Source organism: Passer domesticus, chromosome 3 (assembly GCF_036417665.1).
Source record: "Passer domesticus isolate bPasDom1 chromosome 3, bPasDom1.hap1, whole genome shotgun sequence".
Taxonomy (NCBI): Eukaryota; Metazoa; Chordata; class Aves; order Passeriformes; family Passeridae; genus Passer; species Passer domesticus.
The window spans coordinates 77,114,191-77,258,369 of record NC_087476.1 but is presented as its reverse complement, the minus strand read 5'-3'; positions in this window follow the sequence as shown (position 1 = coordinate 77,258,369).

The following is a 144,179-nucleotide window of genomic DNA, read 5'->3' as shown; positions in this document are numbered from 1 at the left end:
TTCTAAAACCCAACCAAAACATTCCGAAAACCCGCCAAAACATCATAAAAACAAATCAAAACCAACCAAAATATTCCGAAAACCCAACAAAATATTTTAGAACCTGCCAAAACTGATCAAAACATTCTGAAAAGATGCCAAAATACTACAAAACCAGCCAGAACTGATCAAAACATTCAAAAAAACTAGGCAAAACATCATAAAAACAAATCAAAACCAACCAAAACATTCCAAAAACCAGCCAAAATATTCCGAAATCCAGCCAAAACATCATAAAAACAAATCAAAACCCACCAAAACATTCCAAAAACCCGACAAAATAGTTTAGAACCTGCCAAAACTGATCAAAACATTCTGAAAAGATGCCAAAATACTAGAAAACCAGTCAGAAGCGATCAAAACATTCAATAACTTGCCAAAACATAATCAAAACAAATGAAAGCAAACCAAAATATTCCAAATACCCGCCAAAATATTTGAAAACCCGCCAAAACGAATCCAAACATTCCAAAACCTGCCAACACAATAAAAACAACACAAGAGAAAACAAAACACTCTAAAACATCACCAAAACATTCCGAAAACCCGCCAAAACATCCTAAAAACAAATCAAAAGAAACCAAACAATAAGAGGAACACGGCAACATATTGGCAAGCAAGAGACGGAGAGCACGGCACCATCTAGGAGGCCAAGAAGGAAGCCGCACAACACCTGCACTGTGTCTGCACCTTTCAAACTGCTAGAAGCTAGTGGCTTGCCACTGGCCTGCCTCTTCAATTGCCATTAGCATTCCTATGGAAGGTATTCTTGGACAACTGTGCTCTGCTTGCTGCTAGTTCTGCCCCAGCCTACCATCCATAACCTTGCTCTTCCCTTTAGGCTCTGAGATGCCAAGAACTTGTCAACTTCAAAGGGCGGGCCGGGCTACATCTACTCAGCTGGCACAGTTTCTCCTTGCTAGACCTAGTGGCAAAGCATTTTGCTGAGATGCAGAAGGCGAGAAATGCAGAATACGCAGACGCGGAGCTGTCCCAAGTGCCGCTGCCAGGCGTCTTTCCGCAGAAGGAGCGCCCCAGAGCGCACCGCAACTGCCACTGTCATCTCTGCCCAAAGAGACAAAATATTTTAAAACATGCCAAAACTAATCCAAAAATATTTTCAAACCTGCCAAAATAGAAAACCAGACAGAAGTGATCAAAACATTGGAAAAAACCTGCCAAAACATGATAAAGTCCACCAAAGCTAATCCAAACACACCAAAAACTGGGCTAAACAGAATCAAAACAAATCAAAACAAATCAAAACCTTCTAAAAACCCGCCAAAATATTCCAAAACCCGTCAAAACTAATCAAAACATTCCGAATACCCACCAAAACATTCCAAATACACGCCAAAATATTTGAAAACCCGCCAAAAGGAATCCAAACATTCCAAAACCTGCCAACACAAGAAAAACCACACAAGAGAACACTAAACATTCTAAAACCCAACCAAAACATTCCGAAAACCCGCCAAAACATCATAAAAACAAATCAAAACCAACCAAAATATTCCGAAAACCCAACAAAATATTTTAGAACCTGCCAAAACTGATCAAAACATTCTGAAAAGATGCCAAAATACTACAAAACCAGCCAGAACTGATCAAAACATTCAAAAAAACTAGGCAAAACATCATAAAAACAAATCAAAACCAACCAAAACATTCCAGAAACCCGACAAAATAGTTTAGAACCTGCCAAAACTGATCAAAACATTCTGAAAAGATGCCAAAATACTAGAAAACCAGTCAGAAGCGATCAAAACATTCAATAACTTGCCAAAACATAATCAAAACAAATGAAAGCAAACCAAAACATTCCAAATCCCCGCCAAAATATTTGAAAACCCGCCAAAAGGAATCCAAACCTTCCAAAACCTGCCAACACAATAAAAACCACACAAGAGAATACCAAACATTCTAAAACCCAACCAAAACATTCCGAAAACCCGCCAAAACATCATAAAAACAAATCAAAACCAACCAAAATATTCCGAAAACCCAACAAAATATTTTAGAACCTGTCAAAACTGATCAAAACATTCTGAAAAGATGCCAAAACATTAGAAAACCAGCCAGAACTGATCAAAACATTCAAAAAAACTAGGCAAAACATCATAAAAACAAATCAAAACCAACCAAAACATTCCAAAAACCAGCCAAAATATTCCGAAATCCAGCCAAAACATCATAAAAACAAATCAAAACCCACCAAAACATTCCAAAAACCCGACAAAATAGTTTAGAACCTGCCAAAACTGATCAAAACATTCTGAAAAGATGCCAAAATACTAGAAAACCAGTCAGAAGCGATCAAAACATTCAATAACTTGCCAAAACATAATCAAAACAAATGAAAGCAAACCAAAACATTCCAAATACCCGCCAAAATATTTGAAAACCCGCCAAAACGAATCCAAACATTCCAAAACCTGCCAACACAATAAAAACAACACAAGAGAAAACAAAACACTCTAAAACATCACCAAAACATTCCGAAAACCCACCAAAACATCCTAAAAACAAATCAAAAGAAACCAAACAATAAGAGGAACACGGCAACATATTGGCAAGCAAGAGACGGAGAGCACGGCACCTTCTAGGAGGCCAAGAAGGAAGCCGCACAACACCTGCACTGTGTCTGCACCTTTCAAACTGCTAGAAGATAGTGGCTTGCCACTGGCCTGCCTCTTCAATTGCCATTAGCATTCCAATGGAAGGTATTCTTGGACAACTGTGCTCTGCTTGCTGCTAGTTCTGCCCCAGCCTACCATCCATAACCTTGCTCTTCCCTTGAGGCTCTGAGATGCCAAGAACTTGTCAACTTCAAAGGGCGGGCCGGGCTACATCTACTCAGCTGCCACAGTTTCTCCTTGCTAGACCTAGTGGCAAAGCATTTTGCTGAGATGCAGAAGGCGAGAAATGCAGAATACGCAGACGCGGAGCTGTCCCAAGTGCCGCTGCCAGGCGTCTTTCCGCAGAAGGAGCGCCCCGGAGCACACCGCAACCGCCACCGTCATCTCTGCCCAAAGAGACAAAATATTTTAAAACACGCCAAAACTAATCCAAAAATATTTTCAAACCCTCCAAAATAGAAAACCAGACAGAAGTGATCAAAACATGCAAAAAAACCTGCCAAAACATGATAAAGTCCACCAAAGCTTATCCAAACACACGAAAAAACTGGGCTAAACAGAATCAAAACAAATCAAAACAAATCAAAACCTTCTAAAAACCCGCCAAAATATTCCAAAACCCGTCAAAACTAATCAAAACATTCCGAATACCCACCAAAAACATTCCAAATACCCGCCAAAATATTTGAAAACCCGCCAAAAGGAATCCAAACATTCCAAAACCTGCCAACACAATAAAAACCACACAAGAGAACACTAAACATTCTAAAACCCAACCAAAACATTCCGAAAACCCGCCAAAACATCATAAAAACAAATCTAAACCAACCAAAATATTCCGAAAACCCAACAAAATATTTTAGAACCTGCCAAAACTGATCAAAACATTCTGAAAAGATGCCAAAATACTACAAAACCAGCCAGAACTGATCAAAACATTCAAAAAAACTAGGCAAAACATCATAAAAACAAATCAAAACCAACCAAAACATTCCAGAAACCCGACAAAATAGTTTAGAACCTGCCAAAACTGATCAAAACATTCTGAAAAGATGCCAAAATACTAGAAAACCAGTCAGAAGCGATCAAAACATTCAATAACTTGCCAAAACATAATCAAAACAAATGAAAGCAAACCAAAACATTCCAAATCCCCGCCAAAATATTTGAAAACCCGCCAAAACGAATCCAAACCTTCCAAAACCTGCCAACACAATAAAAACCACACAAGAGAATACCAAACATTCTAAAACCCAACCAAAACATTCCGAAAACCCGCCAAAACATCATAAAAACAAATCAAAACCAACCAAAATATTCCGAAAACCCAACAAAATATTTTAGAACCTGTCAAAACTGATCAAAACATTCTGAAAAGATGCCAAAACATTAGAAAACCAGCCAGAACTGATCAAAACATTCAAAAAAACTAGGCAAAACATCATAAAAACAAATCAAAACCAACCAAAACATTCCAAAAACCAGCCAAAATATTCCGAAATCCAGCCAAAACATCATAAAAACAAATCAAAACCCACCAAAACATTCCAAAAACCCGACAAAATAGTTTAGAACCTGCCAAAACTGATCAAAACATTCTGAAAAGATGCCAAAATACTAGAAAACCAGTCAGAAGCGATCAAAACATTCAATAACTTGCCAAAACATAATCAAAACAAATGAAAGCAAACCAAAACATTCCAAATACCCGCCAAAATATTTGAAAACCCGCCAAAACGAATCCAAACATTCCAAAACCTGCCAACACAATAAAAACAACACAAGAGAAAACAAAACACTCTAAAACATCACCAAAACATTCCGAAAACCCACCAAAACATCCTAAAAACAAATCAAAAGAAACCAAACAATAAGAGGAACACGGCAACATATTGGCAAGCAAGAGACGGAGAGCACGGCACCTTCTAGGAGGCCAAGAAGGAAGCCGCACAACACCTGCACTGTGTCTGCACCTTTCAAACTGCTAGAAGATAGTGGCTTGCCACTGGCCTGCCTCTTCAATTGCCATTAGCATTCCAATGGAAGGTATTCTTGGACAACTGTGCTCTGCTTGCTGCTAGTTCTGCCCCAGCCTACCATCCATAACCTTGCTCTTCCCTTGAGGCTCTGAGATGCCAAGAACTTGTCAACTTCAAAGGGCGGGCCGGGCTACATCTACTCAGCTGCCACAGTTTCTCCTTGCTAGACCTAGTGGCAAAGCATTTTGCTGAGATGCAGAAGGCGAGAAATGCAGAATACGCAGACGCGGAGCTGTCCCAAGTGCCGCTGCCAGGCGTCTTTCCGCAGAAGGAGCGCCCCGGAGCACACCGCAACCGCCACCGTCATCTCTGCCCAAAGAGACAAAATATTTTAAAACACGCCAAAACTAATCCAAAAATATTTTCAAACCCTCCAAAATAGAAAACCAGACAGAAGTGATCAAAACATGCAAAAAAACCTGCCAAAACATGATAAAGTCCACCAAAGCTTATCCAAACACACGAAAAAACTGGGCTAAACAGAATCAAAACAAATCAAAACAAATCAAAACCTTCTAAAAACCCGCCAAAATATTCCAAAACCCGTCAAAACTAATCAAAACATTCCGAATACCCACCAAAAACATTCCAAATACCCGCCAAAATATTTGAAAACCCGCCAAAAGGAATCCAAACATTCCAAAACCTGCCAACACAATAAAAACCACACAAGAGAACACTAAACATTCTAAAACCCAACCAAAACATTCCGAAAACCCGCCAAAACATCATAAAAACAAATCTAAACCAACCAAAATATTCCGAAAACCCAACAAAATATTTTAGAACCTGCCAAAACTGATCAAAACATTCTGAAAAGATGCCAAAATACTACAAAACCAGCCAGAACTGATCAAAACATTCAAAAAAACTAGGCAAAACATCATAAAAACAAATCAAAACCAACCAAAACATTCCAGAAACCCGACAAAATAGTTTAGAACCTGCCAAAACTGATCAAAACATTCTGAAAAGATGCCAAAATACTAGAAAACCAGTCAGAAGCGATCAAAACATTCAATAACTTGCCAAAACATAATCAAAACAAATGAAAGCAAACCAAAACATTCCAAATCCCCGCCAAAATATTTGAAAACCCGCCAAAACGAATCCAAACCTTCCAAAACCTGCCAACACAATAAAAACCACACAAGAGAATACCAAACATTCTAAAACCCAACCAAAACATTCCGAAAACCCGCCAAAACATCATAAAAACAAATCAAAACCAACCAAAATATTCCGAAAACCCAACAAAATATTTTAGAACCTGTCAAAACTGATCAAAACATTCTGAAAAGATGCCAAAACATTAGAAAACCAGCCAGAACTGATCAAAACATTCAAAAAAACTAGGCAAAACATCATAAAAACAAATCAAAACCAACCAAAACATTCCAAAAACCAGCCAAAATATTCCGAAATCCAGCCAAAACATCATAAAAACAAATCAAAACCCACCAAAACATTCCAAAAACCCGACAAAATAGTTTAGAACCTGCCAAAACTGATCAAAACATTCTGAAAAGATGCCAAAATACTAGAAAACCAGTCAGAAGCGATCAAAACATTCAATAACTTGCCAAAACATAATCAAAACAAATGAAAGCAAACCAAAACATTCCAAATACCCGCCAAAATATTTGAAAACCCGCCAAAACGAATCCAAACATTCCAAAACCTGCCAACACAATAAAAACAACACAAGAGAAAACAAAACACTCTAAAACATCACCAAAACATTCCGAAAACCCACCAAAACATCCTAAAAACAAATCAAAAGAAACCAAACAATAAGAGGAACACGGCAACATATTGGCAAGCAAGAGACGGAGAGCACGGCACCTTCTAGGAGGCCAAGAAGGAAGCCGCACAACACCTGCACTGTGTCTGCACCTTTCAAACTGCTAGAAGATAGTGGCTTGCCACTGGCCTGCCTCTTCAATTGCCATTAGCATTCCAATGGAAGGTATTCTTGGACAACTGTGCTCTGCTTGCTGCTAGTTCTGCCCCAGCCTACCATCCATAACCTTGCTCTTCCCTTGAGGCTCTGAGATGCCAAGAACTTGTCAACTTCAAAGGGCGGGCCGGGCTACATCTACTCAGCTGCCACAGTTTCTCCTTGCTAGACCTAGTGGCAAAGCATTTTGCTGAGATGCAGAAGGCGAGAAATGCAGAATACGCAGACGCGGAGCTGTCCCAAGTGCCGCTGCCAGGCGTCTTTCCGCAGAAGGAGCGCCCCGGAGCACACCGCAACCGCCACCGTCATCTCTGCCCAAAGAGACAAAATATTTTAAAACACGCCAAAACTAATCCAAAAATATTTTCAAACCCTCCAAAATAGAAAACCAGACAGAAGTGATCAAAACATGCAAAAAAACCTGCCAAAACATGATAAAGTCCACCAAAGCTTATCCAAACACACGAAAAAACTGGGCTAAACAGAATCAAAACAAATCAAAACAAATCAAAACCTTCTAAAAACCCGCCAAAATATTCCAAAACCCGTCAAAACTAATCAAAACATTCCGAATACCCACCAAAAACATTCCAAATACCCGCCAAAATATTTGAAAACCCGCCAAAAGGAATCCAAACATTCCAAAACCTGCCAACACAATAAAAACCACACAAGAGAACACTAAACATTCTAAAACCCAACCAAAACATTCCGAAAACCCGCCAAAACATCATAAAAACAAATCTAAACCAACCAAAATATTCCGAAAACCCAACAAAATATTTTAGAACCTGCCAAAACTGATCAAAACATTCTGAAAAGATGCCAAAATACTACAAAACCAGCCAGAACTGATCAAAACATTCAAAAAAACTAGGCAAAACATCATAAAAACAAATCAAAACCAACCAAAACATTCCAGAAACCCGACAAAATAGTTTAGAACCTGCCAAAACTGATCAAAACATTCTGAAAAGATGCCAAAATACTAGAAAACCAGTCAGAAGCGATCAAAACATTCAATAACTTGCCAAAACATAATCAAAACAAATGAAAGCAAACCAAAACATTCCAAATCCCCGCCAAAATATTTGAAAACCCGCCAAAAGGAATCCAAACCTTCCAAAACCTGCCAACACAATAAAAACCACACAAGAGAATACCAAACATTCTAAAACCCAACCAAAACATTCCGAAAACCCGCCAAAACATCATAAAAACAAATCAAAACCAACCAAAATATTCCGAAAACCCAACAAAATATTTTAGAACCTGTCAAAACTGATCAAAACATTCTGAAAAGATGCCAAAACATTAGAAAACCAGCCAGAACTGATCAAAACATTCAAAAAAACTAGGCAAAACATCATAAAAACAAATCAAAACCAACCAAAACATTCCAAAAACCAGCCAAAATATTCCGAAATCCAGCCAAAACATCATAAAAACAAATCAAAACCCACCAAAACATTCCAAAAACCCGACAAAATAGTTTAGAACCTGCCAAAACTGATCAAAACATTCTGAAAAGATGCCAAAATACTAGAAAACCAGTCAGAAGCGATCAAAACATTCAATAACTTGCCAAAACATAATCAAAACAAATGAAAGCAAACCAAAACATTCCAAATACCCGCCAAAATATTTGAAAACCCGCCAAAACGAATCCAAACATTCCAAAACCTGCCAACACAATAAAAACAACACAAGAGAAAACAAAACACTCTAAAACATCACCAAAACATTCCGAAAACCCACCAAAACATCCTAAAAACAAATCAAAAGAAACCAAACAATAAGAGGAACACGGCAACATATTGGCAAGCAAGAGACGGAGAGCACGGCACCTTCTAGGAGGCCAAGAAGGAAGCCGCACAACACCTGCACTGTGTCTGCACCTTTCAAACTGCTAGAAGATAGTGGCTTGCCACTGGCCTGCCTCTTCAATTGCCATTAGCATTCCAATGGAAGGTATTCTTGGACAACTTTGCTCTGCTTGCTGCTAGTTCTGCCCCAGCCTACCATCCATAACCTTGCTCTTCCCTTGAGGCTCTGAGATGCCAAGAACTTGTCAACTTCAAAGGGCGGGCCGGGCTACATCTACTCAGCTGGCACAGTTTCTCCTTGCTAGACCTAGTGGCAAAGCATTTTGCTGAGATGCAGAAGGCGAGAAATGCAGAATACGCAGACGCGGAGCTGTCCCAAGTGCCGCTGCCAGGCGTCTTTCCGCAGAAGGAGCGCCCCGGAGCACACCGCAACCGCCACCGTCATCTCTGCCCAAAGAGACAAAATATTTTAAAACACGCCAAAACTAATCCAAAAATATTTTCAAACCCTCCAAAATAGAAAACCAGACAGAAGTGATCAAAACATGCAAAAAAACCTGCCAAAACATGATAAAGTCCACCAAAGCTTATCCAAACACACGAAAAAACTGGGCTAAACAGAATCAAAACAAATCAAAACAAATCAAAACCTTCTAAAAACCCGCCAAAATATTCCAAAACCCGTCAAAACTAATCAAAACATTCCAAATACCCGCCAAAATATTTGAAAACCCGCCAAAAGGAATCCAAACATTCCAAAACCTGCCAACACAATAAAAATCACACAAGAGAATACTAAACACTCTAAAACATCACCAAAACATTCCGAAAACCTGCCAAAACATCATAAAAACAAATCAAAACCAACCAAAATATTCCGAAAACCCAACAAAATATTTTAGAACCTGCCAAAACTGATCAAAACATTCTGAAAAGATGCCAAAACATTAGAAAACCAGCCAGAACTGATCAAAACATTCAAAAAAACTAGGCAAAACATCACAAAAACAAATCAAAACCAACCAAAACCTTCCAAAAACCCGACAAAATAGTTTAGAACCTGCCAAAACTGATCAAAACATTCTGAAAAGATGCCAAAATACTAGAAAACCAGTCAGAAGTGATCGAAACATTCAATAACTTGCCAAAACATAATCAAAACAAATGAAAGCAAACCAAAACATTCCAAATACCCGCCAAAATATTTGAAAACCCGCCAAAAGGAATCCAAACATTCCAAAACCAGCCAACACAATATAAACAACACAAGAGAAAACAAAACATTCTAAAACCCAACCAAAACATTCCGAAAACCCGCCAAAACATCCGAAAAACAAATCAAAAGAAACCAAACAATAAGAGGAACACGGGAACATATTGGCAAGCAAGAGACGGAGAGCGCGGCACCTTCTAGGAGGCCAAGAAGGAAGCCGCACAACACCTGCACTGTGTCTGCACCTTTCAAACTGCTAGAAGCTAGTGGCTTGCCACTGGCCTGCCTCTTCAATTGCCATTAGCATTGGAATGGATGGTATTCTTGGACAACTTTGCTCTGCTTGCTGCTAGTTCTGCCCCAGCCTACCATCCATAACCTTGCTCTTCCCTTGAGGCTCTGAGATGCCAAGAACTTGTCAACTTCAAAGGGCGGGCCGGGCTACATCTACTCAGCTGGCACAGTTTCTCCTTGCTAGACCTAGTGGCAAAGCATTTTGCTGAGATGCAGAAGGCGAGAAATGCAGAATACGCAGACGCGGAGCTGTCCCAAGTGCCGCTGCCAGGCGTCTTTCCGCAGAAGGAGCGCCCCAGAGCGCACCGCAACTGCCACTGTCATCTCTGCCCAAAGAGACAAAATATTTTAAAACACGCCAAAACTAATCCAAAAATATTTTCAAACCTGCCAAAATAGAAAACCAGACAGAAGTGATCAAAACATTGGAAAAAACCTGCCAAAACATGATAAAGCCCAAAAAAGCTAATCCAAACACACCAAAAACTGGGCTAAACAGAATCAAAACAAATCGAAACAAATCAAAACCTTCTAAAAACCCGCCAAAATATTTCAAAACCCGTCAAAACTAATCAAAACATTCCGAATACCCACCAAAACATTCCAAATACACGCCAAAATATTTGAAAACCCGCCAAAAGGAATCCAAACATTCCAAAACCTGCCAACACAATAAAAACCACACAAGAGAACACTAAACATTCTAAAACCCAACCAAAACATTCCGAAAACCCGCCAAAACATCATAAAAACAAATCAAAACCAACCAAAATATTCCGAAAACCCAAAAAAATATTTTAGAACCTGCCAAAACTGATCAAAACATTCTGAAAAGATGCCAAAATACTACAAAACCAGCCAGAACTGATCAAAACATTCAAAAAAACTAGGCAAAACATCATAAAAACAAATCAAAACCAACCAAAACATTCCAAAAACCAGCCAAAATATTCCGAAATCCGACAAAACATAATAAAAACAAATCAAAACCCACCAAAACATTCCAAAAACCCGACAAAATAGTTTAGAACCTGCCAAAACTGATCAAAACATTCTGAAAAGATGCCAAAATACTAGAAAACCAGTCAGAAGTGATCAAAACATTCAATAACTTGCCAAAACATAATCAAAACAAATGAAAGCAAACCAAAACATTCCAAATACCCGCCAAAATATTTGAAAACCCGCCAAAACGAATCCAAACATTCCAAAACCAGCCAACACAATAAAAACAACACAAGAGAAAACAAAACACTCTAAAACATCACCAAAACATTCCGAAAACCCGCCAAAACATCCTAAAAACAAATCAAAAGAAACCAAACAATAAGAGGAACACGGGAACATATTGGCAAGCAAGAGACGGAGAGCACGGCACCTTCTAGGAGGCCAAGAAGGAAGCCGCACAACACCTGCACTGTGTCTGCACCTTTCAAACTGCTAGAAGATAGTGGCTTGCCACTGGCCTGCCTCTTCAATTGCCATTAGCATTCCAATGGAAGGTATTCTTGGACAACTTTGCTGTGCTTGCTGCTAATTCTGCCCCAGCCTACCATCCATAACCTTGCTCTTCCCTTGAGGCTCTGAGATGCCAAGAACTTGTCAACTTCAAAGGGCGGGCCGGGCTACATCTACTCAGCTGGCACAGTTTCTCCTTGCTAGACCTAGTGGCAAAGCATTTTGCTGAGATGCAGAAGGCGAGAAATGCAGAATACGCAGACGCGGAGCTGTCCCAAGTGCCGCTGCCAGGCGTCTTTCCGCAGAAGGAGCGCCCCAGAGCGCACCGCAACTGCCACTGTCATCTCTGCCCAAAGAGACAAAATATTTTAAAACACGCCAAAACTAATCCAAAAATATTTTCAAACCTGCCAAAATAGAAAACCAGACAGAAGTGATCAAAACATTGGAAAAAACCTGCCAAAACATGATAAAGTCCACCAAAGCTAATCCAAACACACCAAAAACTGGGCTAAACAGAATCAAAACAAATCAAAACTAATCAAAACCTTCTAAAAACCCGCCAAAATATTCCAAAACCCGTCAAAACTAATCAAAACATTCCGAATACCCACCAAAACATTCCAAATACACGCCAAAATATTTGAAAACCCGCCAAAAGGAATCCAAACATTCCAAAACCTGCCAACACAATAAAAACCACACAAGAGAACACTAAACATTCTAAAACCCAACCAAAACATTCCGAAAACCCGCCAAAACATCATAAAAACAAATCAAAACCAACCAAAATATTCCGAAAACCCAACAAAATACTTTAGAACCTGCCAAAACTGATCAAAACATTCTGAAAAGATGCCAAAATACTACAAAACCAGCCAGAACTGATCAAAACATTCAAAAAAACTAGGCAAAACATCATAAAAACAAATCAAAACCAACCAAAACATTCCAAAAACCAGCCAAAATATTCCGAAATCCGACCAAAACATCATAAAAACAAATCAAAACCCACCAAAACATTCCAAAAACCCGACAAAATAGTTTAGAACCTGCCAAAACTGATCAAAACATTCTGAAAAGATGCCAAAATACTAGAAAACCAGTCAGAAGTGATCGAAACATTCAATAACTTGCCAAAACATAATCAAAACAAATGAAAGCAAACCAAAACATTCCAAATACCCGCCAAAATATTTGAAAACCCGCCAAAAGGAATCCAAACATTCCAAAACCAGCCAACACAATAAAAACAACACAAGAGAAAACAAAACACTCTAAAACATCACCAAAACATTCTGAAAACCCGCCAAAACATCCTAAAAACAAATCAAAAGAAACCAAACAATAAGAGGAACATGGCAACATATTGGCAAGCAAGAGACGGAGAGCACGGCACCTTCTAGGAGGCCAAGAAGGAAGCCGCACAACACCTGCACTGTGTCTGCACCTTTCAAACTGCTAGAAGATAGTGGCTTGCCACTGGCCTGCCTCTTCAATTGCCATTAGCATTCCAATGGAAGGTATTCTTGGACAACTTTGCTCTGCTTGCTGCTAATTCTGCCCCAGCCTACCATCCATAACCTTGCTCTTCCCTTGAGGCTCTGAGATGCCAAGAACTTGTCAACTTCAAAGGGCGGGCCGGGCTACATCTACTCAGCTGGCACAGTTTCTCCTTGCTAGACCTAGTGGCAAAGCATTTTGCTGAGATGCAGAAGGCGAGAAATGCAGAATACGCAGACGCGGAGCTGTCCCAAGTGCCGCTGCCAGGCGTCTTTCCGCAGAAGGATCGCCCCGGAGCGCACCGGAACCGCCACCGTTATCTCTGCCCAAAGAGACAAAATATTTTAAAACCCGCCAAAACTAATCCAAAAATATTTTCAAACCCGCCAAAATAGAAAACCAGACAGAAGTGATCAAAACATTGGAAAAAACCTGCCAAAACATGATAAAGTCCACCAAAGCTTATCCAAACACACCGAAAAACTGGGCTAAACATAATCAAAACAAATCAAAACAAATCAAAACCTTCTAAAAACCCGCCAAAATATTCCAAAACCCATCAAAACTAATCAAAACATTCCGAATACCCACCAAAACATTCCAAATACCCGCCAAAATATTTGAAAACCCGCCAAAAGGAATCCAAACATTCCAAAACCTGCCAACACAATAAAAACCACACAAGAGAACACTAAACATTCTAAAACCCAACCAAAACATTCCGAAAACCCGCCAAATCATCATAAAAACAAATCAAAACCAACCAAAATATTCCGAAAACCCAACAAAATACTTTAGAACCTGCCAAAACTGATCAAAACATTCTGAAAAGATGCCAAAATACTACAAAACCAGCAAGAACTGATCAAAACATTCAAAAAAACTAGGCAAAACATCATAAAAACAAATCAAAACCAACCAAAACATTCCAGAAACCCGACAAAATAGTTTAGAACCTGCCAAAACTGATCAAAACATTCTGAAAAGATGCCAAAATACTAGAAAACCAGTCAGAAGCGATCAAAACATTCAATAACTTGCCAAAACATAATCAAAACAAATGAAAGCAAACCAAAACATTCCAAATCCCCGCCAAAATATTTGAAAACCCGCCAAAAGGAATCCAAACCTTCCAAAACCTGCCAACACAATAAAAACCACACAAGAGAATACCAAACATTCTAAAACCCAACCAAAACATTCCGAAAACCCGCCAAAACATCATAAAAACAAATCAAAACCAACCAAAATATTCCGAAAACCCAACAAAATATTTTAGAACCTGTCAAAACTGATCAAAACATTCTGAAAAGATGCCAAAACATTAGAAAACCAGCCAGAACTGATCAAAACATTCAAAAAAACTAGGCAAAACATCACAAAAACAAATCAAAACCAACCAAAACCTTCCAAAAACCCGACAAAATAGTTTAGAACCTGCCAAAACTGATCAAAACATTCTGAAAAGATGCCAAAATACTAGAAAACCAGTCAGAAGTGATCGAAACATTCAATAACTTGCCAAAACATAATCAAAACAAATGAAAGCAAACCAAAACATTCCAAATACCCGCCAAAATATTTGAAAACCCACCAAAAGGAATCCAAACATTCCAAAACCAGCCAACACAATATAAACAACACAAGAGAAAACAAAACACTCTAAAACATCACCAAAACATTCCGAAAACCCGCCAAAACATCCTAAAAACAAATCAAAAGAAACCAAACAATAAGAGGAACACGGGAACATATTGGCAAGCAAGAGACGGAGAGCACGGCACCTTCTAGGAGGCCAAGAAGGAAGCCGCACAACACCTGCACTGTGTCTGCACCTTTCAAACTGCTAGAAGATAGTGGCTTGCCACTGGCCTGCCTCTTCAATTGCCATTAGCATTCCAATGGAAGGTATTCTTGGACAACTTTGCTGTGCTTGCTGCTAATTCTGCCCCAGCCTACCATCCATAACCTTGCTCTTCCCTTGAGGCTCTGAGATGCCAAGAACTTGTCAACTTCAAAGGGCGGGCCGGGCTACATCTACTCAGCTGGCACAGTTTCTCCTTGCTAGACCTAGTGGCAAAGCATTTTGCTGAGATGCAGAAGGCGAGAAATGCAGAATACGCAGACGCGGAGCTGTCCCAAGTGCCGCTGCCAGGCGTCTTTCCGCAGAAGGAGCGCCCCAGAGCGCACCGCAACTGCCACTGTCATCTCTGCCCAAAGAGACAAAATATTTTAAAACACGCCAAAACTAATCCAAAAATATTTTCAAACCTGCCAAAATAGAAAACCAGACAGAAGTGATCAAAACATTGGAAAAAACCTGCCAAAACATGATAAAGTCCACCAAAGCTAATCCAAACACACCAAAAACTGGGCTAAACAGAATCAAAACAAATCAAAACAAATCAAAACCTTCTAAAAACCCGCCAAAATATTCCAAAACCCGTCAAAACTAATCAAAACATTCCGAATACCCACCAAAACATTCCAAATACACGCCAAAATATTTGAAAACCCGCCAAAAGGAATCCAAACATTCCAAAACCTGCCAACACAATAAAAACCACACAAGAGAACACTAAACATTCTAAAACCCAACCAAAACATTCCGAAAACCCACCAAAACATCATAAAAACAAATCAAAACCAACCAAAATATTCCGAAAACCCAACAAAATACTTTAGAACCTGCCAAAACTGATCAAAACATTCTGAAAAGATGCCAAAATACTACAAAACCAGCCAGAACTGATCAAAACATTCAAAAAAACTAGGCAAAACATCATAAAAACAAATCAAAACCAACCAAAACATTCCAAAAACCAGCCAAAATATTCCGAAATCCGACCAAAACATCATAAAAACAAATCAAAACCCACCAAAACATTCCAAAAACCCGACAAAATAGTTTAGAACCTGCCAAAACTGATCAAAACATTCTGAAAAGATGCCAAAATACTAGAAAACCAGTCAGAAGCGATCGAAACATTCAATAACTTGCCAAAACATAATCAAAACAAATGAAAGCAAACCAAAACATTCCAAATACCCGCCAAAATATTTGAAAACCCGCCAAAAGGAATCCAAACATTCCAAAACCAGCCAACACAATATAAACAACACAAGAGAAAACAAAACATTCTAAAACCCAACCAAAACATTCCGAAAACCCGCCAAAACATCCGAAAAACAAATCAAAAGAAACCAAACAATAAGAGGAACACGGGAACATATTGGCAAGCAAGAGACGGAGAGCGCGGCACCTTCTAGGAGGCCAAGAAGGAAGCCGCACAACACCTGCACTGTGTCTGCAACTTTCAAACTGCTAGAAGATAGTGGCTTGCCACTGGCCTGCCTCTTCAATTGCCATTAGCATTCCAATGGAAGGTATTCTTGGACAACTTTGCTCTGCTTGCTGCTAGTTCTGCCCCAGCCTACCATCCATAACCTTGCTCTTCCCTTGAGGCTCTGAGATGCCAAGAACTTCTCAACTTCAAAGGGCGGGCCGGGCTACATCTACTCAGCTGGCACAGTTTCTCCTTGCTAGACCTAGTGGCAAAGCATTTTGCTGAGATGCAGAAGGCGAGAAATGCAGAATACGGAGACGCGGAGCTGTCCCAAGTGCCGCTGCCAGGCGTCTTTCCGCAGAAGGAGCGCCCCGGAGCGCACCGCAACCGCCACCGTCATCTCTGCCCAAAGAGACAAAATATTTTAAAACACGCCAAAACTAATCCAAAAATATTTTCAAACCTGCCAAAATAGAAAACCAGACAGAAGTGATGAAAACATTGGAAAAAACCTGCCAACACATGATAAAGTCCACCAAAGCTTATCCAAACACACGAAAAAACTGGGCTAAACAGAATCAAAACAAATCAAAACAAATCAAAACCTTCTAAAAACCCGCCAAAATATTCCAAAACCCGTCAAAACTAATCAAAACATTCCGAATACCCACCAAAACATTCCAAATACCCGCCAAAATATTTGAAAACCCGCCAAAAGGAATCCAAACATTCCAAAACCTGCCAACACAATAAAAACCACACAAGAGAACACTAAACATTCTAAAACCCAACCAAAACATTCCGAAAACCCGCCAAAACATCATAAAAACAAATCAAAACCAACCAAAATATTCCGAAAACCCAACAAAATATTTTAGAACCTGCCAAAACTGATCAAAACATTCTGAAAAGATGCCAAAATACTACAAAACCAGCCAGAACTGATCAAAACATTCAAAAAAACTAGGCAAAACATCATAAAAACAAATCAAAACCAACCAAAACATTCCAAAAACCCGACAAAATAGTTTAGAACCTGCCAAAACTGATCAAAACATTCTGAAAAGATGCCAAAATACTAGAAAACCAGTCAGAAGGGATCAAAACATTCAATAACTTGCCAAAACATAATCAAAACAAATGAAAGCAAACCAAAACATTCCAAATCCCCGCCAAAATATTTGAAAACACACCAAAAGGAATCCAAACATTCCAAAACCAGCCAACACAATATAAACAACACAAGAGAAAACAAAACATTCTAAAACCCAACCAAAACATTCCGAAAACCCGCCAAAACATCCGAAAAACAAATCAAAAGAAACCAAACAATAAGAGGAACACGGCAACATATTGGCAAGCAAGAGACGGAGAGCGTGGCACCTTCTAGGAGGCCAAGAAGGAAGCCGCACAACACCTGCACTGTGTCTGCACCTTTCAAACTGCTAGAAGATAGTGGCTTGCCACTGGCCTTGCCATTAGCATTGGAATGGATGGTATTCTTGGACAACTTTGCTCTGCTTGCTGCTAGTTCTGCCCCAGCCTACCATCCATAACCTTGCTCTTCCCTTGAGGCTCTGAGATGCCAAGAACTTGTCAACTTCAAAGGGCGGGCCGGGCTACATCTACTCAGCTGGCACAGTTTCTCCTTGCTAGACCTAGTGGCAAAGCATTTTGCTGAGATGCAGAAGGCGAGAAATGCAGAATACGCAGACGCGGAGCTGTCCCAAGTGCCGCTGCCAGGCGTCTTTCCGCAGAAGGAGCGCCCCAGAGCGCACCGCAACTGCCACTGTCATCTCTGCCCAAAGAGACAAAATATTTTAAAACACGCCAAAACTAATCCAAAAATATTTTCAAACCTGCCAAAATAGAAAACCAGACAGAAGTGATCAAAACATGCAAAAAAACCTGCCAAAACATGATAAAGCCCACCAAAGCTAATCCAAACACACCAAAAACTGGGCTAAACAGAATCAAAACAAATCAAAACAAATCAAAACCTTCTAAAAACCCGCCAAAATATTTCAAAACCCGTCAAAACTAATCAAAACATTCCGAATACCCACCAAAACATTCCAAATACCCGCCAAAATATTTGAAAACCCGCCAAAAGGAATCCAAACATTCCAAAACCTGCCAACACAATAAAAACCACACAAGAGAACACTAAACATTCTAAAACCCAACCAAAACATTCCGAAAACCCGCCAAAACATCATAAAAACAAATCAAAACCAACCAAAATATTCCGAAAACCCAACAAAATATTTTAGAACCTGCCAAAACTGATCAAAACATTCTGAAAAGATGCCAAAATACTACAAAACCAGCCAGAACTGATCAAAACATTCAAAAAAACTAGGCAAAACATCATAAAAACAAATCAAAACCAACCAAAACATTCCAAAAACCAGCCAAAATATTCCGAAATCCGACAAAACCTCATAAAAACAAATCAAAACCCACCAAAACATTCCAAAAACCCGACAAAATAGTTTAGAACCTGCCAAAACTGATCAAAACATTCTGAAAAGATGCCAAAATACTAGAAAACCAGTCAGAAGTGATCAAAACATTCAATAACTTGCCAAAACATAATCAAAACAAATGAAAGCAAACCAAAACATTCCAAATACCCGCCAAAATATTTGAAAACCCGCCAAAACGAATCCAAACATTCCAAAACCTGCCAACACAATAAAAACAACACAAGAGAAAACAAAACACTCTAAAACATCACCAAAACATTCCGAAAACCCGCCAAAACATCCTAAAAACAAATCAAAAGAAACCAAACAATAAGAGGAACACGGGAACATATTGGCAAGCAAGAGACGGAGAGCACGGCACCTTCTAGGAGGCCAAGAAGGAAGCCGCACAACACCTGCACTGTGTCTGCACCTTTCAAACTGCTAGAAGATAGTGGCTTGCCACTGGCCTGCCTCTTCAATTGCCATTAGCATTCCAATGGAAGGTATTCTTGGACAACTTTGCTGTGCTTGCTGCTAATTCTGCCCCAGCCTACCATCCATAACCTTGCTCTTCCCTTGAGGCTCTGAGATGCCAAGAACTTGTCAACTTCAAAGGGCGGGCCGGGCTACATCTACTCAGCTGGCACAGTTTCTCCTTGCTAGACCTAGTGGCAAAGCATTTTGCTGAGATGCAGAAGGCGAGAAATGCAGAATACGCAGACGCGGAGCTGTCCCAAGTGCCGCTGCCAGGCGTCTTTCCGCAGAAGGAGCGCCCCAGAGCGCACCGCAACTGCCACTGTCATCTCTGCCCAAAGAGACAAAATATTTTAAAACACGCCAAAACTAATCCAAAAATATTTTCAAACCTGCCAAAATAGAAAACCAGACAGAAGTGATCAAAACATTGGAAAAAACCTGCCAAAACATGATAAAGCCCAAAAAAGCTAATCCAAACACACCAAAAACTGGGCTAAACAGAATCAAAACAAATCGAAACAAATCAAAACCTTCTAAAAACCCGCCAAAATATTTCAAAACCCGTCAAAACTAATCAAAACATTCCGAATACCCACCAAAACATTCCAAATACACGCCAAAATATTTGAAAACCCGCCAAAAGGAATCCAAACATTCCAAAACCTGCCAACACAATAAAAACCACACAAGAGAACACTAAACATTCTAAAACCCAACCAAAACATTCCGAAAACCCGCCAAAACATCATAAAAACAAATCAAAACCAACCAAAATATTCCGAAAACCCAAAAAAATATTTTAGAACCTGCCAAAACTGATCAAAACATTCTGAAAAGATGCCAAAATACTACAAAACCAGCCAGAACTGATCAAAACATTCAAAAAAACTAGGCAAAACATCATAAAAACAAATCAAAACCAACCAAAACATTCCAAAAACCAGCCAAAATATTCTGAAATCCGACAAAACATAATAAAAACAAATCAAAACCCACCAAAACATTCCAAAAACCCGACAAAATAGTTTAGAACCTGCCAAAACTGATCAAAACATTCTGAAAAGATGCCAAAATACTAGAAAACCAGTCAGAAGTGATCAAAACATTCAATAACTTGCCAAAACATAATCAAAACAAATGAAAGCAAACCAAAACATTCCAAATACCCGCCAAAATATTTGAAAACCCGCCAAAACGAATCCAAACATTCCAAAACCTGCCAACACAATAAAAACAACACAAGAGAAAACAAAACACTCTAAAACATCACCAAAACATTCCGAAAACCCGCCAAAACATCCTAAAAACAAATCAAAAGAAACCAAACAATAAGAGGAACACGGCAACATATTGGCAAGCAAGAGACGGAGAGCACGGCACCTTCTAGGAGGCCAAGAAGGAAGCCGCACAACACCTGCACTGTGTCTGCACCTTTCAAACTGCTAGAAGATAGTGGCTTGCCACTGGCCTGCCTCTTCAATTGCCATTAGCATTCCAATGGAAGGTATTCTTGGACAACTTTGCTGTGCTTGCTGCTAATTCTGCCCCAGCCTACCATCCATAACCTTGCTCTTCCCTTGAGGCTCTGAGATGCCAAGAACTTGTCAACTTCAAAGGGCGGGCCGGGCTACATCTACTCAGCTGGCACAGTTTCTCCTTGCTAGACCTAGTGGCAAAGCATTTTGCTGAGATGCAGAAGGCGAGAAATGCAGAATACGCAGACGCGGAGCTGTCCCAAGTGCCGCTGCCAGGCGTCTTTCCGCAGAAGGAGCGCCCCGGAGCGCACCGCAACTGCCACTGTCATCTCTGCCCAAAGAGACAAAATATTTTAAAACACGCCAAAACTAATCCAAAAATATTTTCAAACCTGCCAAAATAGAAAACCAGACAGAAGTGATCAAAACATTGGAAAAAACCTGCCAAAACATGATAAAGTCCACCAAAGCTAATCCAAACACACCAAAAACTGGGCTAAACAGAATCAAAACAAATCAAAACTAATCAAAACCTTCTAAAAACCCGCCAAAATATTCCAAAACCCGTCAAAACTAATCAAAACATTCCGAATACCCACCAAAACATTCCAAATACACGCCAAAATATTTGAAAACCCGCCAAAAGGAATCCAAACATTCCAAAACCTGCCAACACAATAAAAACCACACAAGAGAACACTAAACATTCTAAAACCCAACCAAAACATTCCGAAAACCCGCCAAAACATCATAAAAACAAATCAAAACCAACCAAAATATTCCGAAAACCCAACAAAATACTTTAGAACCTGCCAAAACTGATCAAAACATTCTGAAAAGATGCCAAAATACTACAAAACCAGCCAGAACTGATCAAAACATTCAAAAAAACTAGGCAAAACATCATAAAAACAAATCAAAACCAACCAAAACATTCCAAAAACCAGCCAAAATATTCCGAAATCCAGCCAAAACATCATAAAAACAAATCAAAACCCACCAAAACATTCCAAAAACCCGACAAAATAGTTTAGAACCTGCCAAAACTGATCAAAACATTCTGAAAAGATGCCAAAATACTAGAAAACCAGTCAGAAGCGATCGAAACATTCAATAACTTGCCAAAACATAATCAAAACAAATGAAAGCAAACCAAAACATTCCAAATACCCGCCAAAATATTTGAAAACCCGCCAAAAGGAATCCAAACATTCCAAAACCAGCCAACACAATAAAAACAACACAAGAGAAAACAAAACACTCTAAAACATCACCAAAACATTCTGAAAACCCGCCAAAACATCCTAAAAACAAATCAAAAGAAACCAAACAATAAGAGGAACATGGCAACATATTGGCAAGCAAGAGACGGAGAGCACGGCACCTTCTAGGAGGCCAAGAAGGAAGCCGCACAACACCTGCACTGTGTCTGCACCTTTCAAACTGCTAGAAGATAGTGGCTTGCCACTGGCCTGCCTCTTCAATTGCCATTAGCATTCCAATGGAAGGTATTCTTGGACAACTTTGCTCTGCTTGCTGCTAATTCTGCCCCAGCCTACCATCCATAACCTTGCTCTTCCCTTGAGGCTCTGAGATGCCAAGAACTTGTCAACTTCAAAGGGCGGGCCGGGCTACATCTACTCAGCTGGCACAGTTTCTCCTTGCTAGACCTAGTGGCAAAGCATTTTGCTGAGATGCAGAAGGCGAGAAATGCAGAATACGCAGACGCGGAGCTGTCCCAAGTGCCGCTGCCAGGCGTCTTTCCGCAGAAGGAGCGCCCCGGAGCGCACCGGAACCGCCACCGTTATCTCTGCCCAAAGAGACAAAATATTTTAAAACCCGCCAAAACTAATCCAAAAATATTTTCAAACCCGCCAAAATAGAAAACCAGACAGAAGTGATCAAAACATTGGAAAAAACCTGCCAAAACATGATAAAGTCCACCAAAGCTTATCCAAACACACCGAAAAACTGGGCTAAACATAATCAAAACAAATCAAAACAAATCAAAACCTTCTAAAAACCCGCCAAAATATTCCAAAACCCATCAAAACTAATCAAAACATTCCGAATACCCACCAAAACATTCCAAATACCCGCCAAAATATTTGAAAACCCGCCAAAAGGAATCCAAACATTCCAAAACCTGCCAACACAATAAAAACCACACAAGAGAACACTAAACATTCTAAAACCCAACCAAAACATTCCGAAAACCCGCCAAATCATCATAAAAACAAATCAAAACCAACCAAAATATTCCGAAAACCCAACAAAATACTTTAGAACCTGCCAAAACTGATCAAAACATTCAAAAAAACTAGGCAAAACATCATAAAAACAAATCAAAACCAACCAAAACATTCCAGAAACCCGACAAAATAGTTTAGAACCTGCCAAAACTGATCAAAACATTCTGAAAAGATGCCAAAATACTAGAAAACCAGTCAGAAGCGATCAAAACATTCAATAACTTGCCAAAACATAATCAAAACAAATGAAAGCAAACCAAAACATTCCAAATCCCCGCCAAAATATTTGAAAACCCGCCAAAAGGAATCCAAACCTTCCAAAACCTGCCAACACAATAAAAACCACACAAGAGAATACCAAACATTCTAAAACCCAACCAAAACATTCCGAAAACCCGCCAAAACATCATAAAAACAAATCAAAACCAACCAAAATATTCCGAAAACCCAACAAAATATTTTAGAACCTGTCAAAACTGATCAAAACATTCTGAAAAGATGCCAAAACATTAGAAAACCAGCCAGAACTGATCAAAACATTCAAAAAAACTAGGCAAAACATCACAAAAACAAATCAAAACCAACCAAAACCTTCCAAAAACCCGACAAAATAGTTTAGAACCTGCCAAAACTGATCAAAACATTCTGAAAAGATGCCAAAATACTAGAAAACCAGTCAGAAGTGATCGAAACATTCAATAACTTGCCAAAACATAATCAAAACAAATGAAAGCAAACCAAAACATTCCAAATACCCGCCAAAATATTTGAAAACCCACCAAAAGGAATCCAAACATTCCAAAACCAGCCAACACAATATAAACAACACAAGAGAAAACAAAACACTCTAAAACATCACCAAAACATTCCGAAAACCCGCCAAAACATCCTAAAAACAAATCAAAAGAAACCAAACAATAAGAGGAACACGGCAACATATTGGCAAGCAAGAGACGGAGAGCACGGCACCTTCTAGGAGGCCAAGAAGGAAGCCGCACAACACCTGCACTGTGTCTGCACCTTTCAAACTGCTAGAAGATAGTGGCTTGCCACTGGCCTGCCTCTTCAATTGCCATTAGCATTCCAATGGAAGGTATTCTTGGACAACTTTGCTGTGCTTGCTGCTAATTCTGCCCCAGCCTACCATCCATAACCTTGCTCTTCCCTTGAGGCTCTGAGATGCCAAGAACTTGTCAACTTCAAAGGGCGGGCCGGGCTACATCTACTCAGCTGGCACAGTTTCTCCTTGCTAGACCTAGTGGCAAAGCATTTTGCTGAGATGCAGAAGGCGAGAAATGCAGAATACGCAGACGCGGAGCTGTCCCAAGTGCCGCTGCCAGGCGTCTTTCCGCAGAAGGAGCGCCCCGGAGCGCACCGCAACTGCCACTGTCATCTCTGCCCAAAGAGACAAAATATTTTAAAACACGCCAAAACTAATCCAAAAATATTTTCAAACCTGCCAAAATAGAAAACCAGACAGAAGTGATCAAAACATTGGAAAAAACCTGCCAAAACATGATAAAGTCCACCAAAGCTAATCCAAACACACCAAAAACTGGGCTAAACAGAATCAAAACAAATCAAAACAAATCAAAACCTTCTAAAAACCCGCCAAAATATTCCAAAACCCGTCAAAACTAATCAAAACATTCCGAATACCCACCAAAACATTCCAAATACACGCCAAAATATTTGAAAACCCGCCAAAAGGAATCCAAACATTCCAAAACCTGCCAACACAATAAAAACCACACAAGAGAACACGAAACATTCTAAAACCCAACCAAAACATTCCGAAAACCCGCCAAAACATCATAAAAACAAATCAAAACCAACCAAAATATTCCGAAAACCCAACAAAATACTTTAGAACCTGCCAAAACTGATCAAAACATTCTGAAAAGATGCCAAAATACTACAAAACCAGCCAGAACTGATCAAAACATTCAAAAAAACTAGGCAAAACATCATAAAAACAAATCAAAACCAACCAAAACATTCCAAAAACCAGCCAAAATATTCCGAAATCCGACCAAAACATCATAAAAACAAATCAAAACCCACCAAAACATTCCAAAAACCCGACAAAATAGTTTAGAACCTGCCAAAACTGATCAAAACATTCTGAAAAGATGCCAAAATACTAGAAAACCAGTCAGAAGCGATCGAAACATTCAATAACTTGCCAAAACATAATCAAAACAAATGAAAGCAAACCAAAACATTCCAAATACCCGCCAAAATATTTGAAAACCCGCCAAAAGGAATCCAAACATTCCAAAACCAGCCAACACAATATAAACAACACAAGAGAAAACAAAACATTCTAAAACCCAACCAAAACATTCCGAAAACCCGCCAAAACATCCGAAAAACAAATCAAAAGAAACCAAACAATAAGAGGAACACGGGAACATATTGGCAAGCAAGAGACGGAGAGCGCGGCACCTTCTAGGAGGCCAAGAAGGAAGCCGCACAACACCTGCACTGTGTCTGCAACTTTCAAACTGCTAGAAGATAGTGGCTTGCCACTGGCCTGCCTCTTCAATTGCCATTAGCATTCCAATGGAAGGTATTCTTGGACAACTTTGCTCTGCTTGCTGCTAGTTCTGCCCCAGCCTACCATCCATAACCTTGCTCTTCCCTTGAGGCTCTGAGATGCCAAGAACTTCTCAACTTCAAAGGGCGGGCCGGGCTACATCTACTCAGCTGGCACAGTTTCTCCTTGCTAGACCTAGTGGCAAAGCATTTTGCTGAGATGCAGAAGGCGAGAAATGCAGAATACGGAGACGCGGAGCTGTCCCAAGTGCCGCTGCCAGGCGTCTTTCCGCAGAAGGAGCGCCCCGGAGCGCACCGCAACCGCCACCGTCATCTCTGCCCAAAGAGACAAAATATTTTAAAACACGCCAAAACTAATCCAAAAATATTTTCAAACCTGCCAAAATAGAAAACCAGACAGAAGTGATGAAAACATTGGAAAAAACCTGCCAACACATGATAAAGTCCACCAAAGCTTATCCAAACACACGAAAAAACTGGGCTAAACAGAATCAAAACAAATCAAAACAAATCAAAACCTTCTAAAAACCCGCCAAAATATTCCAAAACCCGTCAAAACTAATCAAAACATTCCGAATACCCACCAAAACATTCCAAATACCCGCCAAAATATTTGAAAACCCGCCAAAAGGAATCCAAACATTCCAAAACCTGCCAACACAATAAAAACCACACAAGAGAACACTAAACATTCTAAAACCCAACCAAAACATTCCGAAAACCCGCCAAAACATCATAAAAACAAATCAAAACCAACCAAAATATTCCGAAAACCCAACAAAATATTTTAGAACCTGCCAAAACTGATCAAAACATTCTGAAAAGATGCCAAAATACTACAAAACCAGCCAGAACTGATCAAAACATTCAAAAAAACTAGGCAAAACATCATAAAAACAAATCAAAACCAACCAAAACATTCCAAAAACCCGACAAAATAGTTTAGAACCTGCCAAAACTGATCAAAACATTCTGAAAAGATGCCAAAATACTAGAAAACCAGTCAGAAGGGATCAAAACATTCAATAACTTGCCAAAACATAATCAAAACAAATGAAAGCAAACCAAAACATTCCAAATCCCCGCCAAAATATTTGAAAACACACCAAAAGGAATCCAAACATTCCAAAACCAGCCAACACAATATAAACAACACAAGAGAAAACAAAACATTCTAAAACCCAACCAAAACATTCCGAAAACCCGCCAAAACATCCGAAAAACAAATCAAAAGAAACCAAACAATAAGAGGAACACGGCAACATATTGGCAAGCAAGAGACGGAGAGCGTGGCACCTTCTAGGAGGCCAAGAAGGAAGCCGCACAACACCTGCACTGTGTCTGCACCTTTCAAACTGCTAGAAGATAGTGGCTTGCCACTGGCCTTGCCATTAGCATTGGAATGGATGGTATTCTTGGACAACTTTGCTCTGCTTGCTGCTAGTTCTGCCCCAGCCTACCATCCATAACCTTGCTCTTCCCTTGAGGCTCTGAGATGCCAAGAACTTGTCAACTTCAAAGGGCGGGCCGGGCTACATCTACTCAGCTGGCACAGTTTCTCCTTGCTAGACCTAGTGGCAAAGCATTTTGCTGAGATGCAGAAGGCGAGAAATGCAGAATACGCAGACGCGGAGCTGTCCCAAGTGCCGCTGCCAGGCGTCTTTCCGCAGAAGGAGCGCCCCAGAGCGCACCGCAACTGCCACTGTCATCTCTGCCCAAAGAGACAAAATATTTTAAAACACGCCAAAACTAATCCAAAAATATTTTCAAACCTGCCAAAATAGAAAACCAGACAGAAGTGATCAAAACATGCAAAAAAACCTGCCAAAACATGATAAAGCCCACCAAAGCTAATCCAAACACACCAAAAACTGGGCTAAACAGAATCAAAACAAATCAAAACAAATCAAAACCTTCTAAAAACCCGCCAAAATATTTCAAAACCCGTCAAAACTAATCAAAACATTCCGAATACCCACCAAAACATTCCAAATACCCGCCAAAATATTTGAAAACCCGCCAAAAGGAATCCAAACATTCCAAAACCTGCCAACACAATAAAAACCACACAAGAGAACACTAAACATTCTAAAACCCAACCAAAACATTCCGAAAACCCGCCAAAACATCATAAAAACAAATCAAAACCAACCAAAATATTCCGAAAACCCAACAAAATATTTTAGAACCTGCCAAAACTGATCAAAACATTCTGAAAAGATGCCAAAATACTACAAAACCAGCCAGAACTGATCAAAACATTCAAAAAAACTAGGCAAAACATCATAAAAACAAATCAAAACCAACCAAAACATTCCAAAAACCCGACAAAATAGTTTAGAACCTGCCAAAACTGATCAAAACATTCTGAAAAGATGCCAAAATACTAGAAAACCAGTCAGAAGGGATCAAAACATTCAATAACTTGCCAAAACATAATCAAAACAAATGAAAGCAAACCAAAACATTCCAAATCCCCGCCAAAATATTTGAAAACACACCAAAAGGAATCCAAACATTCCAAAACCAGCCAACACAATATAAACAACACAAGAGAAAACAAAACATTCTAAAACCCAACCAAAACATTCCGAAAACCCGCCAAAACATCCGAAAAACAAATCAAAAGAAACCAAACAATAAGAGGAACACGGCAACATATTGGCAAGCAAGAGACGGAGAGCGTGGCACCTTCTAGGAGGCCAAGAAGGAAGCCGCACAACACCTGCACTGTGTCTGCACCTTTCAAACTGCTAGAAGATAGTGGCTTGCCACTGGCCTTGCCATTAGCATTGGAATGGATGGTATTCTTGGACAACTTTGCTCTGCTTGCTGCTAGTTCTGCCCCAGCCTACCATCCATAACCTTGCTCTTCCCTTGAGGCTCTGAGATGCCAAGAACTTGTCAACTTCAAAGGGCGGGCCGGGCTACATCTACTCAGCTGGCACAGTTTCTCCTTGCTAGACCTAGTGGCAAAGCATTTTGCTGAGATGCAGAAGGCGAGAAATGCAGAATACGCAGACGCGGAGCTGTCCCAAGTGCCGCTGCCAGGCGTCTTTCCGCAGAAGGAGCGCCCCAGAGCGCACCGCAACTGCCACTGTCATCTCTGCCCAAAGAGACAAAATATTTTAAAACACGCCAAAACTAATCCAAAAATATTTTCAAACCTGCCAAAATAGAAAACCAGACAGAAGTGATCAAAACATGCAAAAAAACCTGCCAAAACATGATAAAGCCCACCAAAGCTAATCCAAACACACCAAAAACTGGGCTAAACAGAATCAAAACAAATCAAAACAAATCAAAACCTTCTAAAAACCCGCCAAAATATTTCAAAACCCGTCAAAACTAATCAAAACATTCCGAATACCCACCAAAACATTCCAAATACCCGCCAAAATATTTGAAAACCCGCCAAAAGGAATCCAAACATTCCAAAACCTGCCAACACAATAAAAACCACACAAGAGAACACTAAACATTCTAAAACCCAACCAAAACATTCCGAAAACCCGCCAAAACATCATAAAAACAAATCAAAACCAACCAAAATATTCCGAAAACCCAACAAAATATTTTAGAACCTGCCAAAACTGATCAAAACATTCTGAAAAGATGCCAAAATACTACAAAACCAGCCAGAACTGATCAAAACATTCAAAAAAACTAGGCAAAACATCATAAAAACAAATCAAAACCAACCAAAACATTCCAAAAACCAGCCAAAATATTCCGAAATCCGACAAAACCTCATAAAAACAAATCAAAACCCACCAAAACATTCCAAAAACCCGACAAAATAGTTTAGAACCTGCCAAAACTGATCAAAACATTCTGAAAAGATGCCAAAATACTAGAAAACCAGTCAGAAGTGATCAAAACATTCAATAACTTGCCAAAACATAATCAAAACAAATGAAAGCAAACCAAAACATTCCAAATACCCGCCAAAATATTTGAAAACCCGCCAAAACGAATCCAAACATTCCAAAACCTGCCAACACAATAAAAACAACACAAGAGAAAACAAAACACTCTAAAACATCACCAAAACATTCCGAAAACCCGCCAAAACATCCTAAAAACAAATCAAAAGAAACCAAACAATAAGAGGAACACGGGAACATATTGGCAAGCAAGAGACGGAGAGCACGGCACCTTCTAGGAGGCCAAGAAGGAAGCCGCACAACACCTGCACTGTGTCTGCACCTTTCAAACTGCTAGAAGATAGTGGCTTGCCACTGGCCTGCCTCTTCAATTGCCATTAGCATTCCAATGGAAGGTATTCTTGGACAACTTTGCTGTGCTTGCTGCTAATTCTGCCCCAGCCTACCATCCATAACCTTGCTCTTCCCTTGAGGCTCTGAGATGCCAAGAACTTGTCAACTTCAAAGGGCGGGCCGGGCTACATCTACTCAGCTGGCACAGTTTCTCCTTGCTAGACCTAGTGGCAAAGCATTTTGCTGAGATGCAGAAGGCGAGAAATGCAGAATACGCAGACGCGGAGCTGTCCCAAGTGCCGCTGCCAGGCGTCTTTCCGCAGAAGGAGCGCCCCAGAGCGCACCGCAACTGCCACTGTCATCTCTGCCCAAAGAGACAAAATATTTTAAAACACGCCAAAACTAATCCAAAAATATTTTCAAACCTGCCAAAATAGAAAACCAGACAGAAGTGATCAAAACATGCAAAAAAACCTGCCAAAACATGATAAAGCCCACCAAAGCTAATCCAAACACACCAAAAACTGGGCTAAACAGAATCAAAACAAATCAAAACAAATCAAAACCTTCTAAAAACCCGCCAAAATATTTCAAAACCCGTCAAAACTAATCAAAACATTCCGAATACCCACCAAAACATTCCAAATACACGCCAAAATATTTGAAAACCCGCCAAAAGGAATCCAAACATTCCAAAACCTGCCAACACAATAAAAACCACACAAGAGAACACTAAACATTCTAAAACCCAACCAAAACATTCCGAAAACCCGCCAAAACATCCTAAAAACAAATCAAAACCAACCAAAATATTCCGAAAACCCAACAAAATATTTTAGAACCTGCCAAAACTGATCAAAACATTCTGAAAAGATGCCAAAATACTACAAAACCAGCCAGAACTGATCAAAACATTCAAAAAAACTAGGCAAAACATCATAAAAACAAATCAAAACCAACCAAAACATTCCAAAAACCAGCCAAAATATTCCGAAATCCGACCAAAACATCATAAAAACAAATCAAAACCCACCAAAACATTCCAAAAACCCGACAAAATAGTTTAGAACCTGCCAAAACTGATCAAAACATTCTGAAAAGATGCCAAAATACTAGAAAACCAGTCAGAAGTGATCGAAACATTCAATAACTTGCCAAAACATAATCAAAACAAATGAAAGCAAACCAAAACATTCCAAATACCCGCCAAAATATTTGAAAACCCGCCAAAAGGAATCCAAACATTCCAAAACCAGCCAACACAATATAAACAACACAAGAGAAAACAAAACACTCTAAAACATCACCAAAACATTCTGAAAACCCGCCAAAACATCCTAAAAACAAATGAAAGCAAACCAAACAATAAGAGGAACATGGCAACATATTGGCAAGCAAGAGACGGAGAGCACGGCACCTTCTAGGAGGCCAAGAAGGAAGCCGCACAACACCTGCACTGTGTCTGCACCTTTCAAACTGCTAGAAGATAGTGGCTTGCCACTGGCCTGCCTCTTCAATTGCCATTAGCATTCCAATGGAAGGTATTCTTGGACAACTTTGCTCTGCTTGCTGCTAATTCTGCCCCAGCCTACCATCCATAACCTTGCTCTTCCCTTGAGGCTCTGAGATGCCAAGAACTTGTCAACTTCAAAGGGCGGGCCGGGCTACATCTACTCAGCTGGCACAGTTTCTCCTTGCTAGACCTAGTGGCAAAGCATTTTGCTGAGATGCAGAAGGCGAGAAATGCAGAATACGCAGACGCGGAGCTGTCCCAAGTGCCGCTGCCAGGCGTCTTTCCGCAGAAGGAGCGCCCCGGAGCGCACCGCAACCGCCACCGTCATCTCTGCCCAAAGAGACAAAATATTTTAAAACACGCCAAAACTAATCAAAAAATATTTTCAAACCTGCCAAAATAGAAAACCAGACAGAAGTGATGAAAACATTGGAAAAAACCTGCCAAAACATGATAAAGTCCACCAAAGCTTATCCAAACACACGAAAAAACTGGGCTAAACAGAATCAAAACAAATCAAAACAAATCAAAACCTTCTAAAAACCCGCCAAAATATTCCAAAACCCGTCAAAACTAATCAAAACATTCCGAATACCCACCAAAACATTCCAAATACCCGCCAAAATATTTGAAAACCCGCCAAAAGGAATCCAAACATTCCAAAACCTGCCAACACAATAAAAACCACACAAGAGAACACTAAACATTCTAAAACCCAACCAAAACATTCCGAAAACCCGCCAAAACATCATAAAAACAAATCAAAACCAACCAAAATATTCCGAAAACCCAACAAAATATTTTAGAACCTGCCAAAACTGATCAAAACATTCTGAAAAGATGCCAAAATACTACAAAACCAGCCAGAACTGATCAAAACATTCAAAAAAACTAGGCAAAACATAATAAAAACAAATCAAAACCAACCAAAACATTCCAGAAACCCGACAAAATAGTTTAGAACCTGCCAAAACTGATCAAAACATTCTGAAAAGATGCCAAAATACTAGAAAACCAGTCAGAAGCGATCAAAACATTCAATAACTTGCCAAAATATAATCAAAACAAATGAAAGCAAACCAAAACATTCCAAATCCCCGCCAAAATATTTGAAAACCCGCCAAAAGGAATCCAAACCTTCCAAAACCTGCCAACACAATAAAAACCACACAAGAGAATACTAAACATTCTAAAACCCAACCAAAACATTCCGAAAACCCACCAAAACATCATAAAAACAAATCAAAACCAACCAAAATATTCCGAAAACCCAACAACATATTTTCGAACCTGTCAAAACTGATCAAAACATTCTGAAAAGATGCCAAAACATTAGAAAACCAGCCAGAACTGATCAAAACATTCAAAAAAACTAGGCAAAACATCACAAAAACAAATCAAAACCCACCAAAACATTCCAAAAACCCGACAAAATAGTTTAGAACCTGCCAAAACTGATCAAAACATTCTGAAAAGATGCCAAAATACTAGAAAACCAGTCAGAAGTGATCGAAACATTCAATAACTTGCCAAAACATAATCAAAACAAATGAAAGCAAACCAAAACATTCCAAATACCCGCCAAAATATTTGAAAACCCGCCAAAAGGAATCCAAACATTCCAAAACCAGCCAACACAATATAAACAACACAAGAGAAAACAAAACACTCTAAAACATCACCAAAACATTCTGAAAACCCGCCAAAACATCCTAAAAACAAATGAAAGCAAACCAAACAATAAGAGGAACATGGCAACATATTGGCAAGCAAGAGACGGAGAGCACGGCACCTTCTAGGCGGCCAAGAAGGAAGCCGCACAACACCTGCACTGTGTCTGCACCTTTCAAACTGCTAGAAGATAGTGGCTTGCCACTGGCCTGCCTCTTCAATTGCCATTAGCATTCCAATGGAAGGTATTCTTGGACAACTTTGCTCTGCTTGCTGCTAATTCTGCCCCAGCCTACCATCCATAACCTTGCTCTTCCCTTGAGGCTCTGAGATGCCAAGAACTTGTCAACTTCAAAGGGCGGGCCGGGCTACATCTACTCAGCTGGCACAGTTTCTCCTTGCTAGACCTAGTGGCAAAGCATTTTGCTGAGATGCAGAAGGCGAGAAATGCAGAATACGCAGACGCGGAGCTGTCCCAAGTGCCGCTGCCAGGCGTCTTTCCGCAGAAGGATCGCCCCGGAGCGCACCGGAACCGCCACCGTTATCTCTGCCCAAAGAGACAAAATATTTTAAAACCCGCCAAAACTAATCCAAAAATATTTTCAAACCCGCCAAAATAGAAAACCAGACAGAAGTGATCAAAACATTGGAAAAAACCTGCCAAAACATGATAAAGTCCACCAAAGCTTATCCAAACACACCGAAAAACTGGGCTAAACATAATCAAAACAAATCAAAACAAATCAAAACCTTCTAAAAACCCACCAAAATATTCCAAAACCCATCAAAACTAATCAAAACATTCCGAATACCCACCAAAACATTCCAAATACCCGCCAAAATATTTGAAAACCCGCCAAAAGGAATCCAAACATTCCAAAACCTGCCAACACAATAAAAACCACACAAGAGAACACTAAACATTCTAAAACCCAACCAAAACATTCCGAAAACCCGCCAAAACATCATAAAAACAAATCAAAACCAACCAAAATATTCCGAAAACCCAACAAAATACTTTAGAACCTGCCAAAACTGATCAAAACATTCTGAAAAGATGCCAAAATACTACAAAACCAGCAAGAACTGATCAAAACATTCAATAACTTAGCAAAACATAATCAAAACAAATGAAAGCAAACCAAAACATTCCAAATCCCCGCCAAAATATTTGAAAACCCGCCAAAAGGAATCCAAACCTTCCAAAACCTGCCAACACAATAAAAACCACACAAGAGAATACCAAACATTCTAAAACCCAACCAAAACATTCCGAAAACCCACCAAAACATCATAAAAACAAATCAAAACCACCCAAAACATTCCAAAAACCCGACAAAATATTTTAGAACCTGTCAAAACTAATCAAAACATTTAGAAAAGATGCCAAAATACTAGAAAACCAGTCAGAAGCGATCGAAACATTCAATAACTTGCCAAAACATAATCAAAACAAATGAAAGCAAACCAAAACATTCCAAATCCCCGCCAAAATATTTGAAAACACACCAAAAGGAATCCAAACATTCCAAAACCTGCCAACACAATAAAAACAACACAAGAGAAAACAAAACATTCGAAAACACCACCAAAACATTCCCAAAACCCGCCAAAACATCCGAAAAACAAATCAAAAGAAACCAAACAATAAGAGGAACACGGGAACATATTGGCAAGCAAGAGACGGAGAGCGCGGCACCTTCTAGGAGGCCAAGAAGGAAGCCGCACAACACCTGCACTGTGTCTGCACCTTTCAAACTGCTAGAAGATAGTGGCTTGCCACTGGCCTGCCTCTTCAATTGCCATTAGCATTGGAATGGATGGTATTCTTGGACAACTTTGCTCTGCTTGCTGCTAGTTCTGCCCCAGCCTACCATCCATAACCTTGCTCTTCCCTTGAGGCTCTGAGATGCCAAGAACTTGTCAACTTCAAAGGGCGGGCCGGGCTACATCTACTCAGCTGGCACAGCTTCCCCTTGCTAGACCTAGTGGCAAAGCATTTTGCTGAGATGCAGAAGGCGAGAAATGCAGAATACGCAGACGCGGAGCTGTCCCAAGTGCCGCTGCCAGGCGTCTTTCCGCAGAAGGAGCGCCCCGGAGCGCACCGCAACCGCCACCGTCATCTCTGCCCAAAGAGACAAAATATTTTAAAACACGCCAAAACTAATCAAAAAATATTTTCAAACCTGCCAAAATAGAAAACCAGACAGAAGTGATGAAAACATTGGAAAAAACCTGCCAAAACATGATAAAGTCCACCAAAGCTTATCCAAACACACGAAAAAACTGGGCTAAACAGAATCAAAATAAATCAAAACAAATCAAAACCTTCTAAAAACCCGCCAAAATATTCCAAAACCCGTCAAAACTAATCAAAACATTCCGAATACCCACCAAAACATTCCAAATACCCGCCAAAATATTTGAAAACCCGCCAAAAGGAATCCAAACATTCCATAACCTGCCAACACAATAAAAACCACACAAGAGAACACTAAACATTCTAAAACCCAACCAAAACATTCCGAAAACCCGCCAAAACATCATAAAAACAAATCAAAACCAACCAAAATATTCCGAAAACCCAACAAAATATTTTAGAACCTGCCAAAACTGATCAAAACATTCTGAAAAGATGCCAAAATACTACAAAACCAGCCAGAACTGATCAAAACATTCAAAAAAACTAGGCAAAACATCATAAAAACAAATCAAAACCAACCAAAACATTCCAGAAACCCGACAAAATAGTTTAGAACCTGCCAAAACTGATCAAAACATTCTGAAAAGATGCCAAAATACTAGAAAACCAGTCAGAAGCGATCGAAACATTCAATAACTTGCCAAAACATAATCAAAACAAATGAAAGCAAACCAAAACATTCCAAATCCCCGCCAAAATATTTGAAAACCCGCCAAAAGGAATCCAAACCTTCCAAAACCAGCCAACACAATAAAAACCACACAAGAGAATACCAAACATTCTAAAACCCAACCAAAACATTCCGAAAACCCGCCAAAACATCCGAAAAACAAATCAAAAGAAACCAAACAATAAGAGGAACACGGCAACATATTGGCAAGCAAGAGACGGAGAGCGCGGCACCTTCTAGGAGGCCAAGAAGGAAGCCGCACAACACCTGCACTGTGTCTGCACCTTTCAAACTGCTAGAAGATAGTGGCTTGCCACTGGCCTGCCTCTTCTATTGCCATTAGCATTGGAATGGATGGTATTCTTGGACAACTTTGCTCTGCTTGCTGCTAGTTCTGCCCCAGCCTACCATCCATAACCTTGCTCTTCCCTTTAGGCTCTGAGATGCCAAGAACTTGTCAACTTCAAAGGGCGGGCCGGGCTACATCTACTCAGCTGGCACAGTTTCTCCTTGCTAGACCTAGTGGCAAAGCATTTTGCTGAGATGCAGAAGGCGAGAAATGCAGAATACGCAGACGCGGAGCTGTCCCAAGTGCCGCTGCCAGGCGTCTTTCCGCAGAAGGAGCGCCCCGGAGCGCACCGCAACCGCCACCGTCATCTCTGCCCAAAGAGACAAAATATTTTAAAACACGCCAAAACTAATCCAAAAATATTTTCAAACCCGCCAAAATAGAAAACCAGACAGAAGTGATGAAAACATTGGAAAAAACCTGCCAAAACATGATAAAGTCCACCAAAGCTTATCCAAACACACGAAAAAACTGGGCTAAACAGAATCAAAATAAATCAAAACAAATCAAAACCTTCTAAAAACCCGCCAAAATATTCCAAAACCCGTCAAAACTAATCAAAACATTCCGAATACCCACCAAAACATTCCAAATACCCGCCAAAATATTTGAAAACCCGCCAAAAGGAATCCAAACATTCCAAAACCTGCCAACACAATAAAAACCACACAAGAGAACACTAAACATTCTAAAACCCAACCAAAACATTCCGAAAACCCGCCAAAACATCATAAAAACAAATCTAAACCAACCAAAATATTCCGAAAACCCAACAAAATATTTTAGAACCTGCCAAAACTGATCAAAACATTCTGAAAAGATGCCAAAATACTACAAAACCAGCCAGAACTGATCAAAACATTCAAAAAAACTAGGCAAAACATCATAAAAACAAATCAAAACCAACCAAAACATTCCAGAAACCCGACAAAATAGTTTAGAACCTGCCAAAACTGATCAAAACATTCTGAAAAGATGCCAAAATACTAGAAAACCAGTCAGAAGCGATCGAAACATTCAATAACTTGCCAAAACATAATCAAAACAAATGAAAGCAAACCAAAACATTCCAAATCCCCGCCAAAATATTTGAAAACCCGCCAAAAGGAATCCAAACCTTCCAAAACCAGCCAACACAATAAAAACCACACAAGAGAATACCAAACATTCTAAAACCCAACCAAAACATTCCGAAAACCCGCCAAAACATCCGAAAAACAAATCAAAAGAAACCAAACAATAAGAGGAACACGGGAACATATTGGCAAGCAAGAGACGGAGAGCGCGGCACCTTCTAGGAGGCCAAGAAGGAAGCCGCACAACACCTGCACTGTGTCTGCAACTTTCAAACTGCTAGAAGCTAGTGGCTTGCCACTGGCCTGCCTCTTCTATTGCCATTAGCATTGGAATGGATGGTATTCTTGGACAACTTTGCTCTGCTTGCTGCTAGTTCTGCCCCAGCCTACCATCCATAACCTTGCTCTTCCCTTTAGGCTCTGAGATGCCAAGAACTTGTCAACTTCAAAGGGCGGGCCGGGCTACATCTACTCAGCTGGCACAGTTTCTCCTTGCTAGACCTAGTGGCAAAGCATTTTGCTGAGATGCAGAAGGCGAGAAATGCAGAATACGCAGACGCGGAGCTGTCCCAAGTGCCGCTGCCAGGCGTCTTTCCGCAGAAGGAGCGCCCCGGAGCGCACCGCAACCACCACCGTCATCTCTGCCCAAAGAGACAAAATATTTTAAAACACGCCAAAACTAATCCAAAAATATTTTCAAACCCGCCAAAATAGAAAACCAGACAGAAGTGATCAAAACATTGGAAAAAACCTGCCAAAACATGATAAAGTCCACCAAAGCTTATCCAAAGACACCGAAAAACTCGGCTAAACAGAATCAAAACAAATCAAAACAAATCAAAACCTTCTAAAAACCCGCCAAAATATTTCAAAACCCGTCAAAACTAATCAAAACATTCCGAATACCCACCAAAACATTCCAAATACCCGCCAAAATATTTGAAAACCCGCCAAAAGGAATCCAAACATTCCAAAACCTGCCAACACAATAAAAACCACACAAGAGAATACTAAACATTCTAAAACCCAACCAAAACATTCCGAAAACCCGCCAAAACATCATAAAAACAAATCAAAACCAACCAAAATATTCCGAAAACCCAACAAAATATTTTAGAACCTGCCAAAACTGATCAAAACATTCTGAAAAGATGCCAAAATACTACAAAACCAGCCAGAACTGATCGAAACATTCAAAAAAACTAGGCAAAACATCATAAAAACAAATCAAAACCAACCAAAACATTCCAAAAACCAGCCAAAATATTCCGAAATCCGGCCAAAACATAATAAAAACAAATGAAAGCAAAAAAAAAATTCCAAAAACCCGACAAAATAGTTTAGAACCTGCCAAAACTGATCAAAACATTCTGAAAAGATGCCAAAATACTAGAAAACCAGTCAGAAGCGATCAAAACATTCAATAACTTGCCAAAACATAATCAAAACAAATGAAAGCAAACCAAAACATTCCAAATACCCGCCAAAATATTTGAAAACCCGCCAAAACGAATCCAAACATTCCAAAACCAGCCAACACAATATAAACAACACAAGAGAAAACAAAACACTCTAAAACATCACCAAAACATTCCGAAAACCCGCCAAAACATCCTAAACCCAAATCAAAAGAAACCAAACAATAGGAGGAACACGGCAACATATTGGCAAGCAAGAGACGGAGAGCGCGGCACCTTCTAGGAGGCCAAGAAGGAAGCCGCACAACACCTGCACTGTGTCTGCACCTTTCAAACTGCTTGCCACTGGCCTGCCTCTTCAATTGCCATTAGCATTCCAATGGAAGGTATTCTTCTAAAACTGTGCTCTGCTTGCTGCTAGTTCTGCCCCCGCCTACCATAAATAACCTTGCTCTTCCCTTGAGGCTCTGAGATGCCAAGAACTTCTCAACTTCAAAGGGCGGGCCGGGCTACATCTACTCAGCTGGCACAGTTTCTCCTTGCTAGACCTAGTGGCAAAGCATTTTGCTGAGATGCAGAAGGCAAGAAATGCAGAATACGGAGATGCGGAGCTGTCCCAAGTGCCGCTGCCAGGCGTCTTTCCGCAGAAGGAGCGCCCCGGAGCGCACCGCAACCACCACCGTCATCTCTGCGCAGCAAAGAGCCAAAATATTTTAAAACCCGCCAAAGCTAATCCAAAAATATTTTCAAACCTGCCAAAATAGAGAACCAGACAGAAGTGATCAAAACATTCGAAAAAAACAGCCAAAACACGAGAAAGCCCACCAAAGCTAATCCAAACACACCAAAAACTGGGCTATACAGAATCAAAACAAATCAAAACTAATCAAAATGTTCTAAAAACCACCAAAATATTCCAAAACCCGTCAAAACTAATCAAAACATTCCAAATACCCGCCAAAACACGCCAAATACCTGCCAAAATATTCCGAAAACCCGCCAAAATGAATTCAAACATTCCAAAACCTGCCAACACAAGAAAAACAACACAAGAGAATACTAAACATTCTAAAACCCAACCAAAACATTCCGAAAACCTGCCAAAACTTCATCAAAAAAAATCAAAACCAACCAAAATATTCCGAAAACCCGCCAAAATAATTTAGACCTCCAAAACTGATCAAAACATTCTGAAAAGATGCCAAAACATTAGAAAACCAGCCAGAACTGATCAAAACATTCCAAAACCTTGGCAAAACATCATAAAAACAAGTCAAAACCAACCAAAACATTCCAAAACGCAGCCAAAATATTATGAAATCCAGCCAAAACATAATAAAAACAAATCAAAACCAACCAAAACATTCCAGAAACCCAACAAAATAGTTTAGAACCTGCCAAAACTGATCAAAACATTCTGAAAAGATGCCAAAATACTAGAAAACAGGTCAGAATTGATCAAAACTTTAAAATAACTTGCCAAAACATAATCAAAACAAATGAAAGCAAACCAAAACATTCCAAATACCCGCCAAAATATTTGAAAACCCGCCAAAAGGAATCCAAACCTTCCAAAAACTGCCAACAAAATAAAAACCACACAAGAGAACACTAAACATTCTAAAACCCAACCAAAACATTCCGAAAACCCGCCAAATCATCATAAAAACAAATCAAAACCAAACAAAATATTCCGTAAACCCAACAAAATATTTTAGAACCTGCCAAAACTGATCAAAACATTCTGAAAAGATGCCAAAATACTACAAAACCAGCCAGAACTGATCAAAACATTCAAAAAAACTAGGCAAAACATCATAAAAACAAATCAAAACCAACCAAAACATTCCAAAAACCAGCCAAAATATTCCGAAATCCAGCCAAAACCTCATAAAAACAAATCAAAACCAACCAAAACATTCCAAAAACCCAACAAAATAGTTTAGAACCTGCCAAAACTGATCAAAACATTCTGAAAAGATGCCAAAATACTAGAAAACCAGTCAGAAGCGATCAAAACATTCAATAACTTGCCAAAACATAATCAAAACAAATGAAAGCAAACCAAAACATTCCAAATACCCGCCAGAATATTTGAAAACCCGCCAAAACGAATCCAAACATTCCAAAACCTGCCAACACAATAAAAACAACACAAGAGAAAACAAAACACTCTAAAACATCACTAAAACATTCCAAAAACCCGCCAAAACAAATCAAAAGAAACCAAACAATAAGAGGAACACGGCAACATATTGGCAAGCAAGAGACGGAGAGCGCGGCACCTTCTAGGAGGCCAAGAAGGAAGCCGCACAACACCTGCACTGTGTCTGCACCTTTCAAACTGCTAGAAGATAGTGGCTTGCCACTGGCCTGCCTCTTCAATTGCCATTAGCATTCCTATGGAAGGTATTCTTGGACAACTGTGCTCTGCTTGCTGCTAGTTCTGCCCCAGCCTACCATCCATAACCTTGCTCTTCCCTTTAGGCTCTGAGATGCCAAGAACTTGTCAACTTCAAAGGGCGGGCCGGGCTACATCTACTCAGCTGGCACAGTTTCTCCTTGCTAGACCTAGTGGCAAAGCATTTTGCTGAGATGCAGAAGGCGAGAAATGCAGAATACGCAGACGCGGAGCTGTCCCATGTGCCGCTGCCAGGCGTCTTTCCGCAGAAGGAGCGCCCCGGAGCGCACCGCAACTGCCACTGTCATCTCTGCCCAAAGAGACAAAATATTTTAAAACACGCCAAAACTAATCCAAAAATATTTTCAAACCTGCCAAAATAGAAAACCAGACAGAAGTGATCAAAACATTGGAAAAAACCTGCCAAAACATGATAAAGTCCACCAAAGCTAATCCAAACACACCAAAAACTGGGCTAAACAGAATCAAAACAAATCAAAACAAATCAAAACGTTCCGAAAACCCGCCAAAATATTTCAAAACCCGTCAAAACTAATCAAAACATTCCGAATACCCACCAAAACTTTCCAAATACCCACCAAAACACTCCAAATACCCGCCAAAAAAATCCAAACATTCCAAAACCTGCCAACACAATAAAAATAACACAAGAGAATACTAAACATTCTAAAACCCAAACAAAACATTCCGAAAACCCGCCAAAACTTCATAAAAACAAATCAAACCCAACCAAAACATTCCGAAAACCCGCCAAAACTTCATCAAAAAAAATCAAAACCAACCAAAATATTCCGAAAACCCGCCAAAATAATTTAGACCTCCAAAACTGATCAAAACATTCTGAAAAGATGCCAAAACATTAGAAAACCAGCCAGAACTGATCAAAACATTCCAAAACCTTGGCAAAACATCATAAAAACAAGTCAAAACCAACCAAAACATTCCAAAAACCCGACAAAATATTCCAAAATCCAGCCAAAACATCATAAAAACAAATCAAAACCAACCAAAACATTCCAGAAACCCGACAAAATAGTTTAGAACCTGCCAAAACTGATCAAAACATTCTGAAAAGATGCCAAAATACTAGAAAACCAGTCAGAAGTGATCGAAACATTCAATAACTTGACAAAACATAATCAAAACAAATGAAAGCAAACCAAAACATTCCAAATACCCGCCAAAATATTTGAAAACACACCAAAAGGAATCCAAACATTCCAAAACCAGCCAACACAATAAAAACAACACAAGAGAAAACAAAACATTCTAAAACCCAACCAAAACATTCCGAAAACCCGCCAAAACATCCTAAAAACAAATCAAAAGAAACCAAACAATAGGAGAAACACGGCAACATATTGGCAAGCAAGAGACGGAGAGCGCGGCACCTTCTAGGAGGCCAAGAAGGAAGCCGCACAACACCTGCACTGTGTCTGCACCTTTCAAACTGCTTGCCACTGGCCTGCCTCTTCAATTGCCATTAGCATTCCAACGGAAGGTATTCTTCTAAAACTGTGCTCTGCTTGCTGCTTGTTCTGCCCCCGCCTACCATAAATAACCTTGCTCTTCCCTTGAGGCTCTGAGATGCCAAGAACTTGTCAACTTCAAAGGGCGGGCCGGGCTACATCTACTCAGCTGGCACAGTTTCTCCTTGCTAGACCTAGTGGCAAAGCATTTTGCTGAGATGCAGAAGGCAAGAAATGCAGAATACGGAGATGCGGAGCTGTCCCAAGTGCCGCTGCCAGGCGTCTTTCCGCAGAAGGAGCGCCCCGGAGCGCACCGCAACCACCACCGTCATCTCTGCGCAGCAAAGAGCCAAAATATTTTAAAACCCGCCAAAGCTAATCCAAAAATATTTTCAAACCTGCCAAAATAGAGAACCAGACGAAGTGATCAAAACATTCGAAAAAAACAGCCAAAACACGAGAAAGCCCACCAAAGCTAATCCAAACACACCAAAAACTGGGCTATACAGAATCAAAACAAATCAAAACTAATCAAAATGTTCTAAAAACCACCAAAATATTCCAAAACCCGTCAAAACTAATCAAAACATTCCGAATACCCGCCAAAACACGCCAAATACCTGCCAAAATATTCCGAAAACCCGCCAAAATGAATTCAAACATTCCAAAACCTGCCAACACAAGAAAAACAACACAAGAGAATACTAAACATTCTAAAACCAACCAAAACATTCCGAAAACCTGCCAAAACTTCATAAAAACAAATCAAAACCAACCAAAATATTCCGAAAACCCGCCAAAATAATTTAGACCCGCAAAACTTGATGAAAACATTCTGAAAAGATGCCAAAACATTAGAAAACCAGTCAAAACTGATCAAAACATTCAAGAAACTTGGCAAAACATCATAAAAACAAATCAAAACCAACCAAAACATTCCAAAAACCAGCCAAAATATTCCGAAATCCGGCCAAAACATAATAAAAACAAATGAAAGCAAAAAAAAAATTCCAAAAACCCGACAAAATAGTTTAGAACCTGCCAAAACTGATCAAAACATTCTGAAAAGATGCCAAAATACTAGAAAACCAGTCAGAAGCGATCAAAACATTCAATAACTTGCCAAAACATAATCAAAACAAATGAAAGCAAACCAAAACATTCCAAATACCCGCCAAAATATTTGAAAACCCGCCAAAACGAATCCAAACATTCCAAAACCAGCCAACACAATATAAACAACACAAGAGAAAACAAAACACTCTAAAACATCACCAAAACATTCCGAAAACCCGCCAAAACATCCTAAACCCAAATCAAAAGAAACCAAACAATAGGAGGAACACGGCAACATATTGGCAAGCAAGAGACGGAGAGCGCGGCACCTTCTAGGAGGCCAAGAAGGAAGCCGCACAACACCTGCACTGTGTCTGCACCTTTCAAACTGCTTGCCACTGGCCTGCCTCTTCAATTGCCATTAGCATTCCAATGGAAGGTATTCTTCTAAAACTGTGCTCTGCTTGCTGCTAGTTCTGCCCCCGCCTACCATAAATAACCTTGCTCTTCCCTTGAGGCTCTGAGATGCCAAGAACTTCTCAACTTCAAAGGGCGGGCCGGGCTACATCTACTCAGCTGGCACAGTTTCTCCTTGCTAGACCTAGTGGCAAAGCATTTTGCTGAGATGCAGAAGGCAAGAAATGCAGAATACGGAGATGCGGAGCTGTCCCAAGTGCCGCTGCCAGGCGTCTTTCCGCAGAAGGAGCGCCCCGGAGCGCACCGCAACCACCACCGTCATCTCTGCGCAGCAAAGAGCCAAAATATTTTAAAACCCGCCAAAGCTAATCCAAAAATATTTTCAAACCTGCCAAAATAGAGAACCAGACAGAAGTGATCAAAACATTCGAAAAAAACAGCCAAAACACGAGAAAGCCCACCAAAGCTAATCCAAACACACCAAAAACTGGGCTATACAGAATCAAAACAAATCAAAACTAATCAAAATGTTCTAAAAACCACCAAAATATTCCAAAACCCGTCAAAACTAATCAAAACATTCCAAATACCCGCCAAAACACGCCAAATACCTGCCAAAATATTCCGAAAACCCGCCAAAATGAATTCAAACATTCCAAAACCTGCCAACACAAGAAAAACAACACAAGAGAATACTAAACATTCTAAAACCCAACCAAAACATTCCGAAAACCTGCCAAAACTTCATCAAAAAAAATCAAAACCAACCAAAATATTCCGAAAACCCGCCAAAATAATTTAGACCTCCAAAACTGATCAAAACATTCTGAAAAGATGCCAAAACATTAGAAAACCAGCCAGAACTGATCAAAACATTCCAAAACCTTGGCAAAACATCATAAAAACAAGTCAAAACCAACCAAAACATTCCAAAACGCAGCCAAAATATTATGAAATCCAGCCAAAACATAATAAAAACAAATCAAAACCAACCAAAACATTCCAGAAACCCAACAAAATAGTTTAGAACCTGCCAAAACTGATCAAAACATTCTGAAAAGATGCCAAAATACTAGAAAACAGGTCAGAATTGATCAAAACTTTAAAATAACTTGCCAAAACATAATCAAAACAAATGAAAGCAAACCAAAACATTCCAAATACCCGCCAAAATATTTGAAAACCCGCCAAAAGGAATCCAAACCTTCCAAAAACTGCCAACAAAATAAAAACCACACAAGAGAACACTAAACATTCTAAAACCCAACCAAAACATTCCGAAAACCCGCCAAATCATCATAAAAACAAATCAAAACCAAACAAAATATTCCGTAAACCCAACAAAATATTTTAGAACCTGCCAAAACTGATCAAAACATTCTGAAAAGATGCCAAAATACTACAAAACCAGCCAGAACTGATCAAAACATTCAAAAAAACTAGGCAAAACATCATAAAAACAAATCAAAACCAACCAAAACATTCCAAAAACCAGCCAAAATATTCCGAAATCCAGCCAAAACCTCATAAAAACAAATCAAAACCAACCAAAACATTCCAAAAACCCAACAAAATAGTTTAGAACCTGCCAAAACTGATCAAAACATTCTGAAAAGATGCCAAAATACTAGAAAACCAGTCAGAAGCGATCAAAACATTCAATAACTTGCCAAAACATAATCAAAACAAATGAAAGCAAACCAAAACATTCCAAATACCCGCCAGAATATTTGAAAACCCGCCAAAACGAATCCAAACATTCCAAAACCTGCCAACACAATAAAAACAACACAAGAGAAAACAAAACACTCTAAAACATCACTAAAACATTCCAAAAACCCGCCAAAACAAATCAAAAGAAACCAAACAATAAGAGGAACACGGCAACATATTGGCAAGCAAGAGACGGAGAGCGCGGCACCTTCTAGGAGGCCAAGAAGGAAGCCGCACAACACCTGCACTGTGTCTGCACCTTTCAAACTGCTAGAAGATAGTGGCTTGCCACTGGCCTGCCTCTTCAATTGCCATTAGCATTCCTATGGAAGGTATTCTTGGACAACTGTGCTCTGCTTGCTGCTAGTTCTGCCCCAGCCTACCATCCATAACCTTGCTCTTCCCTTTAGGCTCTGAGATGCCAAGAACTTGTCAACTTCAAAGGGCGGGCCGGGCTACATCTACTCAGCTGGCACAGTTTCTCCTTGCTAGACCTAGTGGCAAAGCATTTTGCTGAGATGCAGAAGGCGAGAAATGCAGAATACGCAGACGCGGAGCTGTCCCATGTGCCGCTGCCAGGCGTCTTTCCGCAGAAGGAGCGCCCCGGAGCGCACCGCAACTGCCACTGTCATCTCTGCCCAAAGAGACAAAATATTTTAAAACACGCCAAAACTAATCCAAAAATATTTTCAAACCTGCCAAAATAGAAAACCAGACAGAAGTGATCAAAACATTGGAAAAAACCTGCCAAAACATGATAAAGTCCACCAAAGCTAATCCAAACACACCAAAAACTGGGCTAAACAGAATCAAAACAAATCAAAACAAATCAAAACGTTCCGAAAACCCGCCAAAATATTTCAAAACCCGTCAAAACTAATCAAAACATTCCGAATACCCACCAAAACTTTCCAAATACCCACCAAAACACTCCAAATACCCGCCAAAAAAATCCAAACATTCCAAAACCTGCCAACACAATAAAAATAACACAAGAGAATACTAAACATTCTAAAACCCAAACAAAACATTCCGAAAACCCGCCAAAACTTCATAAAAACAAATCAAACCCAACCAAAACATTCCGAAAACCCGCCAAAACTTCATCAAAAAAAATCAAAACCAACCAAAATATTCCGAAAACCCGCCAAAATAATTTAGACCTCCAAAACTGATCAAAACATTCTGAAAAGATGCCAAAACATTAGAAAACCAGCCAGAACTGATCAAAACATTCCAAAACCTTGGCAAAACATCATAAAAACAAGTCAAAACCAACCAAAACATTCCAAAAACCCGACAAAATATTCCAAAATCCAGCCAAAACATCATAAAAACAAATCAAAACCAACCAAAACATTCCAGAAACCCGACAAAATAGTTTAGAACCTGCCAAAACTGATCAAAACATTCTGAAAAGATGCCAAAATACTAGAAAACCAGTCAGAAGTGATCGAAACATTCAATAACTTGACAAAACATAATCAAAACAAATGAAAGCAAACCAAAACATTCCAAATACCCGCCAAAATATTTGAAAACACACCAAAAGGAATCCAAACATTCCAAAACCAGCCAACACAATAAAAACAACACAAGAGAAAACAAAACATTCTAAAACCCAACCAAAACATTCCGAAAACCCGCCAAAACATCCTAAAAACAAATCAAAAGAAACCAAACAATAGGAGAAACACGGCAACATATTGGCAAGCAAGAGACGGAGAGCGCGGCACCTTCTAGGAGGCCAAGAAGGAAGCCGCACAACACCTGCACTGTGTCTGCACCTTTCAAACTGCTTGCCACTGGCCTGCCTCTTCAATTGCCATTAGCATTCCAACGGAAGGTATTCTTCTAAAACTGTGCTCTGCTTGCTGCTTGTTCTGCCCCCGCCTACCATAAATAACCTTGCTCTTCCCTTGAGGCTCTGAGATGCCAAGAACTTGTCAACTTCAAAGGGCGGGCCGGGCTACATCTACTCAGCTGGCACAGTTTCTCCTTGCTAGACCTAGTGGCAAAGCATTTTGCTGAGATGCAGAAGGCAAGAAATGCAGAATACGGAGATGCGGAGCTGTCCCAAGTGCCGCTGCCAGGCGTCTTTCCGCAGAAGGAGCGCCCCGGAGCGCACCGCAACCACCACCGTCATCTCTGCGCAGCAAAGAGCCAAAATATTTTAAAACCCGCCAAAGCTAATCCAAAAATATTTTCAAACCTGCCAAAATAGAGAACCAGACGAAGTGATCAAAACATTCGAAAAAAACAGCCAAAACACGAGAAAGCCCACCAAAGCTAATCCAAACACACCAAAAACTGGGCTATACAGAATCAAAACAAATCAAAACTAATCAAAATGTTCTAAAAACCACCAAAATATTCCAAAACCCGTCAAAACTAATCAAAACATTCCGAATACCCGCCAAAACACGCCAAATACCTGCCAAAATATTCCGAAAACCCGCCAAAATGAATTCAAACATTCCAAAACCTGCCAACACAAGAAAAACAACACAAGAGAATACTAAACATTCTAAAACCAACCAAAACATTCCGAAAACCTGCCAAAACTTCATAAAAACAAATCAAAACCAACCAAAATATTCCGAAAACCCGCCAAAATAATTTAGACCCGCAAAACTTGATGAAAACATTCTGAAAAGATGCCAAAACATTAGAAAACCAGTCAAAACTGATCAAAACATTCAAGAAACTTGGCAAAACATCATAAAAACAAATCAAAACCAACCAAAACATTCCAAAAACCAGCCAAAATATTCCGAAATCCGGCCAAAACATAATAAAAACAAATGAAAGCAAAAAAAAAATTCCAAAAACCCGACAAAATAGTTTAGAACCTGCCAAAACTGATCAAAACATTCTGAAAAGATGCCAAAATACTAGAAAACCAGTCAGAAGCGATCAAAACATTCAATAACTTGCCAAAACATAATCAAAACAAATGAAAGCAAACCAAAACATTCCAAATACCCGCCAAAATATTTGAAAACCCGCCAAAACGAATCCAAACATTCCAAAACCAGCCAACACAATATAAACAACACAAGAGAAAACAAAACACTCTAAAACATCACCAAAACATTCCGAAAACCCGCCAAAACATCCTAAACCCAAATCAAAAGAAACCAAACAATAGGAGGAACACGGCAACATATTGGCAAGCAAGAGACGGAGAGCGCGGCACCTTCTAGGAGGCCAAGAAGGAAGCCGCACAACACCTGCACTGTGTCTGCACCTTTCAAACTGCTTGCCACTGGCCTGCCTCTTCAATTGCCATTAGCATTCCAATGGAAGGTATTCTTCTAAAACTGTGCTCTGCTTGCTGCTAGTTCTGCCCCCGCCTACCATAAATAACCTTGCTCTTCCCTTGAGGCTCTGAGATGCCAAGAACTTCTCAACTTCAAAGGGCGGGCCGGGCTACATCTACTCAGCTGGCACAGTTTCTCCTTGCTAGACCTAGTGGCAAAGCATTTTGCTGAGATGCAGAAGGCAAGAAATGCAGAATACGGAGACGCGGAGCTGTCCCAAGTGCCGCTGCCAGGCGTCTTTCCGCAGAAGGAGCGCCCCGGAGCGCACCGCAACCACCACCGTCATCTCTGCGCAGCAAAGAGCCAAAATATTTTAAAACCCGCCAAAGCTAATCCAAAAATATTTTCAAACCTGCCAAAATAGAGAACCAGACAGAAGTGATCAAAACATTCGAAAAAAACAGCCAAAACACGAGAAAGCCCACCAAAGCTAATCCAAACACACCAAAAACTGGGCTATACAGAATCAAAACAAATCAAAACTAATCAAAATGTTCTAAAAACCACCAAAATATTCCAAAACCCGTCAAAACTAATCAAAACATTCCAAATACCCGCCAAAACACGCCAAATACCTGCCAAAATATTCCGAAAACCCGCCAAAATGAATTCAAACATTCCAAAACCTGCCAACACAAGAAAAACAACACAAGAGAATACTAAACATTCTAAAACCCAACCAAAACATTCCGAAAACCTGCCAAAACTTCATCAAAAAAAATCAAAACCAACCAAAATATTCCGAAAACCCGCCAAAATAATTTAGACCTCCAAAACTGATCAAAACATTCTGAAAAGATGCCAAAACATTAGAAAACCAGCCAGAACTGATCAAAACATTCCAAAACCTTGGCAAAACATCATAAAAACAAGTCAAAACCAACCAAAACATTCCAAAACGCAGCCAAAATATTATGAAATCCAGCCAAAACATAATAAAAACAAATCAAAACCAACCAAAACATTCCAGAAACCCAACAAAATAGTTTAGAACCTGCCAAAACTGATCAAAACATTCTGAAAAGATGCCAAAATACTAGAAAACAGGTCAGAATTGATCAAAACTTTAAAATAATTTGCCAAAACATAATCAAAACAAATGAAAGCAAACCAAAACATTCCAAATACCCGCCAAAATATTTGAAAACCCGCCAAAAGGAATCCAAACCTTCCAAAAACTGCCAACAAAATAAAAACCACACAAGAGAACACTAAACATTCTAAAACCCAACCAAAACATTCCGAAAACCCGCCAAATCATCATAAAAACAAATCAAAACCAAACAAAATATTCCGTAAACCCAACAAAATATTTTAGAACCTGCCAAAACTGATCAAAACATTCTGAAAAGATGCCAAAATACTACAAAACCAGCCAGAACTGATCAAAACATTCAAAAAAACTAGGCAAAACATCATAAAAACAAATCAAAACCAACCAAAACATTCCAAAAACCAGCCAAAATATTCCGAAATCCAGCCAAAACCTCATAAAAACAAATCAAAACCAACCAAAACATTCCAAAAACCCAACAAAATAGTTTAGAACCTGCCAAAACTGATCAAAACATTCTGAAAAGATGCCAAAATACTAGAAAACCAGTCAGAAGCGATCAAAACATTCAATAACTTGCCAAAACATAATCAAAACAAATGAAAGCAAACCAAAACATTCCAAATACCCGCCAGAATATTTGAAAACCCGCCAAAACGAATCCAAACATTCCAAAACCTGCCAACACAATAAAAACAACACAAGAGAAAACAAAACACTCTAAAACATCACTAAAACATTCCAAAAACCCGCCAAAACAAATCAAAAGAAACCAAACAATAAGAGGAACACGGCAACATATTGGCAAGCAAGAGACGGAGAGCGCGGCACCTTCTAGGAGGCCAAGAAGGAAGCCGCACAACACCTGCACTGTGTCTGCACCTTTCAAACTGCTAGAAGATAGTGGCTTGCCACTGGCCTGCCTCTTCAATTGCCATTAGCATTCCTATGGAAGGTATTCTTGGACAACTGTGCTCTGCTTGCTGCTAGTTCTGCCCCAGCCTACCATCCATAACCTTGCTCTTCCCTTTAGGCTCTGAGATGCCAAGAACTTGTCAACTTCAAAGGGCGGGCCGGGCTACATCTACTCAGCTGGCACAGTTTCTCCTTGCTAGACCTAGTGGCAAAGCATTTTGCTGAGATGCAGAAGGCGAGAAATGCAGAATACGCAGACGCGGAGCTGTCCCATGTGCCGCTGCCAGGCGTCTTTCCGCAGAAGGAGCGCCCCGGAGCGCACCGCAACTGCCACTGTCATCTCTGCCCAAAGAGACAAAATATTTTAAAACACGCCAAAACTAATCCAAAAATATTTTCAAACCTGCCAAAATAGAAAACCAGACAGAAGTGATCAAAACATTGGAAAAAACCTGCCAAAACATGATAAAGTCCACCAAAGCTAATCCAAACACACCAAAAACTGGGCTAAACAGAATCAAAACAAATCAAAACAAATCAAAACGTTCCGAAAACCCGCCAAAATATTTCAAAACCCGTCAAAACTAATCAAAACATTCCGAATACCCACCAAAACTTTCCAAATACCCACCAAAACACTCCAAATACCCGCCAAAAAAATCCAAACATTCCAAAACCTGCCAACACAATAAAAATAACACAAGAGAATACTAAACATTCTAAAACCCAAACAAAACATTCCGAAAACCCGCCAAAACTTCATAAAAACAAATCAAACCCAACCAAAACATTCCGAAAACCCGCCAAAACTTCATCAAAAAAAATCAAAACCAACCAAAATATTCCGAAAACCCGCCAAAATAATTTAGACCTCCAAAACTGATCAAAACATTCTGAAAAGATGCCAAAACATTAGAAAACCAGCCAGAACTGATCAAAACATTCCAAAACCTTGGCAAAACATCATAAAAACAAGTCAAAACCAACCAAAACATTCCAAAAACCCGACAAAATATTCCAAAATCCAGCCAAAACATCATAAAAACAAATCAAAACCAACCAAAACATTCCAGAAACCCGACAAAATAGTTTAGAACCTGCCAAAACTGATCAAAACATTCTGAAAAGATGCCAAAATACTAGAAAACCAGTCAGAAGTGATCGAAACATTCAATAACTTGACAAAACATAATCAAAACAAATGAAAGCAAACCAAAACATTCCAAATACCCGCCAAAATATTTGAAAACACACCAAAAGGAATCCAAACATTCCAAAACCAGCCAACACAATAAAAACAACACAAGAGAAAACAAAACATTCTAAAACCCAACCAAAACATTCCGAAAACCCGCCAAAACATCCTAAAAACAAATCAAAAGAAACCAAACAATAGGAGAAACACGGCAACATATTGGCAAGCAAGAGACGGAGAGCGCGGCACCTTCTAGGAGGCCAAGAAGGAAGCCGCACAACACCTGCACTGTGTCTGCACCTTTCAAACTGCTTGCCACTGGCCTGCCTCTTCAATTGCCATTAGCATTCCAACGGAAGGTATTCTTCTAAAACTGTGCTCTGCTTGCTGCTTGTTCTGCCCCCGCCTACCATAAATAACCTTGCTCTTCCCTTGAGGCTCTGAGATGCCAAGAACTTGTCAACTTCAAAGGGCGGGCCGGGCTACATCTACTCAGCTGGCACAGTTTCTCCTTGCTAGACCTAGTGGCAAAGCATTTTGCTGAGATGCAGAAGGCAAGAAATGCAGAATACGGAGATGCGGAGCTGTCCCAAGTGCCGCTGCCAGGCGTCTTTCCGCAGAAGGAGCGCCCCGGAGCGCACCGCAACCACCACCGTCATCTCTGCGCAGCAAAGAGCCAAAATATTTTAAAACCCGCCAAAGCTAATCCAAAAATATTTTCAAACCTGCCAAAATAGAGAACCAGACGAAGTGATCAAAACATTCGAAAAAAACAGCCAAAACACGAGAAAGCCCACCAAAGCTAATCCAAACACACCAAAAACTGGGCTATACAGAATCAAAACAAATCAAAACTAATCAAAATGTTCTAAAAACCACCAAAATATTCCAAAACCCGTCAAAACTAATCAAAACATTCCGAATACCCGCCAAAACACGCCAAATACCTGCCAAAATATTCCGAAAACCCGCCAAAATGAATTCAAACATTCCAAAACCTGCCAACACAAGAAAAACAACACAAGAGAATACTAAACATTCTAAAACCAACCAAAACATTCCGAAAACCTGCCAAAACTTCATAAAAACAAATCAAAACCAACCAAAATATTCCGAAAACCCGCCAAAATAATTTAGACCCGCAAAACTTGATGAAAACATTCTGAAAAGATGCCAAAACATTAGAAAACCAGTCAAAACTGATCAAAACATTCAAGAAACTTGGCAAAACATCATAAAAACAAATCAAAACCAACCAAAACATTCCAAAAACCAGCCAAAATATTCCGAAATCCGGCCAAAACATAATAAAAACAAATGAAAGCAAAAAAAAAATTCCAAAAACCCGACAAAATAGTTTAGAACCTGCCAAAACTGATCAAAACATTCTGAAAAGATGCCAAAATACTAGAAAACCAGTCAGAAGCGATCAAAACATTCAATAACTTGCCAAAACATAATCAAAACAAATGAAAGCAAACCAAAACATTCCAAATACCCGCCAAAATATTTGAAAACCCGCCAAAACGAATCCAAACATTCCAAAACCAGCCAACACAATATAAACAACACAAGAGAAAACAAAACACTCTAAAACATCACCAAAACATTCCGAAAACCCGCCAAAACATCCTAAACCCAAATCAAAAGAAACCAAACAATAGGAGGAACACGGCAACATATTGGCAAGCAAGAGACGGAGAGCGCGGCACCTTCTAGGAGGCCAAGAAGGAAGCCGCACAACACCTGCACTGTGTCTGCACCTTTCAAACTGCTTGCCACTGGCCTGCCTCTTCAATTGCCATTAGCATTCCAATGGAAGGTATTCTTCTAAAACTGTGCTCTGCTTGCTGCTAGTTCTGCCCCCGCCTACCATAAATAACCTTGCTCTTCCCTTGAGGCTCTGAGATGCCAAGAACTTGTCAACTTCAAAGGGCGGGCCGGGCTACATCTACTCAGCTGGCACAGTTTCTCCTTGCTAGACCTAGTGGCAAAGCATTTTGCTGAGATGCAGAAGGCGAGAAATGCAGAATACGGAGATGCGGAGCTGTCCCAAGTGCCGCTGCCAGGCGTCTTTCCGCAGAAGGAGCGCCCCGGAGCGCACCGCAACCACCACCGTCATCTCTGCGCAGCAAAGAGCCAAAATATTTTAAAACCCGCCAAAGCTAATCCAAAAATATTTTCAAACCTGCCAAAATAGAGAACCAGACAGAAGTGATCAAAACATTCGAAAAAAACAGCCAAAACACGAGAAAGCCCACCAAAGCTAATCCAAACACACCAAAAACTGGGCTATACAGAATCAAAACAAATCAAAACTAATCAAAATGTTCTAAAAACCACCAAAATATTCCAAAACCCGTCAAAACTAATCAAAACATTCCAAATACCCGCCAAAACACGCCAAATACCTGCCAAAATATTCCGAAAACCCGCCAAAATGAATTCAAACATTCCAAAACCTGCCAACACAAGAAAAACAACACAAGAGAATACTAAACATTCTAAAACCCAACCAAAACATTCCGAAAACCTGCCAAAACTTCATCAAAAAAAATCAAAACCAACCAAAATATTCCGAAAACCCGCCAAAATAATTTAGACCTCCAAAACTGATCAAAACATTCTGAAAAGATGCCAAAACATTAGAAAACCAGCCAGAACTGATCAAAACATTCCAAAACCTTGGCAAAACATCATAAAAACAAGTCAAAACCAACCAAAACATTCCAAAACGCAGCCAAAATATTATGAAATCCAGCCAAAACATAATAAAAACAAATCAAAACCAACCAAAACATTCCAGAAACCCAACAAAATAGTTTAGAACCTGCCAAAACTGATCAAAACATTCTGAAAAGATGCCAAAATACTAGAAAACAGGTCAGAATTGATCAAAACTTTAAAATAACTTGCCAAAACATAATCAAAACAAATGAAAGCAAACCAAAACATTCCAAATACCCGCCAAAATATTTGAAAACCCGCCAAAAGGAATCCAAACCTTCCAAAAACTGCCAACAAAATAAAAACCACACAAGAGAACACTAAACATTCTAAAACCCAACCAAAACATTCCGAAAACCCGCCAAATCATCATAAAAACAAATCAAAACCAAACAAAATATTCCGTAAACCCAACAAAATATTTTAGAACCTGCCAAAACTGATCAAAACATTCTGAAAAGATGCCAAAATACTACAAAACCAGCCAGAACTGATCAAAACATTCAAAAAAACTAGGCAAAACATCATAAAAACAAATCAAAACCAACCAAAACATTCCAAAAACCAGCCAAAATATTCCGAAATCCAGCCAAAACCTCATAAAAACAAATCAAAACCAACCAAAACATTCCAAAAACCCAACAAAATAGTTTAGAACCTGCCAAAACTGATCAAAACATTCTGAAAAGATGCCAAAATACTAGAAAACCAGTCAGAAGCGATCAAAACATTCAATAACTTGCCAAAACATAATCAAAACAAATGAAAGCAAACCAAAACATTCCAAATACCCGCCAGAATATTTGAAAACCCGCCAAAACGAATCCAAACATTCCAAAACCTGCCAACACAATAAAAACAACACAAGAGAAAACAAAACACTCTAAAACATCACTAAAACATTCCAAAAACCCGCCAAAACAAATCAAAAGAAACCAAACAATAAGAGGAACACGGCAACATATTGGCAAGCAAGAGACGGAGAGCGCGGCACCTTCTAGGAGGCCAAGAAGGAAGCCGCACAACACCTGCACTGTGTCTGCACCTTTCAAACTGCTAGAAGATAGTGGCTTGCCACTGGCCTGCCTCTTCAATTGCCATTAGCATTCCTATGGAAGGTATTCTTGGACAACTGTGCTCTGCTTGCTGCTAGTTCTGCCCCAGCCTACCATCCATAACCTTGCTCTTCCCTTTAGGCTCTGAGATGCCAAGAACTCGTCAACTTCAAAGGGCGGGCCGGGCTACATCTACTCAGCTGCCACAGTTTCTCCTTGCTAGACCTCGTGGCAAAGCATTTTGCTGAGATGCAGAAGGCGAGAAATGCAGAATACGCAGACGCGGAGCTGTCCCAAGTGCCGCTGCCAGGCGTCTTTCCGCAGAAGGAGCGCCCCAGAGCGCACCGCAACCGCAACTGTCATCTCTGCCCAAAGAGACAAAATATTTTAAAACACGCCAAAACTAATCCAAAAATATTTTCAAACCCGCCAAAATAGAAAACCAGACAGAAGTGATCAAAACATGCAAAAAAACCTGCCAAAACATGATAAAGCCCACCAAAGCTAATCCAAACACACCAAAAACTGGGCTAAACAGAATCAAAACAAATCAAAACAAATCAAAACGTTCCGAAAACCCGCCAAAATATTTCAAAACCCGTCAAAACTAATCAAAACATTCCGAATACCCACCAAAACTTTCCAAATACCCACCAAAACACTCCAAATACCCGCCAAAAAAATCCAAACATTCCAAAACCTGCCAACACAAGAAAAACAACACAAGAGAATACTAAACATTCTAAAAGCCAACCAAAACATTCCGAAAACCCGCCAAAACTTCATAAAAACAAATCAAAACCAACCAAAATATTCCGAAAACCCGCCAAAATAATTTAGACCCGCAAAACTTGATGAAAACATTCTGAAAAGATGCCAAAACATTAGAAAACCAGTCAAAACTGATCAAAACATTCAAGAAACTTGGCAAAACATCATAAAAACAAATCAAAACCAACCAAAATATTCCAAAACGCAGCCAAAATATTATGAAATCCAGCCAAAACATAATAAAAGCAAATCAAAACCAACCAAAACATTCCAGAAACCCAACAAAATAGTTTAGAACCTGCCAAAACTGATCAAAACATTCTGAAAAGATGCCAAAATACTAGAAAACCAGTCAGAATTGATCAAAACTATAAAATAACTTGCCAAAACATAATCAAAACAAATGAAAGCAAACCAAAACATTCCAAATACCCGCCAAAATATTTGAAAACCCGCCAAAAGGAATCCAAACCTTCCAAAAACTGCCAACAAAATAAAAACCACACAAGAGAACACTAAACATTCTAAAACCCAACCAAAACATTCCGAAAACCCGCCAAATCATCATAAAAACAAATCAAAACCAACCAAAATATTCCGAAAACCCAACAAAATATTTTAGAACCTGCCAAAACTGATCAAAACATTCTGAAAAGATGCCAAAATACTAGAAAACCAGCCAGAACTGATCAAAACATTCAAAAAAACTAGGCAAAACATCATAAAAACAAATCAAAACCAACCAAAACATTCCAAAAACCAGCCAAAATATTCCGAAATCCGGCCAAAACCTCATAAAAACAAATCAAAACCAACCAAAACATTCCAAAAACCCAACAAAATAGTTTAGAACCTGCCAAAACTGATCAAAACATTCTGAAAAGATGCCAAAATACTAGAAAACCAGTCAGAAGCGATCAAAACATTCAATAACTTGCCAAAACATAATCAAAACAAATGAAAGCAAACCAAAACATTCCAAATACCCGCCAGAATATTTGAAAACCCGCCAAAACGAATCCAAACATTCCAAAACCTGCCAACACAATAAAAACAACACAAGAGAAAACAAAACACTCTAAAACATCACTAAAACATTCCAAAAACCCGCCAAAACAAATCAAAAGAAACCAAACAATAAGAGGAACACGGCAACATATTGGCAAGCAAGAGACGGAGAGCACGGCACCTTCTAGGAGGCCAAGAAGGAAGCCGCACAACACCTGCACTGTGTCTGCACCTTTCAAACTGCTAGAAGATAGTGGCTTGCCACTGGCCTTGCCATTAGCATTGGAATGGATGGTATTCTTGGACAACTTTGCTCTGCTTGCTGCTAGTTCTGCCCCAGCCTACCATCCATAACCTTGCTCTTCCCTTGAGGCTCTGAGATGCCAAGAACTTGTCAACTTCAAAGGGCGGGCCGGGCTACATCTACTCAGCTGGCACAGTTTCTCCTTGCTAGACCTAGTGGCAAAGCATTTTGCTGAGATGCAGAAGGCGAGAAATGCAGAATACGCAGACGCGGAGCTGTCCCAAGTGCCGCTGCCAGGCGTCTTTCCGCAGAAGGAGCGCCCCAGAGCGCACCGCAACTGCCACTGTCATCTCTGCCCAAAGAGACAAAATATTTTAAAACACGCCAAAACTAATCCAAAAATATTTTCAAACCTGCCAAAATAGAAAACCAGACAGAAGTGATCAAAACATTGGAAAAAACCTGCCAAAACATGATAAAGTCCACCAAAGCTAATCCAAACACACCAAAAACTGGGCTAAACAGAATCAAAACAAATCGAAACAAATCAAAACCTTCTAAAAACCCGCCAAAATATTCCAAAACCCGTCAAAACTAATCAAAACATTCCGAATACCCACCAAAACATTCCAAATACACGCCAAAATATTTGAAAACCCGCCAAAAGGAATCCAAACATTCCAAAACCTGCCAACACAATAAAAACCACACAAGAGAACACTAAACATTCTAAAACCCAACCAAAACATTCCGAAAACCCGCCAAAACATCATAAAAACAAATCAAAACCAACCAAAATATTCCGAAAACCCAACAAAATATTTTAGAACCTGCCAAAACTGATCAAAACATTCTGAAAAGATGCCAAAATACTACAAAACCAGCCAGAACTGATCAAAACATTCAAAAAAACTAGGCAAAACATCATAAAAACAAATCAAAACCAACCAAAACATTCCAAAAACCAGCCAAAATATTCCGAAATCCAGCCAAAACATCATAAAAACAAATCAAAACCCACCAAAACATTCCAAAAACCCGACAAAATAGTTTAGAACCTGCCAAAACTGATCAAAACATTCTGAAAAGATGCCAAAATACTAGAAAACCAGTCAGAAGCGATCAAAACATTCAATAACTTGCCAAAACATAATCAAAACAAATGAAAGCAAACCAAAATATTCCAAATACCCGCCAAAATATTTGAAAAGACGCCAAAACGAATCCAAACATTCCAAAACCTGCCAACACAATAAAAACAACACAAGAGAAAACAAAACACTCTAAAACATCACCAAAACATTCCGAAAACCCGCCAAAACATCCTAAAAACAAATCAAAAGAAACCAAACAATAAGAGGAACACGGCAACATATTGGCAAGCAAGAGACGGAGAGCACGGCACCTTCTAGGAGGCCAAGAAGGAAGCCGCACAACACCTGCACTGTGTCTGCACCTTTCAAACTGCTAGAAGATAGTGGCTTGCCACTGGCCTTGCCATTAGCATTGGAATGGATGGTATTCTTGGACAACTTTGCTCTGCTTGCTGCTAGTTCTGCCCCAGCCTACCATCCATAACCTTGCTCTTCCCTTGAGGCTCTGAGATGCCAAGAACTTGTCAACTTCAAAGGGCGGGCCGGGCTACATCTACTCAGCTGGCACAGTTTCTCCTTGCTAGACCTAGTGGCAAAGCATTTTGCTGAGATGCAGAAGGCGAGAAATGCAGAATACGCAGACGCGGAGCTGTCCCAAGTGCCGCTGCCAGGCGTCTTTCCGCAGAAGGAGCGCCCCAGAGCGCACCGCAACTGCCACTGTCATCTCTGCCCAAAGAGACAAAATATTTTAAAACACGCCAAAACTAATCCAAAAATATTTTCAAACCTGCCAAAATAGAAAACCAGACAGAAGTGATCAAAACATGCAAAAAAACCTGCCAAAACATGATAAAGCCCACCAAAGCTAATCCAAACACACCAAAAACTGGGCTAAACAGAATCAAAACAAATCAAAACAAATCAAAACCTTCTAAAAACCCGCCAAAATATTTCAAAACCCGTCAAAACTAATCAAAACATTCCGAATACCCACCAAAACATTCCAAATACCCGCCAAAATATTTGAAAACCCGCCAAAAGGAATCCAAACATTCCAAAACCTGCCAACACAATAAAAACCACACAAGAGAACACTAAACATTCTAAAACCCAACCAAAACATTCCGAAAACCCGCCAAAACATCATAAAAACAAATCAAAACCAACCAAAATATTCCGAAAACCCAACAAAATATTTTAGAACCTGCCAAAACTGATCAAAACATTCTGAAAAGATGCCAAAATACTACAAAACCAGCCAGAACTGATCAAAACATTCAAAAAAACTAGGCAAAACATCATAAAAACAAATCAAAACCAACCAAAACATTCCAAAAACCAGCCAAAATATTCCGAAATCCGACAAAACCTCATAGAAACAAATCAAAACCCACCAAAACATTCCAAAAACCCGACAAAATAGTTTAGAACCTGCCAAAACTGATCAAAACATTCTGAAAAGATGCCAAAATACTAGAAAACCAGTCAGAAGTGATCAAAACATTCAATAACTTGCCAAAACATAATCAAAACAAATGAAAGCAAACCAAAACATTCCAAATACCCGCCAAAATATTTGAAAACCCGCCAAAACGAATCCAAACATTCCAAAACCTGCCAACACAATAAAAACAACACAAGAGAAAACAAAACACTCTAAAACATCACCAAAACATTCCGAAAACCCGCCAAAACATCCTAAAAACAAATCAAAAGAAACCAAACAATAAGAGGAACACGGCAACATATTGGCAAGCAAGAGACGGAGAGCACGGCACCTTCTAGGAGGCCAAGAAGGAAGCCGCACAACACCTGCACTGTGTCTGCACCTTTCAAACTGCTAGAAGATAGTGGCTTGCCACTGGCCTGCCTCTTCAATTGCCATTAGCATTCCAATGGAAGGTATTCTTGGACAACTTTGCTGTGCTTGCTGCTAATTCTGCCCCAGCCTACCATCCATAACCTTGCTCTTCCCTTGAGGCTCTGAGATGCCAAGAACTTGTCAACTTCAAAGGGCGGGCCGGGCTACATCTACTCAGCTGGCACAGTTTCTCCTTGCTAGACCTAGTGGCAAAGCATTTTGCTGAGATGCAGAAGGCGAGAAATGCAGAATACGCAGACGCGGAGCTGTCCCAAGTGCCGCTGCCAGGCGTCTTTCCGCAGAAGGAGCGCCCCAGAGCGCACCGCAACTGCCACTGTCATCTCTGCCCAAAGAGACAAAATATTTTAAAACACGCCAAAACTAATCCAAAAATATTTTCAAACCTGCCAAAATAGAAAACCAGACAGAAGTGATCAAAACATGCAAAAAAACCTGCCAAAACATGATAAAGCCCACCAAAGCTAATCCAAACACACCAAAAACTGGGCTAAACAGAATCAAAACAAATCGAAACAAATCAAAACCTTCTAAAAACCCGCCAAAATATTCCAAAACCCGTCAAAACTAATCAAAACATTCCGAATACCCACCAAAACATTCCAAATACACGCCAAAATATTTGAAAACCCGCCAAAAGGAATCCAAACATTCCAAAACCTGCCAACACAATAAAAACCACACAAGAGAACACTAAACATTCTAAAACCCAACCAAAACATTCCGAAAACCCGCCAAAACATCATAAAAACAAATCAAAACCAACCAAAATATTCCGAAAACCCAACAAAATATTTTAGAACCTGCCAAAACTGATCAAAACATTCTGAAAAGATGCCAAAATACTACAAAACCAGCCAGAACTGATCAAAACATTCAAAAAAACTAGGCAAAACATCATAAAAACAAATCAAAACCAACCAAAACATTCCAAAAACCAGCCAAAATATTCCGAAATCCAGCCAAAACATCATAAAAACAAATCAAAACCCACCAAAACATTCCAAAAACCCGACAAAATAGTTTAGAACCTGCCAAAACTGATCAAAACATTCTGAAAAGATGCCAAAATACTAGAAAACCAGTCAGAAGCGATCAAAACATTCAATAACTTGCCAAAACATAATCAAAACAAATGAAAGCAAACCAAAATATTCCAAATACCCGCCAAAATATTTGAAAAGACGCCAAAACGAATCCAAACATTCCAAAACCTGCCAACACAATAAAAACAACACAAGAGAAAACAAAACACTCTAAAACATCACCAAAACATTCCGAAAACCCGCCAAAACATCCTAAAAACAAATCAAAAGAAACCAAACAATAAGAGGAACACGGCAACATATTGGCAAGCAAGAGACGGAGAGCACGGCACCTTCTAGGAGGCCAAGAAGGAAGCCGCACAACACCTGCACTGTGTCTGCACCTTTCAAACTGCTAGAAGATAGTGGCTTGCCACTGGCCTTGCCATTAGCATTGGAATGGATGGTATTCTTGGACAACTTTGCTCTGCTTGCTGCTAGTTCTGCCCCAGCCTACCATCCATAACCTTGCTCTTCCCTTGAGGCTCTGAGATGCCAAGAACTTGTCAACTTCAAAGGGCGGGCCGGGCTACATCTACTCAGCTGGCACAGTTTCTCCTTGCTAGACCTAGTGGCAAAGCATTTTGCTGAGATGCAGAAGGCGAGAAATGCAGAATACGCAGACGCGGAGCTGTCCCAAGTGCCGCTGCCAGGCGTCTTTCCGCAGAAGGAGCGCCCCAGAGCGCACCGCAACTGCCACTGTCATCTCTGCCCAAAGAGACAAAATATTTTAAAACACGCCAAAACTAATCCAAAAATATTTTCAAACCTGCCAAAATAGAAAACCAGACAGAAGTGATCAAAACATGCAAAAAAACCTGCCAAAACATGATAAAGCCCACCAAAGCTAATCCAAACACACCAAAAACTGGGCTAAACAGAATCAAAACAAATCAAAACAAATCAAAACCTTCTAAAAACCCGCCAAAATATTTCAAAACCCGTCAAAACTAATCAAAACATTCCGAATACCCACCAAAACATTCCAAATACCCGCCAAAATATTTGAAAACCCGCCAAAAGGAATCCAAACATTCCAAAACCTGCCAACACAATAAAAACCACACAAGAGAACACTAAACATTCTAAAACCCAACCAAAACATTCCGAAAACCCGCCAAAACATCATAAAAACAAATCAAAACCAACCAAAATATTCCGAAAACCCAACAAAATATTTTAGAACCTGCCAAAACTGATCAAAACATTCTGAAAAGATGCCAAAATACTACAAAACCAGCCAGAACTGATCAAAACATTCAAAAAAACTAGGCAAAACATCATAAAAACAAATCAAAACCAACCAAAACATTCCAAAAACCAGCCAAAATATTCCGAAATCCGACAAAACCTCATAAAAACAAATCAAAACCCACCAAAACATTCCAAAAACCCGACAAAATAGTTTAGAACCTGCCAAAACTGATCAAAACATTCTGAAAAGATGCCAAAATACTAGAAAACCAGTCAGAAGTGATCAAAACATTCAATAACTTGCCAAAACATAATCAAAACAAATGAAAGCAAACCAAAACATTCCAAATACCCGCCAAAATATTTGAAAACCCGCCAAAACGAATCCAAACATTCCAAAACCTGCCAACACAATAAAAACAACACAAGAGAAAACAAAACACTCTAAAACATCACCAAAACATTCCGAAAACCCGCCAAAACATCCTAAAAACAAATCAAAAGAAACCAAACAATAAGAGGAACACGGCAACATATTGGCAAGCAAGAGACGGAGAGCACGGCACCTTCTAGGAGGCCAAGAAGGAAGCCGCACAACACCTGCACTGTGTCTGCACCTTTCAAACTGCTAGAAGATAGTGGCTTGCCACTGGCCTGCCTCTTCAATTGCCATTAGCATTCCAATGGAAGGTATTCTTGGACAACTTTGCTGTGCTTGCTGCTAATTCTGCCCCAGCCTACCATCCATAACCTTGCTCTTCCCTTGAGGCTCTGAGATGCCAAGAACTTGTCAACTTCAAAGGGCGGGCCGGGCTACATCTACTCAGCTGGCACAGTTTCTCCTTGCTAGACCTAGTGGCAAAGCATTTTGCTGAGATGCAGAAGGCGAGAAATGCAGAATACGCAGACGCGGAGCTGTCCCAAGTGCCGCTGCCAGGCGTCTTTCCGCAGAAGGAGCGCCCCAGAGCGCACCGCAACTGCCACTGTCATCTCTGCCCAAAGAGACAAAATATTTTAAAACACGCCAAAACTAATCCAAAAATATTTTCAAACCTGCCAAAATAGAAAACCAGACAGAAGTGATCAAAACATGCAAAAAAACCTGCCAAAACATGATAAAGCCCACCAAAGCTAATCCAAACACACCAAAAACTGGGCTAAACAGAATCAAAACAAATCGAAACAAATCAAAACCTTCTAAAAACCCGCCAAAATATTTCAAAACCCGTCAAAACTAATCAAAACATTCCGAATACCCACCAAAACATTCCAAATACACGCCAAAATATTTGAAAACCCGCCAAAAGGAATCCAAACATTCCAAAACCTGCCAACACAATAAAAACCACACAAGAGAACACTAAACATTCTAAAACCCAACCAAAACATTCCGAAAACCCGCCAAAACATCCTAAAAACAAATCAAAACCAACCAAAATATTCCGAAAACCCAACAAAATATTTTAGAACCTGCCAAAACTGATCAAAACATTCTGAAAAGATGCCAAAATACTACAAAACCAGCCAGAACTGATCAAAACATTCAAAAAAACTAGGCAAAACATCATAAAAACAAATCAAAACCAACCAAAACATTCCAAAAACCAGCCAAAATATTCCGAAATCCGACCAAAACATCATAAAAACAAATCAAAACCCACCAAAACATTCCAAAAACCCGACAAAATAGTTTAGAACCTGCCAAAACTGATCAAAACATTCTGAAAAGATGCCAAAATACTAGAAAACCAGTCAGAAGTGATCGAAACATTCAATAACTTGCCAAAACATAATCAAAACAAATGAAAGCAAACCAAAACATTCCAAATACCCGCCAAAATATTTGAAAACCCGCCAAAACGAATCCAAACATTCCAAAACCAGCCAACACAATAAAAACAACACAAGAGAAAACAAAACACTCTAAAACATCACCAAAACATTCTGAAAACCCGCCAAAACATCCTAAAAACAAATCAAAAGAAACCAAACAATAAGAGGAACATGGCAACATATTGGCAAGCAAGAGACGGAGAGCACGGCACCTTCTAGGAGGCCAAGAAGGAAGCCGCACAACACCTGCACTGTGTCTGCACCTTTCAAACTGCTAGAAGATAGTGGCTTGCCACTGGCCTGCCTCTTCAATTGCCATTAGCATTCCAATGGAAGGTATTCTTGGACAACTTTGCTCTGCTTGCTGCTAATTCTGCCCCAGCCTACCATCCATAACCTTGCTCTTCCCTTGAGGCTCTGAGATGCCAAGAACTTGTCAACTTCAAAGGGCGGGCCGGGCTACATCTACTCAGCTGGCACAGTTTCTCCTTGCTAGACCTAGTGGCAAAGCATTTTGCTGAGATGCAGAAGGCGAGAAATGCAGAATACGCAGACGCGGAGCTGTCCCAAGTGCCGCTGCCAGGCGTCTTTCCGCAGAAGGATCGCCCCGGAGCGCACCGGAACCGCCACCGTTATCCCTGCCCAAAGAGACAAAATATTTTAAAACCCGCCTAAACTAATCCAAAAATATTTTCAAACCCGCCAAAATAGAAAACCAGACAGAAGTGATCAAAACATTGGAAAAAACCTGCCAAAACATGATAAAGTCCACCAAAGCTTATCCAAACACACCGAAAAACTGGGCTAAACATAATCAAAACAAATCAAAACAAATCAAAACCTTCTAAAAACCCACCAAAATATTCCAAAACCCATCAAAACTAATCAAAACATTCCGAATACCCACCAAAACATTCCAAATACCCGCCAAAATATTTGAAAACCCGCCAAAAGGAATCCAAACATTCCAAAACCTGCCAACACAATAAAAACCACACAAGAGAACACTAAACATTCTAAAACCCAACCAAAACATTCCGAAAACCCGCCAAAACATCATAAAAACAAATCAAAACCAACCAAAATATTCCGAAAACCCAACAAAATACTTTAGAACCTGCCAAAACTGATCAAAACATTCTGAAAAGATGCCAAAATACTACAAAACCAGCAAGAACTGATCAAAACATTCAATAACTTAGCAAAACATAATCAAAACAAATGAAAGCAAACCAAAACATTCCAAATCCCCGCCAAAATATTTGAAAACCCGCCAAAACGAATCCAAACCTTCCAAAACCTGCCAACACAATAAAAACCACACAAGAGAATACCAAACATTCTAAAACCCAACCAAAACATTCCGAAAACCCACCAAAACATCATAAAAACAAATCAAAACCACCCAAAACATTCCAAAAACCCGACAAAATATTTTAGAACCTGTCAAAACTAATCAAAACATTTAGAAAAGATGCCAAAATACTAGAAAACCAGTCAGAAGCGATCGAAACATTCAATAACTTGCCAAAACATAATCAAAACAAATGAAAGCAAACCAAAACATTCCAAATCCCCGCCAAAATATTTGAAAACACACCAAAAGGAATCCAAACATTCCAAAACCTGCCAACACAATAAAAACAACACAAGAGAAAACAAAACATTCGAAAACACCACCAAAACATTCCCAAAACCCGCCAAAACATCCGAAAAACAAATCAAAAGAAACCAAACAATAAGAGGAACACGGGAACATATTGGCAAGCAAGAGACGGAGAGCGCGGCACCTTCTAGGAGGCCAAGAAGGAAGCCGCACAACACCTGCACTGTGTCTGCACCTTTCAAACTGCTAGAAGATAGTGGCTTGCCACTGGCCTGCCTCTTCAATTGCCATTAGCATTGGAATGGATGGTATTCTTGGACAACTTTGCTCTGCTTGCTGCTAGTTCTGCCCCAGCCTACCATCCATAACCTTGCTCTTCCCTTGAGGCTCTGAGATGCCAAGAACTTGTCAACTTCAAAGGGCGGGCCGGGCTACATCTACTCAGCTGGCACAGCTTCCCCTTGCTAGACCTAGTGGCAAAGCATTTTGCTGAGATGCAGAAGGCGAGAAATGCAGAATACGCAGACGCGGAGCTGTCCCAAGTGCCGCTGCCAGGCGTCTTTCCGCAGAAGGAGCGCCCCGGAGCGCACCGCAACCGCCACCGTCATCTCTGCCCAAAGAGACAAAATATTTTAAAACACGCCAAAACTAATCAAAAAATATTTTCAAACCTGCCAAAATAGAAAACCAGACAGAAGTGATGAAAACATTGGAAAAAACCTGCCAAAACATGATAAAGTCCACCAAAGCTTATCCAAACACACGAAAAAACTGGGCTAAACAGAATCAAAATAAATCAAAACAAATCAAAACCTTCTAAAAACCCGCCAAAATATTCCAAAACCCGTCAAAACTAATCAAAACATTCCGAATACCCACCAAAACATTCCAAATACCCGCCAAAATATTTGAAAACCCGCCAAAAGGAATCCAAACATTCCAAAACCTGCCAACACAATAAAAACCACACAAGAGAACACTAAACATTCTAAAACCCAACCAAAACATTCCGAAAACCCGCCAAAACATCATAAAAACAAATCAAAACCAACCAAAATATTCCGAAAACCCAACAAAATATTTTAGAACCTGCCAAAACTGATCAAAACATTCTGAAAAGATGCCAAAATACTACAAAACCAGCCAGAACTGATCAAAACATTCAAAAAAACTAGGCAAAACATAATAAAAACAAATCAAAACCAACCAAAACATTCCAGAAACCCGACAAAATAGTTTAGAACCTGCCAAAACTGATCAAAACATTCTGAAAAGATGCCAAAATACTAGAAAACCAGTCAGAAGCGATCAAAACATTCAATAACTTGCCAAAACATAATCAAAACAAATGAAAGCAAACCAAAACATTCCAAATCCCCGCCAAAATATTTGAAAACCCGCCAAAAGGAATCCAAACCTTCCAAAACCTGCCAACACAATAAAAACCACACAAGAGAATACTAAACATTCTAAAACCCAACCAAAACATTCCGAAAACCCACCAAAACATCATAAAAACAAATCAAAACCAACCAAAATATTCCGAAAACCCAACAACATATTTTCGAACCTGTCAAAACTGATCAAAACATTCTGAAAAGATGCCAAAACATTAGAAAACCAGCCAGAACTGATCAAAACATTCAAAAAAACTAGGCAAAACATCACAAAAACAAATCAAAACCCACCAAAACATTCCAAAAACCCGACAAAATAGTTTAGAACCTGCCAAAACTGATCAAAACATTCTGAAAAGATGCCAAAATACTAGAAAACCAGTCAGAAGTGATCGAAACATTCAATAACTTGCCAAAACATAATCAAAACAAATGAAAGCAAACCAAAACATTCCAAATACCCGCCAAAATATTTGAAAACCCGCCAAAAGGAATCCAAACATTCCAAAACCAGCCAACACAATATAAACAACACAAGAGAAAACAAAACACTCTAAAACATCACCAAAACATTCTGAAAACCCGCCAAAACATCCTAAAAACAAATGAAAGCAAACCAAACAATAAGAGGAACATGGCAACATATTGGCAAGCAAGAGACGGAGAGCACGGCACCTTCTAGGAGGCCAAGAAGGAAGCCGCACAACACCTGCACTGTGTCTGCACCTTTCAAACTGCTAGAAGATAGTGGCTTGCCACTGGCCTGCCTCTTCAATTGCCATTAGCATTCCAATGGAAGGTATTCTTGGACAACTTTGCTCTGCTTGCTGCTAATTCTGCCCCAGCCTACCATCCATAACCTTGCTCTTCCCTTGAGGCTCTGAGATGCCAAGAACTTGTCAACTTCAAAGGGCGGGCCGGGCTACATCTACTCAGCTGGCACAGTTTCTCCTTGCTAGACCTAGTGGCAAAGCATTTTGCTGAGATGCAGAAGGCGAGAAATGCAGAATACGCAGACGCGGAGCTGTCCCAAGTGCCGCTGCCAGGCGTCTTTCCGCAGAAGGATCGCCCCGGAGCGCACCGGAACCGCCACCGTTATCTCTGCCCAAAGAGACAAAATATTTTAAAACCCGCCAAAACTAATCCAAAAATATTTTCAAACCCGCCAAAATAGAAAACCAGACAGAAGTGATCAAAACATTGGAAAAAACCTGCCAAAACATGATAAAGTCCACCAAAGCTTATCCAAACACACCGAAAAACTGGGCTAAACATAATCAAAACAAATCAAAACAAATCAAAACCTTCTAAAAACCCACCAAAATATTCCAAAACCCATCAAAACTAATCAAAACATTCCGAATACCCACCAAAACATTCCAAATACCCGCCAAAATATTTGAAAACCCGCCAAAAGGAATCCAAACATTCCAAAACCTGCCAACACAATAAAAACCACACAAGAGAACACTAAACATTCTAAAACCCAACCAAAACATTCCGAAAACCCGCCAAAACATCATAAAAACAAATCAAAACCAACCAAAATATTCCGAAAACCCAACAAAATACTTTAGAACCTGCCAAAACTGATCAAAACATTCTGAAAAGATGCCAAAATACTACAAAACCAGCAAGAACTGATCAAAACATTCAATAACTTAGCAAAACATAATCAAAACAAATGAAAGCAAACCAAAACATTCCAAATCCCCGCCAAAATATTTGAAAACCCGCCAAAAGGAATCCAAACCTTCCAAAACCTGCCAACACAATAAAAACCACACAAGAGAATACCAAACATTCTAAAACCCAACCAAAACATTCCGAAAACCCACCAAAACATCATAAAAACAAATCAAAACCACCCAAAACATTCCAAAAACCCGACAAAATATTTTAGAACCTGTCAAAACTAATCAAAACATTTAGAAAAGATGCCAAAATACTAGAAAACCAGTCAGAAGCGATCGAAACATTCAATAACTTGCCAAAACATAATCAAAACAAATGAAAGCAAACCAAAACATTCCAAATCCCCGCCAAAATATTTGAAAACACACCAAAAGGAATCCAAACATTCCAAAACCTGCCAACACAATAAAAACAACACAAGAGAAAACAAAACATTCGAAAACACCACCAAAACATTCCCAAAACCCGCCAAAACATCCGAAAAACAAATCAAAAGAAACCAAACAATAAGAGGAACACGGCAACATATTGGCAAGCAAGAGACGGAGAGCGCGGCACCTTCTAGGAGGCCAAGAAGGAAGCCGCACAACACCTGCACTGTGTCTGCACCTTTCAAACTGCTAGAAGATAGTGGCTTGCCACTGGCCTGCCTCTTCAATTGCCATTAGCATTGGAATGGATGGTATTCTTGGACAACTTTGCTCTGCTTGCTGCTAGTTCTGCCCCAGCCTACCATCCATAACCTTGCTCTTCCCTTGAGGCTCTGAGATGCCAAGAACTTGTCAACTTCAAAGGGCGGGCCGGGCTACATCTACTCAGCTGCCACAGCTTCCCCTTGCTAGACCTAGTGGCAAAGCATTTTGCTGAGATGCAGAAGGCGAGAAATGCAGAATACGCAGACGCGGAGCTGTCCCAAGTGCCGCTGCCAGGCGTCTTTCCGCAGAAGGATCGCCCCGGAGCGCACCGCAACCGCCACCGTCATCTCTGCCCAAAGAGACAAAATATTTTAAAACACGCCAAAACTAATCAAAAAATATTTTCAAACCTGCCAAAATAGAAAACCAGACAGAAGTGATGAAAACATTGGAAAAAACCTGCCAAAACATGATAAAGTCCACCAAAGCTTATCCAAACACACGAAAAAACTGGGCTAAACAGAATCAAAATAAATCAAAACAAATCAAAACATTCTAAAAACCCGCCAAAATATTCCAAAACCCGTCAAAACTAATCAAAACATTCCGAATACCCACCAAAACATTCCAAATACCCGCCAAAATATTTGAAAACCCGCCAAAAGGAATCCAAACATTCCAAAACCTGCCAACACAATAAAAACCACACAAGAGAACACTAAACATTCTAAAACCCAACCAAAACATTCCGAAAACCCGCCAAAACATCATAAAAACAAATCAAAACCAACCAAAATATTCCGAAAACCCAACAAAATATTTTAGAACCTGCCAAAACTGATCAAAACATTCTGAAAAGATGCCAAAATACTACAAAACCAGCCAGAACTGATCAAAACATTCAAAAAAACTAGGCAAAACATCATAAAAACAAATCAAAACCAACCAAAACATTCCAGAAACCCGACAAAATAGTTTAGAACCTGCCAAAACTGATCAAAACATTCTGAAAAGATGCCAAAATACTAGAAAACCAGTCAGAAGCGATCGAAACATTCAATAACTTGCCAAAACATAATCAAAACAAATGAAAGCAAACCAAAACATTCCAAATCCCCGCCAAAATATTTGAAAACCCGCCAAAAGGAATCCAAACCTTCCAAAACCAGCCAACACAATAAAAACCACACAAGAGAATACCAAACATTCTAAAACCCAACCAAAACATTCCGAAAACCCGCCAAAACATCCGAAAAACAAATCAAAAGAAACCAAACAATAAGAGGAACACGGCAACATATTGGCAAGCAAGAGACGGAGAGCGCGGCACCTTCTAGGAGGCCAAGAAGGAAGCCGCACAACACCTGCACTGTGTCTGCAACTTTCAAACTGCTAGAAGCTAGTGGCTTGCCACTGGCCTGCCTCTTCTATTGCCATTAGCATTGGAATGGATGGTATTCTTGGACAACTTTGCTCTGCTTGCTGCTAGTTCTGCCCCAGCCTACCATCCATAACCTTGCTCTTCCCTTTAGGCTCTGAGATGCCAAGAACTTGTCAACTTCAAAGGGCGGGCCGGGCTACATCTACTCAGCTGGCACAGTTTCTCCTTGCTAGACCTAGTGGCAAAGCATTTTGCTGAGATGCAGAAGGCGAGAAATGCAGAATACGCAGACGCGGAGCTGTCCCAAGTGCCGCTGCCAGGCGTCTTTCCGCAGAAGGAGCGCCCCGGAGCGCACCGCAACCGCCACCGTCATCTCTGCCCAAAGAGACAAAATATTTTAAAACACGCCAAAACTAATCCAAAAATATTTTCAAACCCGCCAAAATAGAAAACCAGACAGAAGTGATGAAAACATTGGAAAAAACCTGCCAAAACATGATAAAGTCCACCAAAGCTTATCCAAACACACGAAAAAACTGGGCTAAACAGAATCAAAATAAATCAAAACAAATCAAAACCTTCTAAAAACCCGCCAAAATATTCCAAAACCCGTCAAAACTAATCAAAACATTCCGAATACCCACCAAAACATTCCAAATACCCGCCAAAATATTTGAAAACCCGCCAAAAGGAATCCAAACATTCCAAAACCTGCCAACACAATAAAAACCACACAAGAGAACACTAAACATTCTAAAACCCAACCAAAACATTCCGAAAACCCGCCAAAACATCATAAAAACAAATCTAAACCAACCAAAATATTCCGAAAACCCAACAAAATATTTTAGAACCTGCCAAAACTGATCAAAACATTCTGAAAAGATGCCAAAATACTACAAAACCAGCCAGAACTGATCAAAACATTCAAAAAAACTAGGCAAAACATCATAAAAACAAATCAAAACCAACCAAAACATTCCAGAAACCCGACAAAATAGTTTAGAACCTGCCAAAACTGATCAAAACATTCTGAAAAGATGCCAAAATACTAGAAAACCAGTCAGAAGCGATCGAAACATTCAATAACTTGCCAAAACATAATCAAAACAAATGAAAGCAAACCAAAACATTCCAAATCCCCGCCAAAATATTTGAAAACCCGCCAAAAGGAATCCAAACCTTCCAAAACCAGCCAACACAATAAAAACCACACAAGAGAATACCAAACATTCTAAAACCCAACCAAAACATTCCGAAAACCCGCCAAAACATCCGAAAAACAAATCAAAAGAAACCAAACAATAAGAGGAACACGGCAACATATTGGCAAGCAAGAGACGGAGAGCGCGGCACCTTCTAGGAGGCCAAGAAGGAAGCCGCACAACACCTGCACTGTGTCTGCAACTTTCAAACTGCTAGAAGCTAGTGGCTTGCCACTGGCCTGCCTCTTCTATTGCCATTAGCATTGGAATGGATGGTATTCTTGGACAACTTTGCTCTGCTTGCTGCTAGTTCTGCCCCAGCCTACCATCCATAACCTTGCTCTTCCCTTTAGGCTCTGAGATGCCAAGAACTTGTCAACTTCAAAGGGCGGGCCGGGCTACATCTACTCAGCTGGCACAGTTTCTCCTTGCTAGACCTAGTGGCAAAGCATTTTGCTGAGATGCAGAAGGCGAGAAATGCAGAATACGCAGACGCGGAGCTGTCCCAAGTGCCGCTGCCAGGCGTCTTTCCGCAGAAGGAGCGCCCCGGAGCGCACCGCAACCGCCACCGTCATCTCTGCCCAAAGAGACAAAATATTTTAAAACACGCCAAAACTAATCCAAAAATATTTTCAAACCCGCCAAAATAGAAAACCAGACAGAAGTGATCAAAACATTGGAAAAAACCTGCCAAAACATGATAAAGTCCACCAAAGCTAATCCAAAGACACCGAAAAACTGGGCTAAACAGAATCAAAACAAATCAAAACAAATCAAAACCTTCTAAAAACCCGCCAAAATATTTCAAAACCCGTCAAAACTAATCAAAACATTCCGAATACCCACCAAAACATTCCAAATACCCGCCAAAATATTTGAAAACCCACCAAAAGGAATCCAAACATTCCAAAACCTGCCAACACAATAAAAACCACACAAGAGAATACTAAACATTCTAAAACCCAACCAAAACATTCCGAAAACCCGCCAAAACATCATAAAAACAAATCAAAACCAACCAAAACATTCCAGAAACCCGACAAAATAGTTTAGAACCTGCCAAAACTGATCAAAACATTCTGAAAAGATGCCAAAACATTAGAAAACCAGTCAAAACTGATCAAAACATTCAAGAAACTTGGCAAAACATCATAAAAACAAATCAAAACCAACCAAAACATTCCAAAAACCAGCCAAAATATTCCGAAATCCGGCCAAAACATAATAAAAACAAATGAAAGCAAAAAAAAAATTCCAAAAACCCGACAAAATAGTTTAGAACCTGCCAAAACTGATCAAAACATTCTGAAAAGATGCCAAAATACTAGAAAACCAGTCAGAAGCGATCAAAACATTCAATAACTTGCCAAAACATAATCAAAACAAATGAAAGCAAACCAAAACATTCCAAATACCCGCCAAAATATTTGAAAACCCGCCAAAACGAATCCAAACATTCCAAAACCAGCCAACACAATATAAACAACACAAGAGAAAACAAAACACTCTAAAACATCACCAAAACATTCCGAAAACCCGCCAAAACATCCTAAACCCAAATCAAAAGAAACCAAACAATAGGAGGAACACGGCAACATATTGGCAAGCAAGAGACGGAGAGCGCGGCACCTTCTAGGAGGCCAAGAAGGAAGCCGCACAACACCTGCACTGTGTCTGCACCTTTCAAACTGCTTGCCACTGGCCTGCCTCTTCAATTGCCATTAGCATTCCAATGGAAGGTATTCTTCTAAAACTGTGCTCTGCTTGCTGCTAGTTCTGCCCCCGCCTACCATAAATAACCTTGCTCTTCCCTTGAGGCTCTGAGATGCCAAGAACTTCTCAACTTCAAAGGGCGGGCCGGGCTACATCTACTCAGCTGGCACAGTTTCTCCTTGCTAGACCTAGTGGCAAAGCATTTTGCTGAGATGCAGAAGGCAAGAAATGCAGAATACGGAGATGCGGAGCTGTCCCAAGTGCCGCTGCCAGGCGTCTTTCCGCAGAAGGAGCGCCCCGGAGCGCACCGCAACCACCACCGTCATCTCTGCGCAGCAAAGAGCCAAAATATTTTAAAACCCGCCAAAGCTAATCCAAAAATATTTTCAAACCTGCCAAAATAGAGAACCAGACAGAAGTGATCAAAACATTCGAAAAAACCAGCCAAAACACGAGAAAGCCCACCAAAGCTAATCCAAACACACCAAAAACTGGGCTATACAGAATCAAAACAAATCAAAACTAATCAAAATGTTCTAAAAACCACCAAAATATTCCAAAACCCGTCAAAACTAATCAAAACATTCCAAATACCCGCCAAAACACGCCAAATACCTGCCAAAATATTCCGAAAACCCGCCAAAATGAATTCAAACATTCCAAAACCTGCCAACACAAGAAAAACAACACAAGAGAATACTAAACATTCTAAAGCCCAACCAAAACATTCCGAAAACCTGCCAAAACTTCATCAAAAAAAATCAAAACCAACCAAAATATTCCGAAAACCCGCCAAAATAATTTAGACCTCCAAAACTGATCAAAACATTCTGAAAAGATGCCAAAACATTAGAAAACCAGCCAGAACTGATCAAAACATTCCAAAACCTTGGCAAAACATCATAAAAACAAGTCAAAACCAACCAAAACATTCCAAAACGCAGCCAAAATATTATGAAATCCAGCCAAAACATAATAAAAACAAATCAAAACCAACCAAAACATTCCAGAAACCCAACAAAATAGTTTAGAACCTGCCAAAACTGATCAAAACATTCTGAAAAGATGCCAAAATACTAGAAAACAGGTCAGAATTGATCAAAACTTTAAAATAACTTGCCAAAACATAATCAAAACAAATGAAAGCAAACCAAAACATTCCAAATACCCGCCAAAATATTTGAAAACCCGCCAAAAGGAATCCAAACCTTCCAAAAACTGCCAACAAAATAAAAACCACACAAGAGAACACTAAACATTCTAAAACCCAACCAAAACATTCCGAAAACCCGCCAAATCATCATAAAAACAAATCAAAACCAAACAAAATATTCCGTAAACCCAACAAAATATTTTAGAACCTGCCAAAACTGATCAAAACATTCTGAAAAGATGCCAAAATACTACAAAACCAGCCAGAACTGATCAAAACATTCAAAAAAACTAGGCAAAACATCATAAAAACAAATCAAAACCAACCAAAACATTCCAAAAACCAGCCAAAATATTCCGAAATCCAGCCAAAACCTCATAAAAACAAATCAAAACCAACCAAAACATTCCAAAAACCCAACAAAATAGTTTAGAACCTGCCAAAACTGATCAAAACATTCTGAAAAGATGCCAAAATACTAGAAAACCAGTCAGAAGCGATCAAAACATTCAATAACTTGCCAAAACATAATCAAAACAAATGAAAGCAAACCAAAACATTCCAAATACCCGCCAGAATATTTGAAAACCCGCCAAAACGAATCCAAACATTCCAAAACCTGCCAACACAATAAAAACAACACAAGAGAAAACAAAACACTCTAAAACATCACTAAAACATTCCAAAAACCCGCCAAAACAAATCAAAAGAAACCAAACAATAAGAGGAACACGGCAACATATTGGCAAGCAAGAGACGGAGAGCGCGGCACCTTCTAGGAGGCCAAGAAGGAAGCCGCACAACACCTGCACTGTGTCTGCACCTTTCAAACTGCTAGAAGATAGTGGCTTGCCACTGGCCTGCCTCTTCAATTGCCATTAGCATTCCTATGGAAGGTATTCTTGGACAACTGTGCTCTGCTTGCTGCTAGTTCTGCCCCAGCCTACCATCCATAACCTTGCTCTTCCCTTTAGGCTCTGAGATGCCAAGAACTTGTCAACTTCAAAGGGCGGGCCGGGCTACATCTACTCAGCTGGCACAGTTTCTCCTTGCTAGACCTAGTGGCAAAGCATTTTGCTGAGATGCAGAAGGCGAGAAATGCAGAATACGCAGACGCGGAGCTGTCCCATGTGCCGCTGCCAGGCGTCTTTCCGCAGAAGGAGCGCCCCGGAGCGCACCGCAACTGCCACTGTCATCTCTGCCCAAAGAGACAAAATATTTTAAAACACGCCAAAACTAATCCAAAAATATTTTCAAACCTGCCAAAATAGAAAACCAGACAGAAGTGATCAAAACATTGGAAAAAACCTGCCAAAACATGATAAAGTCCACCAAAGCTAATCCAAACACACCAAAAACTGGGCTAAACAGAATCAAAACAAATCAAAACAAATCAAAACCTTCTAAAAACCCGCCAAAATATTCCAAAACCCGTCAAAACTAATCAAAACATTCCGAATACCCACCAAAACATTCCAAATACACGCCAAAATATTTGAAAACCCGCCAAAAGGAATCCAAACATTCCAAAACCTGCCAACACAATAAAAACCACACAAGAGAACACTAAACATTCTAAAACCCAACCAAAACATTCCGAAAACCCGCCAAAACATCATAAAAACAAATCAAAACCAACCAAAATATTCCGAAAACCCAACAAAATATTTTAGAACCTGCCAAAACTGATCAAAACATTCTGAAAAGATGCCAAAATACTACAAAACCAGCCAGAACTGATCAAAACATTCAAAAAAACTAGGCAAAACATCATAAAAACAAATCAAAACCAACCAAAACATTCCAAAAACCAGCCAAAATATTCCGAAATCCAGCCAAAACATCATAAAAACAAATCAAAACCCACCAAAACATTCCAAAAACCCGACAAAATAGTTTAGAACCTGCCAAAACTGATCAAAACATTCTGAAAAGATGCCAAAATACTAGAAAACCAGTCAGAAGCGATCAAAACATTCAATAACTTGCCAAAACATAATCAAAACAAATGAAAGCAAACCAAAATATTCCAAATACCCGCCAAAATATTTGAAAACCCGCCAAAACGAATCCAAACATTCCAAAACCTGCCAACACAATAAAAACAACACAAGAGAAAACAAAACACTCTAAAACATCACCAAAACATTCCGAAAACCCGCCAAAACATCCTAAAAACAAATCAAAAGAAACCAAACAATAAGAGGAACACGGCAACATATTGGCAAGCAAGAGACGGAGAGCACGGCACCATCTAGGAGGCCAAGAAGGAAGCCGCACAACACCTGCACTGTGTCTGCACCTTTCAAACTGCTAGAAGCTAGTGGCTTGCCACTGGCCTGCCTCTTCAATTGCCATTAGCATTCCTATGGAAGGTATTCTTGGACAACTGTGCTCTGCTTGCTGCTAGTTCTGCCCCAGCCTACCATCCATAACCTTGCTCTTCCCTTTAGGCTCTGAGATGCCAAGAACTTGTCAACTTCAAAGGGCGGGCCGGGCTACATCTACTCAGCTGGCACAGTTTCTCCTTGCTAGACCTAGTGGCAAAGCATTTTGCTGAGATGCAGAAGGCGAGAAATGCAGAATACGCAGACGCGGAGCTGTCCCAAGTGCCGCTGCCAGGCGTCTTTCCGCAGAAGGAGCGCCCCAGAGCGCACCGCAACTGCCACTGTCATCTCTGCCCAAAGAGACAAAATATTTTAAAACATGCCAAAACTAATCCAAAAATATTTTCAAACCTGCCAAAATAGAAAACCAGACAGAAGTGATCAAAACATTGGAAAAAACCTGCCAAAACATGATAAAGTCCACCAAAGCTAATCCAAAGACACCAAAAACTGGGCTAAACAGAATCAAAACAAATCGAAACAAATCAAAACCTTCTAAAAACCCGCCAAAATATTCCAAAACCCGTCAAAACTAATCAAAACATTCCGAATACCCACCAAAACATTCCAAATACACGCCAAAATATTTGAAAACCCGCCAAAAGGAATCCAAACATTCCAAAACCTGCCAACACAATAAAAACCACACAAGAGAACACTAAACATTCTAAAACCCAACCAAAACATTCCGAAAACCCGCCAAAACATCATAAAAACAAATCAAAACCAACCAAAATATTCCGAAAACCCAACAAAATATTTTAGAACCTGCCAAAACTGATCAAAACATTCTGAAAAGATGCCAAAATACTACAAAACCAGCCAGAACTGATCAAAACATTCAAAAAAACTAGGCAAAACATCATAAAAACAAATCAAAACCAACCAAAACATTCCAAAAACCAGCCAAAATATTCCGAAATCCAGCCAAAACATCATAAAAACAAATCAAAACCCACCAAAACATTCCAAAAACCCGACAAAATAGTTTAGAACCTGCCAAAATTGATCAAAACATTCTGAAAAGATGCCAAAATACTAGAAAACCAGTCAGAAGCGATCAAAACATTCAATAACTTGCCAAAACATAATCAAAACAAATGAAAGCAAACCAAAATATTCCAAATACCCGCCAAAATATTTGAAAACCCGCCAAAACGAATCCAAACATTCCAAAACCTGCCAACACAATAAAAACAACACAAGAGAAAACAAAACACTCTAAAACATCACCAAAACATTCCGAAAACCCGCCAAAACATCCTAAAAACAAATCAAAAGAAACCAAACAATAAGAGGAACACGGCAACATATTGGCAAGCAAGAGACGGAGAGCACGGCACCATCTAGGAGGCCAAGAAGGAAGCCGCACAACACCTGCACTGTGTCTGCACCTTTCAAACTGCTAGAAGCTAGTGGCTTGCCACTGGCCTGCCTCTTCAATTGCCATTAGCATTCCTATGGAAGGTATTCTTGGACAACTGTGCTCTGCTTGCTGCTAGTTCTGCCCCAGCCTACCATCCATAACCTTGCTCTTCCCTTTAGGCTCTGAGATGCCAAGAACTTGTCAACTTCAAAGGGCGGGCCGGGCTACATCTACTCAGCTGGCACAGTTTCTCCTTGCTAGACCTAGTGGCAAAGCATTTTGCTGAGATGCAGAAGGCGAGAAATGCAGAATACGCAGACGCGGAGCTGTCCCAAGTGCCGCTGCCAGGCGTCTTTCCGCAGAAGGAGCGCCCCAGAGCGCACCGCAACTGCCACTGTCATCTCTGCCCAAAGAGACAAAATATTTTAAAACATGCCAAAACTAATCCAAAAATATTTTCAAACCTGCCAAAATAGAAAACCAGACAGAAGTGATCAAAACATTGGAAAAAACCTGCCAAAACATGATAAAGTCCACCAAAGCTAATCCAAAGACACCAAAAACTGGGCTAAACAGAATCAAAACAAATCGAAACAAATCAAAACCTTCTAAAAACCCGCCAAAATATTCCAAAACCCGTCAAAACTAATCAAAACATTCCGAATACCCACCAAAACATTCCAAATACACGCCAAAATATTTGAAAACCCGCCAAAAGGAATCCAAACATTCCAAAACCTGCCAACACAATAAAAACCACACAAGAGAACACTAAACATTCTAAAACCCAACCAAAACATTCCGAAAACCCGCCAAAACATCATAAAAACAAATCAAAACCAACCAAAATATTCCGAAAACCCAACAAAATATTTTAGAACCTGCCAAAACTGATCAAAACATTCTGAAAAGATGCCAAAATACTACAAAACCAGCCAGAACTGATCAAAACATTCAAAAAAACTAGGCAAAACATCATAAAAACAAATCAAAACCAACCAAAACATTCCAAAAACCAGCCAAAATATTCCGAAATCCAGCCAAAACATCATAAAAACAAATCAAAACCCACCAAAACATTCCAAAAACCCGACAAAATAGTTTAGAACCTGCCAAAACTGATCAAAACATTCTGAAAAGATGCCAAAATACTAGAAAACCAGTCAGAAGCGATCAAAACATTCAATAACTTGCCAAAACATAATCAAAACAAATGAAAGCAAACCAAAATATTCCAAATACCCGCCAAAATATTTGAAAACCCGCCAAAACGAATCCAAACATTCCAAAACCTGCCAACACAATAAAAACAACACAAGAGAAAACAAAACACTCTAAAACATCACCAAAACATTCCGAAAACCCGCCAAAACATCCTAAAAACAAATCAAAAGAAACCAAACAATAAGAGGAACACGGCAACATATTGGCAAGCAAGAGACGGAGAGCACGGCACCATCTAGGAGGCCAAGAAGGAAGCCGCACAACACCTGCACTGTGTCTGCACCTTTCAAACTGCTAGAAGCTAGTGGCTTGCCACTGGCCTGCCTCTTCAATTGCCATTAGCATTCCTATGGAAGGTATTCTTGGACAACTGTGCTCTGCTTGCTGCTAGTTCTGCCCCAGCCTACCATCCATAACCTTGCTCTTCCCTTTAGGCTCTGAGATGCCAAGAACTTGTCAACTTCAAAGGGCGGGCCGGGCTACATCTACTCAGCTGGCACAGTTTCTCCTTGCTAGACCTAGTGGCAAAGCATTTTGCTGAGATGCAGAAGGCGAGAAATGCAGAATACGCAGACGCGGAGCTGTCCCAAGTGCCGCTGCCAGGCGTCTTTCCGCAGAAGGAGCGCCCCAGAGCGCACCGCAACTGCCACTGTCATCTCTGCCCAAAGAGACAAAATATTTTAAAACACGCCAAAACTAATCCAAAAATATTTTCAAACCTGCCAAAATAGAAAACCAGACAGAAGTGATCAAAACATTGGAAAAAACCTGCCAAAACATGATAAAGTCCACCAAAGCTAATCCAAAGACACCAAAAACTGGGCTAAACAGAATCAAAACAAATCAAAACAAATCAAAACCTTCTAAAAACCCGCCAAAATATTCCAAAACCCGTCAAAACTAATCAAAACATTCCGAATACCCACCAAAACATTCCAAATACACGCCAAAATATTTGAAAACCCGCCAAAAGGAATCCAAACATTCCAAAACCTGCCAACACAATAAAAACCACACAAGAGAACACTAAACATTCTAAAACCCAACCAAAACATTCCGAAAACCCGCCAAAACATCATAAAAACAAATCAAAACCAACCAAAATATTCCGAAAACCCAACAAAATATTTTAGAACCTGCCAAAACTGATCAAAACATTCTGAAAAGATGCCAAAATACTACAAAACCAGCCAGAACTGATCAAAACATTCAAAAAAACTAGGCAAAACATCATAAAAACAAATCAAAACCAACCAAAACATTCCAGAAACCCGACAAAATAGTTTAGAACCTGCCAAAACTGATCAAAACATTCTGAAAAGATGCCAAAATACTAGAAAACCAGTCAGAAGCGATCAAAACATTCAATAACTTGCCAAAACATAATCAAAACAAATGAAAGCAAACCAAAACATTCCAAATCCCCGCCAAAATATTTGAAAACCCGCCAAAAGGAATCCAAACCTTCCAAAACCTGCCAACACAATAAAAACCACACAAGAGAATACCAAACATTCTAAAACCCAACCAAAACATTCCGAAAACCCGCCAAAACATCATAAAAACAAATCAAAACCAACCAAAATATTCCGAAAACCCAACAAAATATTTTAGAACCTGTCAAAACTGATCAAAACATTCTGAAAAGATGCCAAAACATTAGAAAACCAGCCAGAACTGATCAAAACATTCAAAAAAACTAGGCAAAACATCATAAAAACAAATCAAAACCAACCAAAACATTCCAAAAACCAGCCAAAATATTCCGAAATCCAGCCAAAACATCATAAAAACAAATCAAAACCCACCAAAACATTCCAAAAACCCGACAAAATAGTTTAGAACCTGCCAAAACTGATCAAAACATTCTGAAAAGATGCCAAAATACTAGAAAACCAGTCAGAAGCGATCAAAACATTCAATAACTTGCCAAAACATAATCAAAACAAATGAAAGCAAACCAAAACATTCCAAATACCCGCCAAAATATTTGAAAACCCGACAAAACGAATCCAAACATTCCAAAACCTGCCAACACAATAAAAACAACACAAGAGAAAACAAAACACTCTAAAACATCACCAAAACATTCCGAAAACCCGCCAAAACATCCTAAAAACAAATCAAAAGAAACCAAACAATAAGAGGAACACGGCAACATATTGGCAAGCAAGAGACGGAGAGCACGGCACCATCTAGGAGGCCAAGAAGGAAGCCGCACAACACCTGCACTGTGTCTGCACCTTTCAAACTGCTAGAAGATAGTGGCTTGCCACTGGCCTGCCTCTTCAATTGCCATTAGCATTCCTATGGAAGGTATTCTTGGACAACTGTGCTCTGCTTGCTGCTAGTTCTGCCCCAGCCTACCATCCATAACCTTGCTCTTCCCTTTAGGCTCTGAGATGCCAAGAACTTGTCAACTTCAAAGGGCGGGCCGGGCTACATCTACTCAGCTGGCACAGTTTCTCCTTGCTAGACCTAGTGGCAAAGCATTTTGCTGAGATGCAGAAGGCGAGAAATGCAGAATACGCAGACGCGGAGCTGTCCCAAGTGCCGCTGCCAGGCGTCTTTCCGCAGAAGGAGCGCCCCAGAGCGCACCGCAACTGCCACTGTCATCTCTGCCCAAAGAGACAAAATATTTTAAAACACGCCAAAACTAATCCAAAAATATTTTCAAACCCGCCAAAATAGAAAACCAGACAGAAGTGATCAAAACATTGGAAAAAACCTGCCAAAACATGATAAAGTCCACCAAAGCTAATCCAAACACACCAAAAACTGGGCTAAACAGAATCAAAACAAATCAAAACAAATCAAAACCTTCTAAAAACCCGCCAAAATATTCCAAAACCCGTCAAAACTAATCAAAACATTCCGAATACCCACCAAAACATTCCAAATACACGCCAAAATATTTGAAAACCCGCCAAAAGGAATCCAAACATTCCAAAACCTGCCAACACAATAAAAACCACACAAGAGAACACTAAACATTCTAAAACCCAACCAAAACATTCCGAAAACCCGCCAAAACATCATAAAAACAAATCAAAACCAACCAAAATATTCCGAAAACCCAACAAAATATTTTAGAACCTGCCAAAACTGATCAAAACATTCTGAAAAGATGCCAAAACATTAGAAAACCAGCCAGAACTGATCAAAACATTCAAAAAAACTAGGCAAAACATCATAAAAACAAATCAAAACCAACCAAAACATTCCAAAAACCAGCCAAAATATTCCGAAATCCGGCCAAAACATCATAAAAACAAATCAAAACCAACCAAAACATTCCAAAAACCCGACAAAATAGTTTAGAACCTGCCAAAACTGATCAAAACATTCTGAAAAGATGCCAAAATACTAGAAAACCAGTCAGAAGCGATCAAAACATTCAATAACTTGCCAAAACATAATCAAAACAAATGAAAGCAAACCAAAACATTCCAAATACCCGCCAAAATATTTGAAAACCCGCCAAAACGAATCCAAACATTCCAAAACCTGCCAACACAATAAAAACAACACAAGAGAAAACAAAACACTCTAAAACATCACCAAAACATTCCGAAAACCCACCAAAACATCCTAAAAACAAATCAAAAGAAACCAAACAATAAGAGGAACACGGCAACATATTGGCAAGCAAGAGACGGAGAGCACGGCACCTTCTAGGAGGCCAAGAAGGAAGCCGCACAACACCTGCACTGTGTCTGCACCTTTCAAACTGCTAGAAGATAGTGGCTTGCCACTGGCCTGCCTCTTCAATTGCCATTAGCATTCCAATGGAAGGTATTCTTGGACAACTTTGCTCTGCTTGCTGCTAGTTCTGCCCCAGCCTACCATCCATAACCTTGCTCTTCCCTTTAGGCTCTGAGATGCCAAGAACTTGTCAACTTCAAAGGGCGGGCTGGGCTACATCTACTCAGCTGGCACAGTTTCTCCTTGCTAGACCTAGTGGCAAAGCATTTTGCTGAGATGCAGAAGGCGAGAAATGCAGAATACGCAGACGCGGAGCTGTCCCAAGTGCCGCTGCCAGGCGTCTTTCCGCAGAAGGAGCGCCCCGGAGCACACCGCAACCGCCACCGTCATCTCTGCCCAAAGAGACAAAATATTTTAAAACACGCCAAAACTAATCCAAAAATATTTTCAAACCCGCCAAAATAGAAAACCAGACAGAAGTGATCAAAACATGCAAAAAAACCTGCCAAAACATGATAAAGTCCACCAAAGCTTATCCAAACACACGAAAAAACTGGGCTAAACAGAATCAAAACAAATCAAAACAAATCAAAACCTTCTAAAAACCCGCCAAAATATTCCAAAACCCGTCAAAACTAATCAAAACATTCCGAATACCCACCAAAAACATTCCAAATACCCGCCAAAATATTTGAAAACCCGCCAAAAGGAATCCAAACATTCCAAAACCTGCCAACACAATAAAAATCACACAAGAGAATACTAAACACTCTAAAACCCAACCAAAACATTCCGAAAACCCGCCAAAACATCCTAAAAACAAATCAAAACCAACCAAAATATTCCGAAAACCCAAAAAAATATTTTAGAACCTGCCAAAACTGATCAAAACATTCTGAAAAGATGCCAAAACATTAGAAAACCAGCCAGAACTGATCAAAACATTCAAAAAAACTAGGCAAAACATCACAAAAACAAATCAAAACCCACCAAAACCTTCCAAAAACCCGACAAAATAGTTTAGAACCTGCCAAAACTGATCAAAACATTCTGAAAAGATGCCAAAATACTAGAAAACCAGTCAGAAGTGATCGAAACATTCAATAACTTGCCAAAACATAATCAAAACAAATGAAAGCAAACCAAAACATTCCAAATACCCGCCAAAATATTTGAAAACCCGCCAAAACGAATCCAAACATTCCAAAACCTGCCAACACAATAAAAACAACACAAGAGAAAACAAAACACTCTAAAACATCACCAAAACATTCCGAAAACCCGCCAAAACATCCTAAAAACAAATCAAAAGAAACCAAACAATAAGAGGAACACGGCAACATATTGGCAAGCAAGAGACGGAGAGCACGGCACCATCTAGGAGGCCAAGAAGGAAGCCGCACAACACCTGCACTGTGTCTGCACCTTTCAAACTGCTAGAAGATAGTGGCTTGCCACTGGCCTGCCTCTTCAATTGCCATTAGCATTCCTATGGAAGGTATTCTTGGACAACTTTGCTCTGCTTGCTGCTAGTTCTGCCCCAGCCTACCATCCATAACCTTGCTCTTCCCTTTAGGCTCTGAGATGCCAAGAACTTGTCAACTTCAAAGGGCGGGCCGGGCTACATCTACTCAGCTGGCACAGTTTCTCCTTGCTAGACCTAGTGGCAAAGCATTTTGCTGAGATGCAGAAGGCGAGAAATGCAGAATACGCAGACGCGGAGCTGTCCCAAGTGCCGCTGCCAGGCGTCTTTCCGCAGAAGGAGCGCCCCAGAGCGCACCGCAACTGCCACTGTCATCTCTGCCCAAAGAGACAAAATATTTTAAAACACGCCAAAACTAATCCAAAAATATTTTCAAACCTGCCAAAATAGAAAACCAGACAGAAGTGATCAAAACATTGGAAAAAACCTGCCAAAACATGATAAAGTCCACCAAAGCTTATCCAAACACACGAAAAAACTGGGCTAAACAGAATCAAAACAAATCAAAACAAATCAAAACCTTCTAAAAACCCGCCAAAATATTCCAAAACCCGTCAAAACTAATCAAAACATTCCAAATACCCGCCAAAATATTTGAAAACCCGCCAAAAGGAATCCAAACATTCCAAAACCTGCCAACACAATAAAAATCACACAAGAGAATACTAAACACTCTAAAACATCACCAAAACATTCCGAAAACCCGCCAAAACATCATAAAAACAAATCAAAACCAACCAAAATATTCCGAAAACCCAACAAAATATTTTAGAACCTGCCAAAACTGATCAAAACATTCTGAAAAGATGCCAAAACATTAGAAAACCAGCCAGAACTGATCAAAACATTCAAAAAAACTAGGCAAAACATCACAAAAACAAATCAAAACCAACCAAAACCTTCCAAAAACCCGACAAAATAGTTTAGAACCTGCCAAAACTGATCAAAACATTCTGAAAAGATGCCAAAATACTAGAAAACCAGTCAGAAGTGATCGAAACATTCAATAACTTGCCAAAACATAATCAAAACAAATGAAAGCAAACCAAAACATTCCAAATACCCGCCAAAATATTTGAAAACACACCAAAAGGAATCCAAACATTCCAAAACCAGCCAACACAATATAAACAACACAAGAGAAAACAAAACATTCTAAAACCCAACCAAAACATTCCGAAAACCCGCCAAAACATCCGAAAAACAAATCAAAAGAAACCAAACAATAAGAGGAACACGGGAACATATTGGCAAGCAAGAGACGGAGAGCGCGGCACCTTCTAGGAGGCCAAGAAGGAAGCCGCACAACACCTGCACTGTGTCTGCACCTTTCAAACTGCTAGAAGATAGTGGCTTGCCACTGGCCTGCCTCTTCAATTGCCATTAGCATTGGAATGGATGGTATTCTTGGACAACTTTGCTCTGCTTGCTGCTAGTTCTGCCCCAGCCTACCATCCATAACCTTGCTCTTCCCTTGAGGCTCTGAGATGCCAAGAACTTGTCAACTTCAAAGGGCGGGCCGGGCTACATCTACTCAGCTGGCACAGTTTCTCCTTGCTAGACCTAGTGGCAAAGCATTTTGCTGAGATGCAGAAGGCGAGAAATGCAGAATACGCAGACGCGGAGCTGTCCCAAGTGCCGCTGCCAGGCGTCTTTCCGCAGAAGGAGCGCCCCAGAGCGCACCGCAACTGCCACTGTCATCTCTGCCCAAAGAGACAAAATATTTTAAAACACGCCAAAACTAATCCAAAAATATTTTCAAACCTGCCAAAATAGAAAACCAGACAGAAGTGATCAAAACATTGGAAAAAACCTGCCAAAACATGATAAAGCCCAAAAAAGCTAATCCAAACACACCAAAAACTGGGCTAAACAGAATCAAAACAAATCAAAACAAATCAAAACCTTCTAAAAACCCGCCAAAATATTCCAAAACCCGTCAAAACTAATCAAAACATTCCGAATACCCACCAAAACATTCCAAATACACGCCAAAATATTTGAAAACCCGCCAAAAGGAATCCAAACATTCCAAAACCTGCCAACACAATAAAAACCACACAAGAGAACACTAAACATTCTAAAACCCAACCAAAACATTCCGAAAACCCGCCAAAACATCATAAAAACAAATCAAAACCAACCAAAATATTCCGAAAACCCAACAAAATATTTTAGAACCTGCCAAAACTGATCAAAACATTCTGAAAAGATGCCAAAATACTACAAAACCAGCCAGAACTGATCAAAACATTCAAAAAAACTAGGCAAAACATCATAAAAACAAATCAAAACCAACCAAAACATTCCAAAAACCAGCCAAAATATTCCGAAATCCGACAAAACATAATAAAAACAAATCAAAACCCACCAAAACATTCCAGAAACCCGACAAAATAGTTTAGAACCTGCCAAAACTGATCAAAACATTCTGAAAAGATGCCAAAATACTAGAAAACCAGTCAGAAGTGATCAAAACATTCAATAACTTGCCAAAACATAATCAAAACAAATGAAAGCAAACCAAAACATTCCAAATACCCGCCAAAATATTTGAAAACCCGCCAAAACGAATCCAAACATTCCAAAACCTGCCAACACAATAAAAACAACACAAGAGAAAACAAAACACTCTAAAACATCACCAAAACATTCCGAAAACCCGCCAAAACATCCTAAAAACAAATCAAAAGAAACCAAACAATAAGAGGAACACGGCAACATATTGGCAAGCAAGAGACGGAGAGCACGGCACCTTCTAGGAGGCCAAGAAGGAAGCCGCACAACACCTGCACTGTGTCTGCACCTTTCAAACTGCTAGAAGATAGTGGCTTGCCACTGGCCTGCCTCTTCAATTGCCATTAGCATTCCAATGGAAGGTATTCTTGGACAACTTTGCTGTGCTTGCTGCTAATTCTGCCCCAGCCTACCATCCATAACCTTGCTCTTCCCTTGAGGCTCTGAGATGCCAAGAACTTGTCAACTTCAAAGGGCGGGCCGGGCTACATCTACTCAGCTGGCACAGTTTCTCCTTGCTAGACCTAGTGGCAAAGCATTTTGCTGAGATGCAGAAGGCGAGAAATGCAGAATACGCAGACGCGGAGCTGTCCCAAGTGCCGCTGCCAGGCGTCTTTCCGCAGAAGGAGCGCCCCAGAGCGCACCGCAACTGCCACTGTCATCTCTGCCCAAAGAGACAAAATATTTTAAAACACGCCAAAACTAATCCAAAAATATTTTCAAACCTGCCAAAATAGAAAACCAGACAGAAGTGATCAAAACATTGGAAAAAACCTGCCAAAACATGATAAAGTCCACCAAAGCTAATCCAAACACACCAAAAACTGGGCTAAACAGAATCAAAACAAATCAAAACAAATCAAAACCTTCTAAAAACCCGCCAAAATATTCCAAAACCCGTCAAAACTAATCAAAACATTCCGAATACCCACCAAAACATTCCAAATACACGCCAAAATATTTGAAAACCCGCCAAAAGGAATCCAAACATTCCAAAACCTGCCAACACAATAAAAACCACACAAGAGAACACTAAACATTCTAAAACCCAACCAAAACATTCCGAAAACCCGCCAAAACATCATAAAAACAAATCAAAACCAACCAAAATATTCCGAAAACCCAACAAAATATTTTAGAACCTGCCAAAACTGATCAAAACATTCTGAAAAGATGCCAAAATACTACAAAACCAGCCAGAACTGATCAAAACATTCAAAAAAACTAGGCAAAACATCATAAAAACAAATCAAAACCAACCAAAACATTCCAAAAACCAGCCAAAATATTCCGAAATCCGGCCAAAACATCATAAAAACAAATCAAAACCCACCAAAACATTCCAAAAACCCGACAAAATAGTTTAGAACCTGCCAAAACTGATCAAAACATTCTGAAAAGATGCCAAAATACTAGAAAACCAGTCAGAAGCGATCAAAACATTCAATAACTTGCCAAAACATAATCAAAACAAATGAAAGCAAACCAAAACATTCCAAATACCCGCCAAAATATTTGAAAACCCGCCAAAACGAATCCAAACATTCCAAAACCTGCCAACACAATAAAAACAACACAAGAGAAAACAAAACACTCTAAAACATCACCAAAACATTCCGAAAACCCGCCAAAACATCCTAAAAACAAATCAAAAGAAACCAAACAATAAGAGGAACACGGCAACATATTGGCAAGCAAGAGACGGAGAGCACGGCACCTTCTAGGAGGCCAAGAAGGAAGCCGCACAACACCTGCACTGTGTCTGCACCTTTCAAACTGCTAGAAGATAGTGGCTTGCCACTGGCCTGCCTCTTCAATTGCCATTAGCATTCCAATGGAAGGTATTCTTGGACAACTTTGCTCTGCTTGCTGCTAGTTCTGCCCCAGCCTACCATCCATAACCTTGCTCTTCCCTTTAGGCTCTGAGATGCCAAGAACTTGTCAACTTCAAAGGGCGGGCCGGGCTACATCTACTCAGCTGGCACAGTTTCTCCTTGCTAGACCTAGTGGCAAAGCATTTTGCTGAGATGCAGAAGGCGAGAAATGCAGAATACGCAGACGCGGAGCTGTCCCAAGTGCCGCTGCCAGGCGTCTTTCCGCAGAAGGAGCGCCCCAGAGCGCACCGCAACCGCCACCGTCATCTCTGCCCAAAGAGACAAAATATTTTAAAACACGCCAAAACTAATCCAAAAATATTTTCAAACCCGCCAAAATAGAAAACCAGACAGAAGTGATCAAAACATGCAAAAAAACCTGCCAAAACATGATAAAGTCCACCAAAGCTTATCCAAACACACGAAAAAACTGGGCTAAACAGAATCAAAACAAATCAAAACAAATCAAAACCTTCTAAAAACCCGCCAAAATATTCCAAAACCCGTCAAAACTAATCAAAACATTCCAAATACCCGCCAAAATATTTGAAAACCCGCCAAAAGGAATCCAAACATTCCAAAACCTGCCAACACAATAAAAATCACACAAGAGAATACTAAACACTCTAAAACCCAACCAAAACATTCCGAAAACCCGCCAAAACATCATAAAAACAAATCAAAACCAACCAAAATATTCCGAAAACCCAACAAAATATTTTAGAACCTGCCAAAACTGATCAAAACATTCTGAAAAGATGCCAAAACATTAGAAAACCAGCCAGAACTGATCAAAACATTCAAAAAAACTAGGCAAAACATCACAAAAACAAATCAAAACCAACCAAAACCTTCCAAAAACCCGACAAAATAGTTTAGAACCTGCCAAAACTGATCAAAACATTCTGAAAAGATGCCAAAATACTAGAAAACCAGTCAGAAGTGATCGAAACATTCAATAACTTGCCAAAACATAATCAAAACAAATGAAAGCAAACCAAAACATTCCAAATACCCGCCAAAATATTTGAAAACACACCAAAAGGAATCCAAACATTCCAAAACCAGCCAACACAATATAAACAACACAAGAGAAAACAAAACATTCTAAAACCCAACCAAAACATTCCGAAAACCCGCCAAAACATCCGAAAAACAAATCAAAAGAAACCAAACAATAAGAGGAACACGGGAACATATTGGCAAGCAAGAGACGGAGAGCGCGGCACCTTCTAGGAGGCCAAGAAGGAAGCCGCACAACACCTGCACTGTGTCTGCACCTTTCAAACTGCTAGAAGATAGTGGCTTGCCACTGGCCTGCCTCTTCAATTGCCATTAGCATTGGAATGGATGGTATTCTTGGACAACTTTGCTCTGCTTGCTGCTAGTTCTGCCCCAGCCTACCATCCATAACCTTGCTCTTCCCTTGAGGCTCTGAGATGCCAAGAACTTGTCAACTTCAAAGGGCGGGCCGGGCTACATCTACTCAGCTGGCACAGTTTCTCCTTGCTAGACCTAGTGGCAAAGCATTTTGCTGAGATGCAGAAGGCGAGAAATGCAGAATACGGAGACGCGGAGCTGTCCCAAGTGCCGCTGCCAGGCGTCTTTCCGCAGAAGGAGCGCCCCAGAGCGCACCGCAACTGCCACTGTCATCTCTGCCCAAAGAGACAAAATATTTTAAAACACGCCAAAACTAATCCAAAAATATTTTCAAACCTGCCAAAATAGAAAACCAGACAGAAGTGATCAAAACATTGGAAAAAACCTGCCAAAACATGATAAAGCCCAAAAAAGCTAATCCAAACACACCAAAAACTGGGCTAAACAGAATCAAAACAAATCGAAACAAATCAAAACCTTCTAAAAACCCGCCAAAATATTTCAAAACCCGTCAAAACTAATCAAAACATTCCGAATACCCACCAAAACATTCCAAATACACGCCAAAATATTTGAAAACCCGCCAAAAGGAATCCAAACATTCCAAAACCTGCCAACACAATAAAAACCACACAAGAGAACACTAAACATTCTAAAACCCAACCAAAACATTCCGAAAACCCGCCAAAACATCATAAAAACAAATCAAAACCAACCAAAATATTCCGAAAACCCAACAAAATATTTTAGAACCTGCCAAAACTGATCAAAACATTCTGAAAAGATGCCAAAATACTACAAAACCAGCCAGAACTGATCAAAACATTCAAAAAAACTAGGCAAAACATCATAAAAACAAATCAAAACCAACCAAAACATTCCAAAAACCAGCCAAAATATTCCGAAATCCGGCCAAAACATCATAAAAACAAATCAAAACCCACCAAAACATTCCAAAAACCCGACAAAATAGTTTAGAACCTGCCAAAACTGATCAAAACATTCTGAAAAGATGCCAAAATACTAGAAAACCAGTCAGAAGCGATCAAAACATTCAATAACTTGCCAAAACATAATCAAAACAAATGAAAGCAAACCAAAACATTCCAAATACCCGCCAAAATATTTGAAAACCCGCCAAAACGAATCCAAACATTCCAAAACCTGCCAACACAATAAAAACAACACAAGAGAAAACAAAACACTCTAAAACATCACCAAAACATTCCGAAAACCCGCCAAAACATCCTAAAAACAAATCAAAAGAAACCAAACAATAAGAGGAACACGGCAACATATTGGCAAGCAAGAGACGGAGAGCACGGCACCTTCTAGGAGGCCAAGAAGGAAGCCGCACAACACCTGCACTGTGTCTGCACCTTTCAAACTGCTAGAAGATAGTGGCTTGCCACTGGCCTGCCTCTTCAATTGCCATTAGCATTCCAATGGAAGGTATTCTTGGACAACTTTGCTGTGCTTGCTGCTAATTCTGCCCCAGCCTACCATCCATAACCTTGCTCTTCCCTTGAGGCTCTGAGATGCCAAGAACTTGTCAACTTCAAAGGGCGGGCCGGGCTACATCTACTCAGCTGGCACAGTTTCTCCTTGCTAGACCTAGTGGCAAAGCATTTTGCTGAGATGCAGAAGGCGAGAAATGCAGAATACGCAGACGCGGAGCTGTCCCAAGTGCCGCTGCCAGGCGTCTTTCCGCAGAAGGAGCGCCCCAGAGCGCACCGCAACTGCCACTGTCATCTCTGCCCAAAGAGACAAAATATTTTAAAACACGCCAAAACTAATCCAAAAATATTTTCAAACCTGCCAAAATAGAAAACCAGACAGAAGTGATCAAAACATTGGAAAAAACCTGCCAAAACATGATAAAGTCCACCAAAGCTAATCCAAACACACCAAAAACTGGGCTAAACAGAATCAAAACAAATCAAAACAAATCAAAACCTTCTAAAAACCCGCCAAAATATTCCAAAACCCGTCAAAACTAATCAAAACATTCCGAATACCCACCAAAACATTCCAAATACACGCCAAAATATTTGAAAACCCGCCAAAAGGAATCCAAACATTCCAAAACCTGCCAACACAATAAAAACCACACAAGAGAACACTAAACATTCTAAAACCCAACCAAAACATTCCGAAAACCCGCCAAAACATCATAAAAACAAATCAAAACCAACCAAAATATTCCGAAAACCCAACAAAATACTTTAGAACCTGCCAAAACTGATCAAAACATTCTGAAAAGATGCCAAAATACTACAAAACCAGCCAGAACTGATCAAAACATTCAAAAAAACTAGGCAAAACATCATAAAAACAAATCAAAACCAACCAAAACATTCCAAAAACCAGCCAAAATATTCCGAAATCCGACCAAAACATCATAAAAACAAATCAAAACCCACCAAAACATTCCAAAAACCCGACAAAATAGTTTAGAACCTGCCAAAACTGATCAAAACATTCTGAAAAGATGCCAAAATACTAGAAAACCAGTCAGAAGTGATCGAAACATTCAATAACTTGCCAAAACATAATCAAAACAAATGAAAGCAAACCAAAACATTCCAAATACCCGCCAAAATATTTGAAAACCCGCCAAAACGAATCCAAACATTCCAAAACCAGCCAACACAATAAAAACAACACAAGAGAAAACAAAACACTCTAAAACATCACCAAAACATTCTGAAAACCCGCCAAAACATCCTAAAAACAAATCAAAAGAAACCAAACAATAAGAGGAACATGGCAACATATTGGCAAGCAAGAGACGGAGAGCACGGCACCTTCTAGGAGGCCAAGAAGGAAGCCGCACAACACCTGCACTGTGTCTGCACCTTTCAAACTGCTAGAAGATAGTGGCTTGCCACTGGCCTGCCTCTTCAATTGCCATTAGCATTCCAATGGAAGGTATTCTTGGACAACTTTGCTCTGCTTGCTGCTAATTCTGCCCCAGCCTACCATCCATAACCTTGCTCTTCCCTTGAGGCTCTGAGATGCCAAGAACTTGTCAACTTCAAAGGGCGGGCCGGGCTACATCTACTCAGCTGGCACAGTTTCTCCTTGCTAGACCTAGTGGCAAAGCATTTTGCTGAGATGCAGAAGGCGAGAAATGCAGAATACGCAGACGCGGAGCTGTCCCAAGTGCCGCTGCCAGGCGTCTTTCCGCAGAAGGATCGCCCCGGAGCGCACCGGAACCGCCACCGTTATCTCTGCCCAAAGAGACAAAATATTTTAAAACCCGCCAAAACTAATCCAAAAATATTTTCAAACCCGCCAAAATAGAAAACCAGACAGAAGTGATCAAAACATTGGAAAAAACCTGCCAAAACATGATAAAGTCCACCAAAGCTTATCCAAACACACCGAAAAACTGGGCTAAACATAATCAAAACAAATCAAAACAAATCAAAACCTTCTAAAAACCCGCCAAAATATTCCAAAACCCATCAAAACTAATCAAAACATTCCGAATACCCACCAAAACATTCCAAATACCCGCCAAAATATTTGAAAACCCGCCAAAAGGAATCCAAACATTCCAAAACCTGCCAACACAATAAAAACCACACAAGAGAACACTAAACATTCTAAAACCCAACCAAAACATTCCGAAAACCCGCCAAATCATCATAAAAACAAATCAAAACCAACCAAAATATTCCGAAAACCCAACAAAATACTTTAGAACCTGCCAAAACTGATCAAAACATTCTGAAAAGATGCCAAAATACTACAAAACCAGCAAGAACTGATCAAAACATTCAAAAAAACTAGGCAAAACATCATAAAAACAAATCAAAACCAACCAAAACATTCCAGAAACCCGACAAAATAGTTTAGAACCTGCCAAAACTGATCAAAACATTCTGAAAAGATGCCAAAATACTAGAAAACCAGTCAGAAGCGATCAAAACATTCAATAACTTGCCAAAACATAATCAAAACAAATGAAAGCAAACCAAAACATTCCAAATCCCCGCCAAAATATTTGAAAACCCGCCAAAAGGAATCCAAACCTTCCAAAACCTGCCAACACAATAAAAACCACACAAGAGAATACCAAACATTCTAAAACCCAACCAAAACATTCCGAAAACCCGCCAAAACATCATAAAAACAAATCAAAACCAACCAAAATATTCCGAAAACCCAACAAAATATTTTAGAACCTGTCAAAACTGATCAAAACATTCTGAAAAGATGCCAAAACATTAGAAAACCAGCCAGAACTGATCAAAACATTCAAAAAAACTAGGCAAAACATCACAAAAACAAATCAAAACCAACCAAAACCTTCCAAAAACCCGACAAAATAGTTTAGAACCTGCCAAAACTGATCAAAACATTCTGAAAAGATGCCAAAATACTAGAAAACCAGTCAGAAGTGATCGAAACATTCAATAACTTGCCAAAACATAATCAAAACAAATGAAAGCAAACCAAAACATTCCAAATACCCGCCAAAATATTTGAAAACCCGCCAAAAGGAATCCAAACCTTCCAAAACCAGCCAACACAATATAAACAACACAAGAGAAAACAAAACATTCTAAAACCCAACCAAAACATTCCGAAAACCCGCCAAAACATCCGAAAAACAAATCAAAAGAAACCAAACAATAAGAGGAACACGGGAACATATTGGCAAGCAAGAGACGGAGAGCGCGGCACCTTCTAGGAGGCCAAGAAGGAAGCCGCACAACACCTGCACTGTGTCTGCAACTTTCAAACTGCTAGAAGATAGTGGCTTGCCACTGGCCTGCCTCTTCAATTGCCATTAGCATTGGAATGGATGGTATTCTTGGACAACTTTGCTCTGCTTGCTGCTAGTTCTGCCCCAGCCTACCATCCATAACCTTGCTCTTCCCTTGAGGCTCTGAGATGCCAAGAACTTCTCAACTTCAAAGGGCGGGCCGGGCTACATCTACTCAGCTGGCACAGTTTCTCCTTGCTAGACCTAGTGGCAAAGCATTTTGCTGAGATGCAGAAGGCGAGAAATGCAGAATACGGAGACGCGGAGCTGTCCCAAGTGCCGCTGCCAGGCGTCTTTCCGCAGAAGGAGCGCCCCGGAGCGCACCGCAACCGCCACCGTCATCTCTGCCCAAAGAGACAAAATATTTTAAAACACGCCAAAACTAATCCAAAAATATTTTCAAACCTGCCAAAATAGAAAACCAGACAGAAGTGATGAAAACATTGGAAAAAACCTGCCAACACATGATAAAGTCCACCAAAGCTTATCCAAACACACGAAAAAACTGGGCTAAACAGAATCAAAACAAATCAAAACAAATCAAAACCTTCTAAAAACCCGCCAAAATATTCCAAAACCCGTCAAAACTAATCAAAACATTCCGAATACCCACCAAAACATTCCAAATACCCGCCAAAATATTTGAAAACCCGCCAAAAGGAATCCAAACATTCCAAAACCTGCCAACACAATAAAAACCACACAAGAGAACACTAAACATTCTAAAACCCAACCAAAACATTCCGAAAACCCGCCAAAACATCATAAAAACAAATCAAAACCAACCAAAATATTCCGAAAACCCAACAAAATATTTTAGAACCTGCCAAAACTGATCAAAACATTCTGAAAAGATGCCAAAATACTACAAAACCAGCCAGAACTGATCAAAACATTCAAAAAAACTAGGCAAAACATCATAAAAACAAATCAAAACCAACCAAAACATTCCAAAAACCCGACAAAATAGTTTAGAACCTGCCAAAACTGATCAAAACATTCTGAAAAGATGCCAAAATACTAGAAAACCAGTCAGAAGGGATCAAAACATTCAATAACTTGCCAAAACATAATCAAAACAAATGAAAGCAAACCAAAACATTCCAAATCCCCGCCAAAATATTTGAAAACACACCAAAAGGAATCCAAACATTCCAAAACCAGCCAACACAATATAAACAACACAAGAGAAAACAAAACATTCTAAAACCCAACCAAAACATTCCCAAAACCCGCCAAAACATCCGAAAAACAAATCAAAAGAAACCAAACAATAAGAGGAACACGGCAACATATTGGCAAGCAAGAGACGGAGAGCGTGGCACCTTCTAGGAGGCCAAGAAGGAAGCCGCACAACACCTGCACTGTGTCTGCACCTTTCAAACTGCTAGAAGATAGTGGCTTGCCACTGGCCTTGCCATTAGCATTGGAATGGATGGTATTCTTGGACAACTTTGCTCTGCTTGCTGCTAGTTCTGCCCCAGCCTACCATCCATAACCTTGCTCTTCCCTTGAGGCTCTGAGATGCCAAGAACTTGTCAACTTCAAAGGGCGGGCCGGGCTACATCTACTCAGCTGGCACAGTTTCTCCTTGCTAGACCTAGTGGCAAAGCATTTTGCTGAGATGCAGAAGGCGAGAAATGCAGAATACGCAGACGCGGAGCTGTCCCAAGTGCCGCTGCCAGGCGTCTTTCCGCAGAAGGAGCGCCCCAGAGCGCACCGCAACTGCCACTGTCATCTCTGCCCAAAGAGACAAAATATTTTAAAACACGCCAAAACTAATCCAAAAATATTTTCAAACCTGCCAAAATAGAAAACCAGACAGAAGTGATCAAAACATGCAAAAAAACCTGCCAAAACATGATAAAGCCCACCAAAGCTAATCCAAACACACCAAAAACTGGGCTAAACAGAATCAAAACAAATCAAAACAAATCAAAACCTTCTAAAAACCCGCCAAAATATTTCAAAACCCGTCAAAACTAATCAAAACATTCCGAATACCCATCAAAACATTCCAAATACCCGCCAAAATATTTGAAAACCCGCCAAAAGGAATCCAAACATTCCAAAACCTGCCAACACAATAAAAACCACACAAGAGAACACTAAACATTCTAAAACCCAACCAAAACATTCCGAAAACCCGCCAAAACATCATAAAAACAAATCAAAACCAACCAAAATATTCCGAAAACCCAACAAAATATTTTAGAACCTGCCAAAACTGATCAAAACATTCTGAAAAGATGCCAAAATACTACAAAACCAGCCAGAACTGATCAAAACATTCAAAAAAACTAGGCAAAACATCATAAAAACAAATCAAAACCAACCAAAACATTCCAAAAACCAGCCAAAATATTCCGAAATCCGACAAAACCTCATAAAAACAAATCAAAACCCACCAAAACATTCCAAAAACCCGACAAAATAGTTTAGAACCTGCCAAAACTGATCAAAACATTCTGAAAAGATGCCAAAATACTAGAAAACCAGTCAGAAGTGATCGAAACATTCAATAACTTGCCAAAACATAATCAAAACAAATGAAAGCAAACCAAAACATTCCAAATACCCGCCAAAATATTTGAAAACCCGCCAAAAGGAATCCAAACATTCCAAAACCAGCCAACACAATATAAACAACACAAGAGAAAACAAAACACTCTAAAACATCACCAAAACATTCTGAAAACCCGCCAAAACATCCTAAAAACAAATGAAAGCAAACCAAACAATAAGAGGAACATGGCAACATATTGGCAAGCAAGAGACGGAGAGCACGGCACCTTCTAGGAGGCCAAGAAGGAAGCCGCACAACACCTGCACTGTGTCTGCACCTTTCAAACTGCTAGAAGATAGTGGCTTGCCACTGGCCTGCCTCTTCAATTGCCATTAGCATTCCAATGGAAGGTATTCTTGGACAACTTTGCTCTGCTTGCTGCTAATTCTGCCCCAGCCTACCATCCATAACCTTGCTCTTCCCTTGAGGCTCTGAGATGCCAAGAACTTGTCAACTTCAAAGGGCGGGCCGGGCTACATCTACTCAGCTGGCACAGTTTCTCCTTGCTAGACCTAGTGGCAAAGCATTTTGCTGAGATGCAGAAGGCGAGAAATGCAGAATACGCAGACGCGGAGCTGTCCCAAGTGCCGCTGCCAGGCGTCTTTCCGCAGAAGGATCGCCCCGGAGCGCACCGGAACCGCCACCGTTATCCCTGCCCAAAGAGACAAAATATTTTAAAACCCGCCAAAACTAATCCAAAAATATTTTCAAACCCGCCAAAATAGAAAACCAGACAGAAGTGATCAAAACATTGGAAAAAACCTGCCAAAACATGATAAAGTCCACCAAAGCTTATCCAAACACACCGAAAAACTGGGCTAAACATAATCAAAACAAATCAAAACAAATCAAAACCTTCTAAAAACCCACCAAAATATTCCAAAACCCATCAAAACTAATCAAAACATTCCGAATACCCACCAAAACATTCCAAATACCCGCCAAAATATTTGAAAACCCGCCAAAAGGAATCCAAACATTCCAAAACCTGCCAACACAATAAAAACCACACAAGAGAACACTAAACATTCTAAAACCCAACCAAAACATTCCGAAAACCCGCCAAAACATCATAAAAACAAATCAAAACCAACCAAAATATTTGAAAACCCAACAAAATACTTTAGAACCTGCCAAAACTGATCAAAACATTCTGAAAAGATGCCAAAATACTACAAAACCAGCAAGAACTGATCAAAACATTCAATAACTTAGCAAAACATAATCAAAACAAATGAAAGCAAACCAAAACATTCCAAATCCCCGCCAAAATATTTGAAAACCCGCCAAAACGAATCCAAACCTTCCAAAACCTGCCAACACAATAAAAAACACACAAGAGAATACCAAACATTCTAAAACCCAACCAAAACATTCCGAAAACCCACCAAAACATCATAAAAACAAATCAAAACCACCCAAAACATTCCAAAAACCCGACAAAATATTTTAGAACCTGTCAAAACTAATCAAAACATTTAGAAAAGATGCCAAAATACTAGAAAACCAGTCAGAAGCGATCGAAACATTCAATAACTTGCCAAAACATAATCAAAATAAATGAAAGCAAACCAAAACATTCCAAATCCCCGCCAAAATATTTGAAAACACACCAAAAGGAATCCAAACATTCCAAAACCTGCCAACACAATAAAAACAACACAAGAGAAAACAAAACATTCGAAAACACCACCAAAACATTCCCAAAACCCGCCAAAACATCCGAAAAACAAATCAAAAGAAACCAAACAATAAGAGGAACACGGGAACATATTGGCAAGCAAGAGACGGAGAGCGCGGCACCTTCTAGGAGGCCAAGAAGGAAGCCGCACAACACCTGCACTGTGTCTGCACCTTTCAAACTGCTAGAAGATAGTGGCTTGCCACTGGCCTGCCTCTTCAATTGCCATTAGCATTGGAATGGATGGTATTCTTGGACAACTTTGCTCTGCTTGCTGCTAGTTCTGCCCCAGCCTACCATCCATAACCTTGCTCTTCCCTTGAGGCTCTGAGATGCCAAGAACTTGTCAACTTCAAAGGGCGGGCCGGGCTACATCTACTCAGCTGGCACAGCTTCCCCTTGCTAGACCTAGTGGCAAAGCATTTTGCTGAGATGCAGAAGGCGAGAAATGCAGAATACGCAGACGCGGAGCTGTCCCAAGTGCCGCTGCCAGGCGTCTTTCCGCAGAAGGAGCGCCCCGGAGCGCACCGCAACCGCCACCGTCATCTCTGCCCAAAGAGACAAAATATTTTAAAACACGCCAAAACTAATCAAAAAATATTTTCAAACCTGCCAAAATAGAAAACCAGACAGAAGTGATGAAAACATTGGAAAAAACCTGCCAAAACATGATAAAGTCCACCAAAGCTTATCCAAACACACGAAAAAACTGGGCTAAACAGAATCAAAATAAATCAAAACAAATCAAAACCTTCTAAAAACCCGCCAAAATATTCCAAAACCCGTCAAAACTAATCAAAACATTCCGAATACCCACCAAAACATTCCAAATACCCGCCAAAATATTTGAAAACCCGCCAAAAGGAATCCAAACATTCCAAAACCTGCCAACACAATAAAAACCACACAAGAGAACACTAAACATTCTAAAACCCAACCAAAACATTCCGAAAACCCGCCAAAACATCATAAAAACAAATCAAAACCAACCAAAATATTCCGAAAACCCAACAAAATATTTTAGAACCTGCCAAAACTGATCAAAACATTCTGAAAAGATGCCAAAATACTACAAAACCAGCCAGAACTGATCAAAACATTCAAAAAAACTAGGCAAAACATCATAAAAACAAATCAAAACCAACCAAAACATTCCAGAAACCCGACAAAATAGTTTAGAACCTGCCAAAACTGATCAAAACATTCTGAAAAGATGCCAAAATACTAGAAAACCAGTCAGAAGCGATCGAAACATTCAATAACTTGCCAAAACATAATCAAAACAAATGAAAGCAAACCAAAATATTCCAAATCCCCGCCAAAATATTTGAAAACCCGCCAAAAGGAATCCAAACCTTCCAAAACCAGCCAACACAATAAAAACCACACAAGAGAATACCAAACATTCTAAAACCCAACCAAAACATTCCGAAAACCCGCCAAAACATCCGAAAAACAAATCAAAAGAAACCAAACAATAAGAGGAACACGGCAACATATTGGCAAGCAAGAGACGGAGAGCACGGCACCTTCTAGGAGGCCAAGAAGGAAGCCGCACAACACCTGCACTGTGTCTGCAACTTTCAAACTGCTAGAAGCTAGTGGCTTGCCACTGGCCTGCCTCTTCTATTGCCATTAGCATTGGAATGGATGGTATTCTTGGACAACTTTGCTCTGCTTGCTGCTAGTTCTGCCCCAGCCTACCATCCATAACCTTGTTCTTCCCTTGAGGCTCTGAGATGCCAAGAACTTGTCAACTTCAAAGGGCGGGCCGGGCTACATCTACTCAGCTGGCACAGTTTCTCCTTGCTAGACCTAGTGGCAAAGCATTTTGCTGAGATGCAGAAGGCGAGAAATGCAGAATACGCAGACGCGGAGCTGTCCCAAGTGCCGCTGCCAGGCGTCTTTCCGCAGAAGGAGCGCCCCGGAGCGCACCGCAACCGCCACCGTCATCTCTGCCCAAAGAGACAAAATATTTTAAAACACGCCAAAACTAATCCAAAAATATTTTCAAACCCGCCAAAATAGAGAACCAGACAGAAGTGATGAAAACATTGGAAAAAACCTGCCAAAACATGATAAAGTCCACCAAAGCTTATCCAAACACACGAAAAAACTGGGCTAAACAGAATCAAAATAAATCAAAACAAATCAAAACCTTCTAAAAACCCGCCAAAATATTCCAAAACCCGTCAAAACTAATCAAAACATTCCGAATACCCACCAAAACATTCCAAATACCCGCCAAAATATTTGAAAACCCGCCAAAAGGAATCCAAACATTCCAAAACCTGCCAACACAATAAAAACCACACAAGAGAACACTAAACATTCTAAAACCCAACCAAAACATTCCGAAAACCCGCCAAAACATCATAAAAACAAATCAAAACCAACCAAAATATTCCGAAAACCCAACAAAATATTTTAGAACCTGCCAAAACTGATCAAAACATTCTGAAAAGATGCCAAAATACTACAAAACCAGCCAGAACTGATCAAAACATTCAAAAAAACTAGGCAAAACATCATAAAAACAAATCAAAACCAACCAAAACATTCCAGAAACCCGACAAAATAGTTTAGAACCTGCCAAAACTGATCAAAACATTCTGAAAAGATGCCAAAATACTAGAAAACCAGTCAGAAGCGATCGAAACATTCAATAACTTGCCAAAACATAATCAAAACAAATGAAAGCAAACCAAAACATTCCAAATCCCCGCCAAAATATTTGAAAACCCGCCAAAAGGAATCCAAACCTTCCAAAACCAGCCAACACAATAAAAACCACACAAGAGAATACAAAACATTCTAAAACCCAACCAAAACATTCCGAAAACCCGCCAAAACATCCGAAAAACAAATCAAAAGAAACCAAACAATAAGAGGAACACGGGAACATATTGGCAAGCAAGAGACGGAGAGCGCGGCACCTTCTAGGAGGCCAAGAAGGAAGCCGCACAACACCTGCACTGTGTCTGCAACTTTCAAACTGCTAGAAGCTAGTGGCTTGCCACTGGCCTGCCTCTTCTATTGCCATTAGCATTGGAATGGATGGTATTCTTGGACAACTTTGCTCTGCTTGCTGCTAGTTCTGCCCCAGCCTACCATCCATAACCTTGCTCTTCCCTTTAGGCTCTGAGATGCCAAGAACTTGTCAACTTCAAAGGGCGGGCCGGGCTACATCTACTCAGCTGGCACAGTTTCTCCTTGCTAGACCTAGTGGCAAAGCATTTTGCTGAGATGCAGAAGGCGAGAAATGCAGAATACGCAGACGCGGAGCTGTCCCAAGTGCCGCTGCCAGGCGTCTTTCCGCAGAAGGAGCGCCCCGGAGCGCACCGCAACCGCCACCGTCATCTCTGCCCAAAGAGACAAAATATTTTAAAACACGCCAAAACTAATCCAAAAATATTTTCAAACCCGCCAAAATAGAAAACCAGACAGAAGTGATGAAAACATTGGAAAAAACCTGCCAAAACATGATAAAGTCCACCAAAGCTTATCCAAAGACACCGAAAAACTGGGCTAAACAGAATCAAAACAAATCAAAACAAATCAAAACCTTCTAAAAACCCGCCAAAATATTTCAAAACCCGTCAAAACTAATCAAAACATTCCGAATACCCACCAAAACATTCCAAATACCCGCCAAAATATTTGAAAACCCGCCAAAAGGAATCCAAACATTCCAAAACCTGCCAACACAATAAAAACCACACAAGAGAATACTAAACATTCTAAAACCCAACCAAAACATTCCGAAAACCCGCCAAAACATCATAAAAACAAATCAAAACCAACCAAAATATTCCGAAAACCCAACAAAATATTTTAGAACCTGCCAAAACTGATCAAAACATTCTGAAAAGATGCCAAAATACTACAAAACCAGCCAGAACTGATCGAAACATTCAAAAAAACTAGGCAAAACATCATAAAAACAAATCAAAACCAACCAAAACATTCCAAAAACCAGCCAAAATATTCCGAAATCCGGCCAAAACATAATAAAAACAAATGAAAGCAAAAAAAAAATTCCAAAAACCCGACAAAATAGTTTAGAACCTGCCAAAACTGATCAAAACATTCTGAAAAGATGCCAAAATACTAGAAAACCAGTCAGAAGCGATCAAAACATTCAATAACTTGCCAAAACATAATCAAAACAAATGAAAGCAAACCAAAACATTCCAAATACCCGCCAAAATATTTGAAAACCCGCCAAAACGAATCCAAACATTCCAAAACCAGCCAACACAATATAAACAACACAAGAGAAAACAAAACACTCTAAAACATCACCAAAACATTCCGAAAACCCGCCAAAACATCCTAAACCCAAATCAAAAGAAACCAAACAATAGGAGGAACACGGCAACATATTGGCAAGCAAGAGACGGAGAGCGCGGCACCTTCTAGGAGGCCAAGAAGGAAGCCGCACAACACCTGCACTGTGTCTGCACCTTTCAAACTGCTAGAAGATAGTGGCTTGCCACTGGCCTGCCTCTTCAATTGCCATTAGCATTGGAATGGAAGGTATTCTTGGACAACTTCGCTCTGCTTGCTGCTAGTTCTGCCCCAGCCTACCATCCATAACCTTGCTCTTCCCTTTAGGCTCTGAGATGCCAAGAACTTGTCAACTTCAAAGGGCGGGCTGGGCTACATCTACTCAGCTGGCACAGTTTCTCCTTGCTAGACCTAGTGGCAAAGCATTTTGCTGAGATGCAGAAGGCTAGAAATGCAGAATACGGAGACGCGGAGCTGTCCCAAGTGCCGCTGCCAGGCGTCTTTCCGCAGAAGGAGCGCCCCGGAGCGCACCGGAACCGCCACCGTCATCTCTGCCCAAAGAGACAAAATATTTTAAAACACGCCAAAACTAATCCAAAAATATTTTCAAACCCGCCAAAATAGAAAACCAGACAGAAGTGATCAAAACATGCAAAAAAACCTGCCAAAACATGATAAAGTCCACCAAAGCTTATCCAAACTCACGAAAAAACTGGGCTAAACAGAATCAAAACAAATCAAAACAAATCAAAACCTTCTAAAAACCCGCCAAAATATTCCAAAACCCGTCAAAACTAATCAAAACATTCCGAATACCCACCAAAAACATTCCAAATACCCGCCAAAATATTTGAAAACCCGCCAAAAGGAATCCAAACATTCCAAAACCTGCCAACACAATAAAAATCACACAAGAGAATACTAAACACTCTAAAACCCAACCAAAACATTCCGAAAACCCGCCAAAACATCATAAAAACAAATCAAAACCAACCAAAATATTCCGAAAACCCGACAAAATATTTTAGAACCTGTCAAAACTGATCAAAACATTCTGAAAAGATGCCAAAACATTAGAAAACCAGCCAGAACTGATCAAAACATTCAAAAAAACGAGGCAAAACATCACAAAAACAAATCAAAACCAACCAAAACCTTCCAAAAACCCGACAAAATAGTTTAGAACCTGCCAAAACTGATCAAAACATTCTGAAAAGATGCCAAAATACTAGAAAACCAGTCAGAAGCGATCGAAACATTCAATAACTTGCCAAAACATAATCAAAACAAATGAAAGCAAACCAAAACATTCCAAATCCCCGCCAAAATATTTGAAAACACACCAAAAGGAATCCAAACATTCCAAAACCAGCCAACACAATATAAACAACACAAGAGAAAACAAAACATTCTAAAACCCAACCAAAACATTCCGAAAACCCGCCAAAACATCCGAAAAACAAATCAAAAGAAACCAAACAATAAGAGGAACACGGCAACATATTGGCAAGCAAGAGACGGAGAGCGCGGCACCTTCTAGGAGGCCAAGAAGGAAGCCGCACAACACCTGCACTGTGTCTGCACCTTTCAAACTGCTAGAAGATAGTGGCTTGCCACTGGCCTGCCTCTTCAATTGCCATTAGCATTGGAATGGATGGTATTTTTGGACAACTTTGCTCTGCTTGCTGCTAGTTCTGCCCCAGTCTACCATCCATAACCTTGCTCTTCCCTTTAGGCTCTGAGATGCCAAGAACTTGTCAACTTCAAAGGGCGGGCCGGGCTACATCTACTCAGCTGGCACAGTTTCTCCTTGCTAGACCTAGTGGCAAAGCATTTTGCTGAGATGCAGAAGGCGAGAAATGCAGAATACGGAGACGCGGAGCTGTCCCAAGTGCCGCTGCCAGGCGTCTTTCCGCAGAAGGAGCGCCCCGGAGCGCACCGCAACTGCCACTGTCATCTCTGCCCAAAGAGACAAAATATTTTAAAACACGCCAAAACTAATCCAAAAATATTTTCAAACCTGCCAAAATAGAAAACCAGACAGAAGTGATCAAAACATTGGAAAAAACCTGCCAAAACATGATAAAGCCCACCAAAGCTAATCCAAACACACCAAAAACTGGGCTAAACAGAATCAAAACAAATCAAAACAAATCAAAACCTTCTAAAAACCCGCCAAAATATTCCAAAACCCGTCAAAACTAATCAAAACATTCCGAATACCCACCAAAACATTCCAAATACACGCCAAAATATTTGAAAACCCGCCAAAAGGAATCCAAACATTCCAAAACCTGCCAACACAATAAAAACCACACAAGAGAACACTAAACATTCTAAAACCCAACCAAAACATTCCGAAAACCCGCCAAAACATCATAAAAACAAATCAAAACCAACCAAAATATTCCGAAAACCCAACAAAATATTTTAGAACCTGCCAAAACTGATCAAAACATTCTGAAAAGATACCAAAATACTACAAAACCAGCCAGAACTGATCAAAACATTCAAAAAAACTAGGCAAAACATCATAAAAACAAATCAAAACCAACCAAAACATTCCAAAAACCAGCCAAAATATTCCGAAATCCGGCCAAAACATCATAAAAACAAATCAAAACCCACCAAAACATTCCAAAAACCCGACAAAATAGTTTAGAACCTGCCAAAACTGATCAAAACATTCTGAAAAGATGCCAAAATACTAGAAAACCAGTCAGAAGCGATCAAAACATTCAATAACTTGCCAAAACATAATCAAAACAAATGAAAGCAAACCAAAACATTCCAAATACCCGCCAAAATATTTGAAAACCCGCCAAAACGAATCCAAACATTCCAAAACCTGCCAACACAATAAAAACAACACAAGAGAAAACAAAACACTCTAAAACATCACCAAAACATTCCGAAAACCCGCCAAAACATCCTAAAAACAAATCAAAAGAAACCAAACAATAAGAGGAACACGGCAACATATTGGCAAGCAAGAGACGGAGAGCACGGCACCTTCTAGGAGGCCAAGAAGGAAGCCGCACAACACCTGCACTGTGTCTGCACCTTTCAAACTGCTAGAAGATAGTGGCTTGCCACTGGCCTGCCTCTTCAATTGCCATTAGCATTCCAATGGAAGGTATTCTTGGACAACTTTGCTCTGCTTGCTGCTAGTTCTGCCCCAGCCTACCATCCATAACCTTGCTCTTCCCTTTAGGCTCTGAGATGCCAAGAACTTGTCAACTTCAAAGGGCGGGCCGGGCTACATCTACTCAGCTGGCACAGTTTCTCCTTGCTAGACCTAGTGGCAAAGCATTTTGCTGAGATGCAGAAGGCGAGAAATGCAGAATACGGAGACGCGGAGCTGTCCCAAGTGCCGCTGCCAGGCGTCTTTCCGCAGAAGGAGCGCCCCGGAGCACACCGCAACCGCCACCGTCATCTCTGCCCAAAGAGACAAAATATTTTAAAACACGCCAAAACTAATCCAAAAATATTTTCAAACCCGCCAAAATAGAAAACCAGACAGAAGTGATCAAAACATGCAAAAAAACCTGCCAAAACATGATAAAGTCCACCAAAGCTTATCCAAACACACGAAAAAACTGGGCTAAACAGAATCAAAACAAATCAAAACAAATCAAAACCTTCTAAAAACCCGCCAAAATATTCCAAAACCCGTCAAAACTAATCAAAACATTCCAAATACCCGCCAAAATATTTGAAAACCCGCCAAAAGGAATCCAAACATTCCAAAACCTGCCAACACAATAAAAATCACACAAGAGAATACTAAACACTCTAAAACCCAACCAAAACATTCCGAAAACCCGCCAAAACATCCTAAAAACAAATCAAAACCAACCAAAATATTCCGAAAACCCAACAAAATATTTTAGAACCTGCCAAAACTGATCAAAACATTCTGAAAAGATGCCAAAACATTAGAAAACCAGCCAGAACTGATCAAAACATTCAAAAAAACTAGGCAAAACATCACAAAAACAAATCAAAACCAACCAAAACCTTCCAAAAACCCGACAAAATAGTTTAGAACCTGCCAAAACTGATCAAAACATTCTGAAAAGATGCCAAAATACTAGAAAACCAGTCAGAAGTGATCGAAACATTCAATAACTTGCCAAAACATAATCAAAACAAATGAAAGCAAACCAAAACATTCCAAATACCCGCCAAAATATTTGAAAACCCGCCAAAAGGAATCCAAACATTCCAAAACCAGCCAACACAATATAAACAACACAAGAGAAAACAAAACATTCTAAAACCCAACCAAAACATTCCGAAAACCCGCCAAAACATCCGAAAAACAAATCAAAAGAAACCAAACAATAAGAGGAACACGGCAACATATTGGCAAGCAAGAGACTGAGAGCGCGGCACCTTCTAGGAGGCCAAGAAGGAAGCCGCACAACACCTGCACTGTGTCTGCACCTTTCAAACTGCTAGAAGATAGTGGCTTGCCACTGGCCTGCCTCTTCAATTGCCATTAGCATTGGAATGGATGGTATTCTTGGACAACTTTGCTCTGCTTGCTGCTAGTTCTGCCCCAGCCTACCATCCATAACCTTGCTCTTCCCTTGAGGCTCTGAGATGCCAAGAACTTGTCAACTTCAAAGGGCGGGCCGGGCTACATCTACTCAGCTGGCACAGTTTCTCCTTGCTAGACCTAGTGGCAAAGCATTTTGCTGAGATGCAGAAGGCGAGAAATGCAGAATACGCAGACGCGGAGCTGTCCCAAGTGCCGCTGCCAGGCGTCTTTCCGCAGAAGGAGCGCCCCAGAGCGCACCGCAACCGCCACTGTCATCTCTGCCCAAAGAGACAAAATATTTTAAAACACGCCAAAACTAATCCAAAAATATTTTCAAACCCGCCAAAATAGAAAACCAGACCGAAGTGATTAAAACATTCGAAAAAAACCTGCCAAAACATGATAAAGTCCACCAAAGCTAATCCAAACACACGAAAAAACTGGGCTAAACAGAATCAAAATAAATCAAAACAAATCAAAACGTTCCGAAAACCCACCAAAATATTTCAAAACCCGTCAAAACTAATTAAAACTTTCCGAATACCCGCCAAAACATTCCAAATACCCGCCAAAATATTTGAAAACCCGCCAAAAGGAATCCAAACATTCCAAAACCTGCCAACACAAGAAAAACAACACAAGAGAATACTAAACATTCTAAAACCCAACCAAAACATTCCGAAAACCAGCCAAAACATCATAAAAACAAATCAAAACCAACCAAAATATTCCGAAAACCCAACAAAATATTTTAGAACCTGCCAAAACTGATCAAAACATTCTGAAAAGATGCCAAAATACTACAAAACCAGCCAGAACTGATCAAAACATTCAAAAAAACTAGGCAAAACATCATAAAAACAAATCAAAACCAACCAAAACATTCCAGAAACCCGACAAAATAGTTTAGAACCTGCCAAAACTGATCAAAACATTCTGAAAAGATGCCAAAATACTACAAAACCAGTCAGAAGCGATCAAAACATTCAATAACTTGCCAAAACATAATCAAAACAAATGAAAGCAAACCAAAACATTCCAAATCCCCGCCAAAATATTTGAAAACCCGCCAAAAGGAATCCAAACCTTCCAAAACCTGCCAACACAATAAAAACCACACAAGAGAATACCAAACATTCTAAAACCCAACCAAAACATTCCGAAAACCCACCAAAACATCATAAAAACAAATCTAAACCAACCAAAATATTCCGAAAACCCAACAAAATATTTTAGAACCTGTCAAAACTGATCAAAACATTCTGAAAAGTTGCCAAAACATTAGAAAACCAGCCAGAACTGATCAAAACATTCAAAAAAACTAGGCAAAACATCATAAAAACAAATCAAAACCAACCAAAACCTTCCAAAAACCCGACAAAATAGTTTAGAACCTGCCAAAACTGATCAAAACATTCTGAAAAGATGCCAAAATACTAGAAAACCAGTCAGAAGTGATCGAAACATTCAATAACTTGCCAAAACATAATCAAAACAAATGAAAGCAAACCAAAACATTCCAAATACCCGCCAAAATATTTGAAAACCCGCCAAAAGGAATCCAAACATTCCAAAACCAGCCAACACAATATAAACAACACAAGAGAAAACAAAACATTCTAAAACCCAACCAAAACATTCCCAAAACCCGCCAAAACATCCGAAAAACAAATCAAAAGAAACCAAACAATAAGAGGAACACGGGAACATATTGGCAAGCAAGAGACGGAGAGCGCGGCACCTTCTAGGAGGCCAAGAAGGAAGCCGCACAACACCTGCACTGTGTCTGCAACTTTCAAACTGCTAGAAGATAGTGGCTTGCCACTGGCCTGCCTCTTCAATTGCCATTAGCATTGGAATGGATGGTATTCTTGGACAACTTTGCTCTGCTTGCTGCTAGTTCTGCCCCAGCCTACCATCCATAACCTTGCTCTTCCCTTTAGGCTCTGAGATGCCAAGAACTTGTCAACTTCAAAGGGCGGGCCGGGCTACATCTACTCAGCTGGCACAGTTTCTCCTTGCTAGACCTAGTGGCAAAGCATTTTGCTGAGATGCAGAAGGCGAGAAATGCAGAATACGGAGACGCGGAGCTGTCCCAAGTGCCGCTGCCAGGCGTCTTTCCGCAGAAGGAGCGCCCCGGAGCGCACCGCAACCGCCACCGTCATCTCTGCCCAAAGAGACAAAATATTTTAAAACACGCCAAAACTAATCCAAAAATATTTTCAAACCCGCCAAAATAGAAAACCAGACAGAAGTGATCAAAACATTGGAAAAAACCTGCCAAAACATGATAAAGTCCACCAAAGCTTATCCAAACACACCGAAAAACTGGGCTAAACAGAATCAAAACAAATCAAAACAAATCAAAACCTTCTAAAAACCCGCCAAAATATTTCAAAACCCGTCAAAACTAATCAAAACATTCCGAATACCCACCAAAACATTCCAAATACCCGCCAAAATATTTGAAAACCCGCCAAAAGGAATCCAAACATTCCAAAACCTGCCAACACAATAAAAACCACACAAGAGAATACTAAACATTCTAAAACCCAACCAAAACATTCCGAAAACCCGCCAAAACATCATAAAAACAAATCAAAACCAACCAAAATATTCCGAAAACCCAACAAAATATTTTAGAACCTGCCAAAACTGATCAAAACATTCTGAAAAGATGCCAAAATACTACAAAACCAGCCAGAACTGATCGAAACATTCAAAAAAACTAGGCAAAACATCATAAAAACAAATCAAAACCAACCAAAACATTCCAAAAACCAGCCAAAATATTCCGAAATCCGGCCAAAACATAATAAAAACAAATGAAAGCAAAAAAAAAATTCCAAAAACCCGACAAAATAGTTTAGAACCTGCCAAAACTGATCAAAACATTCTGAAAAGATGCCAAAATACTAGAAAACCAGTCAGAAGCGATCAAAACATTCAATAACTTGCCAAAACATAATCAAAACAAATGAAAGCAAACCAAAACATTCCAAATACCCGCCAAAATATTTGAAAACCCGCCAAAACGAATCCAAACATTCCAAAACCTGCCAACACAATAAAAACAACACAAGAGAAAACAAAACATTCTAAAACAACACCAAAACATTCCGAAAACCCGCCAAAACATCCTAAAAACAAATCAAAAGAAACCAAACAATAAGAGGAGCACGGCAACATATTGGCAAGCAAGAGACGGAGAGCACGGCACATTCTAGGAGGCCAAGAAGGAAGCCGCACAACACCTGCACTGTGTCTGCACCTTTCAAACTGCTTGCCACTGGCCTGCCTCTTCAATTTCCATTAGCATTCCAATGGAAGGTATTCTTGGACAACTGTGCTCTGCTTGCTGCTAGTTCTGCCCCAGCCTACCATCCATAACCTTGCTCTTCCCTTGAGGCTCTGAGATGCCAAGAACTTGTCAACTTCAAAGGGCGGGCCGGGCTACATCTACTCAGCTGGCACAGTTTCTCCTTGCTACACCTAGTGGCAAAGCATTTTGCTGAGATGCAGAAGGTGAGAAATGCAGAATACGCAGACGCGGAGCTGTCCCAAGTGCCGCTGCCAGGCGTCTTTCCGCAGAAGGAGCGCCCCGGAGCACACCGCAACCGCCACCGTCATCTCTGCCCAAAGAGACAAAATATTTTAAAACACGCCAAAACTAATCAAAAAATATTTTCAAACCCGCCAAAATAGAAAACCAGACAGAAGTGATCAAAACATTGGAAAAAACCTGCCAAAACATGATAAAGCCCACCAAAGCTTATCCAAACACACGAAAAAACTGGGCTAAACAGAATCAAAACAAATCAAAACAAATCAAAACCTTCTAAAAACCCGCCAAAATATTCCAAAACCCGTCAAAACTAATCAAAACATTCCGAATACCCACCAAAACATTCCAAATACCCGCCAAAATATTTGAAAACCCGCCAAAAGGAATCCAAACATTCCAAAACCTGCCAACACAATAAAAATCACACAAGAGAATACTAAACACTCTAAAACCCAACCAAAACATTCCGAAAACCCGCCAAAACATCATAAAAACAAATCAAAACCAACCAAAATATTCCGAAAACCCAACAAAATATTTTAGAACCTGCCAAAACTGATCAAAACATTCTGAAAAAAAGCCAAAACATTAGAAAACCAGCCAGAACTGATCAAAACATTCAAAAAAACTAGGCAAAACATCACAAAAACAAATCAAAACCACCCAAAACATTCCAAAAACCCGACAAAATAGTTTAGAACCTGCCAAAACTGATCAAAGCATTCTGAAAAGATGCCAAAATACTAGAAAACCAGTCAGAAGTGATCGAAACATTCAATAACTTGCCAAAACATAATCAAAACAAATGAAAGCAAACCAAAACATTCCAAATACCCGCCAAAATATTTGAAAACCCGCCAAAAGGAATCCAAATATTCCAAAACCAGCCAACACAATATAAACAACACAAGAGAAAACAAAACATTCTAAAACCCAACCAAAACATTCCGAAAACCCGCCAAAACATCCGAAAAACAAATCAAAAGAAACCAAACAATAAGAGGAACACGGGAACATATTGGCAAGCAAGAGACGGAGAGCGCGGCACCTTCTAGGAGGCCAAGAAGGAAGCCGCACAACACCTGCACTGTGTCTGCACCTTTCAAACTGCTAGAAGATAGTGGCTTGCCACTGGCCTGCCTCTTCAATTGCCATTAGCATTCCAATGGAAGGTATTCTTGGACAACTTTGATCTGCTTGCTGCTAGTTCTGCCCCAGCCTACCATAAATAACCTTGCTCTTCCCTTTAGGCACTGAGATGCCAAGAACTTGTCAACTTCAAAGGGCGGGCCGGGCTACATCTACTCAGCTGGCACAGTTTCTCCTTGCTAGACCTAGTGGCAAAGCATTTTGCTGAGATGCAGAAGGCAAGAAATGCAGAATACGGAGACGCGGAGCTGTCCCAAGTGCCGCTGCCAGGCGTCTTTCCGCAGAAGGAGTGCCCCGGAGCGCACCGCAACCGCCACCGTCACCTCTGCCCAAAGAGACAAAATATTTTAAAACCCGCCAAAACTAATCCAAAAATATTTTCAAACCTGCCAAAATAGAAAACCAGACAGAAGTGATGAAAACATTGGAAAAAACCTGCCAACACATGATAAAGTCCACCAAAGCTTATCCAAACACACGAAAAAACTGGGCTAAACAGAATCAAAACAAATCAAAACAAATCAAAACCTTCTAAAAACCCGCCAAAATATTCCAAAACCCGTCAAAACTAATCAAAACATTCCGAATACCCACCAAAACATTCCAAATACCCGCCAAAATATTTGAAAACCCGCCAAAAGGAATCCAAACATTCCAAAACCTGCCAACACAATAAAAACCACACAAGAGAACACTAAACATTCTAAAACCCAACCAAAATATTCCGAAAACCCAACAAAATATTTTAGAACCTGCCAAAACTGATCAAAACATTCTGAAAAGATGCCAAAATACTACAAAACCAGCCAGAACTGATCAAAACATTCAAAAAAACTAGGCAAAACATCATAAAAACAAATCAAAACCAACCAAAACATTCCAAAAACCCGACAAAATATTCCGAAATCCGGCCAAAACATAATCAAAACAAATGAAAGCAAAAAAAAAATTCCAAAAACCCGACAAAATAGTTTAGAACCTGCCAAAACTGATCAAAACATTCTGAAAAGATGCCAAAATACTAGAAAACCAGTCAGAAGTGATCGAAACATTCAATAACTTGCCAAAACATAATCAAAACAAATGAAAGCAAACCAAAACATTCCAATTACCTGCCAAAATATTTGAAAACACACCAAAACGAATCCAAACATTCCAAAACCTGCCAACACAAGAAAAACAACACAAGAGAAAACAAAACATTCTAAAACACCACCAAAACATTCCCAAAAACCCGCCAAAACATCCTAAAAACAAATCAAAAGAAACCAAACAATAAGAGGAACATGGCAACATATTGGCAAGCAAGAGACGGAGAGCGCGGCACCTTCTAGGAGGCCAAGAAGGAAGCCGCACAACACCTGCACTGTGTCTGCAACTTTCAAACTGCTAGAAGATAGTGGCTTGCCACTGGCCTGCCTCTTCAATTGCCATTAGCATTGGAATGGAAGCTATTCTTGGACAACTTTGCTCTGCTTGCTGCTAGTTCTGCCCCAGCCTACCATCCATAACCTTGCTCTTCCCTTTAGGCTCTGAGATGCCAAGAACTTGTCAACTTCAAAGGGCGGGCCGGGCTACATCTACTCAGCTGGCACAGCTTCTCCTTGCTAGACCTAGTGGCAAAGCATTTTGCTGAGATGCAGAAGGCAAGAAATGCAGAATACGCAGACGCGGAGCTGTCCCAAGTGCCGCTGCCAGGCGTCTTTCCGCAGAAGGAGCGCCCCAGAGCGCACCGCAACCGCCACCGTCATCTCTGCGCAAAGAGCCAAAATATTTTAAAACACGCCAAAACTAATCCAAAAATATTTTCAAACCCGCCAAAATAGAAAACCAGACAGAAGTGATCAAAACATTGGAAAAAACCTGCCAAAACATGATAAAGTCCACCAAAGCTAATCCAAACACACCGAAAAACTGGGCTAAACAGAATCAAAACAAATCAAAACAAATCAAAACCTTCTAAAAACCCGCCAAAATATTCCAAAACCCGTCAAAACTAATCAAAACATTCTGAATACCCACCAAAACATTCCAAATACCCGCCAAAATATTTGAAAACCCGCCAAAAGGAATCCAAACATTCCAAAACCTGCCAACACAATAAAAACCACACAAGAGAACACTAAACATTCTAAAACCCAACCAAAACATTCCGAAAACCCGCCAAAACATCATAAAAACAAATCAAAACCAACCAAAATATTCCGAAAACCCAACAAAATATTTTAGAACCTGCCAAAACTGATCAAAACATTCTGAAAAGATGCCAAAATACTACAAAACCAGCCAGAACTGATCAAAACATTCAAAAAAACTAGGCAAAACATCATAAAAACAAATCAAAACCAACCAAAACATTCCAAAAACCAGCCAAAATATTCCGAAATCCGGCCAAAACATAATAAAAACAAATCAAAACCAACCAAAACATTCCAAAAACCCGACAAAATAGTTTAGAACCTGCCAAAACTGATCAAAACATTCTGAAAAGATGCCAAAATACTAGAAAACCAGTCAGAAGCGATCAAAACATTCAATAACTTGCCAAAACATAATCAAAACAAATGAAAGCAAACCAAAACATTCCAAATACCTGCCAAAATATTTGAAAAACCGCCAAAACTAATCCAAACATTCCAAAACCTGCCAACACAATAAAAACAACACAAGAGAAAACAAAACACTCTAAAACATCACCAAAACATTCCAAAAACCCGCCAAAACATCCTAAAAACAAATCAAAAAAAACCCAAACAATAAGAGGAACACGGCAACATATTGGCAAGCAAGAGACGGAGAGCGCGGCACCTTCTAGGAGGCCAAGAAGGAAGCCGCACAACACCTGCACTGTGTCTGCACCTTTCAAACTGCTAGAAGATAGTGGCTTGCCACTGGCCTGCCTCTTCAATTGCCATTAGCATTCCAATGGAAGGTATTCTTGGACAACTGTGCTCTGCTTGCTGCTAGTTCTGCCCCAGCCTACCATAAATAACCTTGCTCTTCCCTTGAGGCACTGAGATGCCAAGAACTTGTCAACTTCAAAGGGCGGGCCGGGCTACATCTACTCAGCTGCCACAGTTTCTCCTTGCTAGACCTAGTGGCAAAGCATTTTGCTGAGATGCAGAAGGCAAGAAATGCAGAATACGGAGACGCGGAGCTGTCCCAAGTGCCGCTGCCAGGCGTCTTTCCGCAGAAGGAGTGCCCCGGAGCGCACCGCAACCGCCACCGTCATCTCTGCGCAAAGAGCCAAAATATTTTAAAACCCGCCAAAACTAATCCAAAAATATTTTCAAACCCGCCAAAATAGAAAACCAGACAGAAGTGATCAAAACATTGGAAAAAACCTGCCAAAACATGATAAAGTCCACCAAAGCTAATCCAAACACACCGAAAAACTGGGCTAAACAGAATCAAAACAAATCAAAACAAATCAAAACCTTCTAAAAACCCGCCAAAATATTCCAAAACCCATCAAAACTAATCAAAACATTCCGAATACCCACCAAAACATTCCAAATACCCGCCAAAATATTTGAAAACCCGCCAAAAGGAATCCAAACATTCCAAAACCTGCCAACACAATAAAAACCACACAAGAGAACACTAAACATTCTAAAACCCAACCAAAACATTCCGAAAACCCGCCAAAACATCATAAAAACAAATCAAAACCAACCAAAATATTCCGAAAACCCAACAAAATATTTTAGAACCTGCCAAAACTGATCAAAACATTCTGAAAAGATGCCAAAATACTACAAAACCAGCCAGAACTGATCAAAACATTCAAAAAAACTAGGCAAAACATCATAAAAACAAATCAAAACCAACCAAAACATTCCAAAAACCCGACAAAATATTCCGAAATCCGGCCAAAACATAATCAAAACAAATGAAAGCAAAAAAAAATTCCAAAAACCCGACAAAATAGTTTAGAACCTGCCAAAACTGATCAAAACATTCTGAAAAGATGCCAAAATACTAGAAAACCAGTCAGAAGTGATCGAAACATTCAATAACTTGCCAAAACATAATCAAAACAAATGAAAGCAAACCAAAACATTCCAATTACCTGCCAAAATATTTGAAAACACACCAAAACGAATCCAAACATTCCAAAACCTGCCAACACAAGAAAAACAACACAAGAGAAAACAAAACATTCTAAAACACCACCAAAACATTCCCAAAAACCGCCAAAACATCCGAAAAACAAATCAAAAGAAACCAAACAATAAGAGGAACATGGCAACATATTGGCAAGCAAGAGACGGAGAGCGCGGCACCTTCTAGGAGGCCAAGAAGGAAGCCGCACAACACCTGCACTGTGTCTGCACCTTTCAAACTGCTAGAAGATAGTGGCTTGCCACTGGCCTGCCTCTTCAATTGCCATTAGCATTGGAATGGATGGTATTCTTGGACAACTTTGCTCTGCTTGCTGCTAGTTCTGCCCCAGCCTACCATCCATAACCTTGCTCTTCCCTTGAGGCTCTGAGATGCCAAGAACTTGTCAACTTCAAAGGGCGGGCCGGGCTACATCTACTCAGCTGGCACAGTTTCTCCTTGCTAGACCTAGTGGCAAAGCATTTTGCTGAGATGCAGAAGGCGAGAAATGCAGAATACGCAGACGCGGAGCTGTCCCAAGTGCCGCTGCCAGGCGTCTTTCCGCAGAAGGAGCGCCCCAGAGCGCACCGCAACCGCCACTGTCATCTCTGCCCAAAGAGACAAAATATTTTAAAACACGCCAAAACTAATCCAAAAATATTTTCAAACCCGCCAAAATAGAAAACCAGACCGAAGTGATTAAAACATTCGAAAAAAACCTGCCAAAACATGATAAAGCCCACCAAAGCTAATCCAAACACACGAAAAAACTGGGCTAAACAGAATCAAAATAAATCAAAACAAATCAAAACGTTCCGAAAACCCACCAAAATATTTCAAAACCCGTCAAAACTAATTAAAACTTTCCGAATACCCGCCAAAACATTCCAAATACCCGCCAAAATATTTGAAAACCCGCCAAAAGGAATCCAAACATTCCAAAACCTGCCAACACAAGAAAAACAACACAAGAGAATACTAAACATTCTAAAACCCAACCAAAACATTCCGAAAACCAGCCAAAACATCATAAAAACAAATCAAAACCAACCAAAATATTCCGAAAACCCAACAAAATATTTTAGAACCTGCCAAAACTGATCAAAACATTCTGAAAAGATGCCAAAATACTACAAAACCAGCCAGAACTGATCAAAACATTCAAAAAAACTAGGCAAAACATCATAAAAACAAATCAAAACCAACCAAAACATTCCAGAAACCCGACAAAATAGTTTAGAACCTGCCAAAACTGATCAAAACATTCTGAAAAGATGCCAAAATACTACAAAACCAGTCAGAAGCGATCAAAACATTCAATAACTTGCCAAAACATAATCAAAACAAATGAAAGCAAACCAAAACATTCCAAATCCCCGCCAAAATATTTGAAAACCCGCCAAAAGGAATCCAAACCTTCCAAAACCTGCCAACACAATAAAAACCACACAAGAGAATACCAAACATTCTAAAACCCAACCAAAACATTCCGAAAACCCACCAAAACATCATAAAAACAAATCTAAACCAACCAAAATATTCCGAAAACCCAACAAAATATTTTAGAACCTGTCAAAACTGATCAAAACATTCTGAAAAGTTGCCAAAACATTAGAAAACCAGCCAGAACTGATCAAAACATTCAAAAAAACTAGGCAAAACATCATAAAAACAAATCAAAACCAACCAAAACCTTCCAAAAACCCGACAAAATAGTTTAGAACCTGCCAAAACTGATCAAAACATTCTGAAAAGATGCCAAAATACTAGAAAACCAGTCAGAAGTGATCGAAACATTCAATAACTTGCCAAAACATAATCAAAACAAATGAAAGCAAACCAAAACATTCCAAATACCCGCCAAAATATTTGAAAACCCGCCAAAAGGAATCCAAACATTCCAAAACCAGCCAACACAATATAAACAACACAAGAGAAAACAAAACATTCTAAAACCCAACCAAAACATTCCCAAAACCCGCCAAAACATCCGAAAAACAAATCAAAAGAAACCAAACAATAAGAGGAACACGGGAACATATTGGCAAGCAAGAGACGGAGAGCGCGGCACCTTCTAGGAGGCCAAGAAGGAAGCCGCACAACACCTGCACTGTGTCTGCAACTTTCAAACTGCTAGAAGATAGTGGCTTGCCACTGGCCTGCCTCTTCAATTGCCATTAGCATTGGAATGGATGGTATTCTTGGACAACTTTGCTCTGCTTGCTGCTAGTTCTGCCCCAGCCTACCATCCATAACCTTGCTCTTCCCTTTAGGCTCTGAGATGCCAAGAACTTGTCAACTTCAAAGGGCGGGCCGGGCTACATCTACTCAGCTGGCACAGTTTCTCCTTGCTAGACCTAGTGGCAAAGCATTTTGCTGAGATGCAGAAGGCGAGAAATGCAGAATACGGAGACGCGGAGCTGTCCCAAGTGCCGCTGCCAGGCGTCTTTCCGCAGAAGGAGCGCCCCGGAGCGCACCGCAACCGCCACCGTCATCTCTGCCCAAAGAGACAAAATATTTTAAAACACGCCAAAACTAATCCAAAAATATTTTCAAACCCGCCAAAATAGAAAACCAGACAGAAGTGATCAAAACATTGGAAAAAACCTGCCAAAACATGATAAAGTCCACCAAAGCTTATCCAAACACACCGAAAAACTGGGCTAAACAGAATCAAAACAAATCAAAACAAATCAAAACCTTCTAAAAACCCGCCAAAATATTTCAAAACCCGTCAAAACTAATCAAAACATTCCGAATACCCACCAAAACATTCCAAATACCCGCCAAAATATTTGAAAACCCGCCAAAAGGAATCCAAACATTCCAAAACCTGCCAACACAATAAAAACCACACAAGAGAATACTAAACATTCTAAAACCCAACCAAAACATTCCGAAAACCCGCCAAAACATCATAAAAACAAATCAAAACCAACCAAAATATTCCGAAAACCCAACAAAATATTTTAGAACCTGCCAAAACTGATCAAAACATTCTGAAAAGATGCCAAAATACTACAAAACCAGCCAGAACTGATCGAAACATTCAAAAAAACTAGGCAAAACATCATAAAAACAAATCAAAACCAACCAAAACATTCCAAAAACCAGCCAAAATATTCCGAAATCCGGCCAAAACATAATAAAAACAAATGAAAGCAAAAAAAAAATTCCAAAAACCCGACAAAATAGTTTAGAACCTGCCAAAACTGATCAAAACATTCTGAAAAGATGCCAAAATACTAGAAAACCAGTCAGAAGCGATCAAAACATTCAATAACTTGCCAAAACATAATCAAAACAAATGAAAGCAAACCAAAACATTCCAAATACCCGCCAAAATATTTGAAAACCCGCCAAAACGAATCCAAACATTCCAAAACCTGCCAACACAATAAAAACAACACAAGAGAAAACAAAACATTCTAAAACAACACCAAAACATTCCGAAAACCCGCCAAAACATCCTAAAAACAAATCAAAAGAAACCAAACAATAAGAGGAGCACGGCAACATATTGGCAAGCAAGAGACGGAGAGCACGGCACATTCTAGGAGGCCAAGAAGGAAGCCGCACAACACCTGCACTGTGTCTGCACCTTTCAAACTGCTTGCCACTGGCCTGCCTCTTCAATTTCCATTAGCATTCCAATGGAAGGTATTCTTGGACAACTGTGCTCTGCTTGCTGCTAGTTCTGCCCCAGCCTACCATCCATAACCTTGCTCTTCCCTTGAGGCTCTGAGATGCCAAGAACTTGTCAACTTCAAAGGGCGGGCCGGGCTACATCTACTCAGCTGGCACAGTTTCTCCTTGCTACACCTAGTGGCAAAGCATTTTGCTGAGATGCAGAAGGTGAGAAATGCAGAATACGCAGACGCGGAGCTGTCCCAAGTGCCGCTGCCAGGCGTCTTTCCGCAGAAGGAGCGCCCCGGAGCACACCGCAACCGCCACCGTCATCTCTGCCCAAAGAGACAAAATATTTTAAAACACGCCAAAACTAATCAAAAAATATTTTCAAACCCGCCAAAATAGAAAACCAGACAGAAGTGATCAAAACATTGGAAAAAACCTGCCAAAACATGATAAAGCCCACCAAAGCTTATCCAAACACACGAAAAAACTGGGCTAAACAGAATCAAAACAAATCAAAACAAATCAAAACCTTCTAAAAACCCGCCAAAATATTCCAAAACCCGTCAAAACTAATCAAAACATTCCGAATACCCACCAAAACATTCCAAATACCCGCCAAAATATTTGAAAACCCGCCAAAAGGAATCCAAACATTCCAAAACCTGCCAACACAATAAAAATCACACAAGAGAATACTAAACACTCTAAAACCCAACCAAAACATTCCGAAAACCCGCCAAAACATCATAAAAACAAATCAAAACCAACCAAAATATTCCGAAAACCCAACAAAATATTTTAGAACCTGCCAAAACTGATCAAAACATTCTGAAAAAAAGCCAAAACATTAGAAAACCAGCCAGAACTGATCAAAACATTCAAAAAAACTAGGCAAAACATCACAAAAACAAATCAAAACCACCCAAAACATTCCAAAAACCCGACAAAATAGTTTAGAACCTGCCAAAACTGATCAAAGCATTCTGAAAAGATGCCAAAATACTAGAAAACCAGTCAGAAGTGATCGAAACATTCAATAACTTGCCAAAACATAATCAAAACAAATGAAAGCAAACCAAAACATTCCAAATACCCGCCAAAATATTTGAAAACCCGCCAAAAGGAATCCAAATATTCCAAAACCAGCCAACACAATATAAACAACACAAGAGAAAACAAAACATTCTAAAACCCAACCAAAACATTCCGAAAACCCGCCAAAACATCCGAAAAACAAATCAAAAGAAACCAAACAATAAGAGGAACACGGGAACATATTGGCAAGCAAGAGACGGAGAGCGCGGCACCTTCTAGGAGGCCAAGAAGGAAGCCGCACAACACCTGCACTGTGTCTGCACCTTTCAAACTGCTAGAAGATAGTGGCTTGCCACTGGCCTGCCTCTTCAATTGCCATTAGCATTCCAATGGAAGGTATTCTTGGACAACTTTGATCTGCTTGCTGCTAGTTCTGCCCCAGCCTACCATAAATAACCTTGCTCTTCCCTTTAGGCACTGAGATGCCAAGAACTTGTCAACTTCAAAGGGCGGGCCGGGCTACATCTACTCAGCTGGCACAGTTTCTCCTTGCTAGACCTAGTGGCAAAGCATTTTGCTGAGATGCAGAAGGCAAGAAATGCAGAATACGGAGACGCGGAGCTGTCCCAAGTGCCGCTGCCAGGCGTCTTTCCGCAGAAGGAGTGCCCCGGAGCGCACCGCAACCGCCACCGTCACCTCTGCCCAAAGAGACAAAATATTTTAAAACCCGCCAAAACTAATCCAAAAATATTTTCAAACCTGCCAAAATAGAAAACCAGACAGAAGTGATGAAAACATTGGAAAAAACCTGCCAACACATGATAAAGTCCACCAAAGCTTATCCAAACACACGAAAAAACTGGGCTAAACAGAATCAAAACAAATCAAAACAAATCAAAACCTTCTAAAAACCCGCCAAAATATTCCAAAACCCGTCAAAACTAATCAAAACATTCCGAATACCCACCAAAACATTCCAAATACCCGCCAAAATATTTGAAAACCCGCCAAAAGGAATCCAAACATTCCAAAACCTGCCAACACAATAAAAACCACACAAGAGAACACTAAACATTCTAAAACCCAACCAAAATATTCCGAAAACCCAACAAAATATTTTAGAACCTGCCAAAACTGATCAAAACATTCTGAAAAGATGCCAAAATACTACAAAACCAGCCAGAACTGATCAAAACATTCAAAAAAACTAGGCAAAACATCATAAAAACAAATCAAAACCAACCAAAACATTCCAAAAACCCGACAAAATATTCCGAAATCCGGCCAAAACATAATCAAAACAAATGAAAGCAAAAAAAAAATTCCAAAAACCCGACAAAATAGTTTAGAACCTGCCAAAACTGATCAAAACATTCTGAAAAGATGCCAAAATACTAGAAAACCAGTCAGAAGTGATCGAAACATTCAATAACTTGCCAAAACATAATCAAAACAAATGAAAGCAAACCAAAACATTCCAATTACCTGCCAAAATATTTGAAAACACACCAAAACGAATCCAAACATTCCAAAACCTGCCAACACAAGAAAAACAACACAAGAGAAAACAAAACATTCTAAAACACCACCAAAACATTCCCAAAAACCCGCCAAAACATCCTAAAAACAAATCAAAAGAAACCAAACAATAAGAGGAACATGGCAACATATTGGCAAGCAAGAGACGGAGAGCGCGGCACCTTCTAGGAGGCCAAGAAGGAAGCCGCACAACACCTGCACTGTGTCTGCAACTTTCAAACTGCTAGAAGATAGTGGCTTGCCACTGGCCTGCCTCTTCAATTGCCATTAGCATTGGAATGGAAGCTATTCTTGGACAACTTTGCTCTGCTTGCTGCTAGTTCTGCCCCAGCCTACCATCCATAACCTTGCTCTTCCCTTTAGGCTCTGAGATGCCAAGAACTTGTCAACTTCAAAGGGCGGGCCGGGCTACATCTACTCAGCTGGCACAGCTTCTCCTTGCTAGACCTAGTGGCAAAGCATTTTGCTGAGATGCAGAAGGCAAGAAATGCAGAATACGCAGACGCGGAGCTGTCCCAAGTGCCGCTGCCAGGCGTCTTTCCGCAGAAGGAGCGCCCCAGAGCGCACCGCAACCGCCACCGTCATCTCTGCGCAAAGAGCCAAAATATTTTAAAACACGCCAAAACTAATCCAAAAATATTTTCAAACCCGCCAAAATAGAAAACCAGACAGAAGTGATCAAAACATTGGAAAAAACCTGCCAAAACATGATAAAGTCCACCAAAGCTAATCCAAACACACCGAAAAACTGGGCTAAACAGAATCAAAACAAATCAAAACAAATCAAAACCTTCTAAAAACCCGCCAAAATATTCCAAAACCCGTCAAAACTAATCAAAACATTCTGAATACCCACCAAAACATTCCAAATACCCGCCAAAATATTTGAAAACCCGCCAAAAGGAATCCAAACATTCCAAAACCTGCCAACACAATAAAAACCACACAAGAGAACACTAAACATTCTAAAACCCAACCAAAACATTCCGAAAACCCGCCAAAACATCATAAAAACAAATCAAAACCAACCAAAATATTCCGAAAACCCAACAAAATATTTTAGAACCTGCCAAAACTGATCAAAACATTCTGAAAAGATGCCAAAATACTACAAAACCAGCCAGAACTGATCAAAACATTCAAAAAAACTAGGCAAAACATCATAAAAACAAATCAAAACCAACCAAAACATTCCAAAAACCAGCCAAAATATTCCGAAATCCGGCCAAAACATAATAAAAACAAATCAAAACCAACCAAAACATTCCAAAAACCCGACAAAATAGTTTAGAACCTGCCAAAACTGATCAAAACATTCTGAAAAGATGCCAAAATACTAGAAAACCAGTCAGAAGCGATCAAAACATTCAATAACTTGCCAAAACATAATCAAAACAAATGAAAGCAAACCAAAACATTCCAAATACCTGCCAAAATATTTGAAAAACCGCCAAAACTAATCCAAACATTCCAAAACCTGCCAACACAATAAAAACAACACAAGAGAAAACAAAACACTCTAAAACATCACCAAAACATTCCAAAAACCCGCCAAAACATCCTAAAAACAAATCAAAAAAAACCCAAACAATAAGAGGAACACGGCAACATATTGGCAAGCAAGAGACGGAGAGCGCGGCACCTTCTAGGAGGCCAAGAAGGAAGCCGCACAACACCTGCACTGTGTCTGCACCTTTCAAACTGCTAGAAGATAGTGGCTTGCCACTGGCCTGCCTCTTCAATTGCCATTAGCATTCCAATGGAAGGTATTCTTGGACAACTGTGCTCTGCTTGCTGCTAGTTCTGCCCCAGCCTACCATAAATAACCTTGCTCTTCCCTTGAGGCACTGAGATGCCAAGAACTTGTCAACTTCAAAGGGCGGGCCGGGCTACATCTACTCAGCTGCCACAGTTTCTCCTTGCTAGACCTAGTGGCAAAGCATTTTGCTGAGATGCAGAAGGCAAGAAATGCAGAATACGGAGACGCGGAGCTGTCCCAAGTGCCGCTGCCAGGCGTCTTTCCGCAGAAGGAGTGCCCCGGAGCGCACCGCAACCGCCACCGTCATCTCTGCGCAAAGAGCCAAAATATTTTAAAACCCGCCAAAACTAATCCAAAAATATTTTCAAACCCGCCAAAATAGAAAACCAGACAGAAGTGATCAAAACATTGGAAAAAACCTGCCAAAACATGATAAAGTCCACCAAAGCTAATCCAAACACACCGAAAAACTGGGCTAAACAGAATCAAAACAAATCAAAACAAATCAAAACCTTCTAAAAACCCGCCAAAATATTCCAAAACCCATCAAAACTAATCAAAACATTCCGAATACCCACCAAAACATTCCAAATACCCGCCAAAATATTTGAAAACCCGCCAAAAGGAATCCAAACATTCCAAAACCTGCCAACACAATAAAAACCACACAAGAGAACACTAAACATTCTAAAACCCAACCAAAACATTCCGAAAACCCGCCAAAACATCATAAAAACAAATCAAAACCAACCAAAATATTCCGAAAACCCAACAAAATATTTTAGAACCTGCCAAAACTGATCAAAACATTCTGAAAAGATGCCAAAATACTACAAAACCAGCCAGAACTGATCAAAACATTCAAAAAAACTAGGCAAAACATCATAAAAACAAATCAAAACCAACCAAAACATTCCAAAAACCCGACAAAATATTCCGAAATCCGGCCAAAACATAATCAAAACAAATGAAAGCAAAAAAAAATTCCAAAAACCCGACAAAATAGTTTAGAACCTGCCAAAACTGATCAAAACATTCTGAAAAGATGCCAAAATACTAGAAAACCAGTCAGAAGTGATCGAAACATTCAATAACTTGCCAAAACATAATCAAAACAAATGAAAGCAAACCAAAACATTCCAATTACCTGCCAAAATATTTGAAAACACACCAAAACGAATCCAAACATTCCAAAACCTGCCAACACAAGAAAAACAACACAAGAGAAAACAAAACATTCTAAAACACCACCAAAACATTCCCAAAAACCGCCAAAACATCCGAAAAACAAATCAAAAGAAACCAAACAATAAGAGGAACATGGCAACATATTGGCAAGCAAGAGACGGAGAGCGCGGCACCTTCTAGGAGGCCAAGAAGGAAGCCGCACAACACCTGCACTGTGTCTGCAACTTTCAAACTGCTAGAAGATAGTGGCTTGCCACTGGCCTGCCTCTTCAATTGCCATTAGCATTGGAATGGAAGGTATTCTTGGACAACTTTGCTCTGCTTGCTGCTAGTTCTGCCCCAGCCTACCATCCATAACCTTGCTCTTCCCTTTAGGCTCTGAGATGCCAAGAACTTGTCAACTTCAAAGGGCGGGCCGGGCTACATCTACTCAGCTGGCACAGCTTCTCCTTGCTAGACCTAGTGGCAAAGCATTTTGCTGAGATGCAGAAGGCAAGAAATGCAGAATACGCAGACGCGGAGCTGTCCCAAGTGCCGCTGCCAGGCGTCTTTCCGCAGAAGGAGCGCCCCAGAGCGCACCGCAACCGCCACCGTCATCTCTGCGCAAAGAGCCAAAATATTTTAAAACCCGCCAAAACTAATCCAAAAATATTTTCAAACCCGCCAAAATAGAAAACCAGACAGAAGTGATCAAAACATTGGAAAAAACCTGCCAAAACATGATAAAGTCCACCAAAGCTAATCCAAACACACCGAAAAACTGGGCTAAACAGAATCAAAACAAATCAAAACAAATCAAAACCTTCTAAAAACCCGCCAAAATATTCCAAAACCCGTCAAAACTAATCAAAACATTCTGAATACCCACCAAAACATTCCAAATACCCGCCAAAATATTTGAAAACCCGCCAAAAGGAATCCAAACATTCCAAAACCTGCCAACACAATAAAAACCACACAAGAGAACACTAAACATTCTAAAACCCAACCAAAACATTCCGAAAACCCGCCAAAACATCATAAAAACAAATCAAAACCAACCAAAATATTCCGAAAACCCAACAAAATATTTTAGAACCTGCCAAAACTGATCAAAACATTCTGAAAAGATGCCAAAATACTACAAAACCAGCCAGAACTGATCAAAACATTCAAAAAAACTAGGCAAAACATCATAAAAACAAATCAAAACCAACCAAAACATTCCAAAAACCAGCCAAAATATTCCGAAATCCGGCCAAAACATAATAAAAACAAATCAAAACCAACCAAAACATTCCAAAAACCCGACAAAATAGTTTAGAACCTGCCAAAACTGATCAAAACATTCTGAAAAGATGCCAAAATACTAGAAAACCAGTCAGAAGCGATCAAAATATTCAATAACTTGCCAAAACATAATCAAAACAAATGAAAGCAAACCAAAACATTCCAAATACCTGCCAAAATATTTGAAAAACCGCCAAAACTAATCCAAACATTCCAAAACCTGCCAACACAATAAAAACAACACAAGAGAAAACAAAACACTCTAAAACATCACCAAAACATTCCGAAAACCCGCCAAAACATCCTAAAAACAAATCAAAAAAAACCCAAACAATAAGAGGAACACGGCAACATATTGGCAAGCAAGAGACGGAGAGCGCGGCACCTTCTAGGAGGCCAAGAAGGAAGCCGCACAACACCTGCACTGTGTCTGCACCTTTCAAACTGCTAGAAGATAGTGGCTTGCCACTGGCCTGCCTCTTCAATTGCCATTAGCATTCCAATGGAAGGTATTCTTGGACAACTGTGCTCTGCTTGCTGCTAGTTCTGCCCCAGCCTACCATAAATAACCTTGCTCTTCCCTTGAGGCACTGAGATGCCAAGAACTTGTCAACTTCAAAGGGCGGGCCGGGCTACATCTACTCAGCTGCCACAGTTTCTCCTTGCTAGACCTAGTGGCAAAGCATTTTGCTGAGATGCAGAAGGCAAGAAATGCAGAATACGGAGACGCGGAGCTGTCCCAAGTGCCGCTGCCAGGCGTCTTTCCGCAGAAGGAGTGCCCCGGAGCGCACCGCAACCGCCACCGTCATCTCTGCGCAAAGAGCCAAAATATTTTAAAACCCGCCAAAACTAATCCAAAAATATTTTCAAACCCGCCAAAATAGAAAACCAGACAGAAGTGATCAAAACATTGGAAAAAACCTGCCAAAACATGATAAAGTCCACCAAAGCTAATCCAAACACACCGAAAAACTGGGCTAAACAGAATCAAAACAAATCAAAACAAATCAAAACCTTCTAAAAACCCGCCAAAATATTCCAAAACCCATCAAAACTAATCAAAACATTCCGAATACCCACCAAAACATTCCAAATACCCGCCAAAATATTTGAAAACCCGCCAAAAGGAATCCAAACATTCCAAAACCTGCCAACACAATAAAAACCACACAAGAGAACACTAAACATTCTAAAACCCAACCAAAACATTCCGAAAACCCGCCAAAACATCATAAAAACAAATCAAAACCAACCAAAATATTCCGAAAACCCAACAAAATATTTTAGAACCTGCCAAAACTGATCAAAACATTCTGAAAAGATGCCAAAATACTACAAAACCAGCCAGAACTGATCAAAACATTCAAAAAAACTAGGCAAAACATCATAAAAACAAATCAAAACCAACCAAAACATTCCAAAAACCCGACAAAATATTCCGAAATCCGGCCAAAACATAATCAAAACAAATGAAAGCAAAAAAAAATTCCAAAAACCCGACAAAATAGTTTAGAACCTGCCAAAACTGATCAAAACATTCTGAAAAGATGCCAAAATACTAGAAAACCAGTCAGAAGTGATCGAAACATTCAATAACTTGCCAAAACATAATCAAAACAAATGAAAGCAAACCAAAACATTCCAATTACCTGCCAAAATATTTGAAAACACACCAAAACGAATCCAAACATTCCAAAACCTGCCAACACAAGAAAAACAACACAAGAGAAAACAAAACATTCTAAAACACCACCAAAACATTCCCAAAAACCGCCAAAACATCCGAAAAACAAATCAAAAGAAACCAAACAATAAGAGGAACATGGCAACATATTGGCAAGCAAGAGACGGAGAGCACGGCACCTTCTAGGAGGCCAAGAAGGAAGCCGCACAACACCTGCACTGTGTCTGCAACTTTCAAACTGCTAGAAGATAGTGGCTTGCCACTGGCCTGCCTCTTCAATTGCCATTAGCATTGGAATGGAAGGTATTCTTGGAAAACTTTGCTCTGCTTGCTGCTAGTTCTGCCCCAGCCTACCATCCATAACCTTGCTCTTCCCTTTAGGCTCTGAGATGCCAAGAACTTGTCAACTTCAAAGGGCGGGCCGGGCTACATCTACTCAGCTGGCACAGTTTCTCCTTGCTACACCTAGTGGCAAAGCATTTTGCTGAGATGCAGAAGGTGAGAAATGCAGAATACGCAGACGCGGAGCTGTCCCAAGTGCCGCTGCCAGGCGTCTTTCCGCAGAAGGAGCGCCCCAGAGCGCACCGCAACCGCCACCGTCATCTCTGCCCAAAGAGACAAAATATTTTAAAACACGCCAAAACTAATCAAAAAATATTTTCAAACCCGCCAAAATAGAAAACCAGACAGAAGTGATCAAAACATTGGAAAAAACCTGCCAAAACATGATAAAGCCCACCAAAGCTTATCCAAACACACGAAAAAACTGGGCTAAACAGAATCAAAACAAATCAAAACAAATCAAAACCTTCTAAAAACCCGCCAAAATATTCCAAAACCCGTCAAAACTAATCAAAACATTCCGAATACCCAACAAAAACATTCCAAATACCCGCCAAAATATTTGAAAACCCGCCAAAAGGAATCCAAACATTCCAAAACCTGCCAACACAATAAAAATCACACAAGAGAATACTAAACACTCTAAAACCCAACCAAAACATTCCGAAAACCCGCCAAAACATCATAAAAACAAATCAAAACCAACCAAAATATTCCGAAAACCCAACAAAATATTTTAGAACCTGCCAAAACTGATCAAAACATTCTGAAAAAAAGCCAAAACATTAGAAAACCAGCCAGAACTGATCAAAACATTCAAAAAAACTAGGCAAAACATCACAAAAACAAATCAAAACCACCCAAAACATTCCAAAAACCCGACAAAATAGTTTAGAACCTGCCAAAACTGATCAAAGCATTCTGAAAAGATGCCAAAATACTAGAAAACCAGTCAGAAGTGATCGAAACATTCAATAACTTGCCAAAACATAATCAAAACAAATGAAAGCAAACCAAAACATTCCAAATACCCGCCAAAATATTTGAAAACCCGCCAAAAGGAATCCAAATATTCCAAAACCAGCCAACACAATATAAACAACACAAGAGAAAACAAAACATTCTAAAACCCAACCAAAACATTCCGAAAACCCGCCAAAACATCCGAAAAACAAATCAAAAGAAACCAAACAATAAGAGGAACACGGGAACATATTGGCAAGCAAGAGACGGAGAGCGCGGCACCTTCTAGGAGGCCAAGAAGGAAGCCGCACAACACCTGCACTGTGTCTGCACCTTTCAAACTGCTAGAAGATAGTGGCTTGCCACTGGCCTGCCTCTTCAATTGCCATTAGCATTGGAATGGAAGGTATTCTTGGACAACTTTGATCTGCTTGCTGCTAGTTCTGCCCCAGCCTACCATAAATAACCTTGCTCTTCCCTTGAGGCTCTGAGATGCCAAGAACTTGTCAACTTCAAAGGGCGGGCCGGGCTACATCTACTCAGCTGGCACAGTTTCTCCTTGCTACACCTAGTGGCAAAGCATTTTGCTGAGATGCAGAAGGCAAGAAATGCAGAATACGGAGACGCGGAGCTGTCCCAAGTGCCGCTGCCAGGCGTCTTTCCGCAGAAGGAGTGCCCCGGAGCGCACCGCAACCGCCACCGTCACCTCTGCCCAAAGAGACAAAATATTTTAAAACCCGCCAAAACTAATCCAAAAATATTTTCAAACCTGCCAAAATAGAAAACCAGACAGAAGTGATGAAAACATTGGAAAAAACCTGCCAACACATGATAAAGTCCACCAAAGCTTATCCAAACACACGAAAAAACTGGGCTAAACAGAATCAAAACAAATCAAAACAAATCAAAACCTTCTAAAAACCCGCCAAAATATTCCAAAACCCGTCAAAACTAATCAAAACATTCCGAATACCCACCAAAACATTCCAAATACCCGCCAAAATATTTGAAAACCCGCCAAAAGGAATCCAAACATTCCAAAACCTGCCAACACAATAAAAACCACACAAGAGAACACTAAACATTCTAAAACCCAACCAAAATATTCCGAAAACCCAACAAAATATTTTAGAACCTGCCAAAACTGATCAAAACATTCTGAAAAGATGCCAAAATACTACAAAACCAGCCAGAACTGATCAAAACATTCAAAAAAACTAGGCAAAACATCATAAAAACAAATCAAAACCAACCAAAACATTCCAAAAACCCGACAAAATATTCCGAAATCCGGCCAAAACATAATCAAAACAAATGAAAGCAAAAAAAAAATTCCAAAAACCCGACAAAATAGTTTAGAACCTGCCAAAACTGATCAAAACATTCTGAAAAGATGCCAAAATACTAGAAAACCAGTCAGAAGTGATCGAAACATTCAATAACTTGCCAAAACATAATCAAAACAAATGAAAGCAAACCAAAACATTCCAATTACCTGCCAAAATATTTGAAAACACACCAAAACGAATCCAAACATTCCAAAACCTGCCAACACAAGAAAAACAACACAAGAGAAAACAAAACATTCTAAAACACCACCAAAACATTCCCAAAAACCGCCAAAACATCCGAAAAACAAATCAAAAGAAACCAAACAATAAGAGGAACATGGCAACATATTGGCAAGCAAGAGACGGAGAGCGCGGCACCTTCTAGGAGGCCAAGAAGGAAGCCGCACAACACCTGCACTGTGTCTGCAACTTTCAAACTGCTAGAAGATAGTGGCTTGCCACTGGCCTGCCTCTTCAATTGCCATTAGCATTGGAATGGAAGGTATTCTTGGACAACTTTGCTCTGCTTGCTGCTAGTTCTGCCCCAGCCTACCATCCATAACCTTGCTCTTCCCTTTAGGCTCTGAGATGCCAAGAACTTGTCAACTTCAAAGGGCGGGCCGGGCTACATCTACTCAGCTGGCACAGCTTCTCCTTGCTAGACCTAGTGGCAAAGCATTTTGCTGAGATGCAGAAGGCAAGAAATGCAGAATACGGAGACGCGGAGCTGTCCCAAGTGCCGCTGCCAGGCGTCTTTCCGCAGAAGGAGCGCCCCAGAGCGCACCGCAACCGCCACCGTCATCTCTGCGCAAAGAGCCAAAATATTTTAAAACCCGCCAAAACTAATCCAAAAATATTTTCAAACCCGCCAAAATAGAAAACCAGACAGAAGTGATCAAAACATTGGAAAAAACCTGCCAAAACATGATAAAGTCCACCAAAGCTAATCCAAACACACCGAAAAACTGGGCTAAACAGAATCAAAACAAATCAAAACAAATCAAAACCTTCTAAAAACCCGCCAAAATATTCCAAAACCCGTCAAAACTAATCAAAACATTCCGAATACCCACCAAAACATTCCAAATACCCGCCAAAATATTTGAAAACCCGCCAAAAGGAATCCAAACATTCCAAAACCTGCCAACACAATAAAAACCACACAAGAGAACACTAAACATTCTAAAACCCAACCAAAACATTCCGAAAACCCGCCAAAACATCATAAAAACAAATCAAAACCAACCAAAATATTCCGAAAACCCAACAAAATATTTTAGAACCTGCCAAAACTGATCAAAACATTCTGAAAAGATGCCAAAATACTACAAAACCAGCCAGAACTGATCGAAACATTCAAAAAAACTAGGCAAAACATCATAAAAACAAATCAAAACCAACCAAAACATTCCAAAAACCAGCCAAAATATTCCGAAATCCGGCCAAAACATAATAAAAACAAATCAAAACCAACCAAAACATTCCAAAAACCCGACAAAATAGTTTAGAACCTGCCAAAACTGATCAAAACATTCTGAAAAGATGCCAAAATACTAGAAAACCAGTCAGAAGCGATCAAAACATTCAATAACTTGCCAAAACATAATCAAAACAAATGAAAGCAAACCAAAACATTCCAAATACCTGCCAAAATATTTGAAAAACCGCCAAAACTATTCCAAACATTCCAAAACCTGCCAACACAATAAAAACAACACAAGAGAAAACAAAACACTCTAAAACATCACCAAAACATTCCAAAAACCCGCCAAAACATCCTAAAAACAAATCAAAAAAAACCAAACAATAAGAGGAACACGGCAACATATTGGCAAGCAAGAGACGGAGAGCGCGGCACCTTCTAGGAGGCCAAGAAGGAAGCCGCACAACACCTGCACTGTGTCTGCACCTTTCAAACTGCTAGAAGATAGTGGCTTGCCACTGGCCTGCCTCTTCAATTGCCATTAGCATTCCAATGGAAGGTATTCTTGGACAACTGTGCTCTGCTTGCTGCTAGTTCTGCCCCAGCCTACCATAAATAACCTTGCTCTTCCCTTGAGGCACTGAGATGCCAAGAACTTGTCAACTTCAAAGGGCGGGCCGGGCTACATCTACTCAGCTGGCACAGTTTCTCCTTGCTACACCTAGTGGCAAAGCATTTTGCTGAGATGCAGAAGGCAAGAAATGCAGAATACGGAGACGCGGAGCTGTCCCAAGTGCCGCTGCCAGGCGTCTTTCCGCAGAAGGAGTGCCCCGGAGCGCACCGCAACCGCCACCGTCATCTCTGCGCAAAGAGCCAAAATATTTTAAAACCCGCCAAAACTAATCCAAAAATATTTTCAAACCCGCCAAAATAGAAAACCAGACAGAAGTGATCAAAACATTGGAAAAAACCTGCCAAAACATGATAAAGTCCACCAAAGCTAATCCAAACACACCGAAAAACTGGGCTAAACAGAATCAAAACAAATCAAAACAAATCAAAACCTTCTAAAAACCCGCCAAAATATTCCAAAACCCATCAAAACTAATCAAAACATTCCGAATACCCACCAAAACATTCCAAATACCCGCCAAAATATTTGAAAACCCGCCAAAAGGAATCCAAACATTCCAAAACCTGCCAACACAATAAAAACCACACAAGAGAACACTAAACATTCTAAAACCCAACCAAAACATTCCGAAAACCCGCCAAAACATCATAAAAACAAATCAAAACCAACCAAAATATTCCGAAAACCCAACAAAATATTTTAGAACCTGCCAAAACTGATCAAAACATTCTGAAAAGATGCCAAAATACTACAAAACCAGCCAGAACTGATCAAAACATTCAAAAAAACTAGGCAAAACATCATAAAAACAAATCAAAACCAACCAAAACATTCCAAAAACCCAACAAAATATTCCGAAATCCGGCCAAAACATAATCAAAACAAATGAAAGCAAAAAAAAAATTCCAAAAACCCGACAAAATAGTTTAGAACCTGCCAAAACTGATCAAAACATTCTGAAAAGATGCCAAAATACTAGAAAACCAGTCAGAAGTGATCGAAACATTCAATAACTTGCCAAAACATAATCAAAACAAATGAAAGCAAACCAAAACATTCCAATTACCTGCCAAAATATTTGAAAACACACCAAAACGAATCCAAACATTCCAAAACCTGCCAACACAAGAAAAACAACACAAGAGAAAACAAAACATTCTAAAACACCACCAAAACATTCCCAAAAACCGCCAAAACATCCGAAAAACAAATCAAAAGAAACCAAACAATAAGAGGAACATGGCAACATATTGGCAAGCAAGAGACGGAGAGCGCGGCACCTTCTAGGAGGCCAAGAAGGAAGCCGCACAACACCTGCACTGTGTCTGCAACTTTCAAACTGCTAGAAGATAGTGGCTTGCCACTGGCCTGCCTCTTCAATTGCCATTAGCATTGGAATGGAAGGTATTCTTGGACAACTTTGCTCTGCTTGCTGCTAGTTCTGCCCCAGCCTACCATCCATAACCTTGCTCTTCCCTTTAGGCTCTGAGATGCCAAGAACTTGTCAACTTCAAAGGGCGGGCCGGGCTACATCTACTCAGCTGGCACAGCTTCTCCTTGCTAGACCTCGTGGCAAAGCATTTTGCTGAGATGCAGAAGGCAAGAAATGCAGAATACGGAGACGCGGAGCTGTCCCAAGTGCCGCTGCCAGGCGTCTTTCCGCAGAAGGAGCGCCCCGGAGCGCACCGGAACCGCCACCGTCACCTCTGCCCAAAGAGACAAAATATTTTAAAACCCGCCAAAACTAATCCAAAAATATTTTCAAACCTGCCAAAATAGAAAACCAGACAGAAGTGATGAAAACATTGGAAAAAACCTGCCAACACATGATAAAGTCCACCAAAGCTTATCCAAACACACGAAAAAACTGGGCTAAACAGAATCAAAACAAATCAAAACAAATCAAAACCTTCTAAAAACCCGCCAAAATATTCCAAAACCCGTCAAAACTAATCAAAACATTCCGAATACCCACCAAAACATTCCAAATACCCGCCAAAATATTTGAAAACCCGCCAAAAGGAATCCAAACATTCCAAAACCTGCCAACACAATAAAAACCACACAAGAGAACACTAAACATTCTAAAACCCAACCAAAACATTCCGAAAACCCGCCAAAACATCATAAAAACAAATCAAAACCAACCAAAATATTCCGAAAACCCAACAAAATATTTTAGAACCTGCCAAAACTGATCAAAACATTCTGAAAAGATGCCAAAATACTACAAAACCAGCCAGAACTGATCAAAACATTCAAAAAAAACTAGGCAAAACATCATAAAAACAAATCAAAACCAACCAAAACATTCCAAAAACCAGCCAAAATATTCCGAAATCCAGCCAAAACATAATCAAAACAAATCAAAACCAACCAAAACATTCCAAAAACCCGACAAAATAGTTTAGAACCTGCCAAAACTGATCAAAACATTCTGAAAAGATGCCAAAATACTAGAAAACCAGTCAGAAGCGATCAAAACATTCAATAACTTGCCAAAACATAATCAAAACAAATGAAAGCAAACCAAAACATTCCAAATACCTGCCAAAATATTTGAAAAACCGCCAAAACTAATCCAAACATTCCAAAACCTGCCAACACAATAAAAACAACACAAGAGAAAACAAAACAGTCTAAAACATCACCAAAACATTCCAAAAACCCGCCAAAACATCCTAAAAACAAATCAAAAGAAACCAAACAATAGGAGGAACACGGCAACATATTGGCAAGCAAGAGACGGAGAGCGCGGCACCTTCTAGGAGGCCAAGAAGGAAGCCGCACAACACCTGCACTGTGTCTGCAACTTTCAAACTGCTAGAAGATAGTGGCTTGCCACTGGCCTGCCTCTTCAATTGCCATTAGCATTGGAATGGAAGGTATTCTTGGACAACTTTGCTCTGCTTGCTGCTAGTTCTGCCCCAGCCTACCATCCATAACCTTGCTCTTCCCTTTAGGCTCTGAGATGCCAAGAACTTGTCAACTTCAAAGGGCGGGCCGGGCTACATCTACTCAGCTGGCACAGCTTCTCCTTGCTAGACCTAGTGGCAAAGCATTTTGCTGAGATGCAGAAGGCAAGAAATGCAGAATACGGAGACGCGGAGCTGTCCCAAGTGCCGCTGCCAGGCGTCTTTCCGCAGAAGGAGCGCCCCAGAGCGCACCGCAACCGCCACCGTCATCTCTGCGCAAAGAGCCAAAATATTTTAAAACCCGCCAAAACTAATCCAAAAATATTTTCAAACCCGCCAAAATAGAAAACCAGACAGAAGTGATCAAAACATTGGAAAAAACCTGCCAAAACATGATAAAGTCCACCAAAGCTAATCCAAACACACCGAAAAACTGGGCTAAACAGAATCAAAACAAATCAAAACAAATCAAAACCTTCTAAAAACCCGCCAAAATATTCCAAAACCCGTCAAAACTAATCAAAACATTCCGAATACCCACCAAAACATTCCAAATACCCGCCAAAATATTTGAAAACCCGCCAAAAGGAATCCAAACATTCCAAAACCTGCCAACACAATAAAAACCACACAAGAGAACACTAAACATTCTAAAACCCAACCAAAACATTCCGAAAACCCGCCAAAACATCATAAAAACAAATCAAAACCAACCAAAATATTCCGAAAACCCAACAAAATATTTTAGAACCTGCCAAAACTGATCAAAACATTCTGAAAAGATGCCAAAATACTACAAAACCAGCCAGAACTGATCAAAACATTCAAAAAAACTAGGCAAAACATCATAAAAACAAATCAAAACCAACCAAAACATTCCAAAAACCAGCCAAAATATTCCGAAATCCGGCCAAAACATAATAAAAACAAATCAAAACCAACCAAAACATTCCAAAAACCCGACAAAATAGTTTAGAACCTGCCAAAACTGATCAAAACATTCTGAAAAGATGCCAAAATACTAGAAAACCAGTCAGAAGCGATCAAAACATTCAATAACTTGCCAAAACATAATCAAAACAAATGAAAGCAAACCAAAACATTCCAAATACCTGCCAAAATATTTGAAAAACCGCCAAAACTAATCCAAACATTCCAAAACCTGCCAACACAATAAAAACAACACAAGAGAAAACAAAACACTCTAAAACATCACCAAAACATTCCAAAAACCCGCCAAAACATCCTAAAAACAAATCAAAAAAAACCAAACAATAAGAGGAACACGGCAACATATTGGCAAGCAAGAGACGGAGAGCGCGGCACCTTCTAGGAGGCCAAGAAGGAAGCCGCACAACACCTGCACTGTGTCTGCACCTTTCAAACTGCTAGAAGATAGTGGCTTGCCACTGGCCTGCCTCTTCAATTGCCATTAGCATTCCAATGGAAGGTATTCTTGGACAACTGTGCTCTGCTTGCTGCTAGTTCTGCCCCAGCCTACCATAAATAACCTTGCTCTTCCCTTGAGGCACTGAGATGCCAAGAACTTGTCAACTTCAAAGGGCGGGCCGGGCTACATCTACTCAGCTGGCACAGTTTCTCCTTGCTACACCTAGTGGCAAAGCATTTTGCTGAGATGCAGAAGGCAAGAAATGCAGAATACGGAGACGCGGAGCTGTCCCAAGTGCCGCTGCCAGGCGTCTTTCCGCAGAAGGAGTGCCCCGGAGCGCACCGCAACCGCCACCGTCATCTCTGCGCAAAGAGCCAAAATATTTTAAAACCCGCCAAAACTAATCCAAAAATATTTTCAAACCCGCCAAAATAGAAAACCAGACAGAAGTGATCAAAACATTGGAAAAAACCTGCCAAAACATGATAAAGTCCACCAAAGCTAATCCAAACACACCGAAAAACTGGGCTAAACAGAATCAAAACAAATCAAAACAAATCAAAACCTTCTAAAAACCCGCCAAAATATTCCAAAACCCATCAAAACTAATCAAAACATTCCGAATACCCACCAAAACATTCCAAATACACGCCAAAATATTTGAAAACCCGCCAAAAGGAATCCAAACATTCCAAAACCTGCCAACACAATAAAAACCACACAAGAGAACACTAAACATTCTAAAACCCAACCAAAACATTCCGAAAACCCGCCAAAACATCATAAAAACAAATCAAAACCAACCAAAATATTCCGAAAACCCAACAAAATATTTTAGAACCTGCCAAAACTGATCAAAACATTCTGAAAAGATGCCAAAATACTACAAAACCAGCCAGAACTGATCAAAACATTCAAAAAAACTAGGCAAAACATCATAAAAACAAATCAAAACCAACCAAAACATTCCAAAAACCCAACAAAATATTCCGAAATCCGGCCAAAACATAATAAAAACAAATGAAAGCAAAAAAAAAATTCCAAAAACCCGACAAAATAGTTTAGAACCTGCCAAAACTGATCAAAACATTCTGAAAAGATGCCAAAATACTAGAAAACCAGTCAGAAGTGATCGAAACATTCAATAACTTGCCAAAACATAATCAAAACAAATGAAAGCAAACCAAAACATTCCAATTACCTGCCAAAATATTTGAAAACACACCAAAACGAATCCAAACATTCCAAAACCTGCCAACACAAGAAAAACAACACAAGAGAAAACAAAACATTCTAAAACACCACCAAAACATTCCCAAAAACCGCCAAAACATCCGAAAAACAAATCAAAAGAAACCAAACAATAAGAGGAACATGGCAACATATTGGCAAGCAAGAGACGGAGAGCGCGGCACCTTCTAGGAGGCCAAGAAGGAAGCCGCACAACACCTGCACTGTGTCTGCAACTTTCAAACTGCTAGAAGATAGTGGCTTGCCACTGGCCTGCCTCTTCAATTGCCATTAGCATTGGAATGGAAGGTATTCTTGGACAACTTTGCTCTGCTTGCTGCTAGTTCTGCCCCAGCCTACCATCCATAACCTTGCTCTTCCCTTTAGGCTCTGAGATGCCAAGAACTTGTCAACTTCAAAGGGCGGGCCGGGCTACATCTACTCAGCTGGCACAGCTTCTCCTTGCTAGACCTCGTGGCAAAGCATTTTGCTGAGATGCAGAAGGCAAGAAATGCAGAATACGGAGACGCGGAGCTGTCCCAAGTGCCGCTGCCAGGCGTCTTTCCGCAGAAGGAGCGCCCCGGAGCGCACCGGAACCGCCACCGTCACCTCTGCCCAAAGAGACAAAATATTTTAAAACCCGCCAAAACTAATCAAAAAATATTTTCAAACCTGCCAAAATAGAAAACCAGACAGAAGTGATGAAAACATTGGAAAAAACCTGCCAACACATGATAAAGTCCACCAAAGCTTATCCAAACACACGAAAAAACTGGGCTAAACAGAATCAAAACAAATCAAAACAAATCAAAACCTTCTAAAAACCCGCCAAAATATTCCAAAACCCGTCAAAACTAATCAAAACATTCCGAATACCCACCAAAACATTCCAAATACCCGCCAAAATATTTGAAAACCCGCCAAAAGGAATCCAAACATTCCAAAACCTGCCAACACAATAAAAACCACACAAGAGAACACTAAACATTCTAAAACCCAACCAAAACATTCCGAAAACCCGCCAAAACATCATAAAAACAAATCAAAACCAACCAAAATATTCCGAAAACCCAACAAAATATTTTAGAACCTGCCAAAACTGATCAAAACATTCTGAAAAGATGCCAAAATACTACAAAACCAGCCAGAACTGATCAAAACATTCAAAAAAAACTAGGCAAAACATCATAAAAACAAATCAAAACCAACCAAAACATTCCAAAAACCAGCCAAAATATTCCGAAATCCAGCCAAAACATAATCAAAACAAATCAAAACCAACCAAAACATTCCAAAAACCCGACAAAATAGTTTAGAACCTGCCAAAACTGATCAAAACATTCTGAAAAGATGCCAAAATACTAGAAAACCAGTCAGAAGCGATCAAAACATTCAATAACTTGCCAAAACATAATCAAAACAAATGAAAGCAAACCAAAACATTCCAAATACCTGCCAAAATATTTGAAAAACCGCCAAAACTAATCCAAACATTCCAAAACCTGCCAACACAATAAAAACAACACAAGAGAAAACAAAACACTCTAAAACATCACCAAAACATTCCAAAAACCCGCCAAAACATCCTAAAAACAAATCAAAAAAAACCAAACAATAAGAGGAACACGGCAACATATTGGCAAGCAAGAGACGGAGAGCGCGGCACCTTCTAGGAGGCCAAGAAGGAAGCCGCACAACACCTGCACTGTGTCTGCACCTTTCAAACTGCTAGAAGATAGTGGCTTGCCACTGGCCTGCCTCTTCAATTGCCATTAGCATTCCAATGGAAGGTATTCTTGGACAACTGTGCTCTGCTTGCTGCTAGTTCTGCCCCAGCCTACCATAAATAACCTTGCTCTTCCCTTGAGGCACTGAGATGCCAAGAACTTGTCAACTTCAAAGGGCGGGCCGGGCTACATCTACTCAGCTGGCACAGTTTCTCCTTGCTAGACCTAGTGGCAAAGCATTTTGCTGAGATGCAGAAGGCAAGAAATGCAGAATACGGAGACGCGGAGCTGTCCCAAGTGCCGCTGCCAGGCGTCTTTCCGCAGAAGGAGTGCCCCGGAGCGCACCGCAACCGCCACCGTCATCTCTGCGCAAAGAGCCAAAATATTTTAAAACCCGCCAAAACTAATCCAAAAATATTTTCAAACCCGCCAAAATAGAAAACCAGACAGAAGTGATCAAAACATTGGAAAAAACCTGCCAAAACATGATAAAGTCCACCAAAGCTAATCCAAACACACCGAAAAACTGGGCTAAACAGAATCAAAACAAATCAAAACAAATCAAAACCTTCTAAAAACCCGCCAAAATATTCCAAAACCCATAAAAACTAATCAAAACATTCCGAATACCCACCAAAACATTCCAAATACCCGCCAAAATATTTGAAAACCCGCCAAAAGGAATCCAAACATTCCAAAACCTGCCAACACAATAAAAACCACACAAGAGAACACTAAACATTCTAAAACCCAACCAAAACATTCCGAAAACCCGCCAAAACATCATAAAAACAAATCAAAACCAACCAAAATATTCCGAAAACCCAACAAAATATTTTAGAACCTGCCAAAACTGATCAAAACATTCTGAAAAGATGCCAAAATTCTAGAAAACCAGCCAGAACTGATCAAAACATTCAAAAAAACTAGGCAAAACATCATAAAAACAAATCAAAACCAACCAAAACATTCCAAAAACCAGCCAAAATATTCCGAAATCCGGCCAAAACATAATAAAAACAAATCAAAACCAACCAAAACATTCCAAAAACCCGACAAAATAGTTTAGAACCTGCCAAAACTGATCAAAACATTCTGAAAAGATGCCAAAATACTAGAAAACCAGTCAGAAGCGATCAAAACATTCAATAACTTGCCAAAACATAATCAAAACAAATGAAAGCAAACCAAAACATTCCAAATACCTGCCAAAATATTTGAAAAACCGCCAAAACTAATCCAAACATTCCAAAACCTGCCAACACAATAAAAACAACACAAGAGAAAACAAAACACTCTAAAACATCACCAAAACATTCCAAAAACCCGCCAAAACATCCTAAAAACAAATCAAAAAAAACCAAACAATAAGAGGAACACGGCAACATATTGGCAAGCAAGAGACGGAGAGCGCGGCACCTTCTAGGAGGCCAAGAAGGAAGCCGCACAACACCTGCACTGTGTCTGCACCTTTCAAACTGCTAGAAGATAGTGGCTTGCCACTGGCCTGCCTCTTCAATTGCCATTAGCATTCCAATGGAAGGTATTCTTGGACAACTGTGCTCTGCTTGCTGCTAGTTCTGCCCCAGCCTACCATAAATAACCTTGCTCTTCCCTTGAGGCACTGAGATGCCAAGAACTTGTCAACT